This window comes from Pipistrellus kuhlii, unplaced genomic scaffold (genome assembly GCF_014108245.1).
Source record: "Pipistrellus kuhlii isolate mPipKuh1 unplaced genomic scaffold, mPipKuh1.p scaffold_m20_p_3, whole genome shotgun sequence".
Taxonomy (NCBI): domain Eukaryota; kingdom Metazoa; phylum Chordata; class Mammalia; order Chiroptera; family Vespertilionidae; genus Pipistrellus; species Pipistrellus kuhlii.
The window spans coordinates 76,258,498-76,402,676 of NW_023425529.1; the positions used below are offsets into that span (position 1 = coordinate 76,258,498).

The 144,179-nt window shown below is 36.3% G+C and overlaps 2 protein-coding genes and 1 long non-coding RNA gene across 4 annotated transcripts; 1 reads left to right on the top strand and 2 right to left on the bottom strand.

The window, feature by feature from the left end:
• Positions 1 to 16,065: 16,065 nt before the first annotated feature.
• On the bottom strand, positions 16,066 to 24,105 carry LUM (lumican). Its single transcript, XM_036457642.2, has 3 exons — positions 23,850 to 24,105; positions 20,584 to 21,472; positions 16,066 to 17,589 (listed from the first exon to the last, which is right to left on the bottom strand). The coding sequence occupies exons 2-3, from the start codon at positions 21,449 to 21,451 to the stop codon at positions 17,432 to 17,434; spliced, it is 1,026 nt and encodes a 341-aa protein (XP_036313535.1). The 5' UTR covers positions 21,452 to 21,472; positions 23,850 to 24,105; the 3' UTR covers positions 16,066 to 17,431.
• Positions 24,106 to 39,234: 15,129 nt separating this feature from the next.
• LOC123653215 lies at positions 39,235 to 56,226 on the top strand. Its single transcript, XR_006742889.1, has 3 exons — positions 39,235 to 39,245; positions 43,756 to 43,762; positions 56,179 to 56,226. It is a non-coding gene; the product is annotated as an uncharacterized LOC123653215 (long non-coding RNA).
• A 973-nt stretch (positions 56,227 to 57,199) lies between these two features.
• On the bottom strand, positions 57,200 to 95,174 carry DCN (decorin). Of its 2 annotated transcripts, none has more exons than XM_036456356.2 (8): positions 94,949 to 95,174; positions 90,697 to 90,952; positions 79,203 to 79,315; positions 71,403 to 71,616; positions 70,496 to 70,609; positions 65,821 to 65,914; positions 63,158 to 63,296; positions 57,200 to 57,600 (listed from the first exon to the last, which is right to left on the bottom strand). In XM_036456356.2, the coding sequence occupies exons 2-8, from the start codon at positions 90,917 to 90,919 to the stop codon at positions 57,406 to 57,408; spliced, it is 1,092 nt and encodes a 363-aa protein (XP_036312249.1). In that variant the 5' UTR covers positions 90,920 to 90,952; positions 94,949 to 95,174; the 3' UTR covers positions 57,200 to 57,405. The 2 variants fall into 2 exon arrangements, with proteins under 2 accessions (XP_036312249.1, XP_036312250.1); XM_036456357.2 differs by lacking the exon at positions 94,949 to 95,174 and adding an exon at positions 91,715 to 91,870.
• Positions 95,175 to 144,179: the final 49,005 nt, after the last annotated feature.

Genomic DNA, 144,179 nt, shown 5'->3' on the forward strand with positions numbered 1-144,179 from the left:
CTCTGATTTTCTGCTCATCAAGGGAGCCAATAAAAAGAATACTGAGATAAACAATAAGACACCTGGTCATTCCAAAGTCTAGCTCTGTGGCCTTGAATCAGTAAAAAAGCACAGACTCTTAGACCCCGAAGGACTGAAGGCTCATTTTGTCTAGTTTTCTTGACTTATGTATAAGGATGTCAAAGAACACAGAAATAATATTTCAGTCAAATATTTAGTGACAAAACCATGACTTATACCACAGGCCATTTTATACCCAATTAAGTGCTCTTTCTTTCTGTGTGGGATTGCTTAGTTGGCCAGGAAACTGACTCATTTTCTTCTTTTCAAAAATGGGTATTAATGTCTATATGAAAGACTAATGCTTTCTGTCTTTTGAATGAGACAGATCTGAATCTCAGCTATAGAATTCACCATCTGTGTGAAATTTGGCTGGCTAATATAAATTTTATGAGCTTCAAATTCCTGGTTTATAAAATGGGGTAGGATCTACTTCATGGAACTGTTGTGACTATTAAAGGAGATCATTATATAAGATTTTGAGTAAAACTGTCAATTATTTAAAAAAAAATAGCCTATTGGATTGTTTATATACACTGGCTTATTTTATGGCTATTGTTTATGTTTGTTGCCATGGCCTACAGAAGAGGAAGAAAAAGGAAGAGGAGGAGGAAGGGGAAGAGGAGGAGGAGGAGAGGAGGAGGAGGAGGAAGAGGAAGAGGAGGAGGAGGAGGAGGAGGAGGAGGAGGAGGAGGAGGAGGAGGGGGGGGGGGGGGGGGGGGAGGAGGGGAAAAAAAAAAAAAAAAGGAAAAGGTGGAGAAGTAGAAAAAATAGAGAGAGAAGAAGCAGAGGGGGATGATCCAGCACTGAAGCTTGCATTTCAGATGAATAATAAAACCTTCCAGATATGTCCTTGCTCTAAACCTAAGATGGAAAAGGTTCAAGAGACAAAGGATTCTTTTATCTTAGAGTAAACACTCTCATCCTCTTTGGAAGGAAGATCTTGAACTCAGGCTTTTGGAATTTGCATATCTACTAGTAATGCTTCTGTGGCTCTGCAGGTGCTGGATGGGTTTACTTGAGAAACAAAGAAAGCATTTTACTCCTACAGTAAAATAATTAATTGGAACCTGGCAGACTGCTGCCTGATACTTCATCTCTGAAGAGAGAATTAGATACCTTTAACAAAAAAGTACAGAGTGAAAGACTTCTTTGGTATTGAGCATTGATATTTCTATCACAGTTACAAATAGCATTAAATTGTATCTCCAATTGCTTTTTAAAGGTCTATATGAAATCTAATTCCACTTGTTTCTTATGTCTGGGGAAAGATTAAGAAAGGCTAGAGATAAAGCAAACTCGGAATGATTGTCCTGTTTGAAATTGAGAATATTTAAAAATATATCTATTGCAAAAAGATAAGCTAAAATTGCTCTAGAGTTACTTTCTGACATTTGATAGGCTTACTTTTAAGCATCTTTAAAAATGCAATTACATTTTTAGCTTAACTCACAGAGCGAATGATGTAAATAGAACTCAGTAAAAGGGATTTTTGGGAAAAAGGAAAAGTACAAACTAGAAATAGCTCAGAACTCTAGCAATAGTCAAGGGAGCACCAACATTAGCAATAACTGAAACAGCAAGGAAAATGGGCATGAACTGGGAATTAGAGGTAGTTCTCAATATTATAAATGAAAAAAAAAAAACTCTCAAAAAGAGCCTCTTAAAAATCCATATCTGAGAAGTAATGTGGTGATTTTTTTTTTTTTTTTTGCATTGATGGCAGTTATTCCTACTAAAATTTCAAATGCCTATTTACTAGGCAATGTCTCTCACTGAAATGACTTAAATTGCACTATCTAAGCTATTACTACAGAGGTTAGCAAACTGTTCTTTTAACTTAAAAATGTCCTTCTTTTGGCAAGTCTTGGTTAAGAATTTGGAGAACTTCAACATTTTCAACATTAAGGCATTTAAATACCTTTAACATCTTAAGAGCCATGAAGTAATTTTACTTATAATTTCCATCTTAGACAAATAAAGGTCATTGCTTTTTTAGACCAATATAAGTCTAATAATAAATCTAGAATTAAAAGGAATATACTCAAGAATAAAGGCCATTTTAAAAATTTGAAATAAAGCCTTTAGCTCAGATTTTTTTCTGGGAAAATGCCAAGAACTAGAAATGGAAAGCCAGATGGATTTTATTTTTTTTATTGCCAGTGAGTTGACAAGTCTAAATAGTGACTGCAAAATCTTGGAAAGCCTATCCACCAAACAAAATAAAAGCCATGTTTCTATCAACAAAATGTTCAGGTCCCATAGGAATGGTCCAGATGTCCAGTCTATATATTTGCCTGGGGAATAGAACTGTTCAAATAAATTAACACTGGCCACGTGTAATTCAGAGAACAAATGATCTCTCCAGATCTCTCCCTCATCTTTTCACAGCAATATTTAAAACCAAATTGATGTAGAAAGGGAATCCACATCACATACAAAGGAAAATGAAATACCAGGCAATCTGAATTTAGGTTGCTTCAAGCCAAGTGCTCTACTAATCCATGAGAGACTTCAGAAGGAAAGCTTCTTGGGGATTACCAAGTCCAAATACCAGTATTTAAATGATGTATTGGCCCATGAAGCAAAACAACTCACTCAGGAATGAACTCTGGAAATCTGATTGTCAGGGACAGTTTTGCAAGTGGTTGAGAATACAGGCTTCGGAATATATATATATATATATATATATATATATATATATATATATATATACACACACACACACACACACACACACACACATATATATATATATATATAAAATCCTAAGCGACAATTAGGACTAAATGACCAGAACGACCTTTCAACCAGTCATTATCATGCATACTGACTATCAGGGGATAGACACTCAACATACAAGCTGGTCCCTAGTAGTCAGTGCACTCTCACAGCCAACCTCCCAGGGCAGGCTGGTGGCATCGGCGGCCAGTGTCTATTTCTTCCACACCTGGCCAGTGACTATCACCTTCAGTCCTGGGCTTTACGGGAAACTGGGGGTGGATGGTGGCAGATCCCTTTCCCAGAGGGGACTGAAGGCCAGCTCCTTCCTTGGGGCTGGCAGCCAAACTTCTACACTCTGTCCTTCCCCCTGGCTAGTGGTCCCTCCCCTCGTCCCTCACCATGGCCAACAGGCCCCTGATCGGCCCTGATTGCTGGCCAGGCCTATGGATCCCACCTGTGCACAAATTCATGCACCGAGCCTCTAGTCTATAATAATGAAAGTGCAATATACTAATTAGACTGAATGTCCTTCCAGATGTCTTTCTGGATTACCTTCTGGATTAAGCCACTGTGGCAGGGGCCGAGACAGCCACTCTGGTAGCTATGCATTGGGTCATATGTGTGTGTGTGTGTGTGTGTGTGTGTGTGTGTGTGTGTGTGTGTGTGTGTGTGTGTGTGTGTGTGTGTATATATATATATATATATATATATATATATATATATATATATATATGCCAAAGTGACTGCAGAACAACTGGTCGCTATGATGCATACTGACCACCAGGGGGCAGACTCTCAATGCAGGAACTGACCCCTGGTGGTCAGTGGCTCCCACAGCCAACATCCTGCAATCAGCCAATCTCCCAAGGTTTCTCCCTCAGGCTGGCTCACCCCAATCAGCCCTGATCAGCCCCAATCACTGACAAGTCTGAGGACCCCACCCATGCACAAATTTGTTCACCATGTCAACAGTGTCTTTATAAACATCTTCAATGTGGTTATTTGGAGGACTGGGGTGTTAGTGTGCCAACATATAAATATTTGGGCGATGGGGGTGGGGAGGGTGGGGAGGAAGACACAATTTAACCCGTAATGCGGAATAAGACAGGGAACAGAATGATAAAGTAAAAACTTTCAAGTTGTTCAAGCCAGATTAGCTGAAGTTTGCACTGGGAAATTAGAAGTGGATTAGAAGGTAAATGGACAAGTTTAAAATAAAGTTCCATGGCATATTCATTGAAATTGCTGATGAACTGGATATGAGTTACAGAGTAAGAGAAGAAGCAAGGATGCCCCTCGTTTCTTGGCTTGAGACATCTCTGGATGCCATCCATCAGTTGTAAAACTCTGGGTGTCACGTTACCTCTCTGTTCCTTAGTTTCTTCATTTGTAATTTGATAATGTCTAACACATAGGCGTGTTAAGGAAATCAAATATGTTAAAATATGTGTGAAGTATTTGTGTATGTGCATCTGATATTTGCTCTTGATATAGATGCATTTGTGAAATTTATTGTTTTTTAATAATAATTATGCTCATGGGTCCTGCATCCAATCCAAGAAATAATCATTGCCAGTAACCTCTGTGTGCCTTTTGCCTTTTCCTTCTGGTATTCTTCTGCTGGCTACTCAAGCTATGAAAACCATTGTCCTAAATGCTTGTCATATTTTGATTTTAAAATTCATAATTGTATTGTATACATTTATGCATTGTATACATTTATGCATAAGCAATATAGTGTCTTATGTAACTATATTAACTTTATAAAAAGTGTATGTCAGTCTTCTCAGACTTGCTTTTTAATTCAATGTATTGTCAAGATGCATACATGTTACTGCATTTGGTTATAGTTCATTCATTTTTACTACAGTGTCCATTGGACACTACCATTTATAAATTTTTCTATTGATGCACATTTGGGTTATTACCAATATTTTGCTATTTTTAAGAGAATTGTTATAGTTTATATATATATATTTCCTTTTTCACATATGCAAAGTTTATGTTGGGTTTATCTTGCTACTCAAAGTGTGAGCTGATTGACAGTATGACTATGGGTGTTACCTGGAAGCTTCGCTCATGCCTGAAATTTTGCAATTTACCAAGATCCTTTGTCTATTTGTTTGCACATTAAGGTTTGAGAAATACTGCAAAAGGGGAATGGCAGTGTTATAGACAATATATCAACTCACAACTTTACAAGATAATGTCATTTTGTTTACCTAAGAAGTTAGGCCCATTTACATTCACACCATTAAGCAATAAAAATGATTACATTGCCAAAACCGGTTTGGCTCAGTGGACAGAGCATTGGTCTGTGGACTGAAAGGTCCCAGGTTCGATTCCAGTCAAAGGAATGTACATTGGTTGCAGGCACATCCCTGGTAGGGGGTGTGCAGGAAGTAGCTGGTTGATGTTTCTCTCTCACCTAAGTTTCTACCTCTCTATATCTCTCTCTTCTTCTCTGTAAAAAAATCAATTTAAAAGAAAAGAAAATGATGACATCTCCTCAAATCTTTTAAATTGTCAGAGGTATTTTTTGACCATTGAATAGGCAAAAAAAAAGTGTCTTTTTTATGGTTTTAATTAGTTTTCTTAATTTTTAATGAGTTGAAAATCTTTTTTTTTTTTTTTTGTCTGTTTTCTTTTAAATTCGTACTCAGGATGTCACCTTTTTAAAATTGAAATGTCTGCTTTTTTAAAAAAATTGATTTTGTGTGCCTGTTTATATACCATTTTGTCAATTCTCTATACATTGAATACAATGCAATTATTTTCTCTTAGTTTCTGCCTTTTCATTCATTCCTTTTACAATATTTTTGATTAACTTATTTTTTAATAATGATATAGTCAAGTTTATCAATCTCTTCCTTAATGATTTGTCTTAAGAAATCATTTTTGACTACACATCAGAAATATATTTCCCTTTTTTCTTCTAAAATTTTAAAGTTTTGTGCTTTATATTTAAGTTCATAATCTACTTGAAATTGTTTTTTTGTATGAAAAGAATCCATCATTTTTCATCAGATATGTCATGGCTATTCTTGATTCGTTTCTTTTCCACATAAATTTTAGAATCAGTTGTCAAATTCACATGCATATACATACACACACTCTCACACAAACACACAACTATACTGGAAGTCTTCTTGCTTCTTTTTCCCCTTACCAATTTTCCTCTAGTGTCTTCCCTGGCAAACTTCTGCAGTACCAGGTACTGTAGTTTGCAGAGTCCCATATGCAGCATTGCAAAATTTGAAAAATAGCATTGGATCTGAAATTCAATCTAGACTAATAAAAGAGAAACATGAAAACTGCTAGAGCAAGCAGGAGGCTTGGGTTGCCCAGGCCATGGAGGAAACCAAGCTTCTGGTCCTCTCTGGCTGGCCCTGACCTCCTCTCAAGGATACAAAGTTTCAATTATAGAAGATAAATAAATCCCAGAGACCAAGGCCTTCTCTTGGGTCTCCAAGGTGGGATGCCAGCCTGCAAACCACCATAGGCCCCGCTCCAGGTCACCCCACTTCTTAAGGGAACCCCCACCTGATTTGGGACACCCTTCAGGGCAAACCAGCCACCATCACCTGTACACCAGGCCTCTATCCTATCTAATAAAAGAGTAATATGCAAATTGACCATCATTCAAACACACAAGATGGCTGCCCCCATGTGAACACAAGATGGCCACCACAAGATGGCCAACAGGGGAAGGCATTTGGGGGTGATCAAGCCTGCAAGGGAGGGCAGTTAGGGGTGACCAGGTCACCAGAGGAGGGAAGTTGGGGGTGACTGGGCCTGGAAGGAAGGGCAGTTGACAGGGGACCAGGCCTAAAGGGGAGGGCAGTTAGGGGTGACCAGGCCTGCAGGAGAGGGCAGTTAAGGGCAAAAAGGCTGGCAGGATAGCAGTTAGGCATAAATCAGGCTGGCAGGGGAGTGGTGTAGGGGTGTCGAACTCAATCAGAGAAGGGGCCAAAATCTAAAATCCAGCCTAAATCGCGGGCCGAATGGTTTACTGAACAGTCATAAACTGTCATTGTGATGGAAACACAGCGGAGTGCAGTGATGACAGCACGGTGCGGGCCACATTGCAAGGCCTGGCGGGACGGATTTGGCCCGTGGGCCTTGTGTTTGACACATGTGGGAGAGTAATCAGGCTGACAGGCAGAAGCGGTTGGGGCAATCAGGAAGGAGGGCAGGCAGGCAAGCAGTTGCGAGCCAGCAGTCCTAGATTGTAAGTAGGATGTCCAACTGCCCATTTAGGCTCATTCCTACCAGAATTGGGCCTAAATGGGCAGTTGGACATCCCTCCAGGGGTCCCAGATTGGAGAGGGTGCAGGCTAGGCTGAGGGACACACAACCCCATTCATGAATTTCGTGCACCAGGCCTCTTGTAGGTAAATAAAATGACTTCTTTCATAATTTCTAATAATATACCTGTAAAATATTTTTCATTTTTTACTTAGACAATCATATGATTAGCAAAAATTTAGAGTTTTATTCTCTTTTTAACATTTTTAATGCATTTCTTTCCTTTTTCTATTATGCTGGCAAATTCTGCTAATAAACTGTTGGAAAGAAATAGCAATAATGAATATCTTTTCTATATTACATATTTAAAGAAAATAATTCTTATTTTAATTGAATCTTTTTTACATTAATCTTGTTTTATATATATATATATTTATTTATTATTGATTTTTCACAGAGAGGAAGAGAGAGGGATAGATAGCTAGAAACATCGAGGAGAGAGAATCATCAACCAGCTGCCTCCTGCACACCCCCCACTCGGGATGTGCCTGCAATCAATGTACATGCCTTTGACCAGAATCTAACCTGGGACCTTTCAGTCCACAGACTGACGCTCTATCCATTGAGCCAAACATGTTTTGGCTAATCTCCAGTTCTTTAACAGGAATGAAGGCTATAAATTATACTGGAGTTACAATATCATTGAATTAAACTCATTTTTATATGCAATATTTTCAGCATTATTTGTATTTTCACTATTTTTAGCTTTCTATTTAGATGTTTTTCCTTGACCCATAAAGGTTTCAGAATTATATTTTTAATTTCTAAATACATATGGATTAACTTTTTTTTTTAAACTTCTGATATATTTTTGAATTGTAAATGGGACATATAAGCTACCTATTTTTTGAAATTTGTTGAAAAAATTTGGTTTTGTGGCCAAGCATGAACTTAATTTTTAGGAATGCTCTACTTAAACTTGGCAATGATGTTATTCCTCTGGTTTCTCAATAGAGACTATTATATCTGTCCATTAAATTAAGGTTAAACATTTTGTAGTTCTTAGCTTTCCTGCTTTTGCTAATTTTTAAATCTGCTTGAATTTAAAAATAATTTAAGGAATGTTTTGAATATACCACAATGTTATTAAAAATTTTCAGTAATAAATTTTCTATGTATATTTTGATACAATTTCATTAGTTACAAAATTATATACAATTTTTAAAATATATTTATTGATTTTTTTTGCAGAGAGGAAGGGAGAGGGATAGAGAGTTAGAAACATCAATGAGAAAGAAACATCAATCAGCTGCCTCCTGCACACTCCCTACTGGGTATGTGCCCGCAACCAAGGTACATGCCCTTGACTGGAATAAAACCTGGGACACTTGAGTCCACAGGCCAACAGTCTATTCACAGAGCCAAACCTGTTAGGGCAATATATATAAATTCTATCCTGTTATATTAAACTTAAGTGGTGATACTGTGAATCTTTTCATTGCCAAATGATACATTTTCTCTTAAAGTATATTTTGTCTGATATTATTAAAAATATATTCACACAATATATTCATTATGAATGCCATCTTTGGTAAGGGAGGAGTTTATTAGTCTTGCTCACTACTGACTCTCTAATACCTAAGCCATTCCTGGAGAATAGTAGAGGATCAATAAATACTTGTTTAATAAATTAATGGAAAAGTTACAGATGGAGGCAGAAAGAATTGATAACTCTAATTTAAAACTTTGACAAATAAGTTTTATCTTTGTGATAAAAATATTATTTTTATGTTATAGGATACTATTTTATGATAAAATATATTATTTTTATGGTAGAGGGCAATAATTCTGAGTAGGTTCAGAAGTATTTGTGAGAAATGGACAAGGTATTATAGTATAAGTTGAGTCTTGAAAGATGTATAGGTGCTTCTAAGTGGAAGAGACATCTATTCCATGAAGAAAGGAAAGAAGTTTCATACAGAACAGAGCAAATCCAGCTGCAATGTGGTAAGTAAGGTTGCAGTAACAAGAGATGTAATACAGATAATAATTTAATAAAAAAAAATTTAAAAAAAGAGATGTAATATGGTGCATGTGGAAACTGGAAAGACCTGATAAGAGATGAGACTATCTAGAGGTGACCAAAGGCTGGGCTTCAAAAGGCTCTTCGGCTGAAACCAGTTTGGCTCAGTGGATAGAGCATTGGCCTGAGGACTGAAGGGTCCTGTTTTCATTTATGTTGACTAAATTTCTACTCTCCCTATAAATGTTGTGTTCAACTTCCTATACCTTATTAGAAAACAAAAGCTATGGAATTCATGAGTGAATAAATAAATATAACTAGTTAAATATTTAAAATATATATTTTATATACTTACAGCACTTCTTTTAACTTTTGTTATTATACTAGAGGCTCAGTGCACAAAATTCTTGCACAGGATTGTGTGTCCCTCAGCTCAGCCTGCACCCACTCCAATCTGGGACTCCTTGAAGGAAGTCCAACTGCCTGTTTAGGCCCGATTCTGTTAGGATTAGGCCTAACCAGGCAGTCAGACATTCCTCTCACAATCCAGGACTGATACTCCCAACTGCTCACCAGCCTGCCTTCCTGATTGCCCCTAACCGCTTCTGCCTGTCAGCCTGATTACCCTCTAACCATTCCCCTGCCAAACTGATTGAACCTAACTGCTCCCCTGCAAGCCTGATTGCCCCTAACTGGCCTCCACTGCAGGCCTGGTCACCCTCAACTTCCCTTCTCTGCTGGCGTGATCACCCCCAACTGCCCTCCCTTGCAGACCTGATCCTTCCCATATGTCCACTGCTGGCCATCTTATGGCAACCATCTTGTATTCACATGGGGGCAACCATCTTTGACCACATGGGGGCAGCTATCTCGTGTGTTGGAGTAATGGTTAATTTGCATATTACCTTATTATTATATAGGATAGTGATCTGGTATATCAATGGGGGCCAGCTAGTTTGCCCTAAAGGGTGTCCCAGATCAGGATGGGGGGTTCCCTTGAAGTGTGGGGCAGCCTAGAGGAGTGTCTTGTGGTTTTTTGTAGGCTGACCACTCCCCCTGGCAAACCAGGCAGTGGTCCTGGTATCTGGTATTTATTTATCTTCTATAATTGAAACTGTAGCCTTGGGTGGAGGCCTAGGCCAGCCAGGGTGCGCGGAAAGCTTGGCTTCCTCCATTACTGGGAAAACCCAAGCCTCCTGCTAGCTCTGTAGCTGCAGCCATCTTGGTTGGGTTAATTTGCATACTCACTCCTGATTGGCTGGTGAGTGTGGCTTTTGGATGTAGCACAGTGATGGTTATTTTGCATATTACTCTTTTATTGTATAGGGTACATTTTCAGTTCTGGTCTTTCACTTTAAATAAAATGAGAATTTTCTTTTACTTTTATGTAAAGCGTTAAGCAAGTGTTGATAATGGTTGCAAAATCCAAGCTGAAAATAAAATTGTAGAAATAGAAAAAAAGAAAAAGAAAAAAGTACCCAAAACTTAAAGATCATAAGCAAAATAATAATAATAATAATAATAATAATAAATAGTTCTTTGTAAAACCAACCTTTTAACCTCTCCAGTATTTTTAAAACAGCTACTCTGTTTCCCCGAAAATAAGACAGTGTCTTATATTTATTTTTTCTCCCAAAGTTGCACTAGGTCTTACTTTCAGGGGATGTCTTATCTTTCCCTGCACTCGGTCTTATTTTCAGGGAAACACAGTATTACCAGTTGGAGAATCTTTAACTAAGAAATCAACATTCATCTGGCTCATTAGTGGTTTATCATCCTTCTGTATTGTTTGTGCTTATTAGGGCATAATTTCTCATAAATCTCAAAGCCCCAGTACATCATGAGTCTCCTTCACCATAAAGGTGTGATCTAGCCCTGATTTTCAAATGCATTGTTGATACTAGAGAGGGACTTTTTTCATTTTTCCATTTGTATACATTTTTCCATTTGTATAAAGGGTCTACAGTTAAGTCTCCAGTGAATATGATTTAGAAAAAAATAAAACCCGTGGGCATAATTGCTTTATGCAAGTGTTTATCCAAGAGACAAAAAGATAGTGTACCCAATCTAAAATACATGTCACATGTCTGCCAGTTAACTTGGTCTTAATTGATCAAAATTTATTGTTAGTGAATTATGTCTCTAACACTAGACATAATTCACTAAAAATGTTCTGTTAAATCACATGCTTTGGAGATGTTTTCTTTGTTTTAGCTACATCTGAGACCATATGAAATGAGTATATTTTTGACTGAACAATGGCTCCCAATGTATACTTTATTATTAACTAAAGTAGAAGTTATTTTTATAAATCATATTACCTATTATTTCTTTGATATAGAATCATGAGTATTCATAATACATAAAGCTCTCATTGCTGAATTATAAACTCCAACCTTAAGTTACAAATGTATTGGCTGCAATATAAGTTTATATGTGAATACATGCATACATGCATACATGCATACATACATATACATATAAATATACATATACATATATACAAATTCAGGGTCTACTGGTGCATGAAATTTGTGCACTGGGGGGGGGGGGGTCCCTCAGACCAACCTGCATTCTCTCCAATCTGGGACCCTTTGGTGAATGTCCAACTGCCTGTGGGATCAGGCCTAAATAGGCAGTAAGATATCCCTTTCACAATCCAGGACTGCTGGATCCCAACTGCTCGCCTGCCTGCCTGATTACCCCTAACTGCTTCTGCCTGCCAGCCTGATCACCCCTAATCACTTTCCTGCCAGCCTGATTAATGCCTAACTGCTCCCCTACCAGCCTGATCGTCCCCAATGGCCCTCATCTGACAACCCAGTCACCCCCAAATGCCCTCCCTTCATATTTCCTCTTTATTAGATAGGGATTTTTCTTTAACATATTGGACAACCCTAACTAGTTTGCTCAGTGGATGAAGCATTGGCCTGAAGACTCAAGGGTTCCGGGTTTGATTCTGGTCAAGGGCATGTACAGTGGTTGGGGGCACATACCCAGTGGTGAGCGTGCAGGAGGCAGCTGATCAATGTTTCTCTTTCATAGATGCTTCTAGCTCTCTATCCCTTTCCCTTCCTCTCTGTAAACAATCAATAAAATATATATATTTTTTTAAAAAGAAACATTTAAGATTTCTCCATATCTGCCTGGCTGGTGTGACTCAGTGGTTGAGACCCCAGGCTCCTGCCCCTGGCAGGGGATCATGCTGTAGAGGTGTACGTCCCTGCCAGGCTGAGACCCCAGCCCAGGCTGAAACACCAGTCTGCCACTACTGGGAGGGGATTGGATTTGAGGAGTAAATTTGTTTTTGCTTTTTTATAAAGGTTCAGGAGGGCCTCTGGGCAGCATTCCGCCAGGCCTTTTACTCTGCCAGCTCTCAGCAGCAGCCCTCCCTGAGACTGGGGGAATGTGGGTGGGGCTGAGAGGACTGGACACTGCCATCTGTGGCTATTGGTGCTGCCATTTTTGTTGTGGAGTGATGGTTAATTTGCATATTACTCTTTTATTAGATTGGGTACTAAAGGCCAGGTGAATGAATTCATTTACCAGTGGGGTCACTCAGCCTGGCCTGTGGGATTGGGTCAAAACTAGCTCTCTGACATCCCCACAGGGATTCCAGATTATGAGAGGGCATAAACCAGGCCAAGGGACTGCACCAGTTCATGATTGGGGCCAAGGAGGGATGAGGGAGATTGGCCAGCCAGAGAGGGACCATGGGAGGGCTCCAGGGCATGTACAACCGTCTTTCTCAGTCCTGATTGGGCCAGACCCCAGAAGCAAGCTAACCTACTGGTGGAAGAATCTGCCCCCTGGTGGTCAGTGCACATCATAGAGAGTGGTTGTGCAGCCTTAGCATATCATTAGCATATTACGTTTTGATTAACTGAATGGCTGACCCATCAACCAGACACTTAGCATATTAGGTTTTTATTATATAGGATATTATTAATTTCAGAGTGAAAGGGAGAGGGAGAAAGAGATAGAAACATCAATGATGAGAGAGAATCATCAATTGGCTGCTTCCTGTATACTCCCCACTGGGGATCAAGCTCTCAACTGGGCATGTGCCCTAATCAGAAATTGAGCCATGACATCCTGTTTCATAGTCCAATGCTAAATCACTGAGCCACACAAGCTGGGCAAGATAAATATGTTTTTTAAAGTCTCATTTTCTAAAACTTTTACATACATTCAATGTTTTTAATCCTGAGATATATATATTATTTTTGCTTAATAGTTAAGCAGTGATTCCCAAGATCTTATTTTTTATTATTGCACATAATCATAAAACCAACAGGAATGAGAATAATAGCAAATATCCAAGCCAGCAGTGAGATTTAAACACTGTGATATCAGATGTTCAAAATATAATTTTCATATAATTTTAACTTTGGTCCCATTTCCTTGCTCACACCTTGGAGTTTTCTGTGATAAAAGTGATAAAGAAATATTTTTTTTATGTTAATGAGATAACTTTTGGAAAATAGCCTAAGGATAGTAGGCTGGTTGTCAGGACTACCAGCAATGTGAATAGTGGGTTGAAATTTTCTATCCCCTATACCACCACCTCTGGGAGGGGAGAGGGGCTAAAGATGGAGTTCAATTGCCAACAGCCAATTATTTAATCAATTATGTCAATTTAATGAACTCTCTATAAAACCCCAAATGCACAAGGTTCAGAGAGCTTTCAGGTTGGTGAACATGTGGTGATCCTGAGAGAGTGGCATGCTTAGAGAGGGCATGGAAACACCATGCTCTTTCCCCAGACTGTGCCTTATGCATTAATTCTGTCTGACTGTTTCTGAGTTATATCTTCCTTTTTTTTTAAATCCTCACCTGGTGATGTTTTTAGTGATGAGAGAGAGAGAGAGAGAGAGAGAGAGAGAGAGAGAGAGAGAGAGAGAGAGAGAGAGAGAGAGAGAGAGAGAGAGAGAGAGAGAGAGAAAGAGAGAGAAATATCAATGTGAAAGTGAAACATTGATCATTTTCCTCTGGTACTGCCCTGACAGGAAGTCAAACTGGAAACCCTGGTACAGAGGATGATGCTCCAAACAACTGAGCCATACCATGTAGAGCTGACTTATAACCTATATAATAAAGAGATAATATGCAAATTGATCATCACTCCAACACAAAGATGGCTACCCCCATCACAAGATGACCACCACAAGATGGCCGGCATGGGAGGGAAGTTAGGGGCAATTGGCCTGGCAAGGGAATAGTTAGGTGTTAATCAGGGGAGTGGTTAGAGGGTGATCAGGCTGGCAGGCTGAAGAAGTTGGGGGCAATCAGGCAGGCAGGCAGGTGAGCAGTTGGGAGCCAGCAGTCCTGGGTTGTGAGAGGGATGTCCCTGATTGGAGAGGGTGCAAACTGGGCTGAGGGACGCGTACATCCCCAGTGCACAAATTTCATACACTGGGCGTCTAGTCCTTTTATAATAAACTAGTGGCCCTGTAATTGAAAGGAAATTAATTAGAAGAAATATTTTTATATCGCTATTCACCCTTTATCTATAATAGAAGTGTCAACCAAATTCATGATCAACAATGAAAAATGGAAGCACATGCATACAATGGTGCTAGTGCAAGTTTTATATGTGTTGCACATTCAAGAGTCAATTTAGCCTTTTATAGATATAGAACAAACTTACCTAATCAAACCTGCTTTCTGATATAGCTAAACTTTTACCAACCCAGTGAAGCACCTCAACTTCTCTTTCAGGCAGTTGTCAGCAACACAGCAGTAAATATCAACATAAAACAGATTATTATTTATAGATGATGTAGGGAGAACAAAGGGCAAAATACTTAACTGCAGCAGTATTTAACTATATTCTGTGCAGTGAGAAAACCTTAAGTTATTTTCAAGGTCCACCATTTCTTACGTCTTTTCAGTTGGGTCAAGTTCCTAAACTTTCTAAATCTCCATTTTCCGGCTAATGAAAAGAAAATAAGATTTCACTGAGTTGCCTATTTACCTACCCCAGTACTTCTGTGAGGATCAAATGAGATGAGGCATGGCAAAACATTTCACAGACATTTGGTTGCAGGGTAAAGTGTTTCCACCTGGCTAAAGTGTTCCTGGGCTGAAGAAACTGTAAGGAGGCTAGTTATTGCTAGGGAGAGGAAGCTGGGGTTTGCTATGTGATGTCATTACCCAGATGGTGGGAAGGACACTTAGCATATTTAGCTTTTATACATATAGACTAGAGGCCTGACACAGGAAATTCATGCAAGAGTAGGCCTTCCTTCCCCAGGCTGCTGGCACTGGCACCTGGGACTCGGGCTTCCCTCATAGCTCCAGCTTCTTCCAGGAGGTCATCTGGTTTAATTAGCATATTGAGCTTTTATTACCAAAGATTGGTAATATTGAGAGTAAGCAAGTTTCCTGACTTCTGTGAGCTAGTCTATAAGTAATCAATCATGAGGAGCAGGTGTTGGAAACCTCTATTTTATATCCAGTTGTTTAGAAGTATAGTTAAGGACCTGGGATTGCTAGTGGCATCTGAAGAAGGGATACAGTCTTAACCAGTGGAATCTGACACTGTCTCCAGAATGAAAGTGTCAAAATTGAATTGAATTGTAGGATATCCACTTGATGTCCAGAAAATTGTTTGGTGGTGGTGGTGGGGAACTCTCTCACTTCAAGAATTAGAATTGGGATCTGGACACATAATGTAAGGTTGTTTAAAACTCTTTGTAAGTGGATGTTAAAAGCAGATAATTTATTTAATGGGAGACTCCATTACATGAGTAATATAATGCAGATTAGAGATGTGTTGTTTTTTTTTTAATTTTAATCTAATACAGTCATGCATCACTTAATGAGGATATGTTCTGAGAAATTTGCCTTTAGGAAATACTGACGTTGTATGAACATTATGGAGTGCACTTACACAAACCTAGATGGTATAGCCTACTACACACATAGACTACATGGTATAGCCTCCTGCCTCTAGGATATACACCTGAACAGCAAATTATTGTATTTAATACTTTAGGCAACTGTAATTCAATGGTAAGCATTTGTGTATTTAAACATAGAAAAGGAACAGTAAAAATAATACGGTACAAAGATAAAACATGATACACTTGTACAGGGCACTTACCATTAATGAAGTTTGTAGAACTGAAAGTTGCTCTGGTTGAGGCAGTGAGTGAACGGTGAGTGGATATGAAGCCCTGGGACTTCACTGTATACTGCTATAGACTATATTCACACTGTACATTTAGGCTCTATTACATTTATAAAACAGCATAAGATTAAATCTAACACAAGAGAAAATTATGCAATCAAGAGACATGAACAGGAGGTGTATGAAGCTGCCATAACATGGTATTCTCTTTTACAGGAAACTTTTTGTTTAATAAGTAAAAAATAATACATCCTAAAAAAGATAAGAAGTATAGCATAATAAATACTTAAACCAATGACCTATGTATCATAATTACAAAGTATCTACTATACATAATAGTGTGTCTATACTTTTATATGACTGGCAGTGTGATAGATTTGTTTACACAAGCATTACCTCAAACACAGGAATAATGTGTTGTGCTATGATGTTATAATGGCTATGACATCACTAGGCAATAGGACATTTTCAGCTTCATTATAAACTTATATAAGACCATCATCGTATATGTAATCCATCATTCACTGAAATATTATTATATGTTGTATGACTGTATCTTATATATGAGAGATGAATTTTATAAGAAGTCAAACACAGTGATGCCATTTGCTATGTTTTATTTTACTATTAGCTTGTTAAACATAACATGCAAATAATAAAAAAAGAAACATACATATGATTTAAAGTAAAAAATAATTCTAGAAAGTTTTTCTAGGTAACTAAATAAATTTTTAACACTAAAAATTCTGCTTTAAATGTATGTGGCTTCATGAATTTTGTTTAGTATTTCACAAAATCATTGGTCTCAAAATTTATCACCTGATTTTCAGCTAAACACATTTGAGCATATTAAGGTAATTTGATTAAAGACAGTAAACATCCATATTTATGTATTCTATACTTTTGGGCACATTAAGTTAAGATTTAGAAATTGGAAAACTCGGCTGACTTCCACGCAGACAGTAAAAGGCTTTGCACATCATTTGACAGTAGAGATGTAAACACTAAATTTACAAATAAAGCATTGTTTGTTGTATATGTGTGAGCATGTGTCTGTACTTGTGATGAAATAGGCCTGCTTTTCATCTTTTCTGTGTAAAAAAAATTAGTAAAATGTTTACAAAACATTTTTTCTAAGAATTTAAAATTCATGGAAAGAATAAACAATAAAAATGGACACTACGAAAACCAACACACAAAAATAAGATGTGGCTCCAGGATACACCTCAATATAACTGAAATTAATTAACAGTGATTTCATTTGCTACACGTAAGCATTCATACATATTAGCAGGCAGACTAGTATGGGTGATATTACGGTTGCCATCTAAGCGCAAATGCTTGATCTTGGAATAGGATAATGGTCCCAGGATCTTACAGAAGCTCTTTACATCAAGCTCTGGAAAATAGAGAACAAAATATTTTAATAAATTTTTTATTACATGGCTTAAAATAGTCATTAATTTTTTCCAAGACTATAATAATAACATAGGATTTCTCCTCTCCCCCCTCCCCTTTTTTTAAGTCACTTATTTGGTGGATCTTTGAATTAAAAATTACTAACAAAATATTTCAGACTACCAAATGATACAGAAATATTTAGTAAAATAACTATGGTGGGTCAGGACAGACAATTAAAATTTTCAAAGAACAATATTTATTATAAGTTCTTAGATTAGAAAGACTTAGTGCGTAATATTATCTAAGAATTTTAAAAAAGATTTAGACTGAAGATATGTAAAATTTTGTGCTGTTGTATGAATCATCTCGCCAATATAAGCATCCTGAGCTTATACATCTAGAAATAGAGGGGTTGACTAGAAGACCTCTAAAGAATTTTCCAACTGGTACACATCATGACAGATTCAAAACCCCAAGGCAAATCCAAGTCATGGAATGACCACCATCTGAGCCACGTACTTTATTGTGGTTAGAAAGCTGCCACAAGAGAAAAACTGCCTTAGTTTTTAAGGGAAACGAAGATTGTTACTAGATTGCATGGTTTATGTGTGTACGTAGAAGCCATCTATGTTTTGCTCAAGTCTATTTCAGATTAACCTTATCTGGTTCTTTGTCTTGAAATTTTCTTTTATTCTCAAATTCTAGTCAACAGCGACTTCAGTGGAAGCCCAAACACACTCTGCTCCTTATCTCTATGATGTTGTCTTAAATAAATCATTAGTCAAATTGCAGAGATCTTTGTTATGGTACCTACTAATAAGGAAGTATGGAACAAGGGGACAAAACATGGCCTTAGGCCTATATTCATTTTCTGCTTTTGCCATTTACCAAATGGGTGACTTTAAAATATTGATGTGATTTTCTTATTAAACATAATATATCCATCACACTGTGCTGCTTGAATATTAAATTAAGGTATGCAAAGCACCTCACAGAGTATTAGCACATGATATATACAATAATTATGAGGTGTGTTTTTTTGTTGTTGTTGTTGTTTTGTTTTTTGTTTATATGGTGTGTGTGTTTCAAATTATGCCACCATAGAAAGGTCTGTGATTAAGCTAGTGCCTTAGACTTGCAAGTCTGAAATATGAGAAATAGTTTTGGCTATAGATTTCCTAATAGTAGAGAAACATAAAGGGAGTATTTTATCTAAGAAAATGTAGACAATTGGTATATATAATTATTACATGTCACAATAAACTAAATCATAGACATGCATGCAAAGACAAACGACAACAACACCTGCAATGTATATAGCTACATGTCCAGGTTAAGAAAGGAAGGGCACTATTTATTTCCGAATGACCATATATGCTGGGCACTGTGGTTTCTATCTCAGCTTGACACTGAGTGCCTGTCAGCATCTCACTCATAGACCACCTTTCCCATCTCCCACATTGGCTCTTCCTTCTCTCACTCACATAATGAGGCCTGATCTTTACCCCTCCAAATTCTCCTGCATCTCTATCTCTTTCCTTTATTACTTTAAAGAATGAGGTGACCCTGACCCTGATGCTAATCTCCACCCACCATGTCTAACAGGATTTCTTCAGCCCTCAAACATCCTCAAACATATTAAACCCCATTAGCGTGTTGGCTAGTCTAAGTAGCCATCTTCTTGACCATAAATGTTTATAATGCGGGATCCTACATTGCCAGATAGTTAGTTTTTTACTAGAAACAATTGTAAGCGTCCAGTTCTGATAGCTTGACTGTGTATGTATGATAAGCAAGTTTTCTGGATATAAGAAAAAGCATGTGGCATTTTAGAGTTGGCAATCATGGTCTCCTTTATGAGAACACGATAACCATCTAGGAGTTACAGGAAACTTGTAGAATCACAAAGTATCAAATTAACAAGGCACAGTGCAATTTTTCTAATAGGAATATCAATACTTTTATCAAGCATTACAAGACAACCAACTTTCATGGCATAAAGATGCTCAAATTAAATAGATTATTTAGCAGATACAATTGTTTATGTGTGAATCAGTGTTTTTCACTTGATTTTTCTTTTAGCAAGTTTGTCCAAGACCATTGGTTTCTCTTCTGCCAAGCTCTGTTAAAGAGAGAGGTGGGGGGTAGTAAATGTACATTTCCCACCAAAATCTGTATTGCTCAAATTGAAAAATACCCCAGAAGACAAGGAGAGGGCATAAAGAGTCCAAGTAGATCAGGTCAAACTCCCACCCACAAAATAAATGAAAAATAAACTATGTCAGCAAGAGAAAGGAAGGAGAAACTGTGGAAAAATCAAATGGGGTGGAGGACAGTGTATAAGATGAGGAGCACTGTAATACTATTTTTAAAATATTCCAAATCCTTATCATGTACCTTCCCTCCTTAATCTTCGTTAGAGTCTCATAAGAACATTGGGAAGCCTCACACACCATACCAGTGATAACAGAGATAGATGATGGTCATGATTACAGAATACCTTGTTGAGTCCCAAGTAAAGATGTCAGAGAAGACCATGAGGATATAAGGGCTGCTCTGAGGATAAGCAGGAGGGAAGCTTGAAAGCCTCTGCTAGCCATGCCTGTTCTGCACTCATTTGCTCCCCCTTCAGCTAGATCTTACAAATAAATCAAAGTAGGAGACAAACCCAAGTTATGGAGAAGGAAAATAGTAGATAAATATCAAGCAATGACACAGTAGGATTAATTAGCTCAGAATATTAAAGCTGAGGAAATTAATGATTAAATTCTATGATCCTAATGGTTTCTTATCTGCACACTCCAAAGAAAGGCCAGATATTGGATAAATAACTAAGCTATAATTTTCTATATTTGAATTAGAGGGATATTTTATTGGCATTTTAATTAATTGTTAAGTGGAGCCAGATGCAATCAATATTGGTGTCACACAGCTTACGTGTTTGAAAACATGCAAATACATCCATCAAACACAAGCACAGCTTTCTACTTACTTTCAAGTTGGTTGACCTCCAGGTAATAGTTTTCTAGGTTTTCATTGACAGTGGGTATGTTTTTCAGCTTATTATAGGAGAGATCCAGCTCAAGCAGAGATGATACATTAAAAGAATTTCCAGGTATTCCACTATCGGCCAATTCATTATGAGATAAACGCAGATACTGCAGTCCCTTGAAACGCTTGAAATATTCATCAGGAATGTTGTTGATCTTATTGTTGTCTAAGTAGAGAGTTAGAAGAGATGTTGGGAGATCAGAAGGCAGTTTGGTCATCTGATTGAAGCTCAAATCGAGGTACTCGAGTGACTTAAGGCCTTTAAAAGCACCTGCCATGCCACCTTCTTTCAGCTGATTGTGCTGAAGATGGATGAAGGTCAGGTTTACCAGTCCTTCAAAAGAGCCGAGATTTGTGATCTTGTTATGAGAAAGCTGCAGGTCCTCCAGAGACTTGGGAAGTGGGCCCACAGATTGTGTCAGGTTGTTGTAATTTATATGCAGCTTCTTCAGTTGTTTTAGTTTAGAGAAAATTTTCCCTTTTATCTTAGAATTTTCTAGATGGTTATGATCTAGAATGAGCCACTGTAGATCGGTTACATTTTCAAAGGCCTTTTCATCAATGTGGTCAATCTGGTTATGCCTCAGGTAAAGGTACTTGATTCCAGGAGGCACCATTGGCACACTCTTCAATTTCAGCTCATCGCAGTACATGGCCGAGGGATAGCTTGCAGGGCAGTTACATTCTGGGGCGCAGTTTGGAGATGACTGCCCATATATTGGTAGTGGAAAATCGTAATATTCATAGTAATAATGGCTGCTGGCGCCACTGATTAGTGCCAATAGCAGAGTAAATGCACCGAGATTCATTTTTGACGAATGCTTTGAATCCTAAGTGGAAACACATTATAAAATAGTATATGTTCAGTGAAAGCATATTCGACTTACAATGTTAAATTCATTAGAAAATGTGTATTATATTGTTTTGTGTTTTTTTAATGCATCTAAAGATGTATTTTTAATTTTTATTTAAGCATGAGGTTTAAGATGTATGTGCACCACTTGTGAGGTTGTGAACAGTTCAGGGTTAGATTGCATACACATGCGCCCCCTACTGGGAAAGCCAGGCCTAACCTATCCAGTCAATCTCTCCAGTTCCTTCCTTAATTCAATGATTTTCTGTAAGAGGTGTCTGGGTAGTGCCCATTGACCACCATGCTAAAACACTACCTCAGAACATCCTTCAAAACCACAAAAAATGAAAATGAGGAGACAATTGTAAACTGCATTTTTTACCCTAGCATTCAACATCATTAAAACTGTCTCATTAAGAAGACCCTTACTGGGGACATGAGCAATCTGTGGTTTTGCTTGAAGGAAAGCTGTTCTTAACTTGTGTGGCCAGAGATGGAGGGTGTCAGGAGGGAGGGATGTGGGAGAGGGGAGTACATTCCTTTAAAAATGTCTGGTTATTGTTGTTGGTTCGGAGGGGAGGTAACAGAATTCTTAGTGAAGTGTGCATGGATATTATTTCAACTTTTGTTTAGCATTCCATACTTTCAGGCACATTACAGCACTGTGTTCTGAAATTAAAATTTAGTATATAAGTTTTAGTAAAAAGTAATGTTTATTAATCAGAGAAATGTCACAAATTCTAAAGACTTTTTAAACCTAGAAAGAGATCCAACTGAATAGAAAAATGATATTCTTTTCCAAGTTTTGAATTAAAGTTTTCCTTTCTGTCAATGACTCACAAGTTCTCTACCTTCTTCATGCCAAAATTTAAGAAGGCATGGTTCACTTACTTGGCTATTAGTGCTCTTACAGAGTAGAAGTGGGACAGACCTGGGCATTGAGCAAAGTCTGTATTTTATAGTGGCATTAGAAGCCACGGAAGAATGGATAAAATTGAGAATGTAAATTAAAAACAAATTGTAATAATGATCTATTAAGAATATGTTTCTAAAGTCAGGCTCAATAAAGTATATTTTAATTGTTTGGAGAGTACAAGGTCAGAAATTTAGATAAAGGACTATAGCATATCAGAGTTGACCTTTCCTAGAGTGAAAGCTATGGCTGGAGGAGAAATTGATAACTCTGAGAGGGAAATTCTTAATGTGAAGCAGGACCTACATGCCATAAGGTCCTTCTTCCTGTGACAGGTATGGGGTAAACTTTTGGATTGAGGGAGTTTGGGATAAGTAGGATTTTTTAGTATTAGGAAGTTTAAACACCTTTGCTTTAACTTGAAATTACAAGGCTCTTTATTTTAGCAGATGAAACACTAAAAAAGGTGTTAGAAACAGTAATAGCTAACCCAATGTATTTTGTAACTATATTTTTAACTAACTTATTCCCCAAGATAATGATGGAGTCATTTAATTTAGTTGACAAGGCTTGGCAATGAGCACAATTAATATTGCAATATAAGGCATAGTATGTTAATGTTGTAAAGATTTGTCTGGCTTTATTAATAAGCTTTAAGTTTATTTAAGTATACACTAAAATAGACATGGTAACTATAATGTATTAAATAGTAGTGAAAAACATGCCTTCATATTTTTTGGCAGAATGAATCCAAAGAGTGTTTGTAGCTATATAAGGACTCCACTATGAACCAAAAGTGCACTTTATTTACTTCCCTCCAAATTTTTTCAAATTCCTGTGGTTATGGAGGAAATGTTTTTTTTAAACAAATGTTTCCTAGAATTTCTTCAAAACATATCAATTTTAAAACATACATCCAAAAAACAAATCTTGAGAATTAACAAAATAGAAATAAGTAATCCAAAAGAGGGTCTGTCCTTAAGCTCACATTTTATAACAACATAAAACATTTATGGCAAATTGTCACAAACTATAGCAATGTGTTTGTGGCAAAAATATTAATACTGCTTAAAATGACCTTTTTTGCTGCAAAATTCATTGTAAAAAGGCTAACATACATCACTCATTAACATAAAATGACAAATATCTTCATTGCCAAACATTTTTACTGTCTAGTTTAAATATTTTCTCATTCCAACCCTGAAACTTTTTATAACTTCCTTTGTCAAGCAACACAGCACATATTGTAAAAACTTTATCTTAAATCCATAAGTCATGGAAAACATATTAAGAAAAGTGTGAGAGTAAATGCTCAAAAGTATGGATTTGCTGTTGAATAGCAATTGGCAAAGTTGCTCTAGAACTTTTTTCTGTTCCTATTACAATAAACACTGTCCCAAACAGTCAGCATCCCCAGTGCTATAGTTAAAACAGCACTTACCTTACTGTCTTGACTCTGCTTTCGTTAATTCTTAAAGCAGATGCAGTATGGACAAGAATCCACTAATATATGCTGTAAACTCTGTCAGGACTGGACTGGCTGCCAGATTCCTAGTGATACAAGAGCTGGAGGGGGGAGACCCAGCCCAGTCACGCCAGTCTCTGAATGGAGTTATGTCATTGTGGGATCTTGTGGTGTGGCATGTAAATGCTCTGCTCTCTAACGAAGTGCAAGTGGACTGGTGAGCAAGGACAGCCCAGTACATTCCCTATGGAATGGGAGAGCGATACATGCTTAACTAGCCCAAATGTCACAGCTTTTAACCAAAATATGAGTCCTGCTGCAAGGGAGGCATCTAGAGTGAAAACATTTTTATTACAAAGCTCTTTACTTCTGTACACTGTGGCAAAAATTAAATATCATTCTCTCAGCCAGCTGTCATGTTCACCTAAAGGTCTCATAAAACATAAACAGAATAATTTCAGGAAAATGCAAATGGACAGACTCAGAGGAACTGAATTCATTTTGCCTATTATTCCTGAAATCTATATTGATTTATTAGTACTAACAATTTTTTGGCCAGGAGAGTAACTTACATTAGTTTCTGAAATATAAAAATACTTTATTTACAGCCTGAGACAAATGATAGGTATCAGCCTTTCCAGCTTCTAATATGAAGGGAGCATGCTGTATGCTTTTCAGGTCTGGAACCAATCAGCAATGTTCTGCCTGTTTCTCATTTTGTGGATTTAATTTAGGAATTCATCCAAAATCTTACTTAGGGATAGTATTCTATAGCTTACTGCCAAAAACCATAAAAGAGCATAAAAAAATGTATGCTAAAATATCACAGAGCAATGATCTTTCACTCTGTCATTGCATGCCAGGGATATACTTTTCAAAACTAAAAATTATGCAACATTGTAATCTCCCAAAGGCCTGGTTTGATATATCTTTTGTTGTCAGTTTCTGATGCATGCTTCTAGATCTACTCATTTGCTTGTCTATTTTATTTTGTGGTTGTATCAGCTGTATTTATAGGAGTGTTTTCCTCCAAAAATTTCATTTATTCAGGTTTATAAGAACTCCTAGAAATATATATTTTAATATAAGTTGCCACATTGTAAGAATTTTCCCTTTAAAATAATTTAAATATGTCACTTTTTAACTATGAAACATATGAAAAGCTATTTAATTTTCATTACCACTAATGTTTTTGCTTGAAAAAGTAATATTGGAGTATATGCCTTATTTTTGTCATAGAATCATTAGGGGAAAAAATTTTCTTAAAAGTAAATAGAATGGTGAAGTGATTCATAGTATATTTTATTATTTTATTAGGAAAGTTATAGAAAGACATTAGTTTTATAATATAGAAAATGAAGAAATCAAGAAACAAGACAAAACAATCACACAATTAAGAGGCACAGTTTAAGAGGATAGTTAAAACAATTCTAAACATTATCTTTGAGTTTGTCAAATTATATAATCTGAATTTTTCTTTTAAAAATTCTAGCTAATTATACCTAGGACTTTAAAGAACAGTAACTTTAAAAATTTAAGCATTAAAATCCACATAAGAATTATTATCACATTTTTAGTAGTGGCAATGGAGACTCAAATTCTAAATAATTTGCTAAAAGTCACTTAACAAGTAAATGGAAAAATAAAATTATAATTTTCAGTTGTTGGGAGGAGGGTAACAGGACAGAGATGAGACAGGTAGTTAGTATAATCAGTTTGAAATAATTTATAGGCAATATTAATGTCAGTTGAAAAAATGTTGAAATATTAACTAGGAAATAGTTTTTAAGTGGCAAAAATTAATTAAGCAGTAGTTTCCTTCCTTTTTATTTAAATTTTAATTGATTTTTTAGAGAGAAAGGGAAAGGGAGAGAGAGAAACATGGATGTGAGAGTGAAACATTGATCTGCTGCCTCCTGCACACCCCCTAAATGGGATCAAGCACAAAACCTGGGCATATGCCCTCACTGAGAATTGAATTGGCAACCTTTCGCTGCATGGGACAACACTCAACCAAATAAGGATCACACAGTCCAGGGCTACTTTCTTTATGTGTATATCACACACACGCACGAGCGCGCACACATCCACACCCCCCCCACACACACACACACATGCACACAACCACTTCTACATTTAAGACCTCTGGGTGACATATGAGCTTTCCCTCCTCCTGATACATGGAGATTCAGGTCATTTGTGATATTGAAAGGGAAAGGTTTTATCAATAACATGTTTAAATGAGTGAGTTGCTCCTTTAGCTCACCAATGGATTCCCTCTGCTACCGGAGACCAGCAGGGATGATGAGCACCATCAGGACGATTTTGCCCACCTCATTCTGAGTCCTACCCTGGACTTGTCTGAACACCCTGGCCCACCACAACGTGACTGTTTCATTTTTCATAACCATTTTGATGCAGATTCTTCCTGTTCCAGGCTAGCTTGTGAATTCTGAAAAGTCAGTCCTGGAATAGAAAACAGTAGAACCCAGATTTTGTGAAAAGATAGATACAGATTAGTAACTTTCTGAAGCAATCTGCCAGGAGTAAAATGAAAATAAAATATAATAATAAAAGTAACTTGATAGGCTAAGTTTCTTCATTTTAAAAATGCAGGAAAAGTCAGCATGTGTATAATGCAATTGATACAATTGCATGATATAATTGCATTATACACATGATATAAGAGATTGATACATTGAAATGATTAATATCTTATAGATGTTATTTGTTTTTATTCATTGAGTTATAGAACCAACATTTTGAAATCAATCTCAGAGATTATCTATTTGATGGGTATTAAACAAATTTTGTGGCAGGTCTTTTAATTCTCATGTAAAAAACTAAAGTTAACATTTTACCAGTAATATATTCAAACTGTGGCATTGTTCCGCACTTTGGGTAAATGGATGGCAATCCTGTTTCCCTGCTCTTGGGGTACAGTGATATGTGACTGCACCCTCATAAACGAAGTCTTCCGAGAGCATAGAAATGATAAAATAGAATGATAATTCCCTATTATTAGAGAAGTAAGTTCCATTTTCATTATCTTATATATTGGGGTTACAAACACAACTTTTTTCTTATTACAAATTACATAAAAGTAGTTTGTTTTAGCAGATTTGCAAAATATGGAGGAGAAGAAGAAAATAAAAATTTTAGCACATTTAGAGAATATTTATAGGAAAAAAGATGAAAACAAATACTTTAGCCCAAAGATAACAATGTTTCTGTGTTTTTTATTATGGTGTATGTAAACAAACAAACTTACAGACACTTTGGTTTTCACAATAATATTACCATAGTATGCTTATAGTTTTGTACCCTTTTTCATATAACAACTAGCTGTGAATACTTCTATATATCATTAAATGTTATTCACTGATGTCATTGTTAATCCTATATAATAAAAGCTGTGACCAAAAGGCAGAATGACCAGAACGACTAGTTGACCAGTTGCTAAGATGTGCACTGACCACCAGGAGGCAGCCGTTCAATGCAGGAGCTGCCCCTGTGGTCAGTGTTCTCTCTCAGTGGGATGGCTGACCAGGATGAGCAGCTGCTCAGAGGGCAGGTCCACAGCCACTCTGCTGACCAGGATGAGTGGCACTCCCACAGTGGGCCAATACCCACAGCTTATGCATGAATCTCATGCACCAGGCCTCTAATTAGTAGATGAAAGTCTATTATACAGATGTACCATATGGAGTGTTTATTTTGCAATGTTACAATGAACACTTTCTTTCTCTTATAATTTCTAAAACACTATCATATATAATAGAATTTTATTCTTCAAATTAGTTATAACTAATTTGTATACTCTGCTTTTGTCAATAGACATTTTAAGTGAAAATACCATTTTAATAAGTGGTTTATATTTTAAAATCAGACAATAAAGAGTGGGTTAGAATTTTTTTCTCTCCTTACATCAATCTTACCACCATTCTTAATTTTAGCATTTCTTATGAGCCATGAAACTAGCTTTCATCCTCGTAGTCCTTATGCTCACATGGATGTAGATTTTAAAACTCATTCTATAATTGATTCAATTTCTCCTGGCATTTTACATAAAATATATTTCCAGATTATCTATAATAGGCTATATACTACTATTGCATTCATTTGTTTGCATTATAAAAACAATATACATGAATGGTATAACATGCTAACATATTTAATAGGATATAAGGCTAAAAGAACTGGTACTCAACTGAATTTCCAATCCAAATCTTTAAAAGTTATCATTGTTTAGATTTTATTACTTCATAAATTTCAGACACTCCTATATATACAACAGAGTCTCATATTTTTTTATATTTCTTTCTCTCTCTCTCTCTTATCCTATTATCTTGTACTTTTCACCTAAAACATTTATCTTATTTTGCCTTATTTACACATATAACTTTGCATTGTGTTTTATATGACTACTGTATCAAAAATTATTTATGTCTTTGCTCAATGTTGAGTGTTTCGGTAGTTCAATATTTGTGTTTTGTTTTGATTACTTCATTATTATGAATAACAATTCAATAGTGAGCAAATTTTGTGCACTAGTGCATTATATAGCTTAAGGAAAATCCCCAAAATTGAATTTCTAGAAAAATGTATATGCAAATTTTAAGACAATGCAGTTATTGCCTAATTGACACACAATGTTCTCCTGATCATCATTCCCATCAATGGTATATGAGAATATATTTGACCAGCCATTCATAAAGTTTAGATAGTTCAAGCTTAAAATTTGTGACCTCTTTTAGTTTTATTTCTTAAAGAGTATCTGTTATTCTTTAAGTTCCCCTTCTTTATTCCTTGTTTTCAGTTTGTGGGATCTTAAATGAGATGATGCTGGATGAAGTCCTAGACCCCAACTCTTTTTTTTTTTTTTTCTCCTTTTCCTTTTGAGACTTTATCCTAGCCTTCAACTATGCCAAGACAGATCTCGCTTCAGGACCTTTTCCAACTGTTCTCACTGGCTGAAATGTTCTTCCCACAAAATAGCGCTTCTCACAGGACACTTTATATTCTTAAAATTATTGATATTTTAAGGACTCCCAAGAATATATGAAAGGTATATCTATCAGTCTTTACAACATTCAAAATTAAAACTAAAATATATTTTAAGTAATTCATTAAGATAATAATAATGAATGACGTGTGTTAATGTATATACCTTCCATGGAGAATACCTATATTTTCCAAAAAATTTATTAGTGAGAAGAGTAGAATTATTTTATAATTTTACAAATCTATTTACCAAATGACTTAATATGAAAGAGCTGATTATTATAGCTGTTTCTTTTTTAATGCATTTTTATTGATTTCAGAGAAGAAGGAAGAGGGAAAGAGAGAGAGAAACATAAATTATGAGAATCATTGATCAGCTGCCTCCTGCATGCCTCCCACTGGTAATCAAGCCTGCAAACCGAGCATGTGCCCTGACTGGGCATTGAACCGTGATCTCTTGGTTCATAGGTCTCAAGCACTAAGACACACTGGCAGGGATTTGGCTATTTCTTTATTCAATCTGTTCAGATATATTGCTATGGTTGGTGCATATGAAGAAAATCTCATTTTACACAGATATTCAAAATAATGAAATCTTGCCATTTGTGACAACATGGATGGACCTAGAGAGTATTATGCTAAATGAAATAAGTCAGAAAAAGAAAAAAAAATACCACATTGTGTCACTTATATGCAGTCTAAAACAACAACAACAACAACAACAACAACAAAACAGCAAAACAAATTAACAAACAAAACAGAAATAGACTCATAGGTACAGAAAACAAAATGATGATTGCTAGAAAGAGGTGAGGGAGAAGGGATGGGTAAAAAGATAAAGGAAAATAAGAGTTACAGACTTTCAGTTATAAAATAAATATGCCTTAGAGAGATAGGGTACAGAGCAGAGAATATGGTCAATAATATCACAATAACTTTGCACAGAGACAGATAATTATTAGATCATAAGGGATATAAATGTCTAATCACAATATTGTATATCTGAAACTAAGATATTATATGCCAACTATATTTAAATTTTTAAAAGAAGTATATAAATGGTTTCTTAAAGGTCATTTAAAATACTCTTTTTTTTTTTTTTAATACAACATCAAACCTTAAAAACTGATAGCTTTTTACGGTTAGTTGTAATGTGGAAACTAAAATCATATTGTGAAACTTTGCCTACTCTGGTTTCTAAAATTCTAATTTTTTGCCTGAAAGTTTTAATTTTGTCAAGTATTGTTAGTTATTTTCCTTAAAGTGAAAGATTCACGTTGTATTTTGATAATATATTTGTCAAATACCCTAATCTGACAAACCATAGTTTGTATGTTTTAATTAAAAATAGTACTCCATTAAAAAAAAACAAAAAAAAAACAACTAGCTAGTCATCTATAGAATTGTCCATCTTTAAGTAAAAGTACAATTATACAAATGTGATATTAACTGTATTCAGTCTTTGTATTTTGGATAAATACTTTTATTTTAATAAATTAGTGAATCATTAAAAAGAGACTCACTATGATTTTTTTCTCATTTTGCTGACTTTATCCAGCAAACTTTTAGCAATGCCAGCTTCTCAATCCATGTAATACACTTGATCCAGTAAAATGCTCAGTGGTTTTCAGCTCTGGGTTAAAAAGATACAACAATGTTATTACTTTTACAATTGGTCGCTTCTACAATTAAAATTTAGTTCATTTTTCTTTAAATTCTGAATGCTTTGTCTCAAAATACTGCAATAATTCAATTAGCACCATAAAACTATTTGAAATATTCTTTGTGTAAGACAAAACGAGTTATGTGATTAATATTTACAAAGCCAAGGAATATTTGACTTTATCATATTCTGTTGCCTATTTCAATTTTCATTCAAGTTCTTTGGATTAAATTCCCCCTTCCTTTGACTTAGAGAAATATCTGATTTTGTGCAGTGCAGCTATAGGTGAGAAAGTCTTCAAATCTCCTTTGTTTATGACCATGATCCATATGTAAATATAAGAAAATATAATATACTAGTATTTTTTATTTTTTCATAAACTAAAACGTTAAATTCAAAATAGTAATAATTTTAAACAAAATTTAAAAATTTAGAAATATTTTTGAAAAAATATTGCACAATAAGATCAAAAAGTATAATTACTTTTTTCTGCTTATTTTTGTAAAACAAGGAAATTTGAGAATTTCACAATAAGGATTGATTGGGTAATAGCTAGGTTATAAAAAATAATAGCTGACACAAACAAGGATAGACAGCAGGAACATAGTGTGTTACTGAGAAAAAACCATCTCTAAAACTACTCTACTATAGTAAAGTTTAGAAAACATAAGAATACACAAGCAGGTATTCTATTAGCCATCATCACATGTCATGTAACCTCTGAAAAACTCTGCTTTCCTTTCTTTAATATTTAAAGTAAAAATAGAAAAAACATCATTTTTTGAAAAAAAAAATGTTTTTATTAATTTCTGAGAAAGGAAGGGAGAGGGAGAGAAAGATAGAAACATCAATGATGAGGGAAAATTATCGATCAGCTACCTCCTGCATGCCCACTATTGGGATTTGAGCCTGTAATCCAGACATGTGTTCTGACCAGGAATTAAATCATAACCTCTTGGTTCATTAGTTGATGCTCAATGACTGAGAAACAAATGGCAAGGCCTGCTACTATTATTGTTATTGTTAATGGGAACTTTTCTGGAGAAAACATTTAGTTGAAAATTTTACCCATGACAAAATTCAAAAAATAATGTCATTTAAGTTTATGAGTCTTCAATATAACACCATAAAATTTGCCAAAATATGATGAAGATAGCTTACAAAAGAAGACAAACTTCACATATAAATTTCAGTGCAAGAATTCTAAATAAAATGATAGCAGGTAGATTTCATTATACATTAAAATAATAATGTAATCAAATGTATTAAATATTAATAAATGCATTGTAATAATAAAAGTCAAATACTAAAATACCCAAAATACAAGGATGGCTTAATATTAAGAAATCTTATGATATAATATACATTAAAATCAAAACCACACTGTTATTGAAAAATTATAACAGTATATTAAAATTCAATCAATGTTTCTTTTTTAATATATTTATTGAATTTATTGGGGTGACTGGTTACTAAAATTATATAGGTTTCAGGTATAAAATTTTATAAGTTAAAGTTAATTGTACATGTGTATACTTTTATAATACACTAGAGGCTGGTGCATGAAAATTCATGCACTGGAGAGGGGTCCCTCAGCCAGCCTGCCCCCTCTCACAGTCTGGGAGTCCTTCAGGGTGGGAGATGATCTGGCAATCAGGTGAAGGCAATGCCCTCATCACATCTCTGCTGCTGCCACTGCTGGAGTGCAAGCCTTGACTGGCCCGGGTTATCTGAGCTTTGAGCAGCCCTGGGCAGCTAGGCAGCTGTCATCTGAGGCTTGCCTGCACCTTGGGCTATCCCTAAGTAGCTGGGTGGCTGAGGGACCAGGGGACTCCAGAGGCAGGTACCTGGGTAGGCGGTCCTTGCTGCAAGCCTGATGCCTAGGCAGGGCTGAGGGGACTGGGTGTCGCCATATTATGGCTGTGGGTGCTGCCATCTTTGAGGGTGTAGCAGTCAATTAGCATATTCCCTCCTTATTGGCTATGGACACCACCATCTTTGTGAGGGTGTGATGGTCAATTATCATATTCACTCTTTTTTTAGATAGGATCAAGAATATATTGACTTGAAACTTTTATAGTTTTATTAACCAATATTACCCCAATAAATTTAATTTAAAAATTTAAAAGTAGCTTTTTGAACATTTTTCTTCAGGTCTAGTTTTCTCTAGATTATTTTATCTCAGTCAATGAAAGCTAGAAGAAACATTTGAATGATGGGCAAGTCTGATGTGGGTTTTAATTATGTTGGCAGGATAAGCAAGAAAGAATAAAATTTCCTGTTATTTTTTTAAAGCAGGTGAAGCATAAGTAATGGTCCCAAGACAACATAGTTTTGTTTCAAAGTTCAAAATTCAAACCTTAAAATTTTCTCTAATATTTCTTCTAAAGCTCTTATAACAGACATGTTTCACATCACATATGTGAAGCATTTCAACCAGATGTTAAGGCTTATATATCTCTGGAATCATGCATAGCAAAGTTATACATATTTAATTGGATTTAAGTATTCTAGCACTTGAGTCCTCTATAACATATCTGCTGTGTTATCTTGGGCAATTCTCTCTCTCAGTTTGTTTTTCTTGAAGTGCCAGTAGGCATGATCATGGTGCCCATCTCATAAAGATTTATTAATGAACTTAAATGAGTTAATGTACTATGTAAAATCCTTAGAATAATCCACTGAATTCAGTAAATACTCAATAAATGTTAGTTATTGTACTGTTAAGTCTACCACTTTCAGCAAATATGAAAGAGACGGACATTATAGGAGCAGCAAATGTCCAGAGATGTGAATTTTTTGTTTTTGTCTCTTCTGTTGTCTTCTCTACTACTAACTTTATGTATATCAACCCTCTAAACCTCATTTCCACATTTGTAAGCATATAGTGATTTATTTTTGTATGCTCAAACATATGAAACTAGTTTAAAAGTTCATAAATGTTTAATATTTATACTACTATTTACATCAAACAACATGAAAAAAACAAATATAAATTACAGGATATATATATATATAGCTAATATGCAAAGTGTCACCTCAGAAGTTCGACTGGGAGAAGAATGGGAGTTCCATTGCTCACTATGACGTGCGCTGACCAGATGCTGCAGCAGGCTTTGAAGGAGTGAGGGAAGGAGAAGGCGAGGAGACAGGGAAGGGGGGAACCTGATTAACCCTGATTGCCAGCCAGGCCTAGGGACCCTACTTGTGCACAAATTTCGTGCATTGGGCCTCTAGTTATAAAGTAAAATAATTGATTGTAATGAAAGAGTGCATAAGCATAGGGAAAACTGAGAAAGCCTTTCTGTTGGATAAACTAATATTTAAACGGTGTTGGAAAGGGTGATGAAGAGGAAAAAATGTTCAAGGCAGAGATTTCAGAATTTTTGAATGAGTGATAGGTAGTAAAATTTTGGTGGATAAGTGGCATTCAAATTGTAATTGGGCACATAATGATGACCAATGCAGGTAGGTCATAATAATCTATTCTATGCATTTTGATTTTCATTCGTGCGCTTTGGGATTCTAATGATTGTTAAGTAATAGAAGGACAAAAGGAAGTAGAAAGTCCAAAAAAGGTACAATAACATTAGTTCAGGCAAGAAATGAAAATGGTGCCTTGAACTAGAAAAGTAGCAATGGAAACAGATAATACTTGGTATGCACAATACTATATAATAAAAGGCTGATAGGCAAAAAGACTGACTGATGGAACAACCAAACAACTGGTTGCTATGATGTGCGCTGACCACCCGGGGACATGCATGGAATATGGTGGGCATCGGCAGCAGGTGGCAGAACGCAGAACATTGTGGGAATCAGCTGCAGTGGGATGGTAGAACAAGTGAGTGGGGACGCCAGACCAAGGTGGGGTGCCGATTGCTGTCATCTGGGCGGTTACTGAAAATTCTTTGCTCCCATGTGTCACAGTCCAGCCCGGCACTTGCACCTGCTGCTAGTGCTGGTCCTACTTGCACCCACTGCTGGCACCAGAGCCACTGCCACTCACAAACCACTGCCAGTGCCAGCCCTGCTCTCACCTGCAGCTGGCACTGGAGCCACTGCTTGAACCCGCTGCAGGGGCCCCACAGGAGTCCCGATTGCTCAGCACCATCAGCAGTGTGAACAGGGATGCAGGCCCTGATTTCCCCTGAGGGATTCTCCACCTCCCCCTATTCCTGAGGGGCGATCAGGACAGCTGTTGCTAGCACCCACTGATAGCACAGAGCGATTGGGGCCAGCACCAACAGTGGGTGTGAGTGGAGGCAGCGCCATCAGCATGTGGGAGACATGGTGGCAGAGGGTGCAAGGCTACCAGCAGGCAGGGACTGGGAGCTGTGGCGGGAGGGGCCAATTGAGGGCATGGAGGATGGGTTGAGACCTGTTCCTGTGCCCACTGCATCCTCAAGGCCCATAGTTCCTTTCAAGGCACGAATTTGTGCACTGGGCCCCTGAATATAATATAACCAGGTAATACATTAACTGCATTAAATACTCCCTCCTAACTTCTATAGCTAGGACCTAATAAGAACTTGAAAGATTGTAAGCACTGAAAATAATTTTAAGGAGCTATTTCCCAAAAGGCAATTCAAATGAAAATCAAGACAAAACTATAAAATAAATATAAGACAATTTCAAAAATTGTGATTTGCCCCTTAAAGAAAAAACACATAATTCATCATCTGTCCACAGATAAATGTCTTTAAAAAGAGAATAGCCCCTGTCCTCAAGAAGCACAATGTTTAGGTGAAAAAGGTGAAAAGCAAAAAAAAAAAAAAAAAAAAAAAGATGCAGTTCTGATTTTGTGTGGAAACTTCTAAAAGAACGAGATATTGTTTCATGGGACAGCAGCATCAGATATACTGAAGAAAGTTTTACATTAAGAAGTGAAGGATGACCTGGTAAGCCAAGAATAGTTTACACAATTATGGGAAGAAGGAAAGCTTTTAAAAGGTACAGAGGGATGGAGAAGATTTTATAAGGGGAACCAACTAGCTCCCATGGCTAAATACACTTATAGATAGGCTTCAGAGATAGCCAAAGTTCAAAATAAATCCCGTTTCCTTCTGATTAACTCTATAATGGTTCAGAACACATTATTTTTCAAGGAGTTCATTTAATTGAAGCTTCAAACTATGTATAAACAACATATAAAATTAAAAATATCTTGAGATTAACCTATTACAAATGAAATTTTTCCTAGGAGGCATATCCTCATCAAAATGATAAAGTTTTAAAGAATTATATAATCCTAAAGTGTTTTTAGTAGTAAAGTCATTTAGCATGTTTTACAAATGACATAATGTTGATTCATTATGAAATTGGTTCCACTAAAAATAAACTGACTCTACAGCAAATGGTCTGACTATTCATTATTTTAGTGTTGAAAACCTTGGTCCTGAAATTTAATACGTATCTTTCAGTACAAATATCCTTCCTCAATTATATTTGCAAGGAAATAGTTGACCTGTAAGAAATGTAGTTAATTCACTTTCAGATGATACACATTTTCCAAAGTTAGTTTTTTCTAAGCTTCAGAAGAAAATTTCAGAAAATAGCACTGGGGTTTTAAAATACAAGTTGTAGTTGATTTATTCATAAACCACAAAGATGTCTTACGATAATTACTTCAATATTGAAAACTATATATAGTGTGTTTCTAAGTTTTCCTCCTGCTGAATATATATGTTTAGATACTTACCCGAACCTATTATATTCCAACCCACACCCAATTTCTTCCTTTGCACAACAATGGAATTACCATGACATCAGTAGAAGTACTTCTAAGTTTTCAAGAAGAAAATGGGCAGGTACATTATAGCAATTTTGGCAGTTAATTATTGGTTCAAATATTCATTTCAATGTTTTTAAAAAAGCCATATCTTTTGTGTCCTCTAGTTAGAGTTGGCCAAACTCAAATCTTGGAAAGCATTACGCTAAGTGAAATAAGCCAGTCAGAAAGGCACATACCATATGATCTCACTCATATGTGGAATCTAAGGAACAAAATAAACTAACAAATAAAATAGAAACAGACTCACAGATAGAGAACAGACTGACAGCTGCCAGAGGGAATGGGGGATTGTAGGGCTTGGTGAAAAAAGGTGAAGGAATTAAGGAAAAAAAAAAAAAAAACACAAAAACTTATCGATACAGACAACATTATGGTGATTACCAGAGGAAGAGGGGTGTGGGAAGAGATAGATGAGGGTATAATGGAGATAAATGATGATAGAAAGAGACTTGACTTTATGTGAACACACAATATAATATGCAATGATGTACCATAGAATTATACACCTGAAACCTATATAAATTTATTAACCAATATTACCCCAATAAAGTAAATAAAAAAGAAAATAAGTTAAAAATTTTTGAATAAGTCAATGATTTTCAGAGTTGCCTGTTGATAAAAGTCATTTAAGGGACTTTCAAGGAAGGCAGAGTTCCAAGAGATTTCCCTAAGACATCCTGACTGAAGTGTGTGACAAACACCAAAGGTGATTGGTTAATCAGATGGCAGTAGGTAAGTTATTTTTTATTTATTTTTCCAGCTTTGTCCCTTTAGTAGAAATAGGATCACTCTTAAATTTGGAGGGTTCATGTTAATAACTGGAAGGGAATTCCCCCTGCATAACATGATCTTGTAATAATGATCGCATGTTCCAAATGCCTGATTTTTTATGGGCTCCTGCATTAATTGAAGAGCCTTATTATAACTTGTATGCTAGTTCTCAGATCTTTTCAGGAGATGGTTTCTCTCCCCTTTTTATAAATGAAAAATGTGCAACTCCAATGGAGGAAATTCAAGTTAAACAGAAGGATCTCACAAGGGAAGCAGAGATGTGTTCAGAAGGATCTGCTTCCTGCCTATCAATTTGGTCCACAGATAGTGCAAATTTGAGGAAGACATTAAAAATATCAGGCTGCCACACCCAGCTAGTCCAGTTGGATGGACTGTCATCCCCATGCACCAAAAAGGTTGCCAGTTCAATTCCCCGTCAGGGCACATATGGGAGGCAGCTGATCGATGTATCTCTCTGTATCTCCTTCCTATCCTCTCTTCCTAAAAACTTAATACACACATCAGCTGGTGAGGATTTAAAAACAAAACCCTGTCTTCAGGAACATTTTTATTGGTCAGATATGGACTCAGACCAGTCTGGAAGTGAGCTAGGCCAGAGTATTTATTCATTTTAGATTGGCTGAAAATTAATAAACTATATTCAGATGTACAAGAAAAATTTGAATATTTATTTTTTAATTTTTAAAAATCTCACTTTCACCAACTGTGGATGGAAGGAATTTGAATTTACTAATTGTCATTTTTTTAACTTTCTCTATTTAAGCAGTCTCTTTCTTTTTTCTTTCTTTTTTTTTTTAAGTCTGCTGACTTTTTTTTTTTTTTAAATATATTTTATTGGTTTTTTTGAGAGAGAAACATCGACAGGCTGCCTCTTACACAACCGCCACAGGGGATGTGCCTGCAACCAACATACATGCCCTTGACCGGAATCAAACTTGGGACCTTTCAGTCCGCAGACCGACACTCTACCACTGAGCCAAACCGATTTCAGCTAAGCAGTCTCTTTCAATTCACATGATTCCTTTAGTTTCCAGAGTTTAATTCCCTCACCATTATCTTCCACAAGATGGTATCTGGGTTGGGGGACATATATCTTCCTGGTGTCAGGGGATTGAGGTAAGGAAGGAGTGGCTAGTAAGATCTGTAACTTGGTTCTTTTGTTCATTCTGATAACTTCTTGATTAATCCCTGTGGCTTCTGAGTTTCTGGCCTCTTATCTCTGGGGTGGTGATGTTAAATTCTCAATGATTTAACTCACACCATCTCTGGCTGGCTTTGTGTAACTCTGATATTTGGCAATGACTCCAAAACAAATCCCTGCTAGGGTGGTTGACTCTGGAGTAACAACACTAAGGTCAAATGCCTGGAGTATAGTCAGGAGGAGGAGAAGGGACCTAGATGAGTTTCAGTATTAGTCTCCTACCATTGCTGTAACAAATTGCTACAAATTGAGTGGCTTAAAACAGGAAAGCTTCATTATCTTTCCGTTCTGGAGCTCAGAAACCACAAAAGAGTTTCACTGGGTTGAAATCAAGGAGTCAGCAGAGCTTCATTCCTTCGGAAGCTCTAAGAGACCATTCATCCTCCTGCCTCTTTCAGGTTCTAGAGATGCCGCGTCTCTTCAGCCCACCATCTTCAAAGCCAGCAGTGGCCAGCCTCATAGCACATCACTCTGACACTGACACCTATGCTTCCTTCTCCCACTTTTAAGAACCCTGTGATTACATTAGTTCCACCCAGATAAGCTAGGGTGTCTCCCTGTTTTAATGTCAGCTGTGGCACCCGTAAGTCCATCAGCTACCTTAACTCCTCATTGCCACCAAATCTAACATACTTACAACTTCTGGGATTGAAAAAGTCTACATCTTTGAAAAGCCATTATTCTGCCTACAACAGTTTACAAAACTGTTTTGTTGAACTAGAAGCTCATAGAAATAAAATCTCTAAATGTGTGTTTGATTAGAAGAAACTCTGCCTTTTAAATCTATGATTTCTAATATGTTTGACAGAAAGTTTTCAAAAATCAAGTATAGCCATGCCACATGGTATCTCTTAATTTATATCTAACATTAGAGACTTAAACTTTCTACTTTTAAGCTTTTAGGATCCAGTTAGGAAGGTGAATTGAGATACGATCATTAGTAGTATAATTAAGTTGTTACATCACCAAATTGTGAACTCAATGCTCCTTTGGAAGCCAGGGAAAATAAAGTTATAATGACTTTTCTCTGCGTCTGGTTAATGCTTTTTTCTGGGAAAAGTCTTTGGAGTAACTTACAAAGTACACTGAGAAATTTGCTTGTGGCTATGTGGGTTGCTCTTCCCAGAAGTGATGTGAACGAATCCGGGCAACCAAGAGAGGGAAGGCATGAGAGCTCAAAGTCTACATTATTTCTCTGAACATCATGATCATGACTCAGAGTGGAATCCTTAAATGATTCATAATCTCATTTTGCCACTTTGGAAATAAAAATTAAAAGATGAATATCTAAGTAGCAAAGCAGTTGTGCTGTTGTGCTGGATCATGGATCGCAATCACTGACAACACTTCCCTAACTGTCTGATGTAATTTTGTCCATGAACATCATGAGGGTCCTTATCAATGCTGACTCCCCTCTGTCCACCTTTTCTTTCCTGCTTCTCAATTATATTTCCCTTTACTGCTCCTTCAATCACTTTGCAACAAATGCAAACGTGTTATTTTTCTATTACACATGTGCATGTGTATCCATGTGTTTAGTGTTTAAAACATATGCTGTCCATACAGATGGTGACTGAAAAGAACAAGGAAGTAAACAAAAGAAGGCAATTTCTGTTATTTTTAGACTAGAGGCCCAGTGCGCAAAATTTGTGCAATGGGGGGAGGGGGGAGGGATCCCTCAGCCCAGTCTGCACCCTCTCCAATCTGGGACCCCCCTTCAAGGGAAGTCCGACTGCCTGTTTAGGCCCACAGAGATTGAGTCTAAATGAGAAGTCGAACATCCCTCTCATAATTCAGGACTGCTAGCTCCCAACTGCTCACTTGCCTGCCTTCCTGATTGCCCTAACAGCTTCTGCCTCCAGCCTGATCACCCCTAACCACTCCCATGCCAACCTGATTGATGTCTAACTGCTCCCCTGCCAGCCTGTTTGCCCCCAACTTTCCTCTTCTGCCAGCCTGGTCACCCCTAACTGCTCTTCCCTACAGGGTTGATCACCTCCAACTGCCCTCCCTTGCAGACCTGGTCCCTCTCAACTGCCCTCCCCTACTTGCCTGATCACCCACAACTGCCCTCCCCTGCTGGCCATCTTGTGGTGGCCATCTTGTGTCCACATGGGAGCAAGATCTTTGGCCACATGGGGGCAGCCATCTTGTGTGTTGGAGTGATGGTCATCTGCATATTACTCTTTTATAGATAGAATAGAGGTCTGGTGCACCCATGGGGGCCAGCTGGTTTGCTCTGAAGGGTGTCCCAGATCAGGGTGAGGGTTCCCTTGGGGCGTGGGGCAGCCTGAGTGAGGGGCCTGTGGTGGTTTGAAGGCCAGCCACGCCCCCTAGTGACCCAAGAGGAGGCCCTGGAATCTGGGATTTATGTATCTTCTGCAATTGAAACTTTGTAGCCTTGAGTGGAGGCCTGGGCCACCCAGGGCAAGTGGAAAGCTGTGCTTCTTTCATTGCTGGGGGCAACTCTAGCCTGCTCTTTCCAGCTCCGTGGCTGCCTCCATTTCTCTTGAGATTTATCTTCTATAATTGAAACTTTGTATCCTTGAGTGCAGGCCTAGGCCTGCTATGGAAAGGATACAAACTTTCAATTATAGAAGCTTTGCTTCCTTTGTTGCCAGGGAAACCCAAGCCTCTCAACTGCTCTCTGTAACTGCAGTCACCTTGGCTAGGGTTAATTTGCATGCTTGCTCTGATTGGCTGGTGGGCGTGGCTGGTGGGTGTAGTTTGAGAGAAGTGATGGTTAATTTGCATATTACTCTTTTATTAGGTAAGGCTCATAGTTCAATTTATTAGGATTTTTGCTTACTTCCACTTTGGCATAAGGAATACTCTTATAGTACATATTTGGGAAACATTCCTTTATAAAAAGGGCAAAGTATTATTTAAATATAATTAACATATGGTTTAATTTGAGCCTTATACCTCCCTTTCTCAATGCCAAATATCACTTTTGGTCTAAGAATATTACAAAATGTGGAAAGGAAAAGATAACACCGAGAAAGGAGTCAGAGTTCAAATATAAATGAAATTTCCTGGTCTCCCTGTCCCATTTTTTTTTATTGAATTGGTGAAAAATGTCCAAGATACTATTCTGTATTTGAATTCTAATGTTCAAGGTCTAATCAGGTTTCTTTAAACGCATCCAATTGTATATGCAGGGCTCCATCAGTAGTTTATTTTAATGCCTTGTTTCTTAAAGGAGTCTTTTATGGTCATGATACCCAGATAAATTCACCAGTTTACCATTCTTAACAAATATAATAATGATTACTAACATTTTAGTGATTTACAATATAGAAGCCTTTTCAATTTGACCTGATGCTTATTAAAACTAAGTGAAATACAAACTATAGAAATTCTGGCTTCAGAAACAAAACCTTTGCTTCCATATTCCATGACTTCCCAGCTCTACCATTCTTGAAATAAGCAATATTGTCACTCACGTTTTCCATATCCCTTTCCACCACCCCCAACTCACTTCAGATTTTTCTCTTATGTAGCACCCATAAGTACTTGGGCTTTGCTCTCAGCATGTTACCTACCAGTCTCAGTAATTACTCTTTTGTTCCTCTCATAGCACCTATTTCAATTAGCCTTTTTAAATTTTATTTTGTTATTTTTTTTGTTTGTGTGTATATATATCCACCAACAATGACAACCATGCTTGCTATTTATGTTGTTATCATTGTAGTGCCTGCAGACTCTATCACAATGTTCTTTACAGGGTAGGAGGTTTTAAAAAATATATATTTTATTGATTTCAGAGAGGAAGGGAGAGGGAGAGAGAGAAAAAAAACACACAAATGATGAGAGAATCATCAAGGCTGCCTCCTGCACATTCCCTACTAGGGATTGAGCCTACAACCTGGGCATGTGCCCCAACCGGATATTGAATCTCAACCTCCTGGTTCATAGCTCAATGTTCAACCACTGAGACACTCCAATCTGGCCAAAATTTCATAATTTATACTTGCATTGATATAATAGTACGAATTTGCATCAAGCTTAACTACCCAACAAAGAAGCAAATTAAAATTAAATCATTAAACAATTATCTCCTTGAAATAAAGGTTCCTTTTAGTTTTGGTATCATAATTTTACACAGCTTACTATCAAAATAATTGTCTCAGAAATAGATAATTTCTAATTATTAATAATAAATAATTCCTAAGTGCTAATGTAAGATTCATTATTGTATTGTATTGTATTGTATTGTATGATCTAATTCTCTCTCTTATTTATAACTCTTATCCCAATCAAAAATAAAGTGAAGAATTTGCCTGTTAAACTTATGTGAGCATTTTGGATGAAACCTTAAAAATTTTTAATTTTCACATTGTGGAAATTATAGTAATTTTTTAAAATGACATTATACTTTTTGATTCAAATTTGAGAAAATATATTATACAAAATTAAAATTATATATTTTACAAATTCTAACACATTTCCAAACAATGTGATAAATATTATCATGTATTTTTCAAGCAAATCTCCCTTCATTTTCATGCCTAGACAGTATTTATTTTGAAGAAAATAATCTAGATACTCAGAAATCATTACTTCATTAAAAAAATATATTGTTTTTCAATAGATGGACAGTCTGATATGACCAAAGAAGGCTTTTAAGACATCATGCTTAGAGTAAACATAGCCAATCCCAAAACAAACCCTAGCTCAGTCTGCTAAAAGGAATTTTTTAAGTGACTGTTTTTAAACTTCATTAACTCTAATTTTCCATTTCACCAGTAACAATACTTTATAGTTCTGAAGACTGTCTGGCCTAAGATATCTGTGTAACCCACTAGCATTTACAGAACCCAGGACTACAGATGTGATTTTCCCTCATTTGCTTGCTAAAAATAATGTGGTGCTTACCACAACTGCAGTTTTCTGGGTTCAGAATCCAACCTAGAGAATGTCATTTGGTTTTCTAATTTGGTCCAGATGTAAAAATGAAACAATTTTTCTTTCTTTCTCTTCCTTTTCTCTTCCCCCATCCCCATACTCTCTCTTCCTCCATTCCTTCCTTTCTTCTTTTTTTGCTTCCTCTTTTCCTTCCTTCCTTCATTCCTCATTCATATTCTTTCTCTCTTATCAATCATTCTTTGGACACACATAGCAAAATGAAATAACTTTGTTGTAAACTGATTTTCAATATCAGAATTTCTGCTAGCACACTCTGTCTCAATCAGATATCTGTGGAGATTTATAAGGAGTAATAAAGACTTTACTAAATGTACTAATATTGTGTCACCTTGAACATATTTTTCCCCCTTCTAATATCCAAGTTACTCCTTCAGATTCCTCTTGCAGAACACAAGTTACAAATCATCTCTATTAATTGGACTTTTCCCAAACACTCCAAATTAAGGAAAAGGAGATACATAAAAGCAACTAGTTTTCACAGTTTTGAACAATAATTCAGAACTTGAGTAGTTAGTTATGTAGGAAAGTATTGAGACTAACCAATTGCTCTTCTTTGATCAAGCATCCATTTATGCACTTAATCTATTGTTCAGTCAAATATGTGTCTCAAATTAACCTATGTTCTTGGCATATAGGAACAAACAAGACTGACAAGGAGCTTATCTATTTGGAGTGGAAAAGATAATAAACAAGAAAATGAGATCATCTTAGAAAAATAATTTAAGTATTATGAAAAAGAAAAAAAGTAACTGGGATGGAAAGTGAGGAAAATACACATTGCTTCATAAATCATGGTCTTGGGAATGGCATTAGAGCATAGATTGAAGTATCCCAGACAGTGGGAATAGAACGTATAAGTGTCCTGAAGTAGGGCAAGCATGGCATGTTAGTGCTGAGCATTGGACAAGGAATTGTACAGCCGTATAGATTATGTTGTAGAAGTGGGAATTGAATGGAAGTGGAGTAAAGAAAGGGAGAGGGTGGAAGTAGGAAAATCACTCTTAATATCTCACATCCAAGGTGAGATATGATGGTGTGGATTTGTTGCTACTGATGAAAAAGGGACAGATTGAGGATATATTTTGGATATTATGCTAGTGGTATTTGCTGATAGATTATGAAAATGCTTCCCAGATTTTTCATGAACAAATCAATGACTTTACTATATTGACTAGAAACAACCTTCATTCGTTTCAACATGAAGAGAATGGAAATAATATTGTTATCTCAGACAACAAAAGTACATTTGAAAACTTTACAATCTTTTAATCAATGTCACCCCAATAAACTTAATTAAAAAAAAAACTAAAAATATCTAGACATTTTTTTAAAGCTTGCTCTACTCACTTGTGTTTATTCCTTCTTAATTAAAATTAACAAATTTTTATTAACTACCTTTACACCAAGATATTAGGGAAATAAATAAGAGTGCACATAAATATTTCCTAAATTAATCAAAATTCTGAAAATTTTGTTTTCTTTCTTTTGAAGTTTAATTCTGTAGAGCGGTCCAAGGCAGGTATAATTGCTTTCTCTTTTTGACAGATTATTTGTTGTTGTTTGTGTCACATTATGCTTTTATGATTGTTTATATGTGTCTGTGCAATGTTATGGTCATTTTTGAAATTCAAGTACTTCATCAGGCAGGTTTATTTTATTAATATTATTCAAAATGGGTTTATTTTCATTAATATTATTTTTATTATTTATTGTTTTATGTATTACATATGTTTCCTTTTTCTCCCATTGACCTCTTCTTAGCCACTGCCTTCCTTTCCCCCTCTCCCCCCCATACATGCCCTCACCCCCCTACTGTCTGTGTCCATTGGTTATGCTTATATGCATGCATACAAGTCCTTTGGTTGATCTTTTATGCCCCCAACCCTCCTTTGCCTTCCCTCTGAGGTTTGACTGTCAATCTGGATCTATTTTTGTTCATCAGTTTATGTTATTTATTACATTCCACAAATGAGTGAGATAGTGTTATATTTATCTTTCTCTGATTGGTTATTTTGCTTAGCATAATGCTCTCCAGGTCCATCCATGCTCTTGCAAATGGTAAGAGTTCTTTCTATTTTATTGCAACATAGTATTCCATTGTGTAGATGTACCACAGTTTTTTAATCCACTCATCTGATCATTAATATATTTTTAATTAATGTCAGAGTGGAAAGGAAAAGGAAAAAGAGAAAATAATTTATCAGCTGCTTCTTGCATGTCCACCACTGGGGATCAAGCTCACAACTGGGCATGTGCCTTGACCAGGAATCAAACTATAACCTCCTGGTTCCTAGTTTGACACTCAACCACTGAGCACACTGGCTGGGCTTTTCATTAATTTTTGATACTCTATGGGCTTCCTTTTTAGCAGCAGATTCAAATCCTCAACTCAGAGAATGTTTCCCCTTCTTTGAGTAATACTCTGCACTATTCGAATTAGTTCTTTAAAAAAAAAATTAAGTACCCATTGGTTGGTTTTCTCATTCTGTTCTTATTTGTCACCACAGCTCATTTCTTTGTCTTTTTCATTTGCCTTCTTTCTGCAGTGTTGATTTTTCTTTTCACTGTTTCTGAAATGTATTATTTTTCTCATGATGTATTTCTATTTCTTTAAACTCTCCCTATTGTTTAGCTCTCTATTTCCCTCTATCTTATATTGATACATATTATTTTTTCACTATTTATTTCAAGCATAAATATAATTTTTAAAAATTTGTTTTGTATATAAATGGTTTTCAAGTAGTGCCTCCACACCACTCACAACTTTAATTCTCCTTTTTATTTTATGTTACAGGATATTTTATTATTTACATACAAGAGGCCAGATGCATAATATTTGTGCATGGGGGGGGCGGTGTCCCCTCAGCCCCTTGGTGGATGTCCGACTATCATAGATTCAGTGGATGTCCTATGGATCAAGCCTAAACTGGCAGTTGGACATCCCTCTCACAATCTGGGAACACTAGCTACTAACTGCTCACCTGCCTGCCTGATCTCACCTAACTTCCCCCTGTGCTGGCCTGGCCACCTCATTATCCCCTCTGCAGGTGAAGTCACCCCCAACAACCCCACCCCCACTGGCCTGGTTGCCCACAACTGCCCCCCTCTGCCAGTCTGATTACCCCCAACTTCCCCCCTGCAGGCTTGGTAGCCCCATGCAGCCTGCTGCTCAGTTGTTTGGTTGCCCCTCATTAACCCCCTGCTGGTCTGGTTGTCCTACACAGCCTGCTGCTTAGCCTTTTTTTTGCCCTTCACTAACCCCCTGCCAGTCTGGTTGCCCCACACAGCTGTTCAGTCATTCATTCGGTTATTTCAGTTGTGAAATAATCTTATATATATATAGCTTTTTATATGTATAGAATAGTATATCAGTTAATTGTCCTAAGTAGCTTTTATGGTAGATGTGCTTATTATTATTCCCAATTTTAAGCTTAAGGTGATAAACTGATATGCTTCATATCACACAACTTGTAAACAAGAAAGCAGAGACCACAGGTCACTCTGACCACAGGCTTTTCCTCTCTATGGTTGTTCTCCACTGCCTTGGAAGCTGATTTAGAGTCTGTGGCTACAGCCCAGGCTTCCCCATAGGCTGTCTGGACCCCAGAGCACACTCTCCCTCAGCTTTGAAACCTGAGCCTGCAGTAGCTCCACAGCTCTACCTCTGAAATGCTCTGTTCTGACCCATTCATGTAGCAAGAACGTGAAACTTTATGATGGTGAAAATAATCTTAAGTCAATTCAGACTACTATAATAAAACTAGAGGCCATGTGCACAAAATCGTGCACTGGTCGGGTCCCTTGGCCTGGCTGGTGATCAAAGCCTATTGAGAAAGAGCTAGCCAGAGGGAGGGATCCTAGGAGATTGGCCAGCTGCCGTCCCCACAGTTGGGCTGATGAGGAGGCTGGCAGGGAGGGGGGAAGTGATGCAGGAGTTTGGCTGGAGGGGAGGATAGGGATGGTGGGAAGTTGGGTGGCTGTGGGAGGTTGACTGTGGGAGCTCACTAACCACATAGAAGCAGCTCCTGCATTGAGTGTCTGCCCCCTGGGGGCCAGTGCATGTCATTGGGAATGGTTGACTAGTCCTTCTGGTTGTTCATTCATAATGGTCACTTAGGCTTTTATTACAATATATAGATACCATAGACTGGGTGGTTATAAACAAAATACATTTATTTATTATAGTTCTGGAGGCTGCAAATTCAAAACCAGGCCCCCAGCACAACTGGGTTATAATACAGACCCTCTTCGAGGTTGCAGATGGCCAATTTCCCATTGTGTCCTCACATTTCAGAGAACAGAGCAAAGCAAGATCTCTGGAGACGCTAATCCTACTCAAGGCTCTACCCTCATTACCATTATCTTATGGTAATTATCTCCCAAAGACCTCACCTCCTAATACTGTCCCATTGGGAATAAGGGTTTCAACATATGAATTTTGGGGTGTCACAAACATTCAGGCCATAACAAGGATAGAATCCTATATAGTAAAGAGGCACTGTGCAAATTGACCATCACCCCTACACACAAGATGGCCACACCCATGGGGTCACAAGATGGCCACCACAAGATGGCTGGCAGGGGAGGGCAGTTAGGGGTGACCAGGCCTGCAGGGAAAGGCACTTGGGGGCAACCGGGTCTGCAGGGAAGAGAGGGCAATTGGAAATGACCAGGCTTGCAGGGAAGGGCAGTTGGAGGGGACCAGGTCTTCAGGGGAAGGCAGTTGGGGGCAATTGAGTTGGCAGGGGAGCAGTTAGGTGTCTATTAGGCTGGCAGGGGAACAGTTAGGGGACAATCAGGCAGGCAGGCAAGTTGTTGGGAGCCAGCAGTCCCAGATTGTGAGAGGGATGTCCAACTGCCAGTTTAGGCCCAATCCCCCGAGGGGTCCCAGATTGAAGAGGGTGTAGGCTGGGTTTAGGGACCACCCCGCCCCTGTGCACGAATTTTGTACACCAGGCCTCTAGTTGATAAATGAGAGAGTATGGGAATGAAAGGGTAGAGGGGATACCATTAAAAATCTGGAGCAGGAAAAGAGAATTTTTGCTTTCCCAACTCTTGTTAGAAACTCAATTCTTTGTCCCATGTTAATGGTTTAAAGCCATTTTTAATCTCATCTGTCTATGAAGCCATTTTACATTACTTATTTCTTGCTTTTTTAAAAAAAATAAGTATACAAAAAATTGCACTGTTGGTTGTAAAACAGCAATGAGATTATATTAGTAAATATACTTGCCAACCAAAAGTTTTCATATCACTGCAAAATAGCATTGTTATTATTATTATTTATTATTATTATTATTATTATTATTATTGCTAACACAAGAAAAAACAGAGAAAGAATATTAACTAATGTATATTAACCCAATTTATTATGAAAATCATTTTGATATGTATTTCCAAGTCATTATGTTATATATCTTAAATTTCTATAATGTTATATGTCCATTACACGTTAATAAAACTGGGAAAAATAAACAACGACACCAAATTGGCTTGCTACTTTCTAGAGATAGAAAGTGTCAAAGTCAAGGAATTCTAGCAACCTATGAAAAGAGTAATGACATTATTTCCAACTTTTCCCAACTAGATCCTTGGGCATTGTTTCTGAGAAAAGAGTTGAAAAGCGGACACTGGAGGTCAGGAGTGAATGGAGGCTTTGTAAACATGACGGCTACTTTTAAACCCGGGGTCCATTGTACATCTCACTCCCGAGTAGCTGCAGTTCCGGAACTAGCTTTGCCTTCCAGAGGTCTACTAACTCTATTTTAGGGAAATAGGTTTCTAATATATTTACAATTGAGAGTTGCTGAAGTTAGAAAAGAAATACCTTAGGGAAAAAATCATTTATTAGTCCAGATGGCATGAGAAAGATCTTAAACACAATAACAGTGTCCAGAAACATCTGGTCTCCTAAGCTCTGTTTATCATTCCCTAGACCTCCGTAAAAGCTTTGTGATCTGTAGGTGGCCTGGTATTTCTTACAGTGTTCCAGATGTTCTTTTCTGAAGTCAAGGACAGCCACAGGAAATTTTTCTAACATTATAATTCTTAATCATGAACAGGTACACAATGCTTTTAACTTTCATTTCCTCTCAGAGCCATCTCAGATATTATCTTTTCACTCATTTTTAAAGTTTATTGAAATAATATCTCACTTTCACATCCTGCAGTTTTTATTACAGGGAAGAAAATATACATTCCTTGATTTTAATTTTCTCCAGATCTAGCATAGTTCCTGTGACAACCCAAGTTCCCAATAAATATGTGAAATAAAGGAATAAATGAATTAATAATTATATTAATTAAATTTTATTTTCTCTCAAGAGCCTGTTAATATTGCAAGAGGATGCCCACCTACCTTCATATCCCAACCCAGCATGCACACATAGCTATTGTGTGAAAAGATAGGAAAAAGTCAATTATTTCAACAGAAATATTTTATATTTTTTTACATATTAATGCCACATCAAGTGACCATATGGATTGTTTATAAATTTATGACCAATACAAGTTATTAGAGAATTGTCTATGTTAGGATTCCATGGAATAGTGGCCTAGCTGTGAAATTCATATGTGTCCATGGTTTTCCAGTGAAATGTGCTAGTACAGTGCCTGAGATCCACTGCGACTCTGCAGTTTCAGCGATATGCTTCCTACTATATTTGGAACAGGACTGTCTATTCATAACTGTCAAACCACCAGCAAGTTATCAACCCACATGTAAGGCAAGCTGCACTTTGGTTAATGTGAGCTCTTGTGGGAAACAGAAACTAGATTCTTTTTATACAATTTTAAACTCATAAGAGAAAAACAGAGATTTTAAAAAAACAATAAAATCCTTTCTCCTCAGGAGGTTTTTCTTTCTTCGTGTTGCTCAAGTAAGAACTGTTTTGGAAATGCTGACAGGATCTCTGAAAAGGCTTTGGACAGGGGGAACATATAATATGTTTATTTATCTTAGAAACCACAAGAACATTGCAAAGGCCAGAACTGGCCCTGTAAAAATGTGTTGCTAACACTGTACAGTATGATTGCTTAGTCTGAGTTATGTTAAGTCATTTATGTGCTGATAAAGAAGGACAATCTATATTCTGGCATCTTCCAGATTTATCCCTACAACCCCACCCTCTCCCTGGAGCTCCAGATGCCTAGATCCAAAAAGCCTCCTTCAAACGTCCAGATGGAGATTGAAGAGGCTTCTCAAAAGGAGCACATCCACAATTAAATTGTTGATTTCCATCCCCTCCACTTCAACCTCCTCACAGTCTTCCCATCTCAGTCACTGTATCCTTCCCGTGGCTCAGGCCAAAATGCTTGGAAGAAGAATCTCTGTCTTTATTGTTTCTCTCTCATGCCCCATTTGACTTCTCAGACATCCTTGTCCACTTGTATCTTCAAAGTACTTCTACGTTGTGACTTTTTTTCACCACCTCCTCTGCTACCATCCAGGTCAAAACCATTATTATCTCTGCCTTGATTATTGTAGTGACATTCTAAATATCTCTCATGGGACCATCGCTGTCCCTCCACAATCCATACAGTCAGAATATTATTTCATAGACAGTTCAAGCAAGTCATTCCTCTGCTGAGAACCCACCAATAGCTTCCTGTCATATTCAGAGGAAAAGGCCATCTTTAACACGCCCTAAAATGCTCGCAAGATTTAGGTTCTCATCACCTCTCTGACCTCATGTTACATTTTGCCTCTCCTTCCTCAATTTACACTGTTTGCATTTACCCTTTCTGCTGTTTACTAGAATCTTCTGCACATCTTCCTCATTAGAGATCTTTCTTTTGGTTGTGCTCCCTTCAGTCTTTAATATCTCTGCTCAAATGTCACTTTATCTGAAGGATTTTCTTCTGACGGTCCTATATAAAACCGCAGACCCCACCCTCTCACGTTCCTATTTCTCAGTCCTGCTTTACTTTCCTCCATTTTACTTGTCTGCCTTGGAAGGCTCCTCTCCTGTGACCGGGCGAGACATTGTTCTCTGCGCATTAAGGAGGAGTCTTGAACCAGGCCGTTTTGGAACTTCGTATGATGGGGAGACTGTTGCATACAGTGTTTTTAGCTTACTCACGGGATTTGGTGTTTCTTTGTTTGTGTGGAAGAAAAGGCCCTGAGATTCTGTATCTGCAGCTGCAATGAACTGTGGAATGAAGGAGTTCCTTGGAATAGTATTACAGAAAAGGAGGGAAGAAAAAAGAAAAGAAAGATAATAGTCACAGTTCAGTACACTGACTGAACCAGAAGGCAAGTGGAGATCCACAGTATGCATGATTTATGTGATGAGTACAACAGCAAGTTTCATTGCTGGATCAAGATCATTGAAGAGGAATGCATTAAAAGAGCATAAATACCATGTTCTCAAAAATTTGGGTCTGGTAAATTGACTGCCCTTCAGGCAGACATGATTACAGCCTAAGTTGCATGAATGTATGAAGGGGGCTTACCCAACCGCATAGGGCCAGAAGTAAATTAACATTTTCTAACTTCTTTTTGCAAACTACACAGGATCAAACAAAAGCGTTAGTAAAAATAAGAACAAAAATAAATATTCATTTTTATAAAGATAAAAAGTGTTCATGGCATATATAATACCTTAATATAAAAAAGTTTTTAATTAAGTGTTCATGGTTGAATTGTGTCCCTCCAAAAGATATGTTGCAGATGTGACCCGTAGTGCCTTTGAATAAGACTATTTTAAAATAGATCAAGTTAAGATGATCTATTTAAGAAAATGATCAAGTTAGGATACAGTCTTACTGAAGTGAGGTGGAGACTAACCCCAAAATAGGTATGGTCCTTATAAGAAGAGGAGAATAGACACAGACACACACGACGAGAAGAGAGAAGGCCATGTGGCGATAGAGGCAGAGGTTAGAGTGACGTCACAAACCTGGAACGGTCAGAAGCCAGAAGAAGCAAGGAAGGATTCTCCCCTAGAGGGAGCATTGTTCCATCAACACCTTGATTTTGAACTTTATGTCTCTAGAAATGTGAGAGTATAAACTTATATCATTTTAAGCCATTTCAGCTTGTGGAACTTTGTTATAATAGCTCTAGAAAATGATAATGGTGGTAGTTTCTCACAGGGGCCAAGCAGTGGGGCACAAAAGACAGACAGGGAACATTAAATAATGGGAGGGCTCCATTGTTTTGTTCCTCAAACAGCAGCAACATTCCTGGCAGCTTGTTTGAAATACAAAATCTCAGATTGCATAGTCCTAACGACCTAATACCCTTTGAAATTATTGCAGCTCTAACTATGCATCCTGGGGAATAACAGCAACAGCACCACTATATTGGAATCTTTCTCAGGTGCCTGGCTCTGATAAAAGAATCACACCGAATGTCAACAAACTTAATTCGCACACCAACCTATAAGGAATGTACTGTTATTATTCCCATTTTACAGACAGGGAAATAAGTCACAAGCAGGCTAAGTTAACTTTCCAAAGTCATGCAAATAGCAATTATTGAATTAAGGTAATGAGCCACCTGGATCTTTATTTCACATGAAAGAAGATATAGATAGATAGATACAGATATAGATATAGATTATATAGATATAGATATAGATTATATAGATAGATATAGATATAGATATAGATATAGGCATATACTTGAAAGAGGGATGCTAAAAGGTCAGTCCTCTATCTCCTGTTGATCCTGAAACAAAATTAGAAATAACTTTGCTGCTTCAAAAGGTATGTTGCAAGATCTGTCTTGGAGATGAAAGTCCAAAATAGTATTCCCTATCCTTCTATGCCCACCTATCCCTCACTCAGTTGTAAAGTAAGCAGCATGGTAACTGCAAGCTTTTCCCCTACAGGAGGAAACATGCAATATGGAGGAGGAAGGGCTAGAGAAAAAAGGTGCAGCATTTCAGGTCCTGTTTGGAAAAAAATAAAACTAGCGAAGACATGGACCTTAAACACTTGGATGCCTTCTAATAGAAACCTTCTCTTCACTTTGAGTGTAGGATCTTTGGGATTGTAAGAGAGAAGACAGTTTCTCCCTCTATTGAACATTCTAGAAAATTGATATTTGGGATTCAGCAATTCTGTGGAAAGAGGAGAAAGGATGGCTCCTCCTAGTGCTGTCCTCAGCTCTGTGTATATCATCTCTGGCTGTGAACTATTGCCTGGGCTTCATAGAAAGCAAAGTATCTGAGTAAGCACTCCTTTATGCCAGCCCCTCAGAGAAGACTTGCCCAGGCACACCTCTGGGTCTTTGAACTTACTCTCTGCCTGGAGCAGCCCCTTTCCCTGTTGAACTCTTACACTCATTAAAGACACCTCAACCATCCCCCCTCTCAGTGAAGTCTCCCATGTTTCTCTGTGTGTATTCTGCTTCCTTAGCAAAACTGATAACCCTTTCCATGAACTCTGCTGTAACTTGCTTATATTACTATGATAAAATTTATCCTTTCATATTTATATTATTTGCTTATATGACTGTGTCCTTTAAGATCCCTTAAAGTCAAAAGAGGCATCTTATTTATAATTATATCCCCGATATGCAGCACAGGCTTAGTAAATATTTTTGCATGAATAGAAATCCACTTTGTATTATGGAAGTCATATTTAAACTCATTGGGAGTATTTATAATGTGATATTCAATGTGATATCAAGTAACTATACAAGGCTACTAACTTTAAATGCATTGAAATTAGATAAAATTTAAAATGTTATTTAGTTCTATCACATTTTTAATGCTCCATAAACATGTGCAGTTAATGGATATTGGACACTTTTACATTGATACAGAACATTTTCAAAAGTAAACAGTGTTACTGTAGAATATTTTCTATTTGTTACAAATGAATTCACCATTTTTGAAATGTAATAGCACTAATTGCAGCTGGTGGGATTACCCATTATTTTACAGCTCTGCACAATATTTCAAAAAAAAATACTGTGAATGTTCATTGATGTACATTGTTAGACACGAGTACATTCTTTCTAAAGTACCAGAAGGCAACACATTGAAGTGATGGAAGAGTTGTCTTTCTTACTTATAAGCTGTGTATCCATGGAAAAATTACTTGACCACTCTCGGGCTTCCTTTGCCTTTCTGTAAAAGGGACATTGAATAACTATACATAACCCTTAGGACTATTGTAAGTGTTAAATAAGTTAAGATGGTATTCAATGAAAGGACAGTTATTATATTGAAGGTACCTGAACCTCAAGGCTCTGGCCTATTAACACAATGCTAAAGAACTGCTAAGAACCATGAATATATTCCCTTCCTAGTGTTTTAAGACTTCTTCCTTTGGTTTTGACAATGCTATGAATTGTATAAACTATTCCAAAAGTTAAGGCCAAACCTAAATGGATCAGCACACATCAGGGTTACAATACTGACTCTATGCTTCCTATATATCTCAATTTCATCATCTGTGAAATGGGAATAGAATATTCCTGTGGGATTTTTGTGATAAATAAATGCCTGGTCCAAAAAGAGCCTAGCATAGAAGATGGCAGTTCGTATATCCTGAAAAAACTCCAGAAACAAATATCTATTGTTGTTTTCATTTTTCCACTAGGAGCTATGTATAGCTTATTGAATGAATGAATAAATGAATGAACGAATTATGCTAAATCAATAATTAGCCTTCCTTGTTACTGCCTGATACAAGCCTATGAATAAATATCACCAATAAAATAATTTCATGAAAGTCCAGCTAAGTTAAATAGCTAATACATAGCTCTGTACATTTGTGGCAGTAACTGGTAAAAAGAAAAATATGACTTTAAAAGCTTAGAGCTCTGTGCATCAATTCCCATGATTCTCATTATTCAAATATTATTTTTGTTTTCTGCCAAATTTTTGCATAATACATAAATGACCATGTAGGTTTTCTGTTTATACTTTTTTAATATGAACCATTCTTATTTAAATGAGTAAACTTTGCTTTAGTCAAAGCCATTATAAAAATAGCCTCGTGTTCAGAATGGAAAACCAGATTCAGCTAATCATCTGACAAAGTTTCATCAAATATATGATTTTTTATTCATTAGGACTTCTGATTAATACAAAAAAAGTATAAAGTAACTGTGGTTCAGAAAATGTGCCTGGGATAACATATGATGTGAGTGTAATTCTTATCTTAGGCTGGTAGAATTTGTTCACTATCCCTATGATTATAATTAGAATGCTTGAGCTGGTTATTCCTCAAGTGCCTCAACCAGATCCATTTTCCTCTCTTTTCTGGTCTGCTCCAGGACAAGACTTTATCTACCTGGCTTTCTTCATGGTTGTCTTTCCTTTAGTTTGAACAGTGGGAGGATATGTATTAGGAAAAGTAGATGTCCTGCTTCAGTACCTCACCTCTGGCAGATGTTGTGTTCCTTCAGGGACATGGCTCCCTGGGCAGGAATGTCCGCCATAGCTGTCCTTTCACTTGGCTCCAGAAAAACAATTTCTTCCCCTGTTCATTCGGCTATGTGGTGGGAATGGCTTTCCACCAGTGGCTAGTCTCTGGGTGCCTCACCATCCCTTGTTTGATGCAATAAACTCTGCACACCCTATAATAGTCCCTTCACAAAGTTATTTTCATGTGAATTCTCTGGCGGTAAATTCAGTTTTCTAGCAAATCCTGCCTTGTACAAAGAAACAGAGAAAAAGCTCTGTTGCCAGGTCTTTATCAGGTATTTAAATACAGGAAAGTTATTTCTACTAATTTAAGTTTACATTTCTACGAAATAGGAGTAAAAATATTTGCTCATTGACACTACAGTGTTGTGAAGTTTGTATGTAATAAGCAGAGAGAATCTCATGACTTTTCCTGGAAATATCGTGCTAATGTTCTTTCTGTCCCAAACGAAATAAATAATGGGGGAGATCTCTATTTTGCAACCATAAGAGAAGCCAGCCAGAAAATGCAATGAAAGAACTGCTGAGACACTCAGATCAAACTGGAGCTAACGGTTCACCTAACAGCAGGACTATTTTGTATTGCTATTATTATTATTATTATTATTATTATTATTATTATTAGTTTAGTTTAAAGCAGTTCGGATTCAGTTTTCAGTATATACAACCATAAAACATCCAACATTGTAGAAGAAACAAACTGTCTTCCCATGTTTACTTATTAGATGCTGATGGCATAAATACACTTTTTGATAAATATTTACTCTTGGTAAATCATCCCATTCCCTAAGCTTGTTGAATGGTCTGCTTTGATACTTGTTTCTAAACTCTGCAGAAAAAAATTCTAAAATCAATAGAAGGTTTAACTAGATGCAATAAATATTTCTAATATGTCTAGTAATTATAGAAATATTCAGGTAAGTAGCCTAATTATATACATGGGAGTTTTAAAGCTGAATTAGTATCTTAGTAACTATAAAATATCAGTTTTCTAGACCACTCAGAAAAAGTCAGTTTTGTGTTTTATCAACGTGACATTGAATATAGATAACTTAAGTCACAATACACAAATGTTAAAGGGCAGGAGAAGAGTAAACATCTAAGAACTTGAAACAAGGTGCTATTTATATCAAGAAAACAATGTCTACTTTTTAAGAAAATTAAGTTTAGGAAGGTTTACAATTACACTTTTATACCATAGTAATATTTTGAATGTGAACTTGTGAATTTATTTTTTTCAAAATAATGACAGCGAAAATTTTACATAGCCTATATTGAATTTACATATTCAAATGAGGCTTTTCCAGTAATAATGGGAATTAATACAAAGCTAGAGCTTTACTTTTGACTTTATGCCAAAGGTACTAACCATCCTATAAGTTACAGAAGATTGGTTACTTTTAAAATTTAATTCCTTCTAAAAATTATTTTAAAAAAAAAGACTTTACTAAATTTTGGACATACATATTTTCTCCAAATTTTACATTTAGTGAACTAATAATTATATGCAATAGCTCAGTTAACATCAATAGAAAGCTTCAAAAAAGGATTCTGAAATGACAGGCAAAACTTTTTTTATTGTAGGCAGTCATTTTAACTGCACATTTGGCTTTATGCATGATAAGTCATGTGGGAAAAACATCCACATTGCAGTTAGGATTTCATTATATGGCTTTCATTTTCTTCTTCTTTTTTTTTTCTTTTTTGAGCAATGGCATTAATGGGATTTTGTCAGGTTATAAAAATGAGGGCTTTGTTGGGAGTTACTTGTAGTTTCCTAGCTGAATGGCAGATCGCACATAGACACATCGGAAGGTGGCTGGCTGAATCTCCCAGTACTTAACTGGGTTGCTGAAAAGGCTCACTCCTGAATAAGAAGCCTTTTTGGTGTTGTATCCAGGTGGGCAGAAGTCATTAGTTCCAACTGCAGTGATGTTGTTGTTATGAAGGTAGACAACCTGCAATATGAAATAACAGAAAACAGTTATTTTCCTCTGAATATACTGAGGCTCTTCACGTAAATACTTTTTTTTTTTCTCTCAGTATTTTCATCCTTCAGTTTAAATACTGTAATACTTCTTAAACTAAAATTTTGATTTCCCTCTTTGTTTTAAAACTTGCTTTTCCCTTCCTTAGTCTCCTCATTTTGGTATATGGTATCTCAATCTTTTCAATCTTTTCAAATGCTCAGTCTAAAAACATTGTCATTATCCTATCTCTGTCCTTTCACTTATACTCTCTGCCCAACCATCAACCAATCCTGCTGCTTTACATGTAATATATATATATATAGTCCAGTTCTTCTCCCCAAGTCTATTCCCAAATCCTTTTTGAAAGCTGCCTTATCTTCTTCTGTGTTATTGAAGTTGCACAGATTGTTCTTCCTGCTTCCTCTTTTGCCTTCCTAAAGTCTGTTCTTTCTTTTCTTTCTTTTTTCTTTAGTTCACAAAGCAATTACTTTTAAAACAAAGCCAATTTATATCTTCTTTGTATTCATATCTCACTGGATTCTCATGTCATGCAGAATAAAATCTAAAGTTCTCACATTGGCTTCCAAATCCTACATGATCTGATATCCTTATGCTCTGACCTCATCTCCCTTCAGGGTGGTTCAATTTAACCACCCTGGCCTACTTGCTTCTCTAATATAAAAGGCACTAGAGGCTCGGTGCATGAAATTGTGCATGGGAGAAGGAGTGTCCCTCAGCTCAGCCTGCACCCTCTCCAATCTGGGACCCCTTTAGGGATGTCTGACTGGCAGTGGGATAAGGCCTGAAAGAGCAGTTGGATATCGCTCTCACAATCCAGGACTGCTGGCTCCAGACCACTCGCCTGCCTGACTGCCTGCCAGCTTGATCACCCCTAACCACACCTCTGACAGCCTGAATGATGCCTAACTGCTCCCCTGAGAGCCCAATTGCCCCTAACTGCCCTCCCCTGCCAGCCTGGTCACCCTTAACTGCCCTTCCCTGCTGGTTGGATCATCCCCAACTGCCTTTCCCTGTAGAACTTGTCCCCCCAAACTGCCCTCCCCTGAAGGCCTGGCTCCCCCCAACTGCCTTCCCCTGCAAGTCTGGGTCCCCACTAACTGTCCTCCCTTGCAGGCCATCTAGTGGTGACCATCTTATGTCCTCGTTGGGGCAGCCATCTTTGACCACATGGGGATGGCCATGTTATGTGTTGGAGTGACAGTCAATTTGCATATTACTCTTTTATTAGATAAGATGGTTCTTCCTCCAAGCCAGCATGCATTGCTTCCTCCACCTGCAATAACCCTCTCCAAGCTGTCTGCCAGGCTTACTTCCTCATGTAATTAATTTCCCCTTAGCAGGAAAGTCTTCCCCAAACACCCCATTCTGCCATTTTCTATTGCTATTACACTTTTTTTCTTTTTTTACTTTTCTTTATACAATTATCACTATAGAGAACACTATGTATTTATCTTGATTTTTGTCTGTTTTCCTCATATAGAATAAAAGCTCCATTAAAAAAAAACCTTTTCTATTTTGTTCATGACTTTTATAGGGATGGTGTGGAATTTTTAGATCAACTAATGGATAACTTTTATCTTGATAATATCGAGTCTCCTAATTAACAAGCATGTAATATCTCTATTTTATCTTCTTTAATTTTTTATAATTAAAGTCCTAATATACTATTTTAGTAGGAATGAATAAGTTGATTCTAAAATAACATGGAAATACAAAAACACACATACACACACACACACACACACACAAAACATTCAAACAAACAAACAAAAACAACAAAAGTAGCCAAAACAATTTTGGGAAACTAAAACAAAATTAGAGAACCTTCACTCCCAATTTCAAAACATAATCAAAAGCTAAAGCAATCAAAGGTGTATGCCTGAATGGTGTGGCTTAGACTTTGAGCATTAGACCCAGGAATTAATAGGTTGCCTGTTTGATTCCCAGCCAGGGTACATGCCCAGGTTGCTGGCTCAATCCCAGTAGGGGGCATGCAGAAGGCAGCCAGTTGATGATGTTCATCTCTCCTTGATGTTTCTATCTCTCTATCCCTTTCTCTTCCTCTCTTTCTAAAAAAAAATCAATGGCAACATACTTTTAAAAATAGGTGTACTAGCAAACAAAATGTATCATACCCATTTTGGAATTCTCTTTACCAGTGAACATGAAAGTGTAATAGATGCTATGAAGTGGATGTCCTAAAATCATTATGATACCTTAAAAAAGCCAGACACCACAGCCACACATTGTTATGATTACATTTACATAAAATGTCCATAAAAGGCAAATTCATAGAGACAGAAAGAAGATTAATGATTTCCTATGTCTGAGGATGAGATTCAGAACTGACTAGATATTAAGAAAATATTTTGAGGTTAATAGAAATGTTCTGAAACTGGATTGTGTTGATATTGATCAACTATATAATTCTCTATAATAAAGAGGTAATATGCAAATTGACCATCACACCCTAAATGATGGCTGCTTACAACCAGGCTGGCAAGGGGGTTAGTGAGGGACAACCAAACTACTGAACAGCAGGCTATGTGGTGTGACCAGGCCAGCAGAGTGGGGCAGTTGGGAATGACCAGGCCTATAGGAAGGGCAGGAGGAGTGACCAGGCCAGCATGGCATGGGGAGCAGTTAGGAGTGAACAGGCAGGCAGGCAGGTGAATGATTAAGAGCCAGTGGTCCAGGATTGTGAGACGGATGTCTGACTGCTGATTTAGGCCTGATCCCGAGAAGTCCCAGATTGAAGAGGGTGCAGGCTGGGCTGAGGGAATCCCACCCCACCCTTGCACAAATTTCATGTATTGGGCCTCTAGTTAAACTATAAACTTATAGAAAAAGAAGTAGGTTGGTTGAAATCACATAGTGCCTATAGGAAAAAAGATAAAATGAACATATGAACAAACTATTAGATATGGAAAACCAAAAGTGAGGGCTTTTGAATGTGGGACCCTGTGTGAAAGTCTATGATAGTTGTTGATACTCAACAAAGACTTCAAACTACATAGCATATTTTATATATTTTCCCCTGTGATCCACAATATGAAACATTATATATTGAGGTTCAGTACATATACCTCAGTATATATGAAACAATTTTTTAAATATTTAGCATGACAGTGATTTTTATATTAAATTTATTTTATTCTATCCCATCTCATCCCATCACATTTCATAAATGTTCTAAAAAAAAAACATGAAACTGAATATATGAACTCTAAGTAATGTATTTAGACTAACATTTGAAATAGAGCAATCAAGAAGGTGAGAATGATTATAAAAATCAAAACAAAACAAAACAAAACCCACCACCAACTAAAATCCTAATATTAACAATGGTATCTATTCTTATTAGGTCTTCCAAAAGACCTGGTTTTACTTGTGGTTTCAAACCTGCTTACTCACTTCTCTACCATCTCCAAGCACCCACTGAAAAAGATTAGCATAAAATTATAGAAATTGTTATATATTAATTTAATATGAAGTTTTTGTCACAACTCATTTGAAAATATCAGTAAATCATTGATATAATTGATAACAGAGTAAAAGTTAAATCTATTTTGAATCTCCAAGTAATAAAGTTGAGATACTAGATTATCTAAAGAGCAACTTTGTAAAATTGGTTTACCATAACATAGTGTCAGTGTCAAGTTTTAGTTTCTGAATCACCAAAATTGGATGAAGTACCTATGTAAATCTCTGAAACAATTTAATGTTCTATTACCACAGCGGGTGATTGAACCATGTCCTCTTATCCTTTTGAGGATTAACTTGATAATTTATATAAAGTTAATTCAGTCATATTGCTATATAAACATTCCCTTTTGACCTATATGATATATGCTGAAGCTAAAAGTTAAAAATAATATTTTATTTCATATCTGTGCATCATAGATTATATCATCTTCTCTACCCAGTATATGTTATCACATTTGTCAGTGACTTGAAAGTATCTACCTCAGAAAAAATATTACTTTCTGGAATCAAGCATTATAGTAAGTTCAAGGCAATAGCCTTAATTAAAAAAAAATAATCATTTGAAGCTATCTATATATATAAAGGCTAAGGATCCAACTGACCAGTCGCTATGAAACACACTGATCACCAGGGGGCAAACACTCAATACAGGAGCTGGCATGACACACCCTGGCCATTTAAAAATAAATGGCACCATGGACCAGGCACCAAGAAACCAGCACTCGGCTTCCTCCAAGTGAGACACAGGCCCCGCCACCCCCGCAGAGTGACACTCCACCAAATCGTAACCAATGCTGCCAAGATGCCATGGTGCAGAATGCAGCCCACAGACCCCCACCCATGCCAGCCTAATTGATGTCTAATTGCTCCCCTGCCAGCCTATTTGCCCCAAATTCCCTCCTCTGTCAGCCTGGTCACCCCTATCTGCCCTCCCTTTCAGGCCTGGTCCCTCCCTACTTCCCTCCCCTGCTGGACATCTTGTGATGGCCATCTTGTATCCACATAGGGACAGGATCTTTGATCACATGGGGGCAGCCATCTTGTATATTGGAGTGAAGGTCAATCTGCATATTACTCTTTTATTAGATAGGACAGAGGCCTGTGCATGGGTGGGGGCCCGCTGGTTTGCCCTGAAGGATATCCTGGATCAGGGTTGGGGTTTCATTGGGGCATGGGGTGGCCTGTGACCATGCCCCCTGGCGACCCAAGCAGAGGCCCTGGTATCTGGGGTTTATTTATCTTCTATAATTAAAACGTGTAGCCTTAAGAGGAGGCGGGGGCCAACCAGCTTGTACAGAAAGCTTGGCTTCCTCCATCGCCAGGGAAACCCAAGTTTCCCTCCTATCCTCTCTGTGGCTACAGCCATCTTATTTGGGTTAATTTGCAAACTTACTCCTGACTGACTAGTCTTCATGGCTTGTGGGTGTAGGGGAGTGATGGCTAATTTGCATATTACTCTTTTATTAGATAGGATACTAGAGACCTGGTGCATAAAATGTGTTCATGGCAAGTCCGGGCCAATTGGAGCCTTCTGACCAACAGCCAGGGCCTTCCTCCCCCAGCTTCCAGCTGCTGGCTAGGGCTTTCCTTCATTCCCCTGATGGTCAGTACACATCATAGTAAGTGATCAAACTCCTGGTCTCCTGGTTGAACTTCGGGGGGACACTTTGCATTTTAGCCTTTTATACATATAGATAAAAGGCTAAGTTGACTGGCACATGCATGATACCTATAAAGCTCCAACTGGTGCCAATCGCACACATGTGTTTTAATCTATCATTGTTGATTATGAATTTGTTTGACACTTCTATTACAGAGAAAGGGCGAATAGAAATATTAAAATCTTTCTTCTAATTAATTGCCTTTCAATGTCCATGAATCCATTCACTGGGACACTAGTATTTTATAAAACTAGAATGACTATTTATGTGGAAACTTAGCAAAATAATTTCTAAGCAGAGCTTCCCACCTCTGGCATCCCAGTGAAGAAGCTTTGCTGACTAGATGTTATTTGCAATAGTTAGTGGCACTGCATTACCTGGATGTACTTATGTTCACCCAGCCCACCAGGCACTTTGATAAGCTTGTTGTTGTCTAAGTGAAGTTCTCTCAAGTGAGGAGTGTTGGCCAGAGAGCCATTGTCAACAGCAGAGATGCTGTTGAAGCTCAGTCCCAACCTGCAACAGAAAAGAGAAAACAAGGGCATTTACCACACATGGATGCCTTCTCACAGGCACGTGATTAACTGAGTCACATAAAAGGACATTTTTCAGTTTTGCATTTACTCTTCCCTCTGTTTAGAGGGTGTTTTTTCCCTCCTCAAATTTCCTTAACTTGGACAAAGCCCAGTTTTTCTGAAGATTTCAGGTTAGAGTTACCCTCTTTAAAATTCCTTTGACAGTAACAGATGGAATTGGTACCTCAGTGAAAAATGCTCAAATGCTGTCACCTTCTTGTAAAACTCAAAGGATTGTGTATTTGTATGCCTTTCTTTAACAAAGGGACTGTTTTGTATATTCAGTACTAGCATAGAGCTTGAAATAATCAATGAATAGCCATTAAGGTGATTCCTCCATATAATGAACATAGTGGATTCATTTGAGAAAAAAATAAAATAAATACTATTATCATTTTGGTTACCATGGAAATTAAGCAATTGTAAATTTAGCACATAAATTTATTTGTTGGAAATAAAATGTACAGGGTTCTAATGAGTCAATAAACCTACCTTTCCAGAAAGATTAGCGTAATTTGTATCTTATACTATTTAGGAAGAATACTTCAATGACCATCTGTTTCTGTCAGAATGTGCCTGGTCCCAACTTCCCTGGTTTCTGACTTTGATCTCTGGCCTAAATCTCTAGAGATTAGACAATAAGATATTGGGATAAATCCAGAAAGCTCCAAGGGAGAAAAAGAGGAAGAATCTATTGGGTTTCTTTAAATGCAATGAAGGAGACGTGGGCACATTTTATAGGGTAGTTTCTACTTGTCTTTAGCTAGTTCTGACTTTTGAGCCCATTTAAGATTTAGATGCTGGCTTAGGTAACCAAAGTCTCTCAATTTGAACCATGATTTGGTAGTTGAAATAACTGAGATTAAAGTATACTGATTTTAGGCAATCAATAGCAGAGTTGGTTTATTTTAGCTATAGAGTCTTAACGTGGAATATTGACTCAGAATATTTTTGTTCTCCATTAGTCTTAGGCATTTGTCTCTTATTTCTAGCTGTTTCTTTTTTTATTTCAAAATCTTATCTCCTATTTTTTATAATATTCTAAATCCCATGTCCATTTTGGGATAACATATTTCTTAGAGTGTGCTATCCCTAATAAGTTATTCAAGGAAATGTCAGTTTTTAAATAATTTACTTACGTATTTGAGAACCTAATATGTTCAAGATATTATCCTAGTTTGTGAGGGCCAGGGACACATAAGTAAAAAAAATCCATGATTCTTTTCATTGAAGATTATCATACTTTGTAAGGGAGAGATGATGATGTAATAATATATATTGATATATATGATGACATATGTGTGTGTGTGTGTGTGTGTGTGTGTGTGTGTGTGTGTGTAATAAAAGGGAAATCTGTCTGAAAAAAATCTTTTTTTTTTTTTACACACTATTTTCTCTCCCATTGTTCACAATATCTCATTGGAATATTTTCCCTGCAACATGTTCCAATATGTTTTGCAGCTGAAGAGACCAAATCAACAAAGAAAGGTGGATGATGCATACTATTTTGAAAAATACTTTCTACATTAGAAGTTGTATTTACAATGGTTTTGATTAAAGGATTTCTTAGCATGTGCTCATCTTCAGCCCTCCATCCACTGGGTCATTGAAAAATATCCACAGAGATAGGAAAAGTTGCATTATATATCCACCCCATAGTAGATAGTTCTCAAAGATGAACTGAACATCCCACTGGATTCTATTTACTTATCTGCCATAAAATTTACATACAAAAAGAGGAGTGAGCCAATTTGGCATATACCATGCTTCACTGTAAGAACATTCAGCAATACATGTGGATCAAGAACAGAGTGTTCTTTGAAGACAGCTGAAAGTTTTCCAGCACTCTTCTCTGTTTATTACTTAACCAGTTGCAAATATATGAATGATTAAAATCAGGTTAAAAAGAAAGACAGGCATTAGTGATCATTTTATGGGGGTGGGGAGTAAAAAAGGGCCAGACATTTTAAAAATATTTTATACTACATTAATGGTCCAGAGATATTTTAAACTCTTCAGAATAAGCATTAGGGAATCTCATCATAACTAGTAGTATTCTAACTCTATAATGTAGTGTAAGATGTCCAATATTTATATATCCTGGTAGCTTTAATTTTAATGCATTTTTAAATTCTGAACACTGTGTTATAATGTACTTAACCTTAAGAACATATTGAATGAACATACTGATTTAATTGAATGCTTTATAATAAGATATATCTTAATTTTTCAACAATAGGGTATTCATAAACTAAGAGGTTGATCTTGATTACACTAAGTATATGATTTCATTAGTGTTTATTTAACAGCAATGATTGGGCTAGCTGAAGTCTGAGGTTGTTGTAAACAACAACAAAAATGTGGTACAGTAAAAAATCAATCATGTTTCTAAATTTGAGCATGTGGGCACTAATATATCTAGCCATTATACTGAAAGAATGCTGTGAAAAAATATAAAGTATTACTTGGCCAAGTTATTCAGTCCTTTCAGGCTAGCTGCATCAACTTTGATGATTTTGTTGCCATCAAGATGTAATTCAGTAAGGGAGGAAGGAAGACCTGGAATATGGATACAAAATGTTAAATTAGCTGATAAGCATAATTTCTAAAAGACATAACAGTTCCAAACAATTTGCTTTTTATCGTGTTCATTAGTTCTGTGTTTCCTTATTTTTCTTCATCCCTTTTATAATAATACATGCTCTTGCAAATAGTATGAGATGTCTTCACATTTCTCCTAGATTGATTTTATCAAAAACATGGACTGTGCTTATCATGTAGGAGATGTTTCCCTCTTACGAATTGCTAGGATATAATTGTGGAACTGCAGTGAAGCCCCGAATCTCATTAAGTGTTTACACCTTTGTTAATGGGCTAACACTATCATTGATAAACTGTAATTACTCTAACATGAAGTGATGAGCAGTTGAACTATTAAATGAAATTATATACTATACTAGAGCACTGGTGCACAAATTTGTGCATGGGTGGGGTCCCTCTGGGTGGCCTGCAGGGATCGGGCTGAAACTGTAGTCTAACACTACTTGCAGCTCCTACTTGCCACTCCCATTCATCCTAGCCCCTCTGTGCCTGCTGTGGACTTGGGCCCAATCAGTCCTGATCGCCTTGGGCCCTGCATCTGGCCCCCTACTAAGGTGAGTGGCCAATGAGATAGGGCTGAAACCTGCTCTCCAACATACCCCAGGGGGTCTCAAATTGTGAGAGGACAAAGGCCAGGCTGAGGGACCTCACCAGAGCATGTTTGGCCCATCTCACTCAGTCCCAATCGGCAGGACCCCAGCAGCAAGCTAACTTAGCACTCAGAACATCTACCCCCTGGTGGTCAGTGCACGTCATGGCAACTGGTTGACCAGTGACTGTCTGCCCCCTGGTGGTCAGTGCATGTCATAGTGAGTGGTTGAGCAGCTTTAGCATATCATTAGCATATTATGCTTTGATTGGTTGTTCAGTTTTGCCACTCAGTCTATTTGCATATTACCCTTTTATTATATAGGATAAGTTAACTAATTATTTCATTAATGATCATCATTAAAAACTAACATTGATATCCTGGCTGCTATGTCTCGGTTGAGCATTGTCCCATGCACTGAAGGGTCTCTGGTCCAATTCCCAGTCAGGGCACATGCCCATATGTGGGTTCTGTTCCCAATCACAGTACATACAGGATGCAGCTAATCAACATTTCTCTCGCACATTGATGTTTCTCTCTCTCCTTCTAAAAAAAATCAGTAGCACATATTTATTTAAAAAATAAACACTAATTGATATATTGGCCCTAATCTTAGTCAACTTTTCCATAGAAATATCAAATGCCTCAGGCAACATGGGTGTACAGAAAGAGCTAAAGCTTCCTTGGATTTTAAAAATCAGGACTGTTTTTATATAGAAATGGAATGTAGAGGCCTCTAATCAAGTAATCTGCCATATGTTGCGCAGCTGGGAAATCATTTTAGATCCAAAATATGTACTAAATCTCTAGTCAGAACTTCTTGAATGACTAGGAATTCTAAAAATTTAATAATATAAATATAAAAGTTTAAATAATTTATTTTCATTTCCTTCAGCCATCTGAGGAGGTATTATGTTTTTATACAGCTTTTTAAAGAGCATATTGTCCCACTTACAACTACAAAGAAAACTGAAAATTGGTTGCATGTAGAACTAATGTTTGCTGAGTTGAAAGTGTTAGTTATTTGCCTAAGAACAGAAATGGAAAAATCACAGGTCATGTCTGGTCCCAAATTTTCATTGCATCCCACTGAATTTTATAAAGATTTGTCTATTTAATGTAAAAGTTTAGTCCGTATTTGATTGAAAACAACTTAGTTTCTCTATATATGCGGAAGATGCTAAGGAAAGATTTTACTTACTGAATGTCTGTTGTGTACCAAACACTGACATTGGCACTTTTTCTAATTTAGCTCATTTAATTTTTTTCAATATTTATATTATTTTTCATTTGACCCATTTCATAGAGGAGGAAACAGAGATGCAAAGTTACAAGTGCTGTAGGCTATCTAGCAATTAGGTAGGAATGTAATAAGTTCCCAGATAACCCAAGGGAGTTAAAATAGCATGCTCTTAACTGAAAAAAATGAAATCACAATTGCATTATTCTGATCAATATGCATCAGGAAATCACAGTCACTCTTGAAATAAAGGATTTGAAACACCTGAATCTCCATTGAATAAATACATGTGGGTTTTTAAACAATTTCTATGAATAAAAAAGCAATGAATGCAAGTTTTTTTCTTCCCTTTTACCATGAAAAGATGTTTTTAAAATGTAGCCTCTCTAGAACACTAATTATCATCATTAATTATCATAATTCATAAACAACATCATAGCCTTGGCACTGTAGCATTGAGCCAAAGAACCTATACTATAGTTACTTTATTTTTTCTTTCTATTTTCATTTTAAGACAAAACATACTGACATCTTACTTTGGGCCAAATACTATGTGTGACCATTTCAAGTCTTGCATCTATTAATCCTCACAAATATTCATTCTCAAGATAGATGTCACCAATTTTATAGATAAGAAAACTGGGGCTGAAGAGATGTGCAATAATTAACCTAAAGTCAGAGAGCAATTAAAAGGCTGAGTCAGGCCTCTCACTCAGGTTGGTCTAACTCAAGAGTAAATTTACAATCTCTCCATTCCACCCAACTGCCTGTGTCCATTAGTGATAAAAAAAATAACATGTAGAAATTAAGACTTCCTGAAGGTTGGCGATATTCAGGCTGAAGAGTCTCAGCCTAAGAAAGACAGACTCATATGTTAGATACATATATAAATATGCATGGAGACAGGGCTTAATATGACAGCAGAGTGAAATAGTCAAACACCAGAGCTCTGACAACCCCAGTTCTGATACTTCCCAGCTCCAAGACATTGATCACAATTTGCTTCATCTCTTTATGACTCATTTTCCTCATTTATACAACAGGTGTGAAAATAGTATTTACAGAGGATTGTTTTGAAATTCATCTAACAGAACCCATGATAGGCATTTGGATCAAGTGCTGAATAAAATGTAGTTACTATAATTGTAATGTTATTAATTATTCTCAAATAAAAGCAAGATGAGAAAAGAGCACCTAGGATAGGGAAAGGACATAAGAAAGTCAAGAAAAATAGATGACTCCATGATAAAAGTGTTATTGAGGGATATTTAGGAAGGTACATCAAGGACAGCAAAATCAAAGATTGTTCTTAAAGCAAACCATCTGGTAGCATGAAGTAGTGGAATTTAAAGACCTGCACTTTAAATTCCAGCTACTCTACTTCACCTTCTACAGCTCTAAGGCTTTATACAAAATATAGATAGATAGATGATAGATAGGTAGGTAGGTAGATAGAGATATGGATAGAGAAATTTACATGTATATAATAAAATATAACTACATAAATATAAATAAAATATATTAAATGTATATAATCCCTACACTGGGATAAAGATCACTATTGCATGCAAAAAATCAGATACTCAACAGGAATGTGCTTTATGAACTGTAAATCAATCTCCCTTATCTATCTATGTATCTATCTACCCATCTATGCTAGTGGTTGTTATTATGAGTCAAAAACATCCTCTGTAGTGAAAAGACTGTGGAGAGGGCAAGGGGTGGTATATGGAATATGCACTTTCAAGAGATGAAGTTTCCATGGGAGCAAAATAAAGGGTCATTGTTTCTGTGAGCAAGAGGCTACATTTTCTACCCAGTCAAAGAAAAAGACATCTACATTGAGGAGGGCCAGATTGAAAGGAAAATTTGAGACTAGAAATGTTTTTTTTATGAGACTAAAGAATCTAAGACAGAGAAACTTATTTTTGATGACCTGATGCCTTTTGATGACCTGATTCACAAAGACTGGCTGATGCATCTCTCCTGGGTAGCCCTTCACAAAATGAGCTTATCCTATGACTGTGTGGTGACTGCTGTGTAACTGGCTTTGCTTCAGGCAATAAGCTCCTTGAAGGCAGGTAGTATATCCTATTCACTGGGTTGGAACTTTGACTAAGCAAAATGAGTGTTCAAATATTTTAAACTAAAACAACATAAAGTAATGAATCCACTACTTATCTACATGCCAAATATTCCTCTATTTATTTAATGTTGAAACAATCCAATGAGGTGGATATTATTATCATTTTCACTTCACTAATAAATAAAGGCACAGATTTTAATAACTTGTCCAAAGTCCCAGATATATCTCTCTCTCCCTCTTCTCTCTTTTTATTTGTTTGATTTCTTTGTTGCTTAAGGTATGTTTCCTCATCCCCCCCATTCCCTCTCTCTTTTTAAACAAAGTACTACTAAGGTGCTCTATTTCTTAAAATAGGTATTCTTTTTTTCTTTGTGAAATCACAATTCTATCATGTAAAACCATGGTACATACATTAAGATACATCTTAGAAAAGACTTCACCTCTACAATGAGTCTAGATAGCCCAGTAGTCAGCCAAGCTCAGCAGAAACACTTCCAGGGATAGAAAATTTACTAAAATAAGTTGTCCACTTGAGTTACCATTCAAATTTCTAAAATGCTCTCTTTTATGTGTACAAGCCTTTGGAGTTGGATGTTCAAATTGCTTTGGGGAATTTTCTATCACCTTGAGGGATGGCGGTTATGTTGGTGTCAGCAATGCGGATGTAGGAGAGCTTCTTCATTCCCTGGAAGGCTCCGTTTTCAATTCCCGAGCTCTTCAGCGGGTTGCTGCCCAGTTCTATGAATGCAGTAAGCACAGAGTTTTTAGAGGACAGTTTAAGACAGTTGCAAGTCTGAGTAGTGTCTGTTATAACAAAGAATTTACCAGAAATCTGATTCAATAACATCGTGACTGAAAAACAAAAGAGAAATGAAAACAATGCTCCTCAAAGGGATTGTAAAATCTGGTAAAAAATGGCCCTTACTAAAAGAAACAACAAATAACAACAACAAAAAACAAATATTTATGAAAGAGTAACAGTAAGAAAAACATTATTTAAGTTGCATACATAGCTTTGCCCAGAAGTCAATAAAAGCAAGTATTTACAAATTATGAGGCTATTACTTTCCTAAAAAACATTAAAGATGTTGTTAAATAATTTAATCTAACATTTAGTAAGCCAATTATAAATAATAATTTTATAATACTAGTGTCTTAATGCAAATCATTAGAACACATATTTTAAAGCAAATGATTTATATATGTTCAGAATAGCATTAATCCCCAAAATAAAAATGTATCACCAAATATCTCTAATGAAGTACTATTGAATTACATCCTGCATCTCAAATACAGTAGAGTAACTTCAGCTCTAGAACTTTCTTTACATTTTAAGATCCCTAAGGACAAGAAATAAAAACATTGTAAGGCACAGATTCAAAATCCCATTTCTTCTGACCCTATTCCTGCCATTCCAATAAGTTTAAGACATTTACATTCTAGCTATTTTACCTTCTTGCAGCTAGGTTTACTTGAAATCTCTTAAGGTGAAGAGTGAATCCTGGTCTTAAAGTTATAAGAATATCCATACCTATGACGATCATCTCGTTCAGTCCATTGAATACAGATTTTCGCACTTTGGCGATCTCGTTATCATGGGCACGAAGCTCCTGAAGAGTTTTGGGCATTTTTTCTGGCAATTCCTTCAGCTGATTCTTGGACAGATAGAGTCGTTCCAATTTCACCAAAGGTGTAAATGCTCCAGGGCTGATTTTGCTAATTTTGTTGTTGACAAGAATCAATGTCTATAGATAGGGAACAAAAACAACCTTTTCTTAATTCCAAAACTTTCCACACACATATATAAAACAAGCGTGTAGTCTATTCATTCCATTCATGGAATGACTAGAGAAACCTGAAAAGCTGCAGGAAATCAGTAAAGACCAAGCAGATGTGATTCCTTTAAGAAGTGCGCGAAGGTCTTCCCTGGCCTGTGTGGCTCAGGGTCCTGGGTTCAATTGAGTTGCAGGTTCACTCACCACCCCCAGTTGGGATGTGTGTGAGAGGCAATCACTCCATGTGTCTCTCTCACATCACATCAGTATTTCTCTCTTTTCTCCTCCCCTTTCCTTCTACTCTCTCTGAAAAGCAATGGAAAGAATATCCTTAGGCGAGGATTAACAGCAACAAAAAAGTATATAAAGACCTGAACATCAGGAATAAAGAAGAGGGAAATATAATGTAATATATATATATATTCTACATATAATATTTCTAAAGATTGAAGTTACTAGAATGATATAAGATAACCTGAAAAGGCATCCATTCTTCAGTTTTCAACCTCTACATCCATCTTCATTAACTGTTGTAATAGATTCCACTACAAATCGTCATCAATCTATACTATCACCAGCAGTGCAAAACAGTAAAATTTTCTTGAAGATTCAAATTTTAGATATAATCTGTTTCAAAAGTTTTTGAAATTAGTTCATTATATTATATCGATAGCTTGTTACTTTACTCTGAATTTTCTTGTCACTTGAAAACTTAAAAAATTTTCCATTCATTTACTATCATTTACTGTATTTGGGGGTAAGGGAAGGAATTGCCCGATCACAATGCTTCTCACTTTAAAAAATATATATACTTTATTGATTTTTTACAGAGAGAAAGAGAGAGCGATAGACAGTTAGAAACATTGATGAGAGAGAATCATGGATCAGCTGCCTCTTGCACACCCCCTACTGGGGATATGCCCGCAACCAAGGTACATGCCCCTGACCGGAATCAAACCCGGGACCCTTCAGTCGCAGGCTGACGCTCTATCCACCGAGCCAAACGAGTTTTGGCTGCTTCTCACTTTTATTAAATTTTAATAATTTTTAATAGCCAGTTAAGAGAATAAAGGTGTAGTTGATATGATATGCAGAGCATAAATATACTTTTCTTCTATTTTTTGCCCTTTTTATATAAAACATTATATATGGCCAAGTATACTATTGATTTTGACAAATTTTTAAATTTCTGTTTCTGAGTTCTCCTAATATATGAAATTACTTCTTATTCATATACTTATAGCTATTTCCAAACCTATTTCTGGATTATCTAATTTTCTTCCAACAGTCTGTATGTCTAAGGATCCACCATTCTTATTTTAAGTCTCTTTATCAACTAATCCTAATTAAGAGGGTAATTTTATCAGGTTCTTTTTAACTCTTTCTTGTTGAGAGAATTACAGATGTCCCCGTTCTTTCATCTTTGTCCCCCAACCCCTTGCTCCTGCCCCTTCATTTACAATTGTAGTACACTTTAAAAAAAAAATACAAGTTTTTATTGTTTTCAGAGAGGAAGGGAGAGGGAGAGAGGAGATAGAAACATTAATGATGAAAAACGTTGATTGGCTGCCTCCTGCACACCCCCTCCTAGATACTGAACCTGCAACCCGGGCCTGTGCCCCTAACTGGAATTGAACCTGGAACCCTTCAGTAAGCAGGCCAATGCTCTATCCACTGAGCCAAATGAGCTAGGGTTTGTAGGGACACAAAGGGAATTTGAGTAACAGAAAAGCAGTAACTTTCATTTTCAGAAATGCAAAAATATTTTCTCCTACTAACAGCTGGTTAATTAAACCAGGTACATCTTCATGTAGTTCACATTATTTGACTAGTTAAAACTTATTACAACTACTACAATTTTTATCAAATCCTAAACGATGCATTGATGATTGAAACAAAATCCTAAGAAATTCTAATGAATATTAGAGAAAGTTAAAAAACTTGTAAAAGTTTACATAATAGTAAATTTATATTAACAAGCAAAATGTCCAGGAAATCAATAAAAACCAGAGCTAGAGAAAGACTGAGAGGACTTGTGCCATTAAAATACACCCAAAATGGTAGATGCTTACTTCTAAGTGCAAAGGAAATCTTCAGTTGCCATCTGTGGAGGAAAATTCTGAAAGCTTAATTATAATTAAATGCATTAAACATGGTTTGAAAATATGTTTTAAAAAGTCAACCTGATGATGTATTACCTGCTATTTCAGGTAATAGAATATTATGTCTTTGACTAGATGATAACTAAATAATGCTTCTACCTGTGAATGCAATGCAGCAATAACTGCTGCTAAATTTTGTGAGCATGTGACATTTGTCCTCAATTATTTCTTCAGTAAAGTGGGAATAATAATAGCACCTAGAGCAAGCATGTCAAATTCATGGGCCGGTTATTTGCTCTGTGTTAGCCTTTAAGTTTGACATGCTTGATCTTCTAGAGTAGGGGTGTCGAACTCAATCAGAGAAGGGGCCAAAATCTAAAATCCAGCCTAAATCGCGGGCCGAATGGTTTACTGAACAGTCATAAACTGTCATTGTGATGGAAACGCAGCGGAGTGCAGTGATGACAGCGCGGTGCGGGCCACATTGCAAGGCCTGGCAGGACGGATTTGGCCCGCGTGCCTTGTGTTTGACACATGTGTTCTAGAGCGATTGTTATGAGGATTAAAAATGACATGTGTACAGACTGCTTCTTTGCAAAGTTATACTTTCAAATATTATTGTTTTTGTAAGTTATAGTCCAGTGAAAAGCATCTCTAGTTTCAGAATAAAACAAATTTGAAAAAATAAAACTAAAAATTTTGGTCATAATAAGGTAAAATTTAAAGATCTATGTAAATTAAAACTTCAGCTAAACAGATCCACTCATGAAAAAGCTATTCGTGTATATACAGTATTACTAAAGATGGTTAATGTGAGTTCCATACAAAGGGATATGTATTTAAGAAAGCATAGTTATTAAGGAACAGGCAAAGGCTAAATGTTGAGATGGGGGAAAGCTGACTAAGTACACCAGCTAATGACAGAGAAAAAGTCGAAGGTGAACCCTAGGTTTTCTTCAGATCAACTGATGAAAAGAAAAACAAACAGAAATGGGTTATCATTAGTTAATTTAAGCCAAGAGAAGTGAGTTAGAAGAGAATGTGTGGTTTGGGGTAAGAAATGCCTTGAGTACTACTCAATTTAAACTTGAACCATGAATTTTGTTGGTAACTAAAGATAAAAGTGATCCAGCCTGGGAGGCAGGGAGAGGCAATAAAAAAGGTGATGAGCTATAGAAATTGGGTAGAAATAGGAGCAAAAGTATTTTCACCACCTTCATCCAAGAAAGTCATAAAAATATACAAATTTTGTTTATAAGATACATAACTGTTGTGGATGTAATGTGCAACATGATGATTATAGTTAACACTATGGTATACTTGAAAGCTGCTAAGAGAGCAAATCCTAAAATTTTCCATAATGAAAAAAAAGTTAATGTTTATATGAGATGATATATGTTTACTAACCTTACTGTGGTAACCTTACTGTGGCAATCATTTTGTAAACTGATCAAATTAAGGAGGGAAAAAGGAATTTTTCTGTTAAATCATTTTTATTTTAACTTAATCCTTGCTAAATTTTCATTTATTTCTTCCCTTCTCATTCAAGTGTGGCTTTCCTATCTGAAATTATAGTGTTTATTTGCATAATAACAAGGATAGAAATTATCATGAATGGAAGAGTAAGAGAAAAATAGCTGTTTAACATTCTCTGAGTGGTTAAAGTTCTAATAAACTCTCTCTCTTATTCCAATGTGTACTTTGAAGTAGAAAGATTGCCAAGATGATAATTGCCTAAAAGCATCCTTAGAAGGAAATATGGAAAAGAAAGACTCATTATTACAAATGCCAGATTTAATGAGAACATCCAGAAACTTGATATCTCTTATTTCAGGTTATGAGAAGTTTAAACAAATTATTCAGATTATAGTTAAAGACACAGGAAGTAAGAATTAGAGAAAGAGCATTTTCTTTCCTTAATAAAATGTAGCTTGTCTAGCCAGTGTGGCTCAGTGATTGATTATCAACCTACGCACTAGGAGGTCACCGGTTTGATTTCCAGTCAGGGTCAATGCCTAGGATGTGGGTTTGATCCCAGTAGAGAGCATGCAGAAGGCTGCAAATTGATGTTTCTCTCTCATTGATAGTTCTATCTCTCTCCCTCTCCCTTCCCTTTTCTCTAAAATCAATAAAAATATTTTTTAAAGAAAAGTAGCTTGAGGGTAAACTTATGAAAATAAAAATATTTTTAAAATATTTTAGTTTCTTGAAACTAATGATATTCTTTTTTATTAATACCCCTTTTAGTTTAGTCCAGTAACAAATGAAATAGTCATTGAGAAGCCTTGTTGGCAACATAATTGGCTCACTCTCAGTGAAACCATAACATGAAAGGCAGAGAGAGTGTGAGTGGGGGCTCAAGGCCCAATAACCTGTCAGTGGAGATGGATCCTGTTAGCCATGGTTTGAGCCCTCTAGCTCCTCTGCTATTTTGGAGTGTGGATCTTTCATTCTACCCAGTTTCTACTTTTATTTTTAAATTTTTTTTATTTTCATATATTTTATTGATTTTTTTACAGAGAGGAAGCAAGAGGGATAGAGAGTTAGAAACATCAATGAGAGAGAATCATCGACCAGCTGCCTCTTGCACACCCCTTACTGGGGATATGCCTGCAACCAAAGTACATGCCCTTGACCAGAATCGAACCTGGGACCCTTGAGTCAACAGGCAGACGCCCTATCCACTGAGCCAATCCAGTCTTGGCTCTATTTTTATTTGTCTGCTTCTTATTTTTTTCTACATTTCTTTCTTCTTACACACACACACACACACACACACACACACACAATCAATTAAAAAAAAAACTTCATCTTTTTTTTAAATTCTGTTAATATTATAAGACCTCTTTGTTCCATATTTTTTCAACACACTGGTTAACCTGATATTTTTCTCATATTTGGTGCTCATATCATTCACTACTGATATTATATTGTGCTTACATTGCTGGACACTTCAATAGATTGACTATGTAACTTTATATGTGCTATTATTTTAATTAACTATTTCAAATAGAATCTTTAAATTTTGTTTTTAGTATATTTTTATTGATTTGATAGAGAGATAGAAACATCAGTGATGAAAGAATCATCAATGGCTGTCTCCAGCAAACCCCACACTGGGGATCAAGCCCTCAACCTGGGTCAAACCATGATCTCCTGGTTCATAGTTTGACATTCAACTACTGAGCTATACCAGTGGGGTAAGAATCATTAAACCTTAAGAAAAAAAAATCTATGCTTTCTTTTAAAGTACTGTATCTTTTCTCCTAATGGATAAATGGTTATTGCCTTTCTCATCTTGGCTGTCACAAAGTTGATAACTACATTTTTGTCTTCATTATATGAATTGTATAGTATATTATGATCAGTTCATTTTACTTTAAATTACATTATTTCCCTTGAAGATATATATTTAATATTTTCAAGGGAAATGATGTGATTTTTATTAGAAGCCCAATGCACGGAATTCATGCAAGGGGCTCAGGGCCCTGCCACCATTGCAGCCTCGTCTGCATCTGCCCTTGCAGCCCTGGCTTCTGGAGAAGGTCATCTGGTCTAATTAGCATATTGTACTTTTATTATTATAGATACAGCCAGACTATTCTTTTATTTTACTGTGTATTACTTATTCTTACAACCCCTCAATTATTTTTTATAACAGTTAAGAGAAATAAGTATACTTCAGTAGACAAGAGGACAAAAAAAAAACTGTGGTGCATTTACACAGTGGAATACTACAGGGCTGTAAAAGAAGGAATACTTACCATTTGCAATATCATGAATGGACTTGAAGATTATTGGGCTAAGCAAAATAAGCCAGACAGAGAAAGACAAATATTATAAGATCTCATTTATATGTGGAATATAATGAACAAAATAAACTGATTATCAAAATAAAACCAGCCAAAACTGGTTTGGCTCAGTGGTAGAGTGTTGGTCTGCAGACTGAAAGGTCCCAGGTTCGATTCCGGTTAAGGGCATGTATATCGGTTGCGGGCACATCCCCGGTAGGGGGTGTGCAAGAGGCAGCTGGTCGATGTTTCTCTCTCATCGTCGTTTCTAGCTCTCTAGCTCTCTCCCTTCCTCTCTGTAAGAAATCAATAAAATATATTTAAAAATAATTTCAAAATATAATAAAACCAGAGGCATGGATACATGGCAAAGAATGACAGAGGTCAGAGGGGAAAGGGATTGGGGGGACTGGATAAATGAATGTGTAGAGATTAGCCAAAGAATATATATGCATAGCCAAGACCGGTTTGGCTCAATGGATAGAGTGTAGGCTTGGGGACTGAAGGGTCCCGGGTTCGATTCCGGTCAAGGGCATGTACCTTGGTTGTGGGCATATCCCCAGTAGGGGGTGTGCAAGAGGCAGCTGATCGATGACTCTTTCTCATCGATGTTTCTAGCTCTCTATCTCTCTCCCTTCCTCTCTGTACAAAATCAATAAAATATATATATTTTTAAAAAGAATATATATGCATAGTCCATGGACACAGACAGCAGTGTGGGGATAGTCAAAGGCAGGGGTGAAAGGGGTTGAGTAGAGGTGGGTAAAGGGTGGGAGGGAAATAGGGGACATGTACAATAGTGTCAACAATTTTAAAAAAAGAGAGAAAGAAACGAATGTTAAATTAGAGTGTTCTATCTTTACATTAAAAGGTTAAGAATGTATTTCTATAGTATTTATTGCCACAGATAAGTAACTGTTCACTAGGCAATCCTCTACATTATTTAAAAATTCTAACCCTTTACATTGTAATGTTAATGTTGAACAAAAATCTGCATCCCTAAAATTCCATTCAATTGTCAATAAGACAATTTTGGCATCTTGTAGTTGAAGGAAGAAATTTCAACTTATCTTCTCCAGCATCGTCCTTCAAATGTATCACTCAGGACCTTTTTGCATGCAGTTTAGATATCCACATCTCCATCAACTGCCACCTAAACATAATTTCCAGATTCTTTATCCTCATGCTGATTATTCTTCAGATGCTCTACGGTTAATGCCCTTCTAAAAATTTCCACAACTAGACTCAATATTTTAAGAGTGGCTTAGCACAGTAGAGTACAGAGACAATAAGATTTTTAGTCTCTCTTTGGACATTAAAATCTAGACTGAGATCAGTCTATTTTATTTCACTATTGAAGTACAATATAAGGGAAGATGAAGACTTTTATTCATGAAACATGAGAGAGATTAAGATTTAAGGTAGTCTTGAGAAGAAAATACTAACTACAGTATATATGCTGTTTACTATAAAAAAAATTGGCTGGTTTTTAGGGGTTAATGATTATTATGATATGGTCTTTTATTACCTTCTAAGAGAATTGGATAAACACTTAGGTGCTTATTTATTACCACATAGTACTCTTGGCCTTACCTAAGTTTTATTTTGAAAAATACTTTGAGTCAGATCATGTTACAACTCAAAAATTTTAAAACATTCTTACATGAAGGTCCTTCAGGTTCTTAAAGTCCCCATCTTTGATTTCAGTTATTTTGTTGTTTTGCAGGTCCAGCAGCGTAGTGTCAGGTGGAAGATCTGTTGGCACTTTATCCAGATCTAGTATGAGAATAAAAGCCATTTCAGTCAGCAAAATGGGACACATCACTACAGAGTCACAAAGGATGTGTTTATAAGGAAATTAATGTTGCAATGATAGTTTTGCAAGTATCATGTTTTTCTTTTCTACGTATTATATCTATTCTAGTTTAAAATATCAGCTTTACCTTTTCCAACCAAGTCTGATTTTCTCAGTAAACAGGACATGTTATTTTTATTAATTACTCTTCTTCATAAGAGCAAAAATAATATTTTGTAAGAGTATGACTCAAATAATTAGTATACAGTATATTATACCTCATTGTTCTTATTTTAGAAATTTATCATTTTGATAAGTGTTAAGTGCAAGCTATTTGTAAATCTGTGCCCTTTAATACATATCCTGTCAGTAAAGAAGAGCTTTAGCCAAATCATCATGTAAAGATCCTTTTGATCAACCTAACATCGTCACAGATCTACATTTAAAATTATATAAATATACAACCATGTTGTTGCATCAACAACTTAAAAATTTATCCAAACTTTGGAAGTTGTTTCCATTTTAATTGGAATCCCAAAACCATATCAATATATTTGATGTTTTATGACTGATGGAATTACAATAAAATGAATTAAAATTGTTAGTGTGGCTTGTCCAAAATTTACTATATGAAGTACTCCTTTTACACTTTAAATTTTGATCTAAGTAACTGAGTTATTATAGTTTATAAATGTAAACACATTAACCAAACAAATGTTCTATGGTATTAAAACATATTTACTCAACTAGATGTATAAGGATGAACTGTTTTTATTTAAAATGAATTGCATTTAAAATAAATCATCATTTTGAATGTTAATGGAGAAAGGTATTAAATTACATATATGTTTGCCTTTCTTTATTCCATTGACTTTGTTTCATATTGATAAAGGATGTCACTCAACATTTGAGTTTCTATTAACTTAAATTATGTAATTGTTTCTGAATTTTAAAGTGTATAGCATAAATCAGAAATATTTTTCAAACTTTCCACCATATCTGAAATATGAAGTACTGCAAATCATTATTTTATTCATTCAATAACACTTTATTGAATATCTCCTAGACACCATCAACTTATTAGGCACTGAAGAGAGAGTAGGAACAAGACAAAAATTATCCACATCATCATGGAAAATATAATTCAATGTACAGTTTTCAATTTTTAAAAAGTTACAACAAGGCATACAATGACTGCTATGTTGGGAAGAAGATATCCTTCCAATTTTGAATGTCATGTAAGCGCATATCAAGGTAGCCATAAAAATTACAGAAAATATATCTGAAATCACCTGCTCTAAAAACAAAGTCTAACTCCCATTTCAGTGATCAACAATTATTTTAAATCAGAGGCCTGGGGCATGCATTTATGCACCAGTGGTGGTCCCTCTGCCTGGCCTGCAGGATTGAGTTGAAACCAGTTCTCTGACATCCCCTGAGGGGTCCTGGATGGTGAGAGGGTACAGGCCAGGCTGAGGGACCCCACCAGTGCACAATCAGCTGGGGAGGGAAGCAGGAGGTTGGCCAGCTGGGGAAGAACTATGTGAAGGCTCCTGGATGTGTTTGGCCCTTCTAGCTCACTCCAGATCAGCTGGACCCCAGCAGCAAGCTAACCTACCAGTCAAAGCATCTGCCTCCTAGTGGTCAGTGCACATATTAGCAACTGGAAACTGGTAGACTGTCTGCCCCCTGGTGGTCAGTGCACATCATAGCAAGCAGTTGAGTGGCCTTAGCATATCATTAGCATATTATCCATTGATTAGTTGATTGGCCTACCAGTCGACCAGACACTTAGCATATTATGCTTTTATCATATAGGATGTGAATATTAAAATGCAGGGGAGATGTGATCAGGTGCATTCACCTTCTGCAACAGCATGGAAGAGCCTGGAGAATATTATGCTAAATGAAATAAGCCAGTCAGAGAAAGATAAGTACCATATGCTTTCACTCATACATGAAATCTAATGAACAGAATAAACTAGCAAACAAAGGGGAAACAGACTCATGGGTACAGATAACAGACTGACAGCTATAAGAGGGTAGGGTGTTTGGGACTGAGTGAGAAGGGTGAAGGGATTAAGCAAAGGAAAAAAAAAAAAAAAGCAAAAAAAAAACTCGTGGGCACAGACAATAGTGTAGTGATTACCAAAGGACAAGGTGGGTGGCGGGAGGCAGTAGAAGAGAAAGTAAGGATAAATAGTGATAGAAGAAGACCTGACTTGAGGTGGTAACACATAATGCAATAAACAGATAATGCATTATAGAAGTGTGAACCTGAAACCTGTATAATTTTATTAACCAATGTCACCCCAATAAATTCAGTAAAACTTTAATTTAAAAAATAAAAATGCACTGATTTTAAACATGCATAAATTATACTCCAATAGCGCAGAGAAACAGTTATTTCACAGAGAAATAATAAGAATAAAATGTTTTCAGGGACAATCAGCAAACCAACTACCAGAACAGATGCCTTGCAGAAGGCTTATTCAACTACACTATATTGTGATCAGTGCCATTTTCAGAAATGTCAGTTTGCTGATTTCATGCAATTAGGAATAGTAGTCTTCTGCCAAATTTTTGATAATTAGTATTCTCTAACCAAGAAGAGGCACATTCCCTTTAATTTGAAAAGAAGTTACTGCTTATATTTCATCATTACTTTGCCAAAGTCCCTTAATTTCCAGTCTGCTTACTTTTATATTTGTTGGACTTAAATTCTAGTGGTTCTATTAATGTTTGTTCAACGCTAAAGTGCTAATAAATTTCAGATGTGAAGAGAAACAAATGATATATTTGGATAGCTGACAATGATTATACTGTTATCTAGATTTTATAAGAAAAGAAAATGCTTGGGGTAAATTAAATACCATTTTTGTCTGAAGAATTTGCATACAAACATCTTTTAAAAACATATCTATTTTTATTGATTTCAGAGAGGAAGGGAGAGAAAAAGAGAGATAGAAACACAAATGAGAATCATCTATCCGCTGCCTCCTACCTACCCCCTACTGGGGATCAAGCCCACAACCCAGGTATGAGTCCTTGACTGGAATTGAACTGGGGACCCTTCAGTTCACAGGCATAAAAAATGAAGAAATGTAGATGAAACTATAATTTAAAACACACATAAGAGATATTTAAATAATTGCAATATATGTATAAAGTTGGACTCCAACTTACACAAATAAGTTGTAAAATAAAACATATAGTATTTATAAGGTGATTGAAAATCTGTACTTTGAATAAATATTTGATGATGTTAAGAAATTTTACTTTTAGATATGAACTGGTTATTTTTATTGTGCTATATACAATTTTTAATATTTCATAGAAATATACTGATATATTTGTTGTTTAAAATGAAATGATGGCCTTGCCAGCATGGCTCAGTGGTTGAACATTGACCTATGAACCAGGAGTATGCTGTTCAATGCCTGGGTTGTGGGCTCAATCCTCAGTGTGAAGTGTGTAGGAGGCAGCTGATCAATGATTCTCTCTCATCATTGATGATTCTATTTCTCTCTCCCTACTCCTTCTTCTCTGAAATCAATAAAAACATATTTTTAAAAAATAAATTATGTCTGCTTCAAAATAATATGGGAGGGGGAAAGGTATTGAGGATATATCAGAAAATGTTGGCATTAGTTGATAATTTCTGAGGCTTGGTGATGGGCAGACAATATCTCTTATTTTGTATATTTAAATTTACATCTTTTTATAAAACTTATTTGAATTTTTGTCTTCTTCTTGATTCTTAGGATCATTGGGCAAGTTACTTAGGCTCTCTAGACCTCAGTTTTCTTGAATCTTCCATAAAATTTTGCTGATAACTCAATAAAATATCCTGCAAAATAATATCCTACCGCAGTGTTTAGCTGAATCACAATTATTGGTATCTATACTTATCGTCAATAAGAAGCTATCTTGCTGATTACGAGTCTGCTTGTCTGTGACAAGTGGTGTGTTTTTTGTTTGTTTTTTTCTTTTTCTGCACAATACAATTAAAATGTATATTCTCCTGGAAGTTGAAATCTCTTTAAAATGTATGTCACACACAAATATTTTACCTAGAGCTCTTGATCCTGGGAGGAGTTTTGGTTTGGTCTGGTCAGTTCCTGCTCTTGCTGCACTCATCATTGTTCCCATTGAAGTTAAAGCCTTTGACAGCTTATCTACTAAGCTCCATCTGTGGATGCTGGCCTCTCAGTTTACTAAGCACATGTTCCCAACAAATATATTCCTAAAAGCTATTCGTGGTCAATATAACCCTAACTTAATGGTAGCAAAGCTGCACTCTTTTGCAAATCTTAAAAATATCAGTCTTTGTTTATATTAGGCCACTCTTTTTGTCAAGAAATGCATATAAGTCTAGACATTTGCATTTTTCAAAGATGACATTAATCATATCTCCAATCCAATGTGCTCTTATTCAATACACACTTGTTCCAACCCCATTAAAAAATGGAGTCAAATCCCTCTCCCTTTTAATCTGGTCTGGCCTCATAATGCCTCTGTGAACTAAAGCAATGTGGTGGATGGAAGTGACACATCATGACTTTTGCAGCTGGATCAGAAGCGGTTACACAGCTGCTATCCAATTCTTCTGGGATGCTTGCTCTGAGGGCAGCCAGAGGCTATGTAAGAAAGAATCCTGTCTATGCTGAGATCACATGCTGGAGACGCCACCTGAGACCCTCCAGATGTCAGGAAGCAGAGCTCTCAGGCCACAGCAACACCAACTGCTATCATGAGAGTGAGCCATCTTACTTGGGTGTTTAGCCTCGGCTAGCAACCCCACAGCTATGGCCACAGCTGATGCCTGATGACAAATGGATGAGAGACCCGAAGTGAGAGGGCTTTCTGAGCTCTACTCAGATCTCCCATCATAAAATCATAAACTAAATTATAATTTTAAGTTGCCAAGTTTTGAGGTAATACTTTTTCAGCAACAATAATAGGAACAGACTGGTTCCCTATATTTAATTATTTTTCCATGAGCATACTTTAATATAATTCTAAATTTTCCATTAAAATGCAGTTATTCATAAGGCTATCCTCAATTATGCATTTAAAATATTTTTATTGATTTTTATTGAGGAAGGAAGAGAGGGGAGAGAGAGAGATAGGAACATCAATGATGAAAGAGAATCATTGATTGGCTGCCATACTGGGAATCTAGCCACAAGCCAAGCATGTGCCCTGACCTGGCACAGAACCATGACCTCCTGGTTCATAGGTCAACCCTCACCCACTGAGCCATACTGGCCAGGCTCAATTATGTATTTGCTCTCCCATATTCCATCAAAAAAAACTTCATCTTCTTGAAAATATGAATATTAATTAAAGTAAATAAAATTCTACCCATGATCTTAACAGAAAATTATTTCTGAAGTAAAGATTTATTAGTGAAAAGAATTGTACTTTTTCCCCTAGCTGCTGCAGTGATGGATAGCGTTGTTCTGTTAGCCAATGTCAGCAATCTGCTAAACATCATGTTGGACAAAGGCCAGGTTGTCCTAAAACATGTTTTTATTTTTCCCCTGCCCTGAGGCAGGGATCCAAAATCCATGAATTATCCTTGTTGATTTGCACCATTTTTTTTTAATAATTCTGTCTTCAATTTAATAAGTAGGATAATGGTGCTGCATTTCAGTTTTGGACATATAACCAAAACAACATGTACACGACCAGCCCCATCAAAATGCCTTTCTGCTCAAGCCATGTAACTTTCTCTCTTTCCCTCTTAAAAACGACTATTAGACTGTAATGGTAGTTGGATCAGTTTTGAGAAATAGAAGATTCCCTCTTCAATTAGATTGTTTTTCAAATTAAACTCAAGGAAGGTTTGTTTCCTTCTAAGATCATCCCCAAAAAGAATAAGAAAGGGTGAACCATAATCCTATGTCCACAATTCTATGTCAACTGATTCTCAGTCAGACATGTTCATCCTCTTTCCAGTTGGACGGAATCAAGAGTATTATAGGATTATGCACTCATCCATGTATTAAGCCATGTGTTTGTTTATGTATTCATTCGTCAAGTGTTTATGAATGCATGAGAGCCTATCAAGTATAAGGCATTTAGCTAAGTAGAGGGCCTATAAAGATAAATTATTGTGATGCTTTCCTTCTGGTAGAGAATATAGATGTAAAAACAGGTAATAAAAAGGTAGTGAATAATTATTATATATAATTTATTCTTAAAGAATTATAGTGTAGCTGCTACACAGCTTTCTCCTCTTATTGAGACTAAAGTGAAAATTTGTTTAATTCTTCTTTATTCTTATTTTCAAGAAAATATGTAATTTTATTGCTACTCTTTTAAAGGAGAAAAGTTAAAATTAAAGGGCCTCTGCATTTCCCCTTCTAACCAGATTGTCCCCTGGAGCCAATGACGGTCTTACAGGGGAAGATGTATCACCGCTGTTGTCTCACAAAAAGCCTTGATCCCACACAGCTGCCTCTCTTTCCCTCCTGGGACTGAGAAGGAAATGTGTCAGTTCTCCTTCAGATCTGGGAGATGGAAGCTTCCTTTGGCCTTCTCTCTTCCCCCTGCCCATTTAACCCTTTGCATCTGGAGACTTGGTTATATGAGTTGCTTCTGGATGTTATTCTTGCTTCATCTGAGGATCTGTTATCTCTCTAACCAATCCTAATTTAAGGAACCTACTGGGCATGCTCTGTGCACAGTACTTTTCCTATACCATGTTTTGGAGTTGCCCTTCTAATACATCTAAACTCCTAATAATGCATCAAAACTCCACATCCCAGTTGCTACAGAGCCAGACATACAGCCAGAAAGCAACTGATCTTCCAACATTCACTCTACCCCTCTACAAAATAGCCCTCATTTATTCTTCTGTGTTGATTCCATGGATATATAAGGTTTGTTAACTTCATGGTAAACTAACTTCCCCGTCAAGAGACAAGCTGGATTATAGTAGGTGCTATGTTGTGACCCCCTAACAGTTGAGACAATGATTTAAATAAGGTAAGAAAACCAACTTTTTATGGGTTATACAGTTTTCCCAATTTTTTGTTTTGTTTTTGTTTTTAATTAAAATCTCTTTTGTGGTATTAAGTACATTGTAGGAATGGTATTTATTTGTAATGATTTTACATGGCAAAATAAAACCTTCCATCTTTTGGCATTACTTATACATGGCTAAGTATGCAGATGTGAATCCTTTATGATTATAAAATAGCTTAGTGCTTTACTGTGCTTAATGCTTCACTCAGCCAAACTCATTTTTCTCAAAGGAATAGTGTTGGAGAACACTGAATTGTTTAATAATTGCACAATTATTAACTTTTCTAACTCTTGTCTATTTACATTGGAGGTGATATGGCCCTCTTTTGGAGGGATAGAAAAGAAGACAATTTTGTATCCAACTTGACAAGACATATACTTTTAGAGATTCTTAATTTCAAAGAAAAATAAAATAACATATCAGTAACAGCCTCGTATTATTAGACAACTTTGTCTGAATGGTAAACGGAATGTAAGTTATTATGGTAGACATTTACAAATATTTTTATTCTTATCTAATGAAAATATGTTCTCATTTATCAAATGAGAAAACAGATTTTGAAAGTTTTTAAATTACAAGCAATAAATAGTAAAGCAGGAGTTGAGCAGAATGGCTAAACTGCACAACCCGAGTTCTTTCCATCATTAAATAATTTTTGAAACAGTATTTCAATTCTTTTGAATCTTGTTTATAGAAAATATATCAATAGCTATTACTTTAATTTAGATAAATGGTCAAAAATCAATGCTAATGATTATTTAATCTGTCAGGGCTAACCTGCCTTTTAGTGATAAAATGAACATCATTATCAAATGATCAGTTGGACAGTTGATCCAAAGATGAAGGGCTGATCTAAAGAGAACACAAGTGAGGGGACTGGTTTTTCTTCAAGGCACAAAATACATAAAACACAGCACCCAGTCACAGGACCAATATTTGGACTTTTTTTTAAAGGATCTGACAAGAATGAGTTGCATTGTGAGTTTATTATTTTTAAAGTAACGCAGATTTCTGAATTTGCTATTCCTACATTTAGTTTTATATTATTAATTTTTATAAATGCTATAATTAGGAATGAGTTGTTTTATGTTTTAAGAGGATAAAATAAGGAATAAGATATAGACCTCATAAAAGTCTGGTTCAAATTACAAACAAAACTGCAACACTTAGAGCCAAACCAATTTGGCCAATATCTATGGAGAACTCATCACTTTCTCCAATAGTTTAAGGCATATGTTTAGGTTCTCAATATGCTATGTTCTAGGAAAACATAATGTAATACTATTCTGATAAGATAGAACTAGGATCACAGTCAGTGTATCACCTGAAGGCCTCAAGTTTCCCATGGAGTAATTATTCTTATAATTTCACTTCTTAACTTTAAAAGAATTGTTTAAAACTTTGCTCATAGTGGTAAAAATAGTCAAACATTTTAATTAAAAAGTGCTTATTTATATTAAACATTATTTAGGTAGTAAGTTGTCAAAAGATTTTGCCTTTTAACACTGTAGCTTCTCTCTGCTAATTAAAAGCTTTATCAATTATAGTTCTGAAAACAAAAACAAAAAACATTAGCCTCTGCTACAGATACACATTTACATTTCTTATCCCAATGTGCCCAGCAGTTTCTTTACTCTAATAACACACACTTTGTGTTCAGATCAAAAGAGAACTTAAAACTAATAATAAAATAAATGGCATTGCCTTTACTATAAGTGAGTTTGCTCATTCCCTTGCCTTTTTTCTTCTTTTCTTTTTTTCATCTTTTATTCCACAAAATCATCTCATAGAAAAAAATTGTTTTGAGTCTCTACTGTGAATCAGGCATCTCACACTTATAATGAGCTTTCTAAGACTCACTATGATTTTTCTAATAAAGATGTTAAGGCTCTGAACAATTTTCCAAAGTCATGAAGTGAGCAGAAGTGAGATAGCAGTTGAAAATGTGAATAGAGTGTCTTTTTTAAAGCAAGTGGGTTGCTCTTCCTTTTAAAAAATGCATTTTCTTCACTTTGTAAGTTATCTAAATGTCATAGCACTGTGCTATATATTTGAAACTAATATAATATTAAATATCAATTGTGATTGAAAAATAAAAACAATTTATAAAAAGGAAATATATTTTCTGTCTTAGAAATATCTGACTGTCATTTTTAACAATATATTTAAATATGCATCTGTGAATTAATAAAGACTAAAAGACTTAGATGAGCCCGTTGCTCACTGGAACTCAGCTCTTGTCATTAAACATGGCTCCCCTAAAACAAATCATTAGAATTTTAGCCACTTCTTTTTTATGAGTCAGTAAGACTATAATAAAAGAATGCTGTACACTCCGGCCTTTAGAAATAAGAAAAAAAACAAACAAAAAAAACAACAAAAAGAAACATTTTCATTTAAAAACAACACAAAATTAACAAAACAAAACAAAAAAGAAATTATCATGAGGTACCCAAGTCAACTATCCTTGGCGTTATTCTTATAACACTACACTTTTCTCCTTAGTGTTATGCAATTGGCTTGGGCCTTTTTCATGATAGACAATTGGAGCACTGTCCCAATATGTTATTAGAATCAAACTTTATGCACCAATTCTTGTACAAGCAAAGTAAAACTATATTTAAGGAAAAATAAAACTTAAGTGAAGTGCCTGGCAAGTCTTCCTTCCTTAAAAACATCAATCCTTCCCTGTTGATAATGTGTGCTGGAGTAAACATGAAGTCTTTTAGCCTTGTTCAGAGACAAGGTGAGATTTAACTTGCATGACATTTCTTGGTAACTTAGCCATTATAGTAACTTGAGAAAAAGTTTCCCACTAGTATATCCATCATATGGTGATTCCTTTGTTCAGATAGTTTCAACCCCTTTGTTTTTCTGCCTACACCCATACTTCATGTAATCTCTAGAGATTTATGGAAGTTTTTTTTTTAATTTGTTAGCAATTTAATCTCCAGGCAGCAATTACACAAGTCAAAAATAAAACAATGATCACCACCAGTAGAATCTCAGACTCACAAGAACAGGAACTATATCTGTCTTTTTCATTCCTTTCTCCCCAGGGCTTAGAAAAGATCTGGCCCATTGTGGGCTCTCAATATATTTAGTGAGTGAATGAATGAATGAATGAATGAATGAATCCAGTGGAATTATCCTACAGTTTTTGTTTTATAGCCTTTCTATACATGTATTTGGGTTTCAGATGGCGATGTCAGTATTGAAAAAAACTATTTCAAAGTATTTGTTTTTAAGTATTCTTAAACATGTCATGTTTTCCTGGGTCCTGTGTGTAGTTTATTCCAACTGTAGAAATTAGAGGCAATTTCCCCTAAAAAATTCTGCTAGAAAGTATGTTTTGAATAAATATAAGGCTTCTGAAAAAAAGAGCCCTACTATGCTATGGGTTTCTTCTACAAAGAAATGTACCATGGTAGAATAATTTAATGAGGATTTTTTTTAATTCTTTTTTTTCTTTCCAAAAGGGAAATGTATCAAAAGAAAAGAGGAATGTGAATCAGCTGCCATGTAAACTAAATTGATTCCTTTTTGGCTCATGTGCTGGGACTTTAAGATTTCTGGCGATTTATCTTCTGAGTGCATTGGTCTTGAAATTCCCAGGCCAAATTTTTCTTGAAAGATGATAAATCAAATTGTATATATAGTGTTGGGCTAAAGATATGTGCTCTGTGATCACACTGGATATTTACAACATACCTTAGTTATAAATATTTACTTTGAAACATTCTAAAGAATATAAATAGCTAGATTTAAAATACCAAAAATAAAGGCAAAACTAAGACACAGAGAATAAGGGAGTATTTTGGCATTTGAAAGATAATCTTTTGTCCTCAAAGATTCCTTGTTTTGTTTCTGATAACTCTGCATACTTTACAATTTAGCAATGTTTGAACTCAACTCTGTTTGTCTGGAATAAGCCAAGAATAAAGAGATTGCCTAGGCTTTTTTAATACCTAAAACTTTATGAGAAAAGGAATCATCTAATTAAAATAAACCATCACTCTTGGAAATCACAGAGTGTAAGACATTGTTTTGCTTAAAATTGTATTTTATAGAAGAGGGACTATGAAGTTCACAAAAGATTTCCTTTTAAAAATGATTTGTCCAAGACTGCAAAATGATGGAGATGTGACTTAAGAAAAAAAAAAAAAATGATCTTAACCTTGAAGCTAGTTCTGTCTTTCCTACTTTGCTTCCTTTACTTCTCATTAGGTGGCACTGTCTCTCTCATTTGGAAATGCAGAGATTAAAACGGAAAGTGAATGGAATATAACAAACAAGTTAAGTAAAGAGAGCCTGCAGCCCACTCACCCAAATCTGAACACTGGACAACTCGAAGGTGGCATTGACAGCGGAAGGGACATACTGGCCCCAGAGGCTCTAGGTGATGAAAACCAGGAGAGGGATCTTCTGGGCCTAGCCCAGAAGCCTCGTCTGCTTGCATGAGGTCATAAAAGTCAAATATGCTTCTCTGTTGAAACGGTCCAGCCCAGGAAACTTGAGCAAGCAGAAGAAAGATGATGGTGGCCTTCATGATTTATCTCATATGTTTTCACAACCAAAGAACCTGGGAAACAAACAAAGGTTTAGAAGAATAGCCTTGCCTGGTTTGTAACACCCCACAGTGAAGTGAGCATAAAGGAAAGTAAAATAAATATTCATGTGTTTTAACAGATTGTTAAGAAGCAGAGCATTCAAAATGTACTTAAAAGGTTATAAGGTAGATTTAGACTGATTTTTATGGCTATTTACTTATGAAAGAAAAACTGAATATTGTTTACATTGATTGTTTAGAATTTTGGGTCTCAAGACAACATGTTATATAGATACATCATTTACAGAATTGTTAAGGATAAATTATGTTGAATTGTTCAGTGCTCACTCAAAGCAAGCCATACCACAGTCAAATGAAGTTTTGATTATACATCTGAGAGATCTCTAATTCCTGCTTCAAGATCTCTCTGAAAGCCAATCTTATCTTTACATCCCACCAGTTATCTTAGTCCAGGCCCATTTTATCTCCAGAAACTGTGGTACTAGCTTCCAAAGGGTATCTGCCTTGAATATTCCCTCTGTAACAATTCGTCTTCCATTCTGCAGCCCAAGTCATCTTCTGAAAATTCAATTTAATTGTATCACTCTTCTGCTAGAAACCCTTTGTTGACATCCATGGTTTAGCAATAAGGTCTACTTTTCCTGTGGTACACACAAGACTGTTCATAGTTTGGTACCAACTGATAATCTAGCCACATGTCTCTTTATTTTCACTTCATTCCCATCCCCATCTCAACTCTGACCCTCATAGATAATTGCCATTTAAAATACCTACCTTGTAAGAATGTTGTAAAGATTAAAAGAGTTAATGGGTTTCCCCTGTGCTTTTCTCTGGCTCATCCAGGCAGGATGCTGCTTTCTCTCTCTTCTGTGCTCCCAAAGCATGTTCTCTTCACCTCTTTTAAAGAGCTTATCACATTATTTTGTAATTTGTTTTGCGTGCTTGTTCTGCCCCCCCCCGCCCCGAACCCCCTCCCAGTAGAAGAAGTACTCCTTCAGGGCATGTCTTATTTTTGTTTTGTACCCAGTCTTGCACAATATTTTGCACGTACATGACTCAATTGACCATCAATTTATTAATATCAGTTATTCAATTTGTGCTAAGCAACCAGTTAGTCTGATATTTTTTTAAATGCAAATTCTTTTTTTTAAATTTCTTTATTGATTAAGGTATCACATATTTGTCCTCAACCCCCCCATTCCAATCCCTGCCCCTCCCACTCATGCCACACACCCCTATTTTCCTTGACCACTGATTAGGCTCATATGTATGCCCATAAGTCCTTTGGTTGATCTCAATATCAAATTTCTAGCACAAGAAAGAAATGGAACTGAAAACTTCAACTTGGTATAAGCAAGATTCACTTTTAATAGTAATTCTATTGGATGGTTTCTCAAACTGATCACTTTAAATGAACTAATCACACATATGGAAAATCCTAACTGAACTTTATATGACATATTATTTGGGTTTACCTATAGGATTATTTTATAAACAAATTTTAAAAGTACAGTTTTGACAAATTCATATATACAGTATGCATCCATTCATTCACTAAGCACTATATATATATATATATATATATATATATATATATATATATATAGTGTTGAATTGATTGTGTAGTTAGCTTAAGAGAACTAAACAAGATTGATTAAATCTTAATAAATCCGAGTAACAAAATTTAGTTGATCATGTAGAGAGCAGCCTATTTTTGAGTTGATATATTTAAACTTCATTGAAACTGTTCTAAATATTCCGAAAACATATTGCATCTCTACTTTGAATTTTATAAGAATGCAAACTAAAGATGCACATTTATAACTAGAACTAATACTTGTTTATAATAATCCAATTGTAGCATAAGAAAAAAAGTCTTCATATACCCTATCCTTAATGTATCTTTGGGAAATTTTTGAATAGATCTACTAGAGAGGGAATAAATATTTTCAATTTTTTATACTTTTATTTCTTAATTTATATTTATTACTAAAGTATATCAAAGGCAGCACATATACAATATAGGCTTATGGATTTTTACTTTAAAATATTACTAAAATTAATTATTCACGCTGCCCCTTTAAGTTAAGTATCCAGTTTCCTCTCTTGGAGCCCACTCCCACTCAATCACTGCATTGCCTTTTAACGGAGACTCTCTTGTTTTGGCAGTGTTCCCTTGGATTGGAACTAAGGGAAGGCTTGCAGTCTGTTTCACATTAAAATGCAAAATTTATGGTTTACCACAAGTTTGCTAGCTTTGCATATTTAATGTCTCACAATTTTAGAAGAGAAATTAAGCAAAGTAATTGCAGATTTAATAAACAGTAACTAGAATTAATGCAGATGTCACTTTTTGATCTTTTCTCCAGGACAGAGATCTTTTCTCCTGGTTGCTTCACTCACCCACAAAAGGAAACGTTGAGCCTTCCCTCAAGGAAATATTATCATTTACATGTGTTTACTCTTGTTAAAATGCCGTGAATTCTCTACACAAAATTATTTTTAGTTAAAGCTGCATGGAAACAGGCAGTTTATCGCTGCGTGTGTGTGTGTGTGTGTGTGTGTGTGTGTGTGTGTGTGTGCGCGCGCATTTAACCCTGATTGTCCTGGGGAATAATACCAATATGTCCAGGAACTTTATACAAATCCTTCATGAACTAACTTCCTTTAAATAGTGCCATGACACTTGAATACTCAGCATCTTTAAACAATTAATGTGGGCAGTTGGTGCTAATAACATCTTTAATCATTTCCTTAAGAAATCAGAAAAATAAACAAAAAACCAACAGTTATCCATGTGGAAACCAGGCAGGCTGTTATTTTGATAATAGACTTTTTAAATTTCATTAAACTGTTGTAAGTACTCTAAAATGTATGATTCTTTCCTAAATGTTAATTGCTAAGAATAATCTCACTACTTCACTAAAGCTCATTGCCAGAATTTGTATTTTATCAAAAATAACAATCTCTGGTCACTTAGACTACTTCAGCCCATTAAATTAACTATATCATTTCAGATCAACATTTGTATGATGTCATTTATGCCTTTGGAGTGACTTTCAAAGTAAAAATTTAACCCTCAGGAGATAAGTTCTAAATGCAGAGCAAAATTACACTCCCCTCCCCCCCAGCACTAGGTGAATTAAAAACCTCAAAAAAATAGAAATAATTTAAAAATAAACAGTAAAACCACATTTATCCATTAATAAGAACTACTCTAGGAGGCATCTGGTTCTTTTTCTGATCAAAACAGCCCTTGGAAGAAAAAAACCCACAGGTATTTACATTTCCAGAGCCCACTTAACAAGTGGTCATCATTTACCCTGTTTTGCAATTAGGATAAAAAATAACCTACACCCTCATTTCATAGTGAATGTATCTTATAAAATTTCATTTATGTTGAAAATACAGAGTTTCACTTTATATTTAGGAAATTATGTAATTAAATGTAATATTACTTTAGTTAGGTCTTTAATAAACAGCATAAATGTTTCCAATGTTTATTTTCACCTTTGGTGATAATTTATATTCTTTTATAGGTTGTAGAAATGTACACTAAACTTCTACAACTAATGACCAGAGTTCACTTCTCTTAGGTTTTAAAAGTTCTTAAAATATACAAGATTTCAGGAAGGAAATGAATGCAACTAAGAATAATAATACTTTTCTATCAATACATTCTAAAGAGCTAAACATTTCATTAGTATAAATACAAAAATATAAGTATAGATGGCCATCGTGTTAGATCATAGATTTTTAAAAATAAATATTCCTCTTTTTTTGCAAGAACAGAGAGAAAGAACTAAAACAATGCATGTAATCATTTAACCAAATATTTAACTTCTGTTTCCAAGCAATACTTTTTAAAATGCTGCATAAAGATTATTAAAAGTACAGCACAATTACTTTTTCTTTTCTTTTTCTCACCAAATAATCTCTATTTCTCTCAACTCGATCTAAGGTTTATTAGTCCGTAGCAGAGTTCAGGACAATTATTGAAAACCATACCTTTTAATCCGGGGATTTGCCACAGGAGCCCTCAAAGCTGAGATGTAATTACACTAAATATTCGGCCCAAGCAAAAGGGTTTGCAGGTGTGGGGAGGAGGAGGAGGGGTAGGTGCTGCTCTGTGCCTGTCACTAGGTTGAAAATCTCCTGCTTCTACTCCATAGCCCAGATAAAAAGTAAGGTTTCCCTCAATGAACACTACCCGGCTGACACCCACATTAGATCATATGGTAATGATATGTCTCTTGTATTGTAGCCAGAAACTTTATTGGCCTTTTTTTTTTTCCTCCCCATTTGCTTTATTTCTTTTACATCTGCTTTCCCTAAAATATTACAACTAAAGGGTTTGTTTCCCCACCCCCACCCCCCAACTCCGCTATCCATGCTTTTCAGTCTTGTTTATAAGGAACATTTTTTATACTTCTGAAACGACAGTTTTTTCTTGCTTACTTGATGTATAAGACCGGCAAACGGAATGAAATGAATCTTGTAGTTATTTTAAATGTGGTCTGTGGAAATAAATGAGTAGCCTTATGTGGAAATACTCATTTGGATTCCTGCTTGCCTAGGGCTGTTTGTGCAAATTCAAGTGTAGGTTTTCTGTATATTTTGAATGTGTTTCTAAAGTGTCCTGGATGAAAGCCGTGGTTTTATATGAAAGGCATGCTATTGTTACTTTACTGCTCATAGTTTAAAAGCTTTCTTGTTGTCTCTGAGTTTTTCTGTCTTTTTTTTTTGTTTGTTTGTTTTTTGTGTTTTTTTTTTTTTTTTTAAATAAAACACACAGAAACTTGAAGTTGGTCACAATTTAATGTAGCCTGGATAGGAAAGGTTTTATTTTCATAGTCGACACTTTTATATCATCTAGAACTTTGAAGAGGCAATAGAGTCTATGGTTCTTTGCAAATTTCAGTAAATAGAAGAAGGAAAAAAAACAACAGTGCAAATACAAGAAAAGTCATTTATTTAGCTAATGGGAGGCTTTTTTTTTTTTTTTTTTAATTCCCTTGCTGAATGCTGTTAGTTCTCTCTGTGTCTCTCTGTTTTGACTTGTATCTTTAGCGCTCCCCAGGCTATTACCAGGTGGAAACTTGAAATCAGCATCTGTGAAACATGAGAGGATCCCACTCCCTTCTCCACCCTCCCTTGGTCCCTCCACTGGCCATCTAGTAAGTATACTATTCCACAGCAAAGACTCTTTTGGCTTGATAAAATGTCAAGGAATTCAATTCTAGAATGGGTAATTAAAGGAGGGGAGAGGGTGTTGCCAAATTATATTTTTACCTTATTTCCCAAGCCCTGCCTCCCTAGTTTTAACAACTTACCCCACTCCTCTTTCCCTTGGCATTTAATAATTATAATTCTAGTAATTCTGATGTTTTAGAAAAAGGCAAGTATTATCTCCTTACCTGGATTAATTTTTCCTCTAATATTCTCCTGTGTGGCATTTATCTCTTTCCTAAGACATACAGTCACTTCTTTTTTATATCGTAGCTATTTATCTACATGTCTGACACCCCTGAAGGAAGCACATTGTCTTCATATTTTTAGAGTCTCTTCGCTCAAGACAAACATGGTATACAGTAAACTTTCAGGAAATACTTGAATGACTCCATAAAAACATTGAGATAATTGGTTATGGACCATACCATGATTATTATTTTGCCCACTCCTGTCTTATTCCTCATCAAAATGCATTCGTACCAAATATATTTGACAAATAACAGCAATAATTATTGAGAGACAGAGGCGGGGGGGGGGGGGTGTGGAAGAGAGGAGCCGGGAATATGAGGGGGGTGGAAATAAAGGAAGGGAGAAAGGGAAGAGAGGTATAAATGTATTAAAGAAAAAGTAGAATTAGGACAAAAGGAGAAAAAGACATGATGTGGGTCATCTTGGTTAAGGTTTACATCTTGATCTTTCCCTCTGATAGCAATTGGTGTGAACTCAGATGATTCGCTTAACCACCCCAAGTCCCAGTTTCCATATCTATAAAGTAGGCAAAAATTATTACCTTATTCATAATGTTGGAGTGAAGATGCAAGGAGACAACATACATAAAGCGTGTTAACTCAAAGCATAATCCCAGTAAATTGAGCGCTTTTTAATGAGCTAGAGAAATTATATTTACTACTTCATTTACTACATGATTTACAGGTGAGAAAACTGAACTCCAGTGATCTGCCCAAGTTCACCTAGTTGGTAAGCACAGCAGAAACAAATACTGAGGTCTGCTAGTTTTCCATTACTATACACATTTTAAGAAAGATCAAACTCAGAAGACACAGAAATTTAACTATTTATCAAAATTCGTGGGTAACATGCCTTTGCAGACTATTTTAAAAACGGTGACCAAGTTATAACTCTCTTTTAATTTCATATTTGTATAAGAATGGATATTTCCATCTTTTAAATTTTAGTGAGAACTTCACCTCTAAACCCCAAGGATTTTATCAAACATGGTTTTAAAATCTGTACCGGCAATCAGATATTGTTAATATATTGCCACACTTGCTTTTAGATACAAGAAACTATGTCATGCCAAAACCAGTTTGGCTCAGTGGATAGAGCATTGGCCTGCGGACTGGAAGGTCCCGGGTTCGATTCCGGTCAAGGGCATGCACCTTGGTTGCAGGCACATCCCCAGTAAGGAGTGTGCAAGAGGCAGCTGGTCGATGATTCTCTTTCATTGATGTTTCTATCTCTCTATCCCTCTCTCTTCCTCTCTGTAAAAAATCAATAAAATCTATTTTAAAAAAAAGAGAGAGAGACTATGTCAGTACAAAGTCATATACCATTAAGTCACCAAGAAGCCACAGGGCTGTTACCAGAATCCAGGTCTCTTGCAATCTAACGGGAAATGGGAACATGTTGAGGCTAGACGCAGGTCTCATAAGAAGATGACTGGAACTTACGTTGGTTTGGAATGTGTGGGGGTAGGGATCACAGAAACCTTGGCTGCTGTATAGATATCTGAAATATTCAAATTCAGACAGAGCGCATGAAAATCTGCTGTTTAAAGCACTAAAACTGTGATTTCTACTGACAACTCCCTAGTTAACAGGGTAAGGGTATTCTGCATGCTGTCAAAGTTCATTCCAAGGCAAGTCACTCTTTCTCACTGACATCAAATGCAAGCGATTTAAATTGTATCTGCAGATTAAGGACGTGAAGAGTGCCAGAGCCCAGCAAGGTCTCTTTATGACACCCTTTTATTTTCTAAGAGGTCTGGAAGTGACTGAGTATTGCAAACCTGACGTGACTGCTTTATTCTTAGACCGACTCTTCCAAGTCAGGTCAGAGGCTGCAGTGGGTTGTCTGGCTTTTTCTTCTGCCCTAGACAGATTTTCTCCTTTAGCCAAGAAAAAAAAATGCTAGGGTGGAATTCAGGGCAGCTTTGAATGTGGGATGGCTTGAGACAAGATGTGGTGGTAGAAAACTATTACCTTGGGCATCTTCTTTCTTTCCCACATGACTCTATTCCCCGGCCCCTCACCACTGTGCCTTTCATAAGTTATTTAACCTCTCTGTTCCCCAGTTTTTTTTAATCCATAAAATGTGGGTAACCATAACACTACCCACTTCATAGGTCTATGGTGATGTTTAAAAAAGATTAATATATAAAACATTTAGAATTGTGACTGACATATCTCAACACACAGTGCTGTCCCTTCTGCTGCTGCCACTCTTGTGTAGTGGTTGTAAAAACCTTTCCTTGGACACACAATCCGCCAAACAGATTGCATCCTTTTCTTAGCCCAAGGTGTTTTCTACTGAGAAATCCCCTAAACCATCGTGTATTGGAAAAACAAGGACTTCATAGCTAGATGAGCTTGGATTTAAACTTATATTTTGTACTTGTTAAATAATTGCTTGACTTTCTTCATACATAGCATTTTACGGGGTTTCAAGTAAATTCTGTTGAAATCTATTCATGGACTTCATAAAGATTCAGAGACCCCAAACTTAAAAAGCCTCTACTCAGAGACAAGGGTAAGGGGATTTATAAATTAAGATAGGAAAAAGATATGGAGACATGTACCTCCCTTTAACCAGGAAGTATTAAAATTTCTTAATTATTTGACTCTTCTTGAATATTCAGGACACCTATTTTGTCAATTGCAGACAGATTTATTATTCTTTCTACAATATTGGTTAAACAGTTTGCATTGGGACAACAAGCCAACATTGAATATCTAGTAGTGTGTATAAGTCACACTCTCTTTTAAATTCAAGGACATTTCTAGTAACCTATCAACAATCAGTCAATATTGACTGAGGAACCACTATGGGAGAAAAAGTTAATACTAAGCCCTGTGAAAGATACCAAGAAACAAAAATTATAAAGTGAAAGGGTCCATGAAGCATTTAGACTGGAGTAAGAAGATAAGGCATATGCAATATATGTGGACATTTTAGAGTTATCATAATAGAAGATTTATAATGCATTATGTAATTATAACTCCTGGCCAAAGTTAAGTTGTTGTATTTAATAATAACTATCTTAGCAAGTCAGAGAAGAGATAGGGAGAGATCACAATACACAAGGGGGGTTAGGTGAGTATTTATGGAGAACAAGATGCACTTTGAACTGAATCCTGAGGGACAAAAAGAATGTGAATGGAGAGAGACAGCTCCTTAGGCTGGTGAAAAACCTTTCTCAGAACCTTGGCAATGGGAAAGCAAGATAATAAAGAAATGCAACTTAAATGGATGTTTTCTTTTAAAGAAGCCATGAGCTCTTGTATCATCCATGAATACTCAAAACTGCCATGGTGCCTGATATGCTGCTTCACACAATGTATGAAGTTCCAAGTCTATGGGAATAACTAAAGGGAGACAAGGAAAGAAATGAGGGTAGAGCCTGACTGTGGAAGGTCTTGAAAGTCTCCCATGGATCACTTTCTTATTCACTCATTTATTCAGCAAATATTCATTTGGTGATTAATCTGTGGCAATTACTATGCTGGCAGCTGGATGTTATCAAGGTACATGAATGAAGTAATAACAGGATAAAAGTTTTATTTTAGTAAATCAAATCTAGCAAGTATATGCAGGGTAGGGAAAGTAGCATCAAGAAAACTAGCAGGTTTATTTTTTCATTTTGATGTATTAATATCTTAGTAACAAGAAGATGAGCATGGTAAAAATTGGGTCACTGCTAAGGAAGCTGATGTGACATATTAAAGATAAATTACTGGAGGATCTATTTTGTGATTTATTCTTAAGTGCATATCTCAGCTAAGACTCATAATTACCATAACAGTTAGGCACTATCATAATTTTAAAGGCACAGAACTAATGCTTAAAGAAGTCATGTACTCCACACTCTGCTTTCCTTGCCACAGCAACCAGCTCTTTTGCTGTGTAATCAATGGCCAGAAGGAGTTCACTTCTTTGCATCTTTATTTCCAAGGAGAACATTCTTTAAGTGGGAAAAAGGCACCAAACAAAAGTGATCAAGTTAACTAAAGCTCTTGATATAGGTAAACATCCTAAGATATTAATCATTTTTTGTGAATCCATCTGTTAGGGTAGTAAAAGGATTTGTGATCTTGATAGTGACTCTAGTGTGATTAATTATGGAGAAATGTGATCTGTATTATGGAATAAAAAAAGGAGGAAGAATTAACATAAGACTCTTTCCCTATAAACTCTCACATGGGAAAAGACCTTGTGTTTAATGAAGGCTTCTTACACCATGATGACAAAAATGTTGACATTTTACAGATGGGACCAGCTTTGGATATACATATTAGAAGTGAGTGGAAACTACAAAAGAGGGAGACAAAAGCCAGACGTAACCTGAAAGAACACCTCCTGGCTGTGCTCCTGTCGGTTTACTTATTAGTTGTCTAGGATTGCTAGAAATAAGGTCTGCTACCATAAACCCACCAAAGTAGACTGCATTGGAAGTGCTATACTTTCTTTCCAAAGGGAAAAAAAGAGTGTGGCCAAGCACAGCAGATAGAATGGGATAATAAATGATACCTGACTTTTAGAAAGCAGAGGGCCCCTGCAGTATTTGTCATTTCCTGCAACAAAGATTATTTCTCTTCCCTAGGTTTTCAAAAAGGCAGTGCAGTATAATAGTTGAATACACAGACCGTGGGGTCAGGCTGCTCAGGTTTGATTCTTGGCTCTTCCATTAATTATGCCTGTGATCTTAAGCAGTTTTCCCTTTGATAGCACTTTATTACCAAGGGGATGCCATGAGCCTATTTGCAAAGGGTATAGGACAGATTCTGTCACAAAGGATAAGCTATGTGAATTCATGTCAAGTAACAAAAACTTCAGAACAGCTGAGACTTTCAAGAAGTTGTTTCTTCTTCTACTTCTTGCCTTTGATTCATACTCTAGCCTGAAAGTTATGTCCTGTTTACTTTGGAGCTTTCAAATGGAGGTCATGTCTACACAGTGTAATTACTGCGTGGTATCTACGCGGTCTGTAAATAGTCTCCTCTCCCTTTGTCCTGTATCTTAGGAAAAGCAACTGCTTCTCCCCAGAATACAGCCACCCAGAATTTAAGTGGGCAAATTGACGAAAGGCTTTTATTCTAATATCTCATGTAATATATTTCAAAATGGCGATATAGATTAGGAACTTTTTCTGAGATAGTTATAACATCTTGAAAATTGTTTGACTTGATTTGATTTGTACCTTAAATAGCAATAATTCATCCCTTATAATTTGCCTTGCTGAGGTTATTCCTTTAATAATTCATGAGAAGAAATTTTTGTTACAGATATAGATTGATATGACAACAGAGTGGAACATGCTTTATCATTTAAATCATAAGAATGTCTATTTTTTAAACAATCCTTCATTTTTAATAAATCCACTTCAAATACGTGAGGAAATATTACTGGTTAGAAATTACTTATGTGTGTGCACTTTAATGAAATGATGTCTGAACATATAATTTATAAAAACATTAACTCACACATATGTGAGCTTACTTTATAATGATGAGGCCAAAAAGATAACAAAAAAATTCGAGGCATGATCACATTTCGTGTTGAAGGTTTCATCTTTTTTGAGTATTTTTTATCAAAAGGTTGACTACTCAAGAAACATATTCATTCCTGGAGGCCAGTTTCAATAACTTCCCTAACATCACTCATTGTCTAACAAAATCCAAAATCCAACTAGAAACAAAGTTTTTAATTCTTCACATAAACCTAGAACCATAGAAATTTGTGCTATCAAAACAGCTCTTAAATATAGTTGATTTGTTAACCTGATAAATGATAAGGACGTTATGTGCCTGTCTGGGAAAAGTAAAACCACTCAGTCAGCTGCTGAGAGATTACAGGACATATACTATGAAGATTTTTATGTTATTTTATGTAGTTGCAAATCCTGACAGTTGCCAACACACAATTAAAACATAGTGGCACCAATATGACATAACCAGTATATAATGATGTCATTACAAATTTTGTAGTTTCAAGGGCATTGTTGTTTGTGTGTATTGCAGTCAAAATATACATATCATAAAGTTTATCATTTTACTTTTTAATGTTCAATTTAGTGGCATTGAGGACATTGCCAATGCTGTGAAACCATCACCAATATTCATTTCCAGAACTTTTTATCAGCTCAAACAAAAACTCTATACCCATCCTAATATATAAAAACCCATAAGGACCTACCAAAGGCTTGACTGAAAACCAAAAGTCAGTCCTGCAGTCAGTGCTGGGTTGCCATGGTGACCCAGCACTGACTGCCGAGGAAGATCAAGCCTGGAGAGAGGCCCAAATAGAAAGGCAGGATCTGATCTGCAGCCTTCATGGCAACTGTTGATCAGCTGTTGCCTCTCCAGGCTTCATAAGCAACTGAGCTTCTATTTCTCTGTGGGCCTGCACAGGGACTGCTGATCAGCCCTGCCTCTCTGATCAGGCCTGGAGATAGGCCCAGAGATGCTGACTGGCATAGAAACTGACTAATCAGGACCAAATCTGGGTGAACTGTGAAGAGCTTTTGATGCTGACTGGCATAGAAACCAACTAATGAGAGCCAAATTGGCTGGCAGGAGAGGACACTTGGAGGCAAGATCAGGCCTGCAGGAGAGGATCATTGGGGATGATGCCAGGCCAGCAGGATAGGACAGTTGGGGTGATATCAGGCCACCAGGGGCGGGAACTTAGGGTGATCAGGTAGGCAGAGGAAGTTGTGGGTGAGATCAGGCCAGTCGGGGAGAGCAATTAGGGGTGAGATCAGGCTGGCAGGCAGAGGGGTTAGGGGCAATCAGGCAGGCAGACAAAAGGGTTAGCGGTAATCAGGCAGGCAGGCAGGTGAGTGGTTATGAGCCAGTGGTCCCAGATTGCGAGAGGGATGTCCGATTGGAGAGGTGCAGGCTGGGCTGAGGGAACCTCCCTCCATGCATGAATTTAATGCAATGGGCCACTAATCTATATATTATATAAAAGCCTAAGTGACCATTATAACTGGTTGACAGAACAACCAATAAACCGGTCACTATGATGCACACTGATCACCAGGGGCAGACACTCAATGGAGGAGCTTCCCTATGGTGGTCAGTCCATCCCCACAGCCAACCTCACATGATTGGCCAACCTCTGCGGTCTCTCCCCCCGGACTGGGTGACACAGCCCCAATTGGCCCCAATCACCAGCCAGACTGAGGGAACACTCATGCAAAAATCCATGCACTGGGCCTCTAGTTAAACAATAACAATGAAAATATACAGATTTCTGTAGAAAGTATTTTACCAAGAAAGCTTTATTTACCAAATATTTATTTACAAAATTTGCGAATATAATGAAGACCAACTAATGCATTTAGAATGACAGTACTGACTTCTTATTAGCAGGCATATATTTTGAGTTCTCTGCTCAGTACTGATAACTGAGCTTTAGTAAAATATCTGTGTCTTGGCACAGCAGTTCTATAAAACAAGGAATATAAGAGAATGTTTTGTGACTATAAAATTCAGTTAAACAAACTTGACAGAGTCACATAAACTTTTAATCTTGGTCTTCCTAAGGATATGGGGGGAGGGGGTGGGGCTGCAGGAGGCAGCTGGTCAATGTTTCTCTCTCATCGATGTTTCTAGCTTTTTATCCCCCTCCCTTCCTCTCTGTAAAAAGTCAATAAAATATGTTTGGTTTTTTTAAAAATATATTTTATTGATTTTGTACAGAGAGAAAAGGAGAGAGATAGAGAGTTAGAAACATCGATGAGAGCCAAAACTGGTTTGGCTCAGTGGTAGAGCATCAGTCTGTGTACTGAAATGTCCCAGGTTCGATTCCAGTCAAGGGCATGTACATTGGTTGCATTGGTTGCGGGCACATCCCCAGTAGGGGGTGTGCAAGAGGCAGCTAATTGATGTTTCTCTCTCATCGATGTTTCTAGCTCTCTATCCCTCTCTCCTCCTCTCTTAAAAAATCAATAAAATATATTTAAAAAAAAAAAAGAAAAAAGAAACATCGATGAGAGAGAGTCATCGATCAGCTGCCTCTTGCATAACCCCTACTAGGGATGTGCCCCCAACCAAGGTACATGCCCTTGACCAGAATCGAACCCCGGGACATTTCAGTCCCCAAGCTAATGCTCTATCCATTGAGCCAAACCAGAAATATGTGTGTTTTTTTAATATATTTTAGGAAAAAAAGTCAGTACCAGACAAAAACTGTGGGAGAAGTGAAGTTTTCTTCATTCATAATTTAAAAATCATAATTCAGTTAATTCCAAATTTAATTTATACTAAGACATGCTGAGTATGGATATCAGAAATAATGTTTCATCAAAGCAGGGATATTTGTGTCTTTTATTCACTGCTATATCTCTGTGCTTAAAATAGGCATAACACACATTGCCGGGACCGGTTTGGCTCAGTGGATGGAGCATCGGCTTGGGGACTGAAGGGTCCCGGGTTCGATTCCAGTCAAGGGCATGTACCTTGGTTGCGGGCATATCCCCAGTAGGGGTGTGCAAGAGGCAGCTGATCGATGACTCTCTCTCATCGATGTTTCTGACTCTCTATCTCTCTCCCTTCCTCTCTGTACAAAATCAATAAAATATATTTTTTTTAAAAAATAGGCATAACACAGTGGGCAAAGGTAAATGGTTGAATATTAAATAAATGCCTTACATGCCTCTCCACATTCTTTTTCATATCCCACAGCATTTCCATAGTGTACCTTTCCCAACTCAACCTTCATCTTTGCCATAGCTCAGTGAGCCTCAAAATTCAGCCATCTTAACTTTTTATCATCGTCTAAGTTTTAATGATTATTAATTATTTACTTAACAATAATTGCTCTAAATAATACAAAAGTCTGCAAAACCACATCATTATATGTTAGTTATATTTTCATTATATGCTGAAATAAATGCATGATTATTATAATCAAAGTATTCATTGCCATATCATATAAAACCACATGGCCTACTATTAAAATTAAAGGTTTACTCTGTAAAAAATATTTATTAATCTCTAATCCAATCTTCTAAAAACAAATTCTAATATTTTATACTTAATGTTAGAAATGATTAACCCAAAAGAGATGTCAGGCTTACATATATTTGGGGGCTATCCACATACAGCCCTTTTAGTTTGTTCAGATCAAGTTATAAATAATCTCTACTTTTCCATGTTTGTGAGATAATTAAAATCTTTTTTCCAAATGTCACAAAGATTCCCAATAACAGCAATCTAAAGGCTATACTGACTGTATTTCTTATGTATTAAATCTATTCTGTAATCTGGGATGATTACCCATATGCTCTTACTGGATGAAATTATCTGGAGCAACAGTGTCTAGAGCAGTGGTTACTAACATTTTTTGTCATGCTCCATCTAAGCATCTAAAATTCTGATGCATCCTGTGACATATAATTCTTATTATTCAAAAAGTGAACTCCTATTCACGTGGAGGAAGACTAAAAGGCCATTAAGTTGGTCTAAACTAGCTTCCAAAGAACATGACATCAATGAAAGAGAAAAGTAAAAGATCAAAAGGGCAGTTGAAGTACTGAGGGAGCAATCACTAAGATATTGTTTAAAAAAATAATATGAAGTTATATAAAAAATAGCAAATAAAGTTTCAAAGCATATAATAGAGAACTGAAATGCATAAATATGTCATATTATATACTTATATACTGTATATGAGGCCCCTAATACCATAAGAAATGCAAAAAAGTCACTGTTAATAACTCATTCTCGAATTGTCCCCTTAAAAATCATATTGCTCCCTTGTAGGCAGGGGTGGGAGGGGTGGGGGGAGTGTGTCCCCACATTGGGAACCACTGATCTAGACCAAGCCTCATGTATCTTCTAATACCCTGTAAATCCTGCATTAGATCTTCCCTAAGAGATATCCTTATTTAATGTCTTATCCTATTGTATTTCCATATTGGCCCTTCATATTTTTCTTGACATTAAGGAAAATAAGTGTCAAAATATATTAAGGAATATATATATTAGAGGCCTCTTGCAGGAAGATTCCTGCAATAGGGCTTCCTGCTGTGGTCTCCGCTGCCCCACCTGCTTCTTTCCCTTCTCCCTGCCCCACCTGCTTTCCTTCCTCCTCCACCACCCCACTTGCTTGCTTTTCCACAGCTTCGCTCCCTTCTGCAGCGCTTGGCGTTTGGCCTCTTTCTATGCTGTCTTCAGTCTTCACTCTGGCCTGGGTATGCAAATTAACTGCCATTTTGGTTGGATTGATTTGCATACCTACCCTGATTGGCTGGTGGGCGTGGCTTGTGGATGTAGTGAAGGTACGGTCAATTTGCATGTTTCTCTTTTATTAGAGAGTATATATAGACTCAGACATTCTTAGGTCAGGTTCACCAGAAAGCAGAGCCAGAGAATAGCTTTCTTGCAGGAAGCTGTTGGAGGAGGCTATCAGAAACAACTTTTGTAAAGGAGAGAGGGGTACAGGATTAGTAAAAATGGAACTATGTTGTAATCACAACTATGGCCTCAGCTGATCTAGTTAGAAGCTCTGGAATTGAGAGGACTTTAGACTTTAGTCAAATTCAGCAAGGCGGCTGGATTTCTGAAGGCCAACGTTGGCAAATATACTGTGAGAGATGTCCCTGAGAGACAGCACTTACACTTGGGCTAGGTAGCTCCCGTCCTCAATGAGACCAGGCTGTGAACTCTCAGTTGTCAAAAATTCTGGCAGAGAAATAAATGTCTCAGTACTGAAGAGGTATCTGAACAATGACCCACAATATCCATCACAAGACCTTCCTATCTTATCATATAGGAAAAATACAAACCAAACTTTCATATGAATAATGTTCACAATCTTTTTAAATTTTTTTGGAACGGTTTTTGTAATTGTTTATTTCACTAAATCACAAGTTGATTGAAGGCAGGAGTCATGCCTCTTCAACTTTATAATTATTGACATCTGGCAATAATAAATATGTACTTGCTCAATAATTGTTAAATCACCAAAACTAAAAAACAAAAACAAAAAACAAAACAAAAACCACACACACAACTGGATTTTTGACACAAATTCATAGACATTCAAATTGTAGTGGATTAATAGTACATAAAAATCATGAACTTGGCTAACAGACATATACATGACTGTTTATATGATGTTGATAGGATAAATATGCCAAGTGGGCTATGTTATAGCATTTTGTTATAAAGCATGATGTATTGTAATCCAAGCCAGGTATTTTCCAACATGTTACCATTTGAGGATTAAAGAAAGAGATGGCTGATTCTTCCCAACTAGAACAATACTGAAACTGGAATAATACTGATATTTTATTTGCATATCATTTTATCATTAAGAAAAAGGTCCATAAACATTCAATAATTATCAACAGTTATTTTTTACTATATTTATGACAAAACATTGTATCTTAATCTGTTTTGGTGCCATAACAAAATGTTAAAACTGGGTTACTTATAATAAACAACAGACATTTACTTTACACAGTTCTTGAGGAAGTCCAAGATAGAAAACTGGCAGATTTGGTATCTTGTGATAACTCACTTCCTGGTTCATACAAAGTTGTCCTATTGTTATAAAATCACATGGCAGGAAAGGCAACATAACTCTCTTAAATAAGAGCACTAACCCCAACCATAAGGTCTTCACCATCATGACTTAATCACATTTCAAAAGTCTTTCTTCCAAATACCATCACATTAGGGATTAGATTAAATATAAGTGTTTTAGGGGATACACACATTAAATTTATAATACACTGTACCTCTCACATTTACAAACAATTCTAAAGTAACATTTATAAAAGTATAAAAATAGATATATCATTTCATTTTTCAAAACATTGTTGTAAAATTTAAAATATATATTTCTAATTTTGTCTAGTTTCCTAAGATGAGGTTGAGGCTATTGATTTTTATCTTAATTCTTTTATTATATATGCACTTAATGCCATAAAGACCACTGCTTTTTACTGTGATTCATGAATTTTGATGAGTTAATCTTTCAGTTTTATTTACTTCAAATATTTAAAAAATGGCCCTAGCCAGTTTAGCACAGTGCATAGAACTCTGGCCTGTAGACTGAAGGGTCCGAGGTTCATTTCCGGTCAAGGGCACATGCTCTTGATCCCCAGTGTGGGGCATGCAGGCGGCAGCCAATCAACAATGCTTTCTCATTATTGATGTTCCTATCTCCCTCTTCATCTCCCTTCCTCTCTGAAATCAATAAAAATATACTTTTTAAAATATTTTTTAAGTCTCTTCTTTGACCCAAATATTTTTCTTTTTTGAAACCAAATGTTATTTAAAAGTTTTGTCTAATTTCAAATATTTGGGGATTTGCCAGCTATCTTTCTGTTTGATTTATATTTTAATTCCATTAAATTTGAGAGTATACTTTGCATGTTTTCTATTTTAGCAAATATGTGTAAGTGTATTTTATATCTGTTTTCTTAATTCTTACCTAAAGATATGTTTGTTTGTTTTCATTAATTTGAGAGAGATAACATCATTTCTTTACATTGTCCCATAGTTTTTAGATATTCTGGAGTTTTTTGTTTGTTTGTTTGTTTTTTCTCTCTCTTTTTTTGTTTTTTTTTGTTTAATTCAAATTTATGTGGAAAGTTTCTCATGACCTGGCTTCAAGCTCACTGATTCTTTCTTCAGGTTTGTCTACTCTATTGATGAGCTTATCACAAATAATTTTATTCTCTTGCTTTAGGGTTTGGAATTTCTAGCATTTCTTTAGCATTCATCTTTAGGGTTTCTATATCTCTGCTGTGTTACCCAAATATTCTTGCACGTTGTTTACTTTTCCCATTAGAGCTTGTAATGTGTTCCCAAATATTAAAAAAAAAAATAATTCTCTGTGATGATTCCAACATCTGTGTCACATTTGAGTCCAGCTCTGAGGCTTACTTTGTTTTTTTCTGCCTTTGGCATGCCTTTTATTATTATTTTTTTTAATTGAAAGCCAGCATCTTGTAGCAGGTGAAGGGAACTGAGATAAATAGGCCTTTTGTGTGATGATTTATATTAATTTGCTGAGGAATTGAACTGTATTTATATTTACTGTGGCTTTATGTGCCAAGAGTTTCAAATTTCTCTGCTGTCCTGTTTTGTCCCCGCACTAGCTTTGGGCTTTCCTAAGTACTCTTGCTCAGAGAGAGTTTGTGCCTTGCAGCTCTTCAGCTATAACTCACTGTTAAGATACTGAAGCCTTATTGAATGGCGAAAGAGAAAGGGAAAGGCAAACACTCTATAATCTTATGAGTAACTTTTAGTATTTTGGTGTGCCTGTATCTCTGGATTGTGACCTCCACAACTTTCTTGTTGCTGGCAGAGCTTTCCCCTGACCTTCCTTTGGTAAAGCAGAAAGGTTAGAGAAGCTGGCATGGCAGGAAACCCCTCCTCCCAACAGGGTTCAGTCTCTTGCCCTGGAGATAGACCTTTCTTGCAGAGAATACTGTATTACACAATGATTCATCTCATTCCAGAGCTGTGAGGGGATCTTTCTCAAATCTTTAGCTTAAGGACAAGGTGGAGACTCTAGAGGTAAAAACCATAAAACTTGGGGTACCCCTAAGACTGTAAATCTCAGAAATTTCTCATTTTCATGTTAGTCCACATTCAACCTTCAGCAATTGATCAAAATGGTAAGTGTTTCTGCTAGTCCATGGCTGCAAGGGCTTCTGCTCCAAATGTCACTGAATTCACCTCTCTAGCCAGATTTCAGTATAGCACTTTGGCCTGAAATCTCAGTTTTCTGATAGTCCAACCACACCTGCGATAGTTTGTCTTCATCTTATTGTAATGGGAGTTACTTCCATGGTCTTGTTGCCGAAATTGGAAATGTCTCCATTATTTTTAAGTCAGTGACTTTCATTCTTATTTCTAGCTTCCAGAATTCTACTGCCATAGTCTAATTCTCTCTCCTTCACTGTTCTTTTTGACATATTTTTAAGACTTTTTAAAATATCTTTATTGGATTTGATAAAAAAGTGAGGTTAATGAATTTGTTCAAATTGCTATTCAAACTTTACAATTTTATTCCCTTAGTACTCCATGACACATCATTTCTCAAAATATAGCAATAGCTAGTATAATATATTGGTTCTGAGAATTATCTTGTTTACTTTTATATCTTGAAGCCAAAAGAGTACTTGGTAGATAATAGGTACTTCAAAAATATTTGCTAAATGAGCCGAAACTGGTTTGGCTCAGCGGTAGAGCGTCGGTCTACAGACTGAAAGGTCCCGGGTTCGATTCTGGTCAAGGGCATGTACATTGGTTGCGGACACATCCCTGGTCGGGGGTGTGCAGGAAGCAGCTGGTCGATGTTTCTCTCTCATCCGACCTTTCTATCTCTCTATCTCTATCCCTTCCTCTCTGTAAAAAATTGATAAAAAATATATTTTTAAAAATTTGCTAAATGAATTGATAGGTGAATAAATGAATAAATGCATAAGTGGTTGCCTATTCTATTGACATTGTAGAAGAGTCTTATCTTAAAACAACATCAACAGTTTGTTTATGCTGGAAGTTCTTTTGGCAATTCATAGATTTCAGTCTGAAATTCTTTTCACATTTCTTTTTTTTTTTTTTTTTTTTTAGCTATGTCTTAATGTTAAATTACTATGGGAGAAATGACAGAGAAGTTAATATTGCCTAATACTTCAGTAGAAAATTTCCAAAAACCTAAACAAATTATTTGAAAACTATCAAAAGTGGCAGAACTCACATATTTAACTTGGTAAGATTTTCTTCCTTGTGATACTTGAGAAGAAAAAAAAAAGTCTTTAATAATAAGCTCTTTTCCTTATCAGAGTTATATTTGCCTATTAAAAACTATGTTGAATTATATTTACTGAAGAATTTTTATTTATCATTTATTAGTCTAGTGCCTAGCACATACATAGTTCTTAATAAATAATATTTTCTAATTGATTCAACAAATGACTGACTGGACTTAACTCACACATTTGTTTGAGGGATGTGGGTTTGCAATAGAGTGCACTATCTCCTGCACTAGAGCAGAGATCAGCAAGGGCCTTTTTTTCTGTCAAGGGCCAGGTATTAAATATTTTTGGTTCATTTGGTCAAAAATCTCTATTGTAAATACCTAACCCTGACATCGTAGAGCAAAAGCAGGCCTAGACATTGTGCAAATAAATTGTCATGACTGTATGCCAATCAAACTTTATTTTTAAAATAAGAAGTGGCCTGGATTTGGACCATGCACCATAGAGTCTTGACATTTCATCTGTCCTCAATAATTTTCTATTTCTCTTGAACGTTGCCTCCAGGACATTTCACAGGCACTAAATTTCAGCATGCTGAAAAAAAAATATATTGTTGTTCACCAACATAAATGTTCTCTGTGTATTTTCCCTCTTAGAAATTGAAAAAACATTTATCCAAATAATCAACAGTCTAAGGATTCTTCATGTAGTATTTATCCACCATTTCTTTTTTACTTCTACTGGTGCTCCCTTATTGAGCTTTACTATTGTTATGCCACAAATAAATTATTTTTATAATTTGAGTCCACTATTGCCTTCCTCTAATCCATGATCCAATAAGCAACCAGAGTGATATATGCAACTTAAAAATTGTATTATGATATTTGTTGTTTAAAATTCTTCAAAATCTACATGAAGATAATAAATAATAGGCTATGCTTTAGATATGACCTTCCACTAAAATATTTTAAATCATAGACTTTAATAATCAGAACATCTAACTATATAGGGTCATATATTGAAAACTGTTCTTAGTTATTTATGTGTATATGTTAAGCCAGATTCATTAATTTTTATTACCTATCTGATCTCTGAAAGCACTAAAAATTTGGAAACCTTATTCTAAGTGATTCAATAGCTGTTCAATAGAACTTTATGTAATGATAGAAATTATTGATATCTGCAATGTCCCAAAATCTAGCCACTAGATACAGTCGCTATTGAGCAACTGAAATGTGGCTAAGCAGTGGTTCTCAACTTTCTAATGCCACAATCTTTTAAATTTGGGACTAATACAGTTAAAGGGTTGTGACAGGTTGAGAACTGCTGCTGTAGAGCCTAAGGCCATCAGAAAACACAGATATTTACATTATGATTCATTAACAGTAGCAAAATTACAGATATAAAGTAGCAACAAAAATAATTTTTTGGTTGGAGGGCCACCACAACATGAGCAACTGTATTAAAGGGTCGCAGCATTAGAAAGGTTGAGAAATACTGGGCTAAAGTGATTATGAATTTAATTTTTAATTATATTTATTTTTATTCAAAATTAAATTTAAACGGCCACATGTGACTTATATTATTAGATGATACAGAAACAAACCACACTGCCTAGAATATGAGATTAATTTCAGGTGCTTGCTTAGGTCTTCAGACTCATCTCTAAGTGTGTCCTTCCGTGCCCTACATGAACACCAACCACAGCAAACAACTTAGAGGGCCCAATGCATTGCTTTGTGTCATACCTCCTGGCTTATGCTTATGCTTCATTTTCCCTTTCATTAACTAGTAAAATTTACTTATACTTCAATATTAATTTAAAATGTAATTCTCTATAAAGTATAGCTTAATCTTTGCCGTTGTCTTGATGCTCCGAAGTAGTTATTAACTGCTTTTTGTCATTCACAACATCATGTACTTAGGACAGACTTTTCTCAAACTACCTGTAACATTCAATTGTATTTGTTTGTTTATATATCTTCCTTCCCTAACTAGAAAGTGCATTTAGTCTATATATCTATCTATATCTATCTATCTATCTATCTATCTATCTATCTATCTATCTATCTATCTATCTATATATATATATATACCAGTAGTCCTGCGCACGAATTTGTGTGTCAGTCGCTCTCTGCAGGGTCTGGCTGCTCAGCGCCGTGCCTGCTACCCAGAGGCTCTCCACAGCCCAGAAGCCCAACGGTGGCCAGGGTGAGGAAGCAAGTATTCTGCCAGGCCGTTCACACTACCCGCTCTCAGCAGCTCCCCACCTCCCAGGATTGGGGGACTCCAGAGGGGCTAAGAGGACTGGACACCTCCATCTTTTGGCCATGGGCACTGCCATCTTTGTGACGAAGTGATGGTCAATTTGTATATTACCTTTTTATTAGATAGGATATATGACATTATCAGTATTTTGACAGTGAGTACTTTACAGATACTGAATACATATTTATTGAATTAATAAATGAGTGAATAGAAATTTGGGACTATAAAACTAACCAATTTAAAAACTGGCAACATGATCTTAAAAAGAAGATCTATTAAAAAAAAAAAAGTCCTCCCTATGATGGGCTTTTATTTTCATATATGAAATCATAGAGTAGAGGGAATATATTGTTCATGCCTATTTACAAATTCTCAGGAAGAAGACATAAAATTTTGGGGTAAAGATATTTTATAATACTGTTTTGAACATAATAAGATGTTTTGGTGTTAAATCAAGATTTTTAAAGTTTTTACCAATTAATTGCTTTTTCCTCCACAATACTTTATTTTGTAAGTAATTATTCACCAAACCTGGTTGTTCTTTAAAACAAAATTATTTTCTCATAATGTTTGTTTGGACCTATTAATCATGAAGATACATAATTTATACATTTGGAGGGAAGTATTACTGAATTTTTCACTTTTAATTAATTTATACCCTAAAGCTAATAATAAATATTACTCAAGCTATGTTTCAAACACACAAACACACTTATTTGATTTATGCTATTAAAACTGATTAGAATCCAAAAGTTATTTTTCATTTTTAAGAAAAATAGTAGTTTGCAGAAAGTAATTTGTAAAGAAATTGCAATAGCCATAATACAACTCTACTGGAAACTTAGTTAATTTTAATGCTTTAGATATCAATTTATTTAATGTCTCATTATTCCCACGTTCATGAATATAAACTGTTGACAGTTACATATTATATGTAATATGGTTAGCATTTCTTAGTCACTCTGAATATTTTATTTTATTTCATATATATTTCCTCACACCCTTCTCAATACCAAAAATGTATGGCTGTCATTTTTATGTGTCTAATTGAGGAAATATTCTGTTTATAAAGAAATTATCTAGGTAAACTGTGAATTGGGAGAGGTAGTTTCTCAACGTATGCTACTGCTATAACAAAAGCTTAAATACTAGGTTAGATTTGAGACTGAATAGTAACAGGCAAGAAAACTGATTTCAAAGAAACACTAAAAATATTTAAAGATAAAAAGTATAGGAGGCTGGTAAAATGGCAGCCCATGGTATCAACTCATAGTCAAAATGTACTATTACATCTGAGAAGAAAACATATGAATCCAATTTACTTGTAAATTTGCTCAAGATGGTTTTCAGGAATAATGTTGAAACTAGAGCTAATTGCTTTTAGCAGCATATAATAAGTTGTTACAAAAAAGACTTACTTTTGTTAGATCCATTTATGAATCATAGCTTCACCACATCACAACTTATAAACTAAGGGCAAGTTTCCCTCTCTGAAATTTGACTTATAAACTCTTTTTAAACATCATTATTACAATTATCTATCTCAGTGAGTTATTGTGGGTTTTCCATTGTTAGAAAAGATATGCAATGTGCTTGCCACAGCACCTAAAACATAATATTCATCAACAACATACTACCTTAAATGAATAAATATTTCAAAATGATTTCAAAAAGCCACAAACAACATACTACCTTAAATGAATAAATATTTCAAAATGATTGCATATGCCCATCATAATAAAATATAATAGGGGAGCCTATCAAGTCCCATCAAAATCAATAAGAAGGAAAGCTTTTTGAGGGCATAAACTTTGTGTTGTACATTGCTCTAGCCCAGCCTCAAAACAATACACATAGTAGACAATCAATAAATATATATACACTAGAGGCCCAGTGCACAAAAATCCACGCACTCAGGAGAGTCCCTCAGCCCAGCCTACACTCTCTTACAGTCCAGGAACTGTCAGGGGATGTCCTACTGATGGCTTAAGCCCACTACCTTTGTAAGAGGTAACCAGGCAGCCTATCAGAGGACAGCACCAACCAGCACAGCCCTGCCCTCCCACCATTGCCCCTCTGCCACCATTGGTTGCTGCCGCCTTCTTCCCCCCCCCCCCCCATCACTGTCCTCTCTCTCTGCCCTCTTCCACATGCTTTGGCTGGCCTGGTGCTGGGTGCCACCTGCTCGCTAGCCCTGCCCCCCACCAACTGGTCATTCTACCATCCTGTTGATTTGCATATTATGCTTTTATTATATGGGATTAGGTGAGTGGTTAAAGACAGTGCTCACTTTTAGAATAGAAGGGAGAAGGGGAATGATGAGGGACTCTCCTGTTTGGGGGCTGCTGATGAAAATTCACTTGCCTATGTTGAGTTAGTGGCAGAGACTGTGTCCATCTGAAAGGGCACACACCTTTTCTATGAGAATCACTACTACGTATCTCCAACAGTTTGGTGCCATTTTAGAATATCAAGGGTGAAAAATATGGATTTTTATATGAAATTTACCAGTTTATAATTTCTTTGACATATTCTCAAGTCTAAATAAAACATGGTGACAGAACACATACATCCCACAATCCACCCATTTGCAATGTCTGAGCTTTACCTTGACTACTAATTTATATTACAATCACTATTATCCCTTCAATATAGTGGTATCCTGTATAATAAAAGCCTAATATATTAAGTGTCTGGTCATCCATTTGACCATTCAACCAATCAAGTGTACTAATAATATGCTAAGGCATACAACTACTCGCTATGATGTGCACTGACCACCAGGGGGCAGACACTCCAACCAGTAGGTTAGTTTGCTGCTGGGGTCCAGCTGATCAGGACTGAGTGAGATGTTCCAGACACACCCTGGAGCCCTCTTGCATCCTTCCCAATCCGGGCTGAGGCACATACCCCCTGGCCCCCAATGTATGAATCATGCACTAGGCCCCTAGTATAATATAAGTGTTCATACTTTGTGTCTTAGAGTTTGCATCTGAAAAAATGAGAAAACAACTTCCTCCCATCATTGGATAACATTTGGTGATATGATGACAGCCTCCAGGGAAAGGTTCTTTATAAATGAATAATTGATTACTTGTGTTATTCCATAGCTCTTAGAATACACTAAGTTTCATCAAGATAGGACACTTATATCTAAGTAATTTCTGTTATGATTTGTGTCAAGGGTTTATGGGCTGACTAGCTTCTAACAACTGCTCTTTGAAAAAAAAACAAAAACAAACAAACAAAAAAAACAACCAAGGAAAGTGTTTTTAGGAAGTCCTTTCAGAGGAAAAGCAATGACATTAGTTATTGAGGGTTTAGTTTGTCCAAAGCTCACGGATGCCTTTGGGCAGTTTCGGTGCTGGCTCTGAGTACATAACCATGGATGTGAGTGAGGACTTAATTCCATCTTTTAACTTATTATTATTATTATCATCATCATCAATACCATCATTACAATTATTATTATCTAAAGTGGTCCTCCTTCTAATGACCTGTCTAAAATAAATACTTAAAAGCATTTTTAATTTTTTTAATTATAGTTGACATGAAATATTATATTAGTTTCAGGTGTACACCCCAGTGATTAGACATTATATAACTTACTAAGTGATCATCGTGATAAGTCTTGTACCCATTTAACAGCATAAATAGTTATTAATATTAGGATATTAATGACTATTCCTTATGTTGTACTTTACATTCCCATGACTATTCTGTTTCTACTAATTTGTACTTCTTAACCCCTTCAACTTTCCATCCACCCCCCAATACAGCTCCCATCTGGTAAATATCAAAATATTCTCTGTATCTATGAGTCTATTTCTGTTCTGCTTGTTCATTTATTTATTTATTTTTATTTATCTAATTGTTGATAAGTATGCACATATTGCCATTTTATTATTTATATGTTTATCTTTTTGAGAATAATGTAAGAAGCTTCTGGGACAATTTCAAACATACCAACATTCACATCATGGGGTGCCAGAAGGAGAAGAGAGAACAAGAAATTGAAACCTATTTGAAAAAATTATGACATAAAACTTTGCTATCCTGGTGAAGAAAGCAGACATACCATTCCAGGAAGTCAGAGAGTCCCAAACAAGGTGAACCCAAAGAAGCCCACACCAAGATACATGATAATTAGAATGCAAAAGGTTAAAGCCGAAGAAAGAATCTTAAAAGCATCAAGAGCAAAGCAGTTAGTTACCTACAAGGTAGCACTGAAAAGACTGTCAGCTGATTTCTCAACTAAAAATTTGCAGGCCAGAAGGGATTAGCAAGAAATATTTTCCTGGGTGGTGTGGTTCAGTGGTTGAGCATGAACCCATGAACCAGGATGTCAGGGTTTGATTCCTGGTGAAGGCATAGGCCCAGATTATGGGCTCAATCTCCAATAGGGGGTTTGCAGAGGGCAGTGATCAATGATTCTGTCTTATCATTTATGTTTCTTTCTCTCTATCCCTCTCCCTTACTCTGATTGAAATTAATAAAATAATATTTAAAAATCAAACAAAAAAAGAAATATTCAAAGTGATGGATAGCAAGGATCTACAACCAAGATTACCTAGCAAACCTATCATTTATAATCAAAGGGCAGATGGAGAGTTTTCTAGATAAGAAAAAGTTATAGGAGTTCATCACTAGCAAACCAGTATTACATGAAACATCATAGGGTCTTCTTTAAGTAGAAGGGGGGGAAAAGATGAACATCTTTTGATTTCCATCAGCTGGTCCTTCACAAAGCTTGTGCTAGTATTGAAAGTAATACTTCCCTATGTACATAAAGGCAATTTATCATGCCATTGAGAAAAAAAGAACTGGGGATTTCAGGTATGTCTAGGTAAAAATGGGGATACTACTTCATTCTTAAAATGAAATAAAATAGTCTTTTAGGAATAATAACAGAATTCTTCATTTATTTTAATTATTTAAGGAACAAATCTGTAAAAGCTTTCAAAATGTGGCTGGTGAGCTGAGTTCTCTGCAATAAAGGGTATAGGGTGTTTGTTGCTAGTACAGTTACTGATTAAAGGAAAATTCACTTTCTTTGTATAAACAAATATTTTATTTATATAAAGGGAAATCTATAGATTTAAGAGTTTTGAAGCATGAAATTCATGTTAAAAGACCTAGAAATACTTAAGTGCCTGATCAGCAGTGAGAATTTCCTGGAGTCAAAAGAATAGCATATTCAAATTTCAGTTCTGTAGAAAAAACTATAAATTTGTAAAAAAAAAAAAAAAAAAAAAAATCATCGCCTGTTTATTAATACCATCTTTACTTATACTGTAATAGAGGCCCAGTGCACAAAATTCGTGCATGAGTGCGGTCTCTAGGCCTTGCCGGGAGGGCAGGTCCCAGCTGACCTCTGGGCCCTGGGCAGCACCTGGGCTCCCGGACCCCAGTGTGGCCCCCTCCGCCTCAGTCACCTGGTCCCTGCCTGGCTCCTTCAGAGCCTGGGAGCTGGGTAGTGGCCCCACCCTCCACTGCTGCTGCTGGTCGCCATCTGCAGGGCCATTGGTAGGTTGTTCAGGCTCCCACTTGCACCACCTTGGCTTGGCACCACCTGCTCACCTGTTTCACCATCCTGCCATGGTCCCTGTCTCCTCAGGACACATGGGGCCTCAGTGGCTCCAGCTGCCAGAGCTGTGTTGCTGATGGCCATTGTGTTCTGCACCGCCCCCTGGTGATCATCACACATCATAGCTAGCAAACTCCAGGTCAAACTCCCTGTCTAGAGGATGACTTGCATATTAGGCTTTTATTATATAGGATGTATTTTATCTAGATGATAACACAAAATTTTGCAAGCTAGTCTGTGAATAAATACGTAAAAAAAATATCAAGGCCCAGATGGTGTGGCTCAGAGGTTAAACACTGGCCTATAAACCAGGAGGTCATGGTTCAACTCCAGGATGGGGCACATGGCTCAGTGGTGGGCTCAATCCCTAGAGTGGGGTGTGCTGGAGGCAGCCGACCAATGATTCTCTCTCATTGATCTTTCTCTCCCTCTCCCTTCTTCTCTGATAGCAATAAAATTCATTTTTAAAAATTATTTATAACTAATCATATGTACTCTCTTCAGGGACTTTCCATTTCATAGAAAATTGTGCTCCAGTGTGTTTTATAAGTTGCTTCTCCTAAAATCATTGGTAAAACAAAAAGAAAAGAAAATTCTTGAACTGCCATCCCAGAACTCCACGCCTTTGACAGCACAGGTCTTAGGGGCAGAAGCCATTTGAAATTCTTTCTAAACTTTAGCCTCCAGACACTAAGTAAAGGCAAAGGTGGTTAGGGATGGGTGGGTGAGAAAATAAAATATGTTCTGAGGAGTCAGAATTCTGGGTCAAAGCATAGACAAACATCTACAAACTGCTTTTTAAGAAACAATGAAAAAATATAGTATTGAAGAACTTGTAATATAATGCTGTAAGTTGGTTTAAAGAGACCAAGGGTTGATTAATTTTATTTCCATTTTTTCTAATATTATCCCACCTTAAGCCCATGGTACTTCATGTTGGATTGGTTCCCTATATAGAAAGAACCCAACTAAAAAGTCCAATTTATACTCAATACAATGGATTTAGGCAACTCCATTTCAGGAGGGCAACTTCTGTCCTAAGACCATAATTAACCTAAACTATTAATAGCCATTTTTACTAGTTTCTAAAATAGAACACATTGATCTTACTGTTGGATGGATTTTCACAAAATGTTTGGGTTAGTGCTAAATTAAAAGGTAAAGTAAAATGGACATGATACATTGTTTTTGAGTTCTTTTGCTCTGGAATAATCTGTATTTTTGTAACCAGTTTTTACTGACAGAGCCACAGAATGGCAGTGTGGTTTAAAATTGCCTATAAAGCACAATGTGTTCATGAAAATATGTTATTGAAATGCTCTTTCCTTGCTATTATTTCCAGTTTCTTCAAATAGCAGAAAAACGTGTCACCGAGGTAAGAGGATTGGTTTATTCTTTCATACTATTAGTGGCAAGTAATGCATTTGCATCAAGACATCTTTTTTGCTGTTCCTACGCAATGTCTGGGATTCATGCCACCTCACCTTCTAACCAGCCCTTGGATCCCAGCCTTTGATTCAGTCCTTGTCCATTTGGGTGCAGGGAAGACAGTGTGGTATGGTGGGGGGTGTTTACCTTTGCAGTTTGTATTAGTTTCCTATCACTGCTGTAACTCAGATTATCGAATACTGAGTGGCTTGAAACAACACAAATGTATTATCTTAAAGTTCCAGACATCAGAAATCTGAAATGGCCCCTCTGGTCCAGAATGAAGATATAGATAGAGCTGCATTCCTTTCTGGAAATTCTAGAGTAGAATATGTTTTCTTAACTTGCCAGCCTCTGTAGACTTCCTGCATTTTTTGGATTATAGCCTCCTTCCATCTTCAAAGGCAGTGATAGCTGATATAATCTTTCTCACAGCACCTTATCCTGATTATACTGCCTCTTCTGCCTCTTCTTTATCAAGGACCCTTGGGATTACCTGGATCATTCAGGATGCTTTCCCTCTTTTAAGGTCAGCTAATTAGCAACCTTAATTCCATCTGCTACCTTAATTTCCCTTTGTAATGTAATTAAACATATCCACAGGTTCCAGTCATTAGGACACAGGCATCTTTGGCATGTGGGGGTGGGGGGAAGCGTCCTTCTACATACAACAGAGTCTGACTTAGATTTGCATTCTTGCTTCTCTGACAAACATCACATTATCTACTGAAGACAGTTTCCTGAATAGAAAAATCAGAACATGTGTACAGTACAGTAGTGATAACTATAATTTATTAAAATTATGTTCCTGGCATACTCAACTAGGTGGAACCAAATGATTTTAAGTTTATAAGCACGGAGGAGTGTTTCCTTATTCTTTCTATTTCCTTCTATTTTTAACCCAGAGCTGTGTGTAGCAGCAATCATTGGTAAATGGGGTTTTCCTCAGTAGACCTCAATTTTTTTTTTGAGTGGTATGTCTTATTGTCTAAAGTGAATATGGGAGTGCATATAAAAGACAGAGATTATTACCAAACTCACTTAGCCATTCACCTAAGCTATATCTTCCAATGTAGGCTTTATTGGCACTAAGGCAAATATATTTATTCTGTTAATTTTACCTCCTACATGCAGGATGAGTTTAATTTCTAATCCATAAAAATACAATATAAATTCTATACAGAAATTCTGGATCTACTCACACCTCCAACTGGGACTCAAACACAGATCTGAAATCAAATGCCTTATTATTAGCTGTTCATCATCTTTGCCTATATGCTACAATTGGTTTAAGTTTTAAATAACTTTATGACCCAATATCTCACTGCTAATAAATGCCCCATACTGTGAATTCTCTTCTTCTGCCATATGAATAAAGAGAAAATAAGTAAACTAGACAATTTTACATGTTATATTAATCAACTCTCCATGTGTAGGACAAATAATATTCCAAGCAAATAGTTTGTTCAGTAATTTATTGATCTCTTTATTCATACACTCAATTATTTCTTTTTACTTTGTAAAGAAAAATATAAGGTAAAGTATGTAAAACTGAATTTGTTTTGCACATTACAATCCATTTTAAAATAAATATAGAGACCTAGCCAGTGTTTCTAAAGGGTTGCCATTTTGATTCCTGGTCAAGAGCAAGAGTACATACCTCAGTTGCAGGTTTGAACCCCAGCCCCATCGGGATGCATGAGTGAGACAACCAATCAGTGTGTTTCATCTCTCTCTCTCTCTCTCCCTCCCTCCCTCCCTCCCTCCCTTTCTTCTTCTTCTTCTTCTTCTTCTTCTTCTTCTTCTTCTTCTTCTTCTTCTTCTTCTTCTTCTTCTTCTTTTCTTTACTCTCCCTTCTACTCACTCTGAGAATCAACAGAAAGAATATCCTCAGGTGAGGATTAAAAAAAAAAAAAAAAAAGAAAAGAAAAGAAAAAGAAAAAATGGAATCCAACTCTCAGGGCTAATACTTTTCTTTTTTTAATCCTAATCTATTATATAAAAAGCCTGTGGTCATCATGCCCTCACAGGAGGCTATGCGCATGGGGCTGCATGAGTGGCAAAGTTTACTTGGGTGGGTGGGGACTTGATTCTGGAAAACTTGACTGGAGGTGTGGGCGGGTTTCTGGGTCCTGTCTCCTGTGGTGGGACTCTTTCTGGGTCCCGACAAGCTGGGAAAAGTTAATTATCAACAGTTACTAACAAACTACTGACAGTTTCTCTGTTACAGCTGGTGATAATTTTTTCAGATCTGTAGATGTTCTCAGAACGTCAAATGCAGGATGAGAACAGCCTGCCCCTATGGGATTAGTCTGCATAGCTATTGGAGATTTTGAGGAAAAACAGTGACAGATGTTATATCAGTCACTTTTGTTGTTGGGAAGATTTATATAGGCTTGCACTACTGCGTAGCTAATGTAAAAACCAGGATCTCCAAATGTCAAAATAGACACTGTTGGTTTAAGTATAAACACCTGCCATATTATCTTATGCTGTGATAGTAAAGTAGAATGTGGAAATTTTACTCTTTGGAAAAATAATTTGGAAAGCCAGTACTGTTTTGAATTTTTTCAACTACAATTTTTTTAGCCATAGGCACCTTTGGTATTTTTTGAGAATGTGATGATTTGCAATGTGTGATCACATAATAATTGAAAGACAGTTCTGGCATCAAAAAATCAGGGCTTGAGTCCATTGGAATAGCATGATTGTGTGGATATATTTATACTTCTCTAATATTTATGTGTATAGTATACATATTAGCCTTAGACAAATATTACAATGATATTTGGCACACAGTAATGCTTACTAGCTATTATTAATTTACATTAGAGAAGAAATAGCACATTCAAAGTATAGAAATGAAAAGATTTTTTTTTTAATTAATACTCACCTGAGGATACTTTTTCTGTTGGTTTCTTAGAAGGAGTGGGAGGGAGAGAGGTGAAGTGAAGAGAGAAACATCAATGTGAGAGACACATGGATTGATTACCTCTGTCAAGTGCCCTGACCTGAGCCAGTGATAGAACCCACAATGCAGGTATGCGCCCTTGACTGGGAATCGAACCCGCAACTCTTTAGTTCAAGGGCTGGTGCTCTAACCAATGATCATGCTGGCCAGGTTGAAATGAAAATATTTTCATGAGAAGGCTATACAAAGTGTGGTCAGGTTAAATCAAACAAAACAAAACAAACAAACAAAAACTAGAAGTAATGGTTTAACATCCAAGAACCAGCAATAGTTGCAAACAATGACTTTCCCTACAGGGGAACGGAAAGGGACTGCTATTATCAGAATCCAGAAAAATCCACAGCCTTGGACAGGGGAGGTATGGAGGGTCACTGAAGAAGTGCTGCACTAAAAGCAGGGCACAAGGCCACTGACAAAATCACACTTGGCGGGGAGGGAGGTGAAAAAAATCAACTCTCTCCTGCCCTGCAAACTCCTCTTATTTGTCTGACTCAGTGGAGCCAGAGACTAAAAAAGAACCCTAATAAAATCCACGGAAGTCAGCCCTCTAAAGTGCAGGATGGGACAGAGATGGCAAATACAGTATAACCAGCATGGCATTAAACTTAACCATTTCCTCTTGGCATCCTCTTTCTCCTCCTCCATGACTTGTGACGGTTTGGGCCTGAAAGCCCAGCAAATGTTTGCTCTGTCCTGTCCAGGATACAGCTGTGGCCTCCACCCAGCCCCAATGCTCTGGGCGCCATGATTTCTCAGCCATGTGGAATTCTTTAAACTTAAGGGTCTTGGAGTCCCAAGTCCACAAAACTTCCTGTCCTGGAAGCCTTCTTGCTGGGCCTAGTCATGGAAAACCATTGCTAAGCATACTTTAAAGACAAGGTCTAGGCCTTGTTGTGCGATTCCATTGAATCATTTCCAATACCAGCAACTCTGAGATGAGCAGCCAAACCATCACCACATTTTCCTCTCCCACAGAAACACTCTTTGGATGCATATAGTATTTACGTTATTTTTCTGGGTCCTTAACAAAAAACTCTGAATAGCAGAGGGTAAATTTATTAAACACTGGAGCTCTGGTGCAGGAAATCGTGCATGAGTATGTTCCCTGGTTCCCTAGGCCATCTTCCCTGGCTGCTGGCAGCCAGCCTTGCCCCCTGCCTCCACCCACCCCAGATCCCCTTTCCCCATCTGACAGTCAGAGCCTGTGGGCTGGAAGGAGGGACCAAGATGTTGGCCCTTATGCTGCTTGCCAGTCCCACCCCCACTGCCACCCACCCTGGTTCCCTGTTCACCATCCAGAAATAGGAGCCTGCCGGCCATGAGGGAGGAACAGAGAGATGGTCAGTGCACTTCATCGTGACTGTCGAGCTGTCATTCTGGTCGTTCTGCCATTATGTCGCTGGGCTTTCATTATATAGGATAAACATTGTCCGTAGTTTCCCTCTATGTCAGTAGCTTTAGTGTAGGAACCCACTCACTTGTGAAATACTTTTGGTACTTTTAAATCTTTTTAATAACAAAAGTATTTCAGGGGGATAAGATACTGGCATAACATGTAGCTTAATAGGAAACAGGTTTTCATAGTGTCTCTGTTGCTGTAGAAGCAGCTAAATAGAAGTTAAAGGAGAAGACTGGGGTACATTGCTGACTCCACGACTCACTAGCTCAGAGAGCACACTTCACCTCACTGGGTGGCCATGCTTTAATCTGGGACATTAGGATATTAATATTTGCCCTGCTCTAGAGATAAAAATCACATAATAATATGAGACTGTTTATACAAATTATAATTTATTTGGGAAACTCATTCTTTTTTTCTCTATTTTTCTCCCTCTTTCTTTTTCTGGCAACAGAAACTCTGCTGTCCTCTAACCCAGGAAAACGCCTGGAGATTTGGTCATGCATTATACATTGACTAGTTTTCAGACTTTGAAGAAGATACATAACACTACATGGATAATAGATATTATTAAAGACATATTATTTTTATTTGCTTTTACTATTAATCTTCACCCGAGGGTATTAATTTCATTGCTTTTTAGAGAGAGTGGAAAAAAGTGTGGGAGAGAAAGAGAGAGAAAGGGAGAGAAAGAGAGAGGGAGTTCAATAAGAGAGAAGCACATCATTTGGTTGTCTCCAGCAAACGGGACTAACGATTAAACCTGCAACCCAACTACATGCCCTTGATGGGTTCAAATCCAAGACCCTCAGTGCATGGGCTTTCACTCTAACCACTTAGCAACATGGGCCAGGGCATCATAATAATAAAAGGTCAATAGAGGTCATGACCAAAATGACAAAATGACCAGTTTCTATGAAGTGCATGGAGCACCTCTCAGGCCCTCCCCTGTAGCCCACAGGCTCCAAGCACAGCAAGGCTGGCGCCTGGCAGCCAGGAAGGGTGACAGGCAAATAGATGTGGCAAGGTAGTAGGCAGGTGGGCAGGGCGTGAGCACGGCAGAGCTCAGTGAGGCAGGCGAGGCTGCAAGCCTGGCTGCAAGCACTGCTGCGAGTGTGGCAGGCAGGGGGGTGGGCAGGGCTACAAGTATGGCGGGGTGGTGGGCAGGTGGGGGGGTGCAAGTGCAGCAGAGAGGTGGTTGGGTGGGCAGGGCAGCGGATGCAGCTGTGAGCATGGCTGTGAGCACCATGATGGGTGAATGGAGAGGGTTGCAAGCATGGTGGGGCAGCAGGTGGGTGGGTGTGGCTGTGAGCCTGGCTTTGAGCACAGCTGCACGTGGGGCAGAGCGGGTGGGAGGGGCACGTGTATGTGGGAGGAGCCTCTAGTAAAGATATATTATTTTTAAAGCATAATTAATACAATATATTTAATTTTGTGCCTTTTATTTATTCATTTTAATATTTTAAAATATATATATATTTTATTGATTTTTTTACAGAGAGGATGGGAGAGGGATAGAGAGTTAGAAACATGGATGAGAGAGGAACATTGATCAGCTGCCTCCTGCACACCCCCCACCGGGGATGTGCCTGCAACCAAGGTACATACCTTTGACCAGAATTGAACCTGGGACCCTTCTGTCCTCAGGCTGATGCTCTATTCACTGAGCCAAACCGGTTTTGGTATGTGCCTTTTATTCTTAAATTTAATTGTATAATGTTATTTAACTAAAATTATATTTTAATAGTATTTTTGAGTGTTGGTTGTTTTTCAATTCCTTGTGAAGTTAACAATAATATTGCTTGGATAAAATGATTAATGTAGTTGTGCTGTTAGTATAAGTTAAAAAATGATTACCCTCTTTATAAGGTAAGAATGATATGGTACTCCAGATGGAAACTCACTTACTCCTGAGGGGTAAGGAATGCAAATAAAATTGCTAGGTAATAATATGGTCCAGCTGCACTTGGGGGTTTGGTGGATGCCTCAGTTGTGATGTGACATTGGAAAGATTTTTCACAACATATTTCTCCAGCTGAAGTTTGTCATGTCCAGATACATGATCTGCAAATTACAAAAATCTAGCCAAATGCTAAATTTTACAAAAGAGATTTGTACAGGTTAGGATTAAAGAAAAAAGAAAACAAAGCAGTCCAAGAACTCAAAGAAATATTGTTTGCTGAAAATGTAAAATAAGCAGATTCTACTCTGTTCTAAGAGTCTATCTTTTTAAAGTTTTATTAAGGTATAATTTAAAAATAACAACGTGTAAACTTAAGGTTTACATGTGATCATTAAATACACATATGTATGGTGAAATGATTACCACAATAAGGTTAGTTAACATTTAATTTTGTGTGCACGTGTTTGTGTGTGTGTGTGTGCAATGAGAACATTAAAGACCTACACTCTTAGCAACTTTCAAGTATATAATAAAGTATGTTAATTATAGTAACCATACTGTACATTAGAACCCCAGAGCTTATTCATCTTATAACTGGAATTTGGTACCCATTGACCTATATCTTCTCATTTCTCCCACCCTTACTAATGGTAATCACCATTCTGCTAAGAGTTTATATTTATTTCTTTTTATAAAATGCATCAAAAGCCACTGATAGAGGGTGTTTGCATGTATGATACAGAAACTAAAGTCCATAGTATGCATTAGGGTTCACCCTTTATGTTTTATAGCTCTGATACATACATAATGTAATGTATTCATCATTACAATATCATACAGAATAATTTCAATAACCCTAAAAGTGCCCTGATTCCACAACCCATCTTTTTCCTCCTTACATTGACCTGAATTAAAATCATGTACAGTAGGTCCTTGGGTTACACTGGAGATCCGTTCTTCTGGTGTAATTTTTGCCACTAGTCAGAACCCACCTATATAAGCTCTTATGTCACTCACATGGACCACATACACAGCAATAATGAAATGAAACAATAAAAAAAATTTAGGAGATCCAAGATGGATGCTGATGGAACAGCAGACTGCAAGATAGTATGAGAATAAGAGAACAAAAGGAGAGTATATGGACATGTGGGGAGAGACAATATTTGTGAATGAGGGACAGCTACATTCCAAAGGACTATTGGGTTTGGTGGACCAGCCTCCTAACCAGGCACCCTTACTTCAGCTGAAATCTCTCCTGGAGCTGTGCCATCTTGAAGGAAAGATGGCTGTGATCAGGATACTGATTGTGATCAGAACCCCAGCCTTACCTTTATATGGGAAGATCTTAGATACCTCCCAGGACCTACAACCACAATGCCCAGGGACCAGTTAACTCAGCTGTGAATCCACGAATGCTGAAACTCCAACATCCCCAACCACAGGCACCTGGGAGATCTTTTCAGGGGGAGACCAAGAATTGTGAATTTGTGGTAGGCCCTTTGCCTTCTCAGAGAGCAGAAGGATTAACTGAATCAAAGAGCAACCACCTGGAACTGGCAAATTAAACACAGCTGGCAATACATGGACAGAAAAGTTGGATATTGACTAGATAAAGTCAACTCAGGAGAGAGAGAGCTACATAACCAGAAACCCTGGAAGGAGCCATCATGAGGAGACAACAGCCCGCATAAGAAAGAAAAGGAGAAATCATCAGAAAAGGAAGTAAACAAAATGGAGGCAAGCAATATGACAGAAAAAAAATTCAGAGCAATGGTCATAAGGTTGCTAAAAAGGATGGAAGACAAATTCAACAATATTTGTAAAAACCAAGAGGAAATGAAGAAGAACCAAAAAGATATGAAAAATGACATCACTGCTATAAAGAACTCAAAAGAAAGCATCAACAGCAGATTAGAAGAAGCAGAGAATCACATCAGTGAGCTAGAAGACAAGGTAGAAAAAAAAAAATACCGAAGCAGAGCAGCATCTAGAATAAAAAGCCTAAAAAACAGGAGGAGAGCCTAAGGGAACTTTGGGACAACATGAAATGAAACATCATCCACATGATAAGGGTGCCAGAAGGAAAGGAAACTGAGCAAGAAATAGAAAACCTGTTTGAAGAAATAGTGACAGAAAACTTCACTGATATCAGGAAGGAAAAAAAAAAAAAAAAAACTTACATAAGTCCAAGAAGCTCACCAAGTTCCAAACAAAGATGAACCCCAAAAGATTGACACCAAGACACATAATTAAATTGGCAAACACCAATGACAAAGTAAGACTCTTAAAGGCTGCCAGAAAAAGACAGAAAGTTACCTACAAAGGATCTCCCATCAGACTATCGACTGATTTCTCAACAGAAATACATCAGGCCAGAATGCATTAGTGAATGGAATTAAATAATCAAAATCATGCAAAGCAAGGGTCTGAATCCAAGAATACTATACAAGGCTATCAATAAAAATTGAGGGTGAAATCAGGAGCTTCACAGACAAAAAAAGGATTAAGGGGGTTTATTGCCACCAGAGCAGCAATGCGAGAAATTCTAACGGGACTGCTGTAAAAGGAAGAAATAGGAAGGGAAGAAGGAACACAGGCATAAAGACTAAAAATGGTGACAAACAAGTACCTATCAATAATAAATTTAAATATAAATGCCCCAGTCAAAAGACATAGGGTAGCTGAGTGGAAAAGGAAATATGACCCATATATCTGCTGTCTACAGGAAACCCACTTTAGAACAAAGGACTAACACAGATTGATAATGAAGGGATGGAAAAAGGTTTTTCAGGCAAATGGAAATGAGAAAAAAACTGGGGTTGCAATATTTATATCTGACAAATTAGAACTCAAAGTGAAGGAGATAATAAGAGATAAGGAAGGCCACTTCATAATACTAAAGGGAGCAATTCAATAAGAAGATATAACTCTGGTAAACATATATATACCCAATACAGGGGCACCCAAATGCATAAGAAAATAAATAAAATAAACTTCTGGAGGATATCAAGGGAGAGATTGACAGCAATAGAGTCATAGTAGGGGACTTTAATACCCCACTAACACCACTGGACAAATCCTCTAAACAAAAAATCAGCAAAGAAACAGCAATCCTAAATCAGATGGAATTAATTGACATCTTCAAAACATTCCACCCAAAGACACAGAATATACATTCTTCTCAATTGTACATGGGTCATTTTCAAAAATAGATAACATATTGGGGCATAGGCAAAGTCTCTTCAAATTCAGGAAGATAGAAATCATATCAAACATCTTCTCAGATCACAATGGCATAAAACTAGAAATCAACTACAATTAAAAAAATCATATACCTGAAGGCTAAATAGCATGCTATTAAATAATGATTGGGTTACCAAAGAGATCAAAGAAAAAATAAAAAAACATCATGATAACAAATGATAATGAAAATACAATAATCCAAAATCTATGGGACACAGTGAAAGCAGTCTTAAGAAGGAAGTTCATAGCACTGCAGGCCTATATTAAAAAACAAGAAAAGATGGTAATAAATTATCTAATCCTACAACTCAAAGAGTTATAGAGTAAAAGAAAAGCCTAGCATAAGCAGAAGGAATGAAATAATAAAGATCAGAGTGGAAATACATGACATATAAATAAAAAACAAAAGATCAACAGAACCAAGAACTGGTTCTTTGAAAGGATAAACAAGATTGATGAACCTCTAGCCAAACTCATCAAGAAGCAGAGAGAGGACCCAAATAAACAAAATCAGAAATGAAAAAAGGTGAAGTAACAACTGATTCCACAGAAATATGATTATGAAAAAATACTATGAACAACTCTATTCCAACAAAATATACAACCTAGATAAAACGGAAATATTCTTAGAATAATACAAGATGCGAAAACACAATCAAGAAGAATAAAAAACCTGAATAGGCCAATAACTACCAAAGAAATTGAAGCAGTGATCAAAAATCTTCCAGCAAGCAAAAGCCCTGGTCCAGGAGGCTTTACAGGGAAGTTCTACCAAGCATTCAAAGAAGAACTAAAACCTATCCTTCTCAGACTATTTCAAAAAATTCAAGAGGAAGGCATACTTCCAAGCTCTTTACATGAAGCCAGCATTACCCTAAACCAAAACCAGATGAAGACACCACAAAAAAAAAAAAAAAAAAAAAAAAAAAAAAGAAAGAACTATAGGCAAATAACCTTGATGAACATAGATGATAAAATCCTTAACAAAATTCTAGCAAATTGGATTCAGCATTACGTTAGAAAAATCATACACCATGACCAAGGTGAATTTATTATGGGGATACAAGAATTGTACAATATCCACAAATAAATAAATGTGATACATCACATAAACAAACTGAGACAAAAATCACATAATTATATCAATCGATACAGAATAAAACATTTGACAAAATCCAAAACACTTTCTTGATAAAAACTCTCAGCAAAATGGAAATAGAGGTATCATACCTCAACATAATAAAAGCCTTATATGTCAAACCTACAGCCAACGTCATATTCAATGAGCAAAAACTAAACTAATTTTCCCTATGAATGGGAACAAGACAGGGATGTCCACTTTTACCATTCCTGTTTGATACAGTACTAGAAGTGCTAGCTATAGCAATCAGACAAGATGAAGAAATAAAAGGCATTTAAACTAGAAAAGAAGTAAAACTGTCCTTGTTTGCGATGACATGATACTATACATAGAAAACCCCAAAGACTCCATAAAAAAACTATTGGACCTAATAAATAAATTTGGCAATATAGCAGGATACAAAATTAACACCTAGAAATCTATGGTCTTTTCATGCATTAACTAGAGGCCTGATTCATGAAATTTGTGTAAGAGTAGGCCTCCCTTCCCCAGGCTGCCATCACTGGCTTCCCTCTGGCTTCCAGGAACTGGGCTTCCCTTGTAGCCCTGGATTTTTCTGAATGGTTGTTCAGAAGGACTTCCAGTCTAATTAGCATATTATGCTTTTATTATTATAGATAATGAACTCACAGAAAGAGAAGTGAAAAACAAAACAAAAACAATCCCATTTACCATTGCACCAAAAAAATTAAGATACCTAGGAATAAACTTAACTAAGGACATAAAAGACTCAAACTCGGAAAACTACAGGACATTGAAAAAAGAGATAGAGGAAGACATAAACAAATGGAAGAACATACCATGTTTATGGATTGGTATTGATAGAATCAACATTGGTAAAATGTCCATTCTACTGAAAGCAATCTACAGATTCAATTCAATCCTCATATAATAACAATGACATATTTCAAAGATTTAAAACAAAATCTCCAAAAATTCTTCTGGAATAAAAAAAGACCCTGAATAGCCATAGCAATCTGAGAAAGAACAAAGTTAGAGGGATCACAATACTAGATATCAAGCTATATTACCAAGCCACTGTTCTCAAAACTGAACGATACTAGCACAAGAACATACATATAGACCAATGGAACAGAACAGAGAAACAAGAAATGGACCCAAGCCATATGCTCTATTAATATTTGACAAAGGAGGCAAGAGCATACAATGGAGTCAAGACAGTCTCTTCAATAAATGGTGCTGGGAAATTTGGTCAGATACATGAAAAAAAAAAAAAAGAAAGAAAAAAGAAAGAAAAGAAAAGAAACTAGATCTCCAATTTACACCAAACACAAAAACAAACGCAAAATGGCTAAAGTACTTAAATGTAAGACCATAAACCATAAAAATTTTACAAGACTCCAAAGGCAACAAAATAGCAGACATAGCTCCTAGGGCAATGGAGACTAAACAGAAAATAAATAAATAAATGGAATTACATCAAAATAAAAAGCTTCTGCACAGCAAAAGAAACCATCAACAAAACAACAAGAAAGCACATTGCATGGGAGAACATATTTGCCAAAGATATTTCAGATAAAGGTTTAATCTCCAAAATTTACGGAGAACTCATACAACTTAACAAAAGAAAGATAAATGATCCAATAAAAAATTTAGGCAAAGGACCTAAATAGACACCTTTTAAAAGAGGACATAGAGAAAGCCCAGAGACATATGAAAACATGCTCAAAGTCACTAATCATCCAGGAAATGCAAGTCAAAACAACAATGAGATACCATCTCACACCTGCCAGAATGGCTATCATCAACAAATCAACAAACAACAAGTGCTGGTGAGGATGCGGAGAAAAAGGAACCCTCATGTACTGCTGGTGGGAATGCAGACTGGTGCAGCCACTGTGGAGAACAGTATGGAGTTTCCTTAAAAAGTTAAAAATGAAACTCCCATTTGACCCAATAATCCCACTTCTAGGACTATATTCCAAGAAAACAGAAACACCAATCAGAAAGGATTATTCACCCCTATGTTCATAGCAGCACAATTTACAATAGCTAAGATTGGGAAACAGCCTAAGTGCCCATCACCAGATGAGTGGATTAGAAAACTATGGTACATCTACACAATAGAATACTATGCCACTATAAAAAAGAAGAAGAAGAAGAAGAAGAAGAAGAAGAAGAAGAAGAAGAAGAAGAAGAAGAAGAAGAAGAAGAAGAAGGAACTTTTACCATTTGCCACAGCATGGATGGAACTGGAGAGCATTATGCTAAGCAAAAGAAGCCAGTCAGAGAAAGATAAATATCACATGATCTCACTGATATGTGGGATATAATGATCAACATAATTTGATGAACAAGAACAGATCCAGAGACAAATGATAGGGAGGGGGGTTTAGAGAGCAACCAAAGGACTTGTATGCCTGCATATTAGCATAACCAATGGACACAGGCACTGAGGCAGTGGGGCTTGCCTGGGGTGGGAATGCCTGGGGGGAGGGGGGTTGGTTAATTGGGGGAAAAACAGACAAATGTAAAACTTCAGACAGTTTAAAAAAGAAAAAGAAAAATATATTTTAAAAGAAAGGTAACAATTCCTGACCTTTATTTGTGGTACATAAATAATGAAAAACATAAAGCATATATGTACATATGTCAAAGTGACAGACCTTATTTTTTAATATAAATAAATAAGAGATGGAGACATAACCACAAAACGAGATATTTTGAGTCCGAGGTAATCCCAGGACTATTGTGCAGAAAGTACTCAGAGTGCCTATTATTATTAACATCTTGCATTAATGAAGTGCATTTGTTACAACTGAAGGACCAATATTGATACAGGCACTAAAGTCCATAGCATGCATTAGGGTTCGCCCTTTATGTTTTACAGCTCTGATAAGTACATAATGTTATGTATTCATCATCACAGTATCATATAGGATAATTTCAATAACCCTAAAAGTGCTCTGTGTTTCACCTACTCATCCCTTTCCCCTTCACATTGACCTGAATTAAAATCATGTACTGGTCCCTGAAGGCCAGGAGCATGGGTTGTGCCTATTGGCTTAGGTCAGGTTGGTCATACCTAGAGCTGGGTTTGGGATTATCTTCATCTTGTTACATGCACTTCATAGAGAAGAAGGAACCTAGAATGAAGTTAGTTATTGTTACCAATAAAAGTAGGAATGAATGTGGCAAATACAAGGCTAAGCACCCTCTCTTTTCAAAGGCACAAAGCTGGACCAGAGAATATTTTGTGACCTTTGCTAGGATAGCCTCTATGAAAGAGCATGAATTCCCCATGTCTACCTCTCTGAAAGGAAATTCAAATTACATGTATGAGAACTAGCTTTCAATATGTACATTGCAAGTTGCCTACAGGGTTTGACTTTCAATATGAGCTTCATGAGAATAGAGTCCTGATTTATTTGTTTATTGGTGAATTCCCACATTGTAAAGCAGTACCTGACACATGGTAACATACAATAAACATTTGTTTAATTAATTCAATTAACTACTATTTCTGGTGTTTGAAGTTTTCCAGTGGAGAGACACGAATGCAGAAATTGGGGTATAAAAATTCACATTTGTTCTGTTTGGATTATTCTTAAGGTGTCCCAAATTCCTTTGCTAATGACTAATTTACATGGCATTAGAAAAAAGGGAGCAAATAAAGACCATGTGTTCCAAAGAACTTGTTCAAATCATGTGAGTGCTGCCTCATGAGGTGACAAATAAAGACATGAGACATGCTGAGGTAAGGACTTTGGACTTTATGCTGGGGATAGCAGGGTTAACCCACTCCAGGCCATTCTCAGCAGAGCAACCTAAGTGAGATTTTAAAATCTGTTTCCCAACATAGTACTTCTCTATAAAAACCCATGCAATAGCTCTTCATTTTCACTGGGGGTGGGGGGGAGGAGTTGAAATTTGTAAAAGGCCTATGAGAGCTTCAGAAATAACCCCACCCCTCCACTACCACCAGCACCATAACTTCCCTGATTATCTTGTGATACTCTCTGACTCCCCCACTCCCTTCCCACCATTATTACTTTCTTTTTTAAAAATATATTTTATTGATTTTTTACAAAGAGGAAGAGCGAGGGATAGAGAGTTAAAAACATCAACCAGCTGCCTCTTACACACCCCCTATTGGGGATGTGCCCGCAACAAAGGTACATGCCCTTACCTGGAATCAAACCTGGGACCTTTCAGTCCACAGGCTGACGCCCTATCCACTGAGCCAAACCGGTTTCAGCCATTATTACTTTCTTACTGTTGCACAGATAAGCCATGCATCTCCTGCCATAGGGCCTTTGCACTAGGAATTCCTTTTGCCTAAAACATTTTCCTTGCAGTGTATACCTATGCTGACAGTAACCTCTCTCCAAGGCTAATATGGCCACACTATGAGGTGCTCTATCCTACCCCTTCCTTTCACCCTGACACTAACTCCCTCTCACCATACTCTAAATGTATTATATTATTCCCATACTATTTGTACTACAGAATACATTTTTGTCATTATTGCTCATTTCCTACCTCTCCCATTGGAATATAAACTCTATAAACATAGTGATTATAATTTTGCTTACTGGTTTATTCTGGGGCATACAATAAGATTTGGCCCATAATATAGATTTAATATATATTTATGAATATAAATGAGCTTACACCATATTAACCATTTATTCAAGTTCAGGTTATTTCCTATAGAACAGTAAGACAAGAGGGCAAATTGAGTGTCTGCCTTTAGTTTTAAAAACGCTGATTATTATTTATCGAGGCCTCTTCTATGTTGGAAAACTTTCTTGCTAAGTACAATAGGCTTCGAGCATATTTAATACTCAGATACTTTTCCTAGATTTTAATGAAATCCCACTCTCAGGTGGAACTAAATAATGATAACAGGCATAACAGTGACTCAGTTTAAAACCAATTTGAGGTTTCTGAACATTTGCAAAAGGTCCAAGTAAATAAAAAAATTTGAGCAGAAACTCAAATATATGTTATATTGCTTTATTGTGTGGCCCATTCTAGTTGAATCTTGAGTTTTTCTAGCAGGACACTGCTAGGTGTGAGGATTGCATGTTTGGTCATAGAATGGAGCCTATCTTTAACTGAAAAAGAGACATTCCTAAAATATTGTAATCCTTTGTTTAAACTCTTTTTAAAGCAATTGCTGAAAAATAATCTCTACTTCAGTGGAATCACAATTTAACAGAAGCTAATACATGTATACAAGAGATAACCTCTTTGGTGCTTTTGTTTTCCTTATTAAAATATTATTTCCTAAACTTTTTACATTGATACCATAATATCCCCCTATTTGGAAAATAGCCAGCTGTTTTTGTGGATGGTGGTTAACTAAATCCATTTGGGTCATAGCAGCCCTAATCTCTGGAACCCTTAATGTCATCCATGTGGGCTCCTCCCTCATGACCTAATTACTTGCCAAAGGCCTTATCATCTAATATCATCACCTTGTGGGAACACAGACATTAAATCTACAGCAGTGGTTATTTGACTTTGTTTTGTCCTGTGGAGTTTCATTCCTTGAAGGCATTAGTTTTTTCTTTTTCTTTCCTTTTTCAGAATTCTTACTTTATTTCTATCTGTTTACCAAATATTGAGAAAGAATAATGGCTGAAATATGAAATGGTGTACCTTTAAACTATTTGGATAGCTTGATTTTTGTTGGAAAGGGCCACATGTTTTCCTTGTGTCAGGCTTCACACAGCCTCCTGTCTTCCTTGGGACAGCCTACAATTCTCAGAAACGTTTCACTTTAGTTCATCCATGCTTTGCTTTCAAACTTGAAAATTTTTAATTATCTTATGATAATCCTCAACTTAATTATTTTCCTCTTCAATCAACCAGAAAATTGGTGTTCTACATGTATTTTATTTTTTTTTACTTAATCATTTTAATACATTTTTTTAGCTCCTAATGTGAGCCACAGTCTTCTAGAGAAAGGGAAGATAGTTATGAACAATATGGACTAGTTCTCCATCCTCATAGAACTTATCAGATGTGGCCTTTTTACACAATAAATCATGCCTCCCTCTCTCCCACTCTGGAGAAGTCCTTCTTCTTAAATCTGGATTATTCTGTGTTCTACTTTAACCAGTACAATGTAGAGGAAGTCATGCTATGCAAGTGTTGGCCCAAGGTTAAGAAGGCTGGGAGATTCTGGTACTGTACCCTGGGAAAGGTACTTACAGGCTCTGACTACCCTGGAACTATCATGCCACAGGAAAGATCTGCCAGCTACATGAAGAGACCATGTGAGTGAGGACATTTTGGATATGGATTTTCAGTTAGTGACCCCAAATAATCATCCCTAGGTGATGTCATCTTGAGCAGAGATAAACCCAGGTGAGCCTGGTCCAAATTACAGTATCATCTTCAAGTAAACAAAATAATTCATGTTTTAAACCACTAAGTATTGGATTAGATTGTCAGATGGGGTAGATAACCAAAGAACAATATTGTTTTCCAGATAGATTAGAAAAATGTCAAAACTCACCAAACATCAATATCCCAACTGACCTACAAAGTATTTTTAGATTTGGAGGGAAAAAAAGTATTTAACAGTAATCATATAAGTGGTAACCATGAATAAAAATATTATCCAGCCCTGGCTGGTATTCTAAGTGGTTAGAGCAGCAGCTAGTGCACTAAAAGGTTGAAGATTCAAGTTCTGTTCAAGGGCATGTACCTGGATTGCAGGTTTCCTCCCTGCCCCTGGACAGCATGCATGTGGAAGGCAACCAGTCAATGTGTTTTTCTCATATCCATGTTTCGTTTCCCTCCCCTCCCCTCCCCTCCTCTCCCCTCCCCTCCCCTCCCTTCCTCTCCCCTCTCCTCTCCTCCCCTCCTCCACTCTCTTTCATTCTCTGAAAAGCATTGAAAAAATATCCTTAGGTGAGGATTAACAAAAAAAAAATATCCACTTCAGTGATGTTTTATTTAGTTGGTTAGTTATACATTTATTTATATATACTAATATATACACTTTTAATTCTTCAATATTTATTTTAATGGTAATTGAGCCTTCAGTTAAGTCCCGTGCACCAGGCACATGGAATACATTAGTGACTAAAACTAATCTATTTCACAAACATTGAGAAAGATAAAATTTATAATGTTAAGTCACTATGCTTGAGGAATTTTTTACACAATACATAACTAAATCAAAAGCTCACGACAGAACATTCTCTCTTTTATCCAAATTCACATTCCTGTTAGTCTCAAAACCCACAGAAAACCTTGTTTCTTAAAGAAACATAGATTCTGAAATAAGATAGACTTTATTTCTGATTACAGATTCATAATTTCCTAACCATAAATAAGTGTCTTTGAATAAGTCAGTTGACAGTTTTGAGTTATCTCTTTCCATATCCTAAGCAAATTGGGCTGATAACATTTATTTAATATGGATGTTGTGTGGATCAAAATGATAAGCTCCTCTGACATTTCTGCTCATATCATGTTCCTTTAGAACAGTGGTTGGCAAAATGTGGCTCACAAGCCACATGCAGCTCGCGAGCAGCAGTTTGACACTCTGTTGACTAATGAGTTTTCAGACCATTGCCTTAGGGAAAAACACTTAAATTTTTTTTTTTTAATAATGTACTAATGTCTTTAACTTGAAGTCAAAACTTCTGGGTAAGGGTAATGCCTTAGCAGTGGTCAGCAAACTCATTAGTCAACAGAGTGGCAAACCCTGGCTCCTAAGCCACATATGGTTTGAGAGCCACAGTTTGCTGACCACTGCTTTAGAAGAAAGTCTCTAACTACTAAATTTATCATGGAATTGGGGAGTGCGGAACAAGAGTGAATATGAAGACACACGTGATTAATTGCTGTGGAATCAATATTGAGATGGAGGAATCAATATTGAGAAAGTAAAAGTGACAGAAATTCTTCATGATGGTATCTACTCATATACTTTTAAAACTTTTATTGTCCTTTTAATGAAGTTCCACATCTTTAGGCTAAATATATTTACTTCCTCTAAACATTGCTCATATATTATTTTTAGTCTTTCATATATAAATTTTATATATGAGTCTGTATAAATCATTTTAAAATAAGGTACTTAGAACTGGAAGAAATAATCCAAACATTTACTAACCAGTACAGAGTTAGAATGGTGCCTCTCTAGTTTTAACTACAGTAGTTCTCTTAATGAAATTTAAAATGAATTATCTCATGGTGGTTACATTATTCCCTTAACTGTCATTGAATTTACTGTTATCCAAAATATTGCTAAGCTATGGTCTCTTTATTTTTACCAGTGAATTCTGTTGATGCACCCTTGTTTAATCTCACCTTTTGAAACCACATCTCCTCAGTTTATCACTATCTTTTTGTAAACAGATTTGTCCAGAGGCATATTTGTTCTCTTCCTCACAGCTTACCATAATTTCAATTTACTTAATTTTACCAAAATTCTTACTTACTGCATGTAAGCCTTTAACCCTGTGTAGTGAGGATATATAAATAGCTATAATATAATCACTACCAAAATGTATTTGAATATATCTGAAAATCACCCCAATAAGCAGAAGCCAAATAAATAGATATGCATGATATATTTGTTATAGTTATATTTCTTCCATAGCATACATTGTTAGGAATTCATTAATTCACTCATAAATTTTTTTGTGCTATATAATTTGCTAGGAGCTTGAGATATAGCAATGAACAAGGTAGAGTAGGTCTTGGCATTGGAGTTAATGACAAACAAACAATGGCCACCCATGACATGGGATCATTTCTATTTCATTGACTTAGTCTTGGCATGAATTCTTTATGTGAAATCATTTTTCATTGCAAGACTAATTACTATCTCATCGTATTCCAATGAATTACGAACATTTTGTTCTACTGAGATAGAAATATTTATCTTAAAATTTTAGGCTGCTTTTGCAATGCTATCAGACTATTTCATAATGTTTTATTTTTATGGCACAACTATGATACTATCAGGTTTTTTTCATTGATTTCACAGATGTAAAATATATGTAATCAAGATAAATCTAGCTTGTGCCTCTCCTTTGGCACATCAGCATTTTTTTTTAAAGGATTGACATCATTATAATGGATTGCTATGATTAGAATGACTTGTCGATTGCAAGTTGTGTTTTCTTTTTTACATTGGTTGTAATTTTGCCTTTGTGGTGTAGGTAGATTACATCCAAGTGCCTATTTAGAAAGAGAAAGGTCACTGAAGATGCAGGGTGCATTCAGTGGACTTCACTAACCAACATAGAGTACAGCTTCATGTTTAAAACAATATTGCAAGGAGACCTTAAATATATTAGCATATATGGTGTATGCTTCGTGTTGTGGGTTACAGAAAAGCTAAAGGCTTCCCCAAGGTAGATAGGAGACTTGGACCCAGATTCCTGCTCTTCATCCAGGGGTGGTTCTACTTCACTGCGTTTACTGATTACACTAGGAATGTTTAAGCTGGGGCAGATGCAGATAAAGCAAGAGTGGCTATGCTGGTCATGACTCACAGGTTCATGGGGTTCATTATGCTATCCTCTACTTTTATCCTTGTTTGAAAAATCTATATAAGAATTTTAAAGATAAGTAGAAAGAGCTCATCTCTTGTTCAGTATAATTTATAATGTAGAGTTAACCATGGATTACATAAATTTTGAAGAAAATAAGTACAGATTACAAAATATTTGCTAATTTAAAATATCTACTCATAATAATTCTAACAAAAAGAAACCAGAAGCTATTCTAGGGGGAAAAGGCATGCTATAGAGTCATCATTTAAGCATTGGTAGAAAGTTGTTTGGTTTTGTGCTGATGGAATTTCACTACTGTTGATAAAGTATTATTTCTATGAAGTCCAAAATGTGAATATTTATGACATCTTATATATCATATGTCATTTTATATTCAACTTAGTGGAATAGTAATCCAACAGAATTCAACTAATTTGGAACCTGTATTATCATCTTGTCCAGTTATCTAGTTAAGAACAAAATGAAAACAAATTGATTGAAGATTGATAGAGAAGATATAGTTATTGAAAAATGAATTCTAGGATATGTGATTTCTGCAGATTTGTGTACAACCTCTTAGAAAATTTATAAGAAAATATTTCATATTAGAGTGTTTTGTTTTTTAAGATACAGAATGATACTACATCTCTATATCTAAAGGAAGATTGGGCTATTTAGTTATACAAAATGCACTCAGGCACAACGTTGTTAATGAAGTTCAGAAAGTTGCTAAAACAAAAAATAGACAGAAAATAGAGGCTTCTTGGTACATTTTAATTAAGTAGAAAATTTAATAAACAGAACTAATCATTCCCAGTGAATTTTAGCGTCATTCAAAATGAGTTTCAGGATACCGTGTTTCCCCGAAAATAAGACATCCTCCGAAAATAAGACCAACATACAGGTTTCCTTCTGAGTGAAATATAAGGCATCCCCCAAAAATAAGGCCCCCCTAGGCTAAACATGAAAGATTTGGTCCACTGATTCTGAAAGAAATGGAGTCACAAAAAATTCACCAGGAAATTCAGGAATTGGATTGTTATGTTGATGTTCCAGAAGATGATGACATAATTGTCATTGAATAAATGAGTAAATTCTTGATACTGTAGGATTCACAGTTTGTCTGGTTTGTGTTGACAATACCGTACTACCGTACCGTATACAGGTAATAAATTTCCTTTATTTTCATTTAACAATAAATGTGTACCATATTCTTCTTCATGGAAAAATAAGACATCCCCTGAAAATAAGACCTAGCGCATCTTTGGGAGCAAAAATTAATATACACTCTCTTATTTTAGGGGAAACAGGGTAATATACTGTGGAATAAAGTGCATTACTCAAACAATACAGTACTGGTGATAGTTCTTAGTGTTAGTAATCATCACAAAAAATTTTTCTCCTGGTTTATCTGATCTTACAGCAGATAATGAAGGAATGGAACATTTTTAACTCTAAAGACAGTGAATTGCTAAACTCTTCCTCCCCAGAATCAGAAGTATTCTTGTGGTTTAAAACACCAGCAATTCATATTTTAATTACTCATTTTTAAGAGCATGTTGTGTTACAAAACTTGTGGCTGTAACTTTGAAGATTTCCTTTTTTCCAGAGTTTACAAAATGAGAAAAAATATTATAAGTCATTGAACTTTACTGACTTGGACTTTCCAGACTTCTTCACAACCACAAACTGCCAGCCTTCTGAATGCCATCTGAAATGATCCAAAAGTTGCTCACCCAGTACACATCCCCAAATTCCCAGTTTGAGCAAAACACAGACATTTGAGGAGGATCCAAACCCCAAAAAGCATGCCTGAACTTTTTTGAACATGGAATTGCCTAGTTAAAACTAATTATTTCAGAGACCCCAGACCAGACCAGGTTACTGTTCTTTCACTCATTGAGCTCTGCAACATATCACAGAACTATTGTATTCATTCATTCATTTATTTATTCATTTTTCAGGTACTAAGTGGAAGACATCAAGGCTCCTGTCTGAGATTTATATTTAGGGAGTGTGACAGTCAACAAGTATGTGAACAAAAAAGCAAGCAAGAGAATTTCACTAGCAATTCATGAAAATTTAATCTCAGATCCCTTCCTATCAGTTATGTGAACATGGTAATGATTCTTGACATTTTTTTTGTATCATTTTTAAAGATGTCAAAGAAGCAACAGTTCTTCTAGGCTTTAAGTGAAAATTAAATTAGATTATGCAACAAAGCACTTGGGAAATAATGATGTTTCACTTGTATAATATACTGGTATATGCTAGAATGTCTGTTGTACTGTTTATAATGTGGAAAAAGGGTACTAACCCAATTCCCTCAGAAGAAAGTGAAATGGATAAATGATATATATTATAATCATATGCTTATAGCAATGCTTCCCAGCTGTTAAAATGCACAAGGGGGATTTAAAAAAAAAAAAAAAACCTTAAAATACAATTTGAATGAAAAATGTAGCATAAAATATATGGCATAAACATCTATGTGCAGCACATTTTTTAACAGGACAAGAAACATACATATCAAATTCATTATGATGAATGTATCCTGAGGGAAGAAAAGAATAGTATAACCAAAAAAGAGGACAGGGAAATTTATGGAGTACTGCCCCTTTTATCTGTATGTACTATTTATTTTATTTTTAAAATAAAGCACAAGATAAATTGAATTAAAAGTAGTAAGAGGAGATTTTCTGAGGGAGATAATAGCCATTGCATGAATAAGTGAGATACCAAAGGAATCAGTGGTCTTGTGAAAAGAAAATTATTTGCACATTTGTGGCCATCCTTCCTGCATGGCAGTGACTTTAAATTTGACAGATCATTTCCCCTGACTTAACAAGACTTGTGGAATGGATGTGCCATTGCCTTTCAGTTAACTCCTATTTTTGAAGTAAAACATACTTGGTTGGGATAACCAAGTAGATTTTCTCAAAATTTCATTTTATTTTGTGGTGTGTTTGTTTTTTTTAAACTTTTTGTTTTGTTTCTACGTTGTTTTCAGCCAGGGACTTCATCACATCTGGGATACAACACAAAATTCCTGACTGCTTTTGCTGAGTTCAATTTAAAAAGAGTGTTCCAGTGCATTTTAACAGAATAGTTGACACAGTTTCTCCCTGCCCTACACAATACAAAGACTTGATTGATTTGTAGCGATTCCAACTGGTCATTCTTCAAGGGTACTTTACTTTAATCAATATGCACATTTGTGCAACGTTGCCAACCTACATTCTTTCCAGCTCCAATGGCTTTTAACATTCACTGAGTGCTTACAGCCCATGCATAGAGTCACTAAATGAGGTTGTTAAGTTCCCATTTTTCACCTTACATAAATAGTTACTCCAGCAGATGTGGACTGGGATGGATGTTCCCCCAAACCAAAGCTATTTGGCAAAGCTTTGTCTTTCTTACATAAGCAGGAGGGAGGGCTGTGGTGGCTACCATCTTCACTCACCATATTCACTGCATGACAACCAGAATATGCTTAAAACAGGAGCTGCTGTTGTGGTAACTGTTTAAAATTCTAATGAAGTGAAGCAAAGCAATATTAGTTTTAGTGCAATAACTTCCTTGCTGGGTTCTTAACAGGATCCAGTGAA

Bases quoted from the DNA above. Each gene is read 5' to 3' on its own strand.
- LUM (XM_036457642.2), bottom strand. From the start codon at position 21,451: ATGAATCTCGGTGCATTTACTCTGCTATTGGCACTAATCAGTGGCGCC. The intron at 17,590-20,583 runs GTAAGTAGAAAG...TCTATTTTCCAG, and splicing joins GGAGGTCAACCAACTTGAAA to AGCTTGATGTAAAGAGCTTC.
- DCN (XM_036456356.2), bottom strand. From the start codon at position 90,919: ATGAAGGCCACCATCATCTTTCTTCTGCTTGCTCAAGTTTCCTGGGCT. The intron at 65,915-70,495 runs GTGATAGAAAAT...TCCATATTCCAG, and splicing joins CATAACCGCCATCCCTCAAG to GTCTTCCTTCCTCCCTTACT. The intron at 57,601-63,157 runs GTAATGCAGTGC...TTCATATTGCAG, and splicing joins GTGAACATAAGTACATCCAG to GTTGTCTACCTTCATAACAA.